The 144,179-nt window shown below is 39.7% G+C and overlaps 2 protein-coding genes and 1 long non-coding RNA gene across 3 annotated transcripts; 1 reads left to right on the forward strand and 2 right to left on the reverse strand.

Moving 5' to 3' along the window:
- Positions 1-52,060: 52,060 nt before the first annotated feature.
- SERPINB2 (serpin family B member 2) lies at positions 52,061-107,914 on the reverse strand. Its single transcript, XM_082355456.1, has 15 exons — positions 106,921-107,914; positions 102,985-103,164; positions 99,610-99,729; positions 98,206-98,334; positions 97,570-97,687; positions 94,810-94,952; positions 94,157-94,321; positions 93,448-93,840; positions 67,641-67,896; positions 63,795-63,877; positions 60,206-60,343; positions 58,288-58,405; positions 56,379-56,521; positions 54,489-54,641; positions 52,061-52,877 (listed from the first exon to the last, which is right to left on the reverse strand). The coding sequence occupies exons 2-15, from the start codon at positions 103,153-103,155 to the stop codon at positions 52,473-52,475; spliced, it is 2,535 nt and encodes an 844-aa protein (XP_082211582.1). The 5' UTR covers positions 103,156-103,164; positions 106,921-107,914; the 3' UTR covers positions 52,061-52,472.
- On the forward strand, positions 67,898-70,722 carry LOC309611197. Its single transcript, XR_014234383.1, has 2 exons — positions 67,898-68,136; positions 69,056-70,722. It is a non-coding gene; the product is annotated as an uncharacterized lncRNA (long non-coding RNA).
- Positions 71,562-89,317, reverse strand: LOC309611179 (serpin B10). The gene is made up of 8 exons (XM_082355263.1): positions 89,114-89,317; positions 85,474-85,650; positions 83,577-83,645; positions 82,989-83,126; positions 80,988-81,105; positions 78,035-78,177; positions 75,123-75,278; positions 71,562-73,248 (listed from the first exon to the last, which is right to left on the reverse strand). Exons 2-8 carry the CDS (start codon positions 85,639-85,641, stop codon positions 72,844-72,846), a joined length of 1,197 nt encoding a protein of 398 aa, XP_082211389.1. The 5' UTR covers positions 85,642-85,650; positions 89,114-89,317; the 3' UTR covers positions 71,562-72,843.
- Positions 107,915-144,179: the final 36,265 nt, after the last annotated feature.

Raw genomic sequence — 144,179 nt, forward strand, 5'->3', positions numbered from 1 at the left:
TCTGTGTGTGTTACCACACATCATGGCTGGGAGTAGGTAATATCACCCATGACTCCACGGGAAGAGGATGAGCAGAGCCCCACATCTGTACCCTTCCTGGACTCTGTCCTATGCCTCTCCCCTTGGCTGGCTCTATTCTGCATCCTTTTTCTGTAATAAACCATAACCATGAGTATAACAATTCTCAGTGAGTTCTGTGAATCCTTCTAGTGGATTAGCAAACCTGAGGGTGATTTTGGAACCCTTCAAAATTGCAGTTGGTATCAGAAGTGACAGTCTTGTGGGGACTTCTAACTTTGAAGTTTGTCCCAAATTCCTTAACTTTTCTTTTTATTTACATATAGTTGATTTACAATGCTGTGCCAATCTCTGCTGTACAGCAAAGTGATTCATTTTACATATATATATATATATATATATATATATATATATATATATATATATATATATATATATGTATATATATACTTTCTTTTTTTAAATATTCTTTTCCATTATGGTTTATCCCAGGAGATTGGATATAGTTCCCTGTGCTCTAGAGTAGGACCTTGTTTATCCATTCTAAATCCTCACACTCCTAAAGAGAGGAAAAAAGTCAACAGGGAAGATTTTGCCCCATCCAGGGAGCACACAGCTGGCATTCTGATTCGACCTGTTGTGAACGAGCAATCCCTGTAGGACTAGTCTGTGTAATTAAGTATTGTGTCTCTTTACTGATCAAAACCTCTTCTTACCACCACCAGCACAGATAGAAAACAAGCACCCAAAATTTGTGGGTGTTCCAAACCCAGCCACATAAAGTATGTGTTTAGATATTTTTAATCTTATGTTTCTTTTTTGAGCATATCAGTTCTTTTCCTAAGAATTTCTGCAACTAACACCACTTCTGTGATGCAGACCTTTTCAGGTCTACAGGCTCCGTACACCTCTGACACTGAGTCTGAGGACCCACATTGCTGAGGCATATTTGTAAGGAATGCTGTCGGCAGGGCACACGGTCCCAGGCTTGCGTGGATATTCAGGGGCAGCCCCTTAGTTAGCTGACTCGCTACCAGAGTCCATACCTTCTCATTCGTTAAGTAAAATCTAACATTTTACAAGTAGCTCTTGACAGAGAAAGAGAAAGTGACTTAATGAGTGGAAATTTATTAGTGAATATAGATATTTTTCCAATAAATTATCCATTTAAACAAAAAACTCAGAGAAAAGAGGCAAAAATTTTTGTCTTCTGATATTTTTGAGCCCTTTTCCTCTTTATTGTTCTTAGTAACAGAGTGGTCTTCTGGATGGCCACAGTCCTTTAATCAAGTATCATTCATTGAACAAACGTCTACTGAATATCTACCCTGCTTCAAGTCACCACTGGGAACTATGACAGATACAAAGTTGTTTAATTCATGGAACTCCCCTGCCTTCAAGGAGCAGAGAAAAAAGTTTGCATAACTGCATAATAGCAGCACAAATTGTCACTGGAACTCCGGGAAGGAAAAGATCACTTATCTGGACAATCATGGAAATTTGTGATACATTGGCTGGGCTTGAAAGGCTGGCAGTATTGGGGTAAATGAACATGGCTGACTGAGGGGATTTTTAAGGGGATACATGGTAATAGAAAAACAAAGCCTGTAAGGGAAGGAAAAATAAATCAATTTTCCTAAAGAAAAGGTATGTGAGCTGTAGTAATGGACAGCAAGACAGCAAGGTTGAAGAAGTATTTTAGAACAGTGCTGGACCAGACACAAATGAATCTATTGGCAAACTTATTAAAGATAAAGAGTCTATGATCACACCTCCAGAGGTTCTGATTCAGAAGGTTTAGAATCGAGGCTCAAGGAATCTGTCATTTTTTTTTTTTAAACATCTTTATTGAAGTATAATTGCTTTACAATGGTGTGTTAGTTTCTGCTTTATAACAAAGTGAATCAGTTATACATATACATATGTTCCCATATCTCTTCCCTCTTGCATCTCCCTCCCTCCCACCCTCCCTATCCCACCCCTCTAGGTGGTCACAAAGCACCGAGCTGAGCTGGTCTCCCTGTGCTATGCAGCTGCTTCCCACTAGCTAACTATTTTACATTTGGTAGTGTATATATGTCCATGCCACTCTCTCACTTCTTCCCAGCTTACGCTTCCCCCTCCCCGTGTCCTCAAGTCCATTCTCTAGTAGGTCTGCGTCTTTATTCCCGTCTTGCCCGTAGGTTCTTCAGGACCATTTTTTTTAAAGCACCCTGGTGATCCTGCTGTGCAGCCACGTTTGGGAACGGCTAACGTATGGGCAAACTACAGAGGACTTTAAATGCCACGCTAAAGTGGATGAACGTTTTTTTCTAAGTGCCTGTCCCATAGGTCCTTTCTCTTAAGCTCTCTATTTTTTTTTAAACAACTAACAGAGTTCTTTATTAAAAATTCATTTATGATTTCAAAGTATGCCACACTTAGCAATGCAGGAAGAGGGTCCTGCAATATGAGATCACTTGAGGAGGCGTAGAAGGTATACTTCAAGCTCTTCCAAGCAGTGCCTCTCCTGATACCTGTCTCATCATGATTATCCTTCTTTCTAGACAGGTCATCTCCACAATACAAAGGTAGTTGCTCAAAATCAGAGAGCAGGGCAACTTGACACAGTGTGGCAAAGGGGATAGTTTGATCAATTATCCATTTCAGTGGGATCCCTCCTGTGGGCTCCCCCAATATCTAAGTACCCAGTGGTCTCATCTCACCAATGAACTACTCAGTCTCCCAGCACTGTAATGCCTGCCCTATGCTTCAAAATTGCACTTTACAGCCTAGAGGGAGTCCCAGTTTTAAAGAAAAATATGCATTAACCCTTGTAAACCGAATTTGTATGATTTCAGAAGTAGTATAAGAATTAATGGATTTTAGGCAAAGGTAATATTTTGGGTCTTTGGCCACTTTTTAACACTCCATAAAGTGTACAAACTCCTCCCACTTGTGTAAAGTGCATGGATAAGGAACAAGAGGCTTAGAGCAGAGCTTAGCAAACTTTTTCTATAAAGGGCCAAATAGTAAATATTTGGGGGGGTGCTCTGTGGACCACTAACAGTCTCTATCACAACTGCTAAACTCTGCCATTACAGAATGAAAGCAGCTACAAATAAATGAGTGAGGTTGTGTTCCAATAAAACTTTATTTACAAAAACAGGTGGCTGGCTAGATTTGGCAATAAGGCCATAATTGACTGATGTCTGGTTGAGAGAAATGTGGAAGATAGAAAAGTTTGAGAAAATCAATAGAAAAACTTTTAGAATTAATAAGAGATTTTGACAAGCCTGCCAGATACCAAATCAGTTACAAGAATAATAGCACTTCTGTACACTAGCTATAACTTTATAGAATGAGATTAAAAATAAGAAACCATTTACAATAGTAACAAAAGTTATATAGAATCTAAGAATTAACCAAGAATACACAACTCTTCTATGAAGAAAGATATTTATAGAGAACAAAGTGACTATCTCTATAAAAAGAGATGTAGGACTCCTCAAATTCTCCCCCAATTTATCTGCAAATACAATGCAGTTCTGTGGTAGGTAGAATAATGGCTTCCCAAAAATGTCTGTGTCCTAATCCCCAGGATCTGTGAATATGTTACCTTACAAGACAAAGAGAATTTGCAGATGAGTTTAAGGTTATCAGCCTTGAGATGGGAAGATTACCCTGGATCATCCTGGTGGGGTGATATAATCACAAGAGGCATCAAAAGTGGAGGCTATTTCCCAGTTGTGGTCAGAGAGAAATGTGACAATGGAAGCAGGGTCAGAGACATGCTATGTTGCTGGCTCTGAAGATGAAGAAAGGGAACCATGAGCTAAGGAATGCAGGTGTCCTCAAAAGGCTAGAAAAGACAAGGAAACAGTTACTTCTCTAAAGCCTCCAGGAAAGGACGTAGCCCTGGAGACACCTTGACTTAAGCCACATGAGAACATGTCAGATTTCTGACCTAGAGAGTTGTACGGTAAGAAAGTTGTGTTGTTTTAAGCCACTAAGCTTTGGGTAATTTGTTATGGCAGCAATAGGAAACTAAAGCAGATTTCAATCAAAGTTACAGTTGGAATTTTTGAGGAATTCATAAACTTGGTCTAAAATCTATAATGTCCATAAAAAATTCAGCTTTGAGAAAAAAAAAAAGAATGAAGAGGAAGAGTTGTACATTACCCAGTACTGACATACTGCAAAACCATAATAATAAAAACTGTATGGGATGTATGTAAGAACAGACAAAGAGACCAATAGAACAAACTAGAGAGCTCAGAAATACACTCGTGTGTGTGTGTGTGTGTGTGTGTGTGTGTGTGTATATATATATGCAATATCTGATAAAGGATTTCACAAAAAATGGGGAAAGTATGAATTACTTAAAAGAACATATTGAAAGAAAAACCTATCTTAGGGGGAAAAAACTGAATCCTTCCCTTACAACACATACAATATGGATTAAAGATCAATGTGAGAGACAAAAAGCTGTAAAGTTAATAGAAATATAGGATATATATATATATATATATATATATATATATATATATATATACACACACACACACACATGTATATTTACATACATTTGTAAAGGAAGACTTCTTAAAATTTCAAAAATAAAAATTATAAGGTATATATATACATAATAAGTTTGGTTGTATCAAAATGAAAGATTTCTATTCAAAGTCGTATACCATGGACAGATTTAACAGATGAAAAAATGGAAGAGGATACTCACATGTCCTAAACAAGCGAGGTAATAATATTTAGAAAATATCACACGACCCTTATAAATTGACAGGAAACTGACAGCAGCCACAATAGGGAAATGGACAAAGAGTATGTGAATAGGAAACCCAAAAGTTATCAAGTATATGAAGATATGAAGAGATGCTCAAACTTACTAGAAATCAGAGATGTGCAAATTAAAACAAAGAGATATCACTTTACACTAACAAAAATTAGAAAGCTGGGTAATTGATGGGACTGTGGAGATATAGGGCCCCCCAAGCACTGGTGGTGGAATTGTAAATTGCAGCAGCCCCTGTGGAGAACATCTGGTACCTTCAGTTAAATTTTATATAGGCCTGCAGTGTGATCCAGCAAACCACTCCTGGGTTTATATCCTGATGAATTTCTCACACAGACTCCTAAGGGGATGTGTATAAGGATATTTACTGCAGCATTATTTGAAGAAATGTGGAGTTGGAGGCAAGATTGGGGGAGTCCGTTGCTGGAGGAGCGGATAAAGGTGGATGGATGCCCTTCATGGAGTACTATGGAGCAGAAAGCAACAGAGTAGATGCACATTTAGCAACACTGATGGATCTTATAAACATAATGCTCAGTAACAGTATTGTTTAAAAAAAAAAACAGAATTTGATATATGGCCCAATAGCTTTTATGTAAGTTGAAAATGCATGAACACAAAATTTCAAATCTTTTCAAAAGCACATACAAACAAAAAGATATTAGAATAATTGCTTATCTTGGGAAAGGGGAATAAAAATGGGTGATAATGATAAATGGAATGAAAAACTTATTGCATGTAAATAATTCAAAGAATGGAGGGAATTTCCTGGGCAAATGATGATACTGTGCCATGAACTCACCTTCTGCATTTGACTGGAAAAAAATAAAAACATAAAATTTGAATGGCAAAAGGAGGGATTGAGTAATCTCTGTCTCCCAAATTTAGGTCATGTGGTTTGAGGTGTAAATGAGGAGTGAGAGGGGAGTGTTTTTGCAGTGCTTTTATTTTTAATTCATAATTTTGAATCATGTTGTTCTTAAATGACTTCTTAAATATAAGATCATATTTTAGCAAAAACAATAATGTCGTCATACTCATAGCAATCCAGTCTACAAAGGCAAAGAAACAGAAAAGCAAGACCTTAAACACTTGTATGCAAATCCATTTCTTTTTTTAAATTAAATTTAATTTGTTTAAATTTATTTATTTATTTTATTGGAGTATAGTTGATTTACAGTGTTGTGTTAGGTTCAGGTGTACAGCGAAGTGATTCGGTTATACACATACATATATTCATTCTTTTTCAGACTCTTTACCCATATAGGTTATTACAGAATATTGAGTAGAGTTCCCTGTGCTATGCAGTAGGTCGTTGTTGGTTATCTATTTTATATCTAGTAGTGCAAGTTCATTTCTAATCTCAGTTTTTTTTCTAAACTAGTCTTGCCTTTTGAATGAATACTCCCCTTCTATGACATTAATTGCTATAGGAGAATACTGAATTTTCTCACAATACATAAATAAATAGGAAATTATCATTAATCTTAGATATTTTCACAGAATTTTGACCAATTTGTTATGTCATTTTTATATAAATTCACTTCCTACACAAGTTTGTGTGTTGGAACACATCATTTTCAGTAACAGAAAAATTATGGAAATTCTGCGTATTTAAGGCCACTGATCCTATCTGGTTTACTTTTTTATTTCTTGATGCAGATACCCTAGTGTCTTCCATATTGTAACCATTCAAGCAATATATAATGAGTTGATTTGAGTGAATTTTAGTCATAAATAATTTGTTTTAAATAAGTCTTCTGGAAACACACTGCTTTATTCGGAAATAATAAAAATATTTTACTTAAAGTGTTGTTTCTCAAATAAGTCATACTTCTTGACTAATTTCTGAGGTATTTATCTAATTTTTTTTCTAACGTTTAATGCTTTTTTTTTCACTCGAGTTACTTTCAATCAGAAAGATGAAATGCCACAGGGGTTCACCAAGAGGAAAAGGAATGAAATCTATCAAGGACAGAGAACAGTCCTGTCCATTGAAATGAGAGTTTCTGGTTTTACAAGGGAAGATTACTTTATTCCTTAAACATGATTATTGTTATTACTGAGATTTAGGCCTTAGGCCATAGGGAAAAACATTTATCAATGAGTTTTCAAACCTTTATAGTTCTGTTTTCTTCTATGAATATCTCGGCAGACTCCTCTGGGACCAAAACATCTGAAAGTATAGATTCTATGAGAATGACAAATTCTCACAGTTACATACATAAAGTCTAACAAAATAATCAAAGAAGAAAAGAAGAAAGAAATACACTTTCTGCCAAGCTACAGTTCAGAATCTGTCCTCCATTATGGTGGGGGAGAGTGATGTTTAATCAAGTTTGGTAATGAAACAGTTGTTTCTAGATGAAGTATAAAAATGCATAAAATGTTAGAATGCGAAATTTGAACGGTATATAAAATATGCATTGCCTGATTATATAATGAGATATTTCTTCAATACCCCCCTCTCTCTCTCTCTCTTTTCCTTTCTAATACATGTAGAATGATATCTTTATCTGTTGGGCTGCTATAAAAATTACTATAGATTGGGTGGCTTATAAACAACAGAAATTTATTTTTCTGACTTCTGGAGGCTGGGAGGTCAAGATCAAGGAACCAGTGGATGAGGTAATTACTGGAGACTGACTTCCTGGTTCATAGATGGTAGTCTTCTTGCTCTATCCTCAAAGGGCAGAAGGAGCAAGGGAGCTCCCTGAGGTTTCTTTCATAGAAGCACTAATCCCTCCCAAAGGCCCCATCTCCTAATACCATTACATGGGAGGTTAGGTTTCAGCATATGAATGGGGGGTCAGGCGAGGGGGGCTCAAACATTCAGCCTATGGCAAATGGTGTACTGGGAAAAGACCAAAATCTAACCCTTAGACGAGCCTTCATGTATAGTGCATAATATACAACTCTGAGAGCATGATCATGAGTGAGAACTTGGGAAACACCTCGTAGGAATCCTCATAGGTACTAGGGAAGAAACCTTAAAAATGGGCCAGACTTGGTACAGGTACATGAGATATAACAGGCTGTCCAACTTTCACTTATACAGTAAGGTAACCTCGTTTACTCGCTTACAATCAGAGAAGGACTGTAGGAATTCAGGTTAAAATGGAAAGCATTAAACCCAAAGGCTGACGTATAGTAGTAGGTCCTTAATAATAAACGTTTGTTCTCCTTCCCTTGAAAGACAAGACCTTAAAAGTAAGACATCCTCGAAGCAGATTTCTCAACTCACTTTCATTAGCATCGTCTGGATACAGCACTCTGTTTACCTTCAAAAAGAATTCTTCATGCGAAGAGTCTGTAATTAGGATGCCAGGGAGAGCTGAGCACCTGAAAAGGACAGCAGTGCCTGCTTATTGTCTCGGCTGCTTCTAATATCTCTAGGCGTGAGATATGAGTACAAAGTACAGATGCAAACACCTGACCAGTCTCAAACTTTGTTCGTTTCCCATTAGAAGTACTGGATGTGCATTTTTCTTGAAATCGGAACTTCAAAACAGCATCTCCAATAATTAGTGCATGATTTTCTTTTCACTTGAATGTTTTCCGTTTCTCTGTCACTATTTCAGCAACTGGGTACTGAAGAAGGAAAAATATCATGTCTCAGAACGTGGTTCATTTTTCAAAGCAGGGGGCAGAATCCAGTTTCTTGATGAAAGCTTCAACCTTTTAATTCCAATGAAGTGAAGCTAAATTTATTTTGTTGGAGAATTTGAACTGGTCGGCAAGGCACATGGTTCAACAGTTCAGGCTTCCTGTAATTAACTGTCAAGAAAGAATCCAAAACTAAGCAGTGAAATGCAAGTGGGTCAACCTCAGAAGGGTTTAAATTCTAAGGAAATTTTACAAGAATGGCCTTTCATGGAAACATTCATCCCAGTCAATAGTTCACTGTATAAACAACAGCAAGTGTAGGTGGTTCTCAAAAACGAAGCTTGAACTCCCATTTGGTTCCCGCTGCCCTTTCTGATGATCACTGATGCTCCAGCTCTGGAAACACTCTTCCACTGGAGCTTCTATGCACAAATAGAGCGAGACTTTGAGAATGCGAAGGTTTGAGGGGCTTACAAAGAACTCTTCTGTTGCTATTATGCATTAAGTAGCAGAGGGCATCTCCCCTGCCTCACCACTTGACCGGCAGAATGTTATTCCCACATATGCACCAATGGGTTTCTGAATTCCATCACAAACTCCCTAATTCACAAAGGGTTCACAGGCAGAGCGGGTGAATAGAAGGTTCAGTTTCATGTAGATTATCGTCAGAATCTGAGCAAAACAGAAATGCTTGTCCTTTGACTCAGAAATTAAAATATTTTCCATGACAACAGAAAGCTTTTCAGCTCTACAGTGACCAGGAGCAAAGTCTGTGATCTCTTTGACCAGGAGCAAAGTCTCTGATCTCTTGACATTTATAATCACAGAGCATAGTATAGTAGGCAAGCAATTTGTCTGCCCAGAACCTGAATTTCAATGGAATTCTCCAAATTCTGCAGAAAGAATGGAGAAAGTTTAGATTTTTTCACACGTCCTTTTTGCAGGCTAGTGACAAATAAAGTTAGAAATAAGTACGAATTACTGGAATGAACAAGAAAACCAGTTGGTGAATAATAAATTTATTTCCAGTTAAATTTTAAAGGCCTAGAGAAAAGAAGTATTCTCCTCAGAAAGTATTAGCTAAGGCACAATTTCACCCCTTGGTGGCTCCCATAAATGCCTCATTCCATTGGTTAATGATCACATTTTATTATTTCACGACTACCATCTTGTTATCTGCCAGCTTTTCTCTCTTACTAGATTTTCAAATCCCTCCTACATACTAGGAATAAAATGCCATAAATGTTCTATATTACGGGAAATTATGCCTTAGTACAATAAATTGCTTTCTTTAAAAAAGTAATTTCCAGAAACTACAGTGATGACCACAGGTCACTGAAAACTATGAAAATTAAACCAGCTCCTTGTGGAAGAGGTAGTTCAGTAAAAGTGGGCAAAGGTTGAAATCCATTAATGTAATGTTAAAGTAAATCTTCTTATAACACATATGTACTCAGTACATCTGTATAAGTTTGTGTTTTAAAAAATTTAAAAAGCAATGAATTCTTCCACCTTATTTCTTAGTGTATAGTTAAACTGAAGAAGGTTCTGTTCATTTGGGATTTATTAGTTCAGTACAGATTTATTGTGACTTTCTTTTTTAAAAAAATGTTAGCAGCTTTATTGGAGAATCACTGACAATTCGCATATACAGAGAGAGTTCAGTTGGATAAATTTGGACATATGTATGCATCATGAAATGGCCATTACCATCAAGATAATGAACGTAATAGCCCCCCAAAATATCCTCATGTCCCTTTTTAAGTCTCCGTTTTGTCCCTCCTCCCATCCTCACGCAGCTTCATTTCAGTCAAGATGTGTACCTGTTATCTTAGACCTCAAATTATTTTTACAAACAAATTTGCAAATAAAATGTGGAGTTCATAATCAAAAATAAGCAGGCTAATCAGGAGACCTGATGATCTGAAGGGGAATCAGAAAGTACCAAACAAACTAGGGTCCCAGAGAGTTAAGCACTAGCTTTATATTATTGTGACTATTATATTCAAGGAGATGAGACAAGTCTAAGTATTTTGGCAGAGGACTGGAACATAGCTTTTGAAAGGACAAAGCTGATCTGGAGAAGAATAAAAGAGAAATTCTAAAACTGAAAAATAAATAATACTAAGAGCTCAATAGATATATTAGAAAGTGCACATCTTAGTAACAACTAAAGAAAAATAAGTTAGTGAATGGGATAAACACCAGGGAAAAACATCCAGAATAAAATCCAAAGAAACAACATTTTAAGGAAAAATGAGAGAGCCTGAATTTGAGACAATGGCAATACCAAAAAAAAGTTCTTAGATGAACTTAATTAGAATCACAAAAGGAAAAGAGGAATTTCAGAAAGAGTATCTGAAAAGAAAATGGCCAGAATTTTTCAAAACTGGTGAATGACCACTATACAGAGTTAATAAGCCCAGTGGATCACCAGAATGACAAAGAAAGAAATTCACACCTAAATGATTACAATATAATTGAAAAAAATAAGAATAGGAAAAAAAAAAAGAGAATGAGAGGGATGAGGGAGGAAAAGGGAGGGGAGAGAGAGAGGAAGAGAGGGAAAGATAGAGGAGAAAGAAAACAAAAAGGAAGGAAAGAAGGAAGGAAGAAAGTATTTATATACTTCTTTTGTGTTAAAGATACAAAAACTTTGTGGCCTTTCAATTCCAGTTCTAAGTAGGTTTCATAAAGAAAAGAGTACACACATGCTACAAGATTTATGTACAAGAGTGTTCACAGCAACATTATCTGTAATAGCACAAAGATGAAACAGCCCACATGTCTATCAGTAGTGTGGATAAATAGATGATGACATATTCATTTAATGGAATACTTCACAGTAATTAAAAGTAATGCGTTACACTTACATGCAACAATGTGATTTGATCTCACAAACATGATAGTGGACAAGAGAAGCCAGGCTAAAATAATATTTGCTTTTTATTTCCATTTAAATGCATCTCAAAGCTAGATCAAATTTAAGTAGTGTTTAGGAATACACATTTAGGTAGTAAAAGTATAAAGCAAAGGTCTGGAGAAAAGCAAGGAAGTGATTAGCAAGTCAAGACAATGGTTAAGTTTGACATAAAGGGGGTATTTGGATAGGAAAGGGCATGCTGGGGCTCAAGGCACTGTCAACATTACAAATCCTCATATGAATTGTGCATGCATGGGTCTGTCAAAGAAAAATTGTACTGGATGGAGTTAAACAGTCAAAGAAGACTTTATTCAAGGCTATTTTGCAATATGGGAGAGAGGTTGAACTCAACTCCACTGAAACAAAAGGCAAGAGTATTTTTAAACACTAGGGTGAGTTCATGAAAAAGTACTCGAGGACATTAATGGGGATGCTGGTCGCTGTGATTAAGGTCATCTGTGTTTGCTGACTGACACTTAACAGAAGTTAGGCTCCTACCTGCCACAGAGCCTGGGAGATGGAACCCTGTGTTTCCTGATGATCACATTTCAAAGGACAGCTCTCAGGTCCTTCCTGAGTTGACTTTCCTGGGTTATAGATGATTTCCATCTCAAAGGAGCAGAGAAAGAATTTACAGTTGCAAGTTTTCTAAAGTAAATGCTCTAAGAAAAGAGAAGTCAGGGGTCTAAAGTCAGGAAGAAACCTGTCTAAAGTTTAGTGAAGCTGAGGGGAATGTAAAGGCCAGCTCAGTCAGATATGAGCTTTACTATAATTCATTTATTTGTATATTTATTTTTTATGCAGTTTCCTATACACATTAAAAAAAAGTTTAGCACAAAATTCATATAACTTCCAATTTGTTTTAAAAGAGACAAATATATTGATAGTCATGAAGAAGAAACATTCTGTTAAAAACAGGTACTAAATATAAACAATGATTTTTCATGAATAATAGGATATTCAGCGATGTAATTTTTTATTTTTGCTCATGCTTTTAATTTTTCTACTCTAGTCTTGTACAGCTCTGACTATATAAAATGATAACAAAGAGAAAAATGTTTTCCCATGTGAAATGCACCTACCTACATTCTGCTTGTATGAAAGCTAGTTGGTTTTATAATTAACAGTGTTTAAATATAATTTCCCCCTAGGAATCTTAGGTTCTCTTTTGTTTGTTTAGAAACCAAAATACGAAGAAATATGGTTAACTGTACTTATCCTATCCCCTCTCTTCCTTCTCTCTCTTTCTTTTCTATGACAAGTGTGAAGAAGCAATGTGGGATTGAACAAAAGCAACTGGATTTTCCCAGAGTGTGACCTATTCTCCTCAGATATTTTAGGTCCTATGGAAAAAAAAATTCATTAACTCATTGAGGGACCATCCTCTGTTTTTTAAGTGGAAATTTTCAGACATTATGTGCCTTGAAGAGCAACCTATGTTCCTAATATCCTCCTGGAGAGTAATTTAAATAGAGGGAAAACCAGAGTGTCCCTGCATTAAGTCACTTGAGTTCCCATGAATTTGGAATACATGAGGTTGAACTGACTTTGTGAAAAGTACCTGAGCCAACTTAGTGCCTGCAACAAAATTCAATCTAATAATGCGTGAGAATATTTACATCTTTATTGGGTTTAGAATATCTTTGTTTTCCCCAGCCTTTATTATTACTGATGTATACTTCTCTATTCAATACTTAACCAAACCCTGAGGCAACCCAATAGTAGTGTAATGTTCTTCACTTCAGTCAATGAACTTTAACAGAAACCAATGCATTTTAACTAAATTTTTGTTTATCTCAAGGAGCACATTTTAATGAAATCAATACATTCTTGCTGAAAGCCACATGAATCCTTTGGAAAGAATACATTTTTACCGAAACCAATACACAGTTTTATAATGTCGGCATGTTTTAGCGTAAGCATAGCCATACATTTTAGCTGTAACCAATACATTTCTCCAGGGCTGTTACTGAGAAGCCTTATTTCAGAGCAAAGTCAATTCATTCTTACAGAAACTAATACTGTATTCCATACTCCTGAGCCAGCAGTGTCAGGCTAAATGAAGACTATGATTTATATTGCTGAAAAATGTAAACATTTCCAGAAATGACATTAAAAAAAGATAGTTTTGGAAGTGTATATTTTAATATCTTCATTAAGGTTAAAAAAAGTCAGAGAAAAGTTTTTGGATTGAAAAGTTAAGGGCCTTGCTTATAATTTGTGATTTGATTAAACACACAAATGTATTTATTACTATAGTCATATCTTAGTCACTGCATTTTTTAAAATTTGTGTTTATATCATTAGATGCCCACAAAAAGTGGATATCCTTTGGGAGAGATCAGAGGTTAAAAATTTAGAGATTTCCAGTCCTAGAAAAGCACATCTTCTCCCATCTAACCTAAGAATGACCAAGCTCATAAGATTTGCTCTCTAAATCCCTTCCCCTAAAAAAATATTAATATTAATGGAGTCATTATAGTCAAAAACTAATGGAGGAACATGGAAGGAAATAAATTCAAACAATGACTCAACAATAAAACAAATAAAAATATTTTAAAAGTTAAAGCAGGGACTTCCCTGGTGGCACAGTGGTTAAGAATCCGCCTGCCAATGCAGGGGACATGGGTTCGAGCCCTGGTCTGGGAAGATCCCACATGCCGTGGGGCAACTAAGCCCGTGAGCCACAACTACTGAGCCTGCGCTCTAGAGCCTGCGAGCCACAACTACTGAGCTCACATGCGGCAACTACTGAAGCCCGCGCGCCTACAGCCCGTGCTGCGCAACAAGAGAAGCCACCGCAATGAGAAGCCCGCGCACCGCAGCGAAAAGTAGCCCCCGCTCGCTGCAACTAGAGAAAGTCCACACGCAGCAACGAAGACCCAACGCAGCCAAAAATAAATAAATAAATTTATTTTAAAAAAAAGTTAAAGCAAATTTTTACATACGTAAGCATGCATGTATGTATCTTTGTAGTTACCATTGCAAAAGTCTCTTGACCTACGTTATAGTATTTTCCACACCCAGGTTAGCCAACTACGCTTTATATACTTAGCCCAGAGATTCAAAATGCATCACTTTTTATTAAGCTAACATTTTAAAATTCAGATGTGCTTGTGTTTAGGAAGTGACTGGTTATCTCCCAAGATATTATCTAATTGGGAGAGTAACCTTGTTGTATAATTTATCCAGAGGAAAAGCAAGGGCAACTTACCTCCCTAGACATCTTCATTTGCCTTTTTAGTTTTCTCTGCTAATGACATTTCCAGAAGATGAATAAAATGAAGGGAAGAATTATCCTACAGTAAATGTAATAAACCCAAAGTCAATTTTTTTTAAAAAGCACCTTTCAGGAAAATATGCATCCTAGTTAAGATTAAAATGTTATATTTAATATTCATACAAACAATAAGAAATCAATAAGCAATCAGAAAATTCTCAAACCATTTAGTTGATTTCTCTAATTAGGAAAAGTAGACAAAACATCAACAGTTTAAAGAAGGGCAATATTCTCGTTAAATGAATAAGTAAGTAAATAAATAAATAAACAAGTAAAAAGAAAAAATGGGGCAGATGCTAAACCAAAAAGTAGCACCAGAAACTTTTTCTTTTATTAAAGCAACCCTTTAAGTCATTCAAAGTTCTTTGTAAACTCCTCCCATGGATGTATCTCTGTCCTACAAAGATCCCAACTCCTAAATAGCTACTTTTACCTGGGGTTTATTTTTCTTAATGAGGCCCAACTGAGATGCAGCTCTCCATTTTATAGATTGGTCTTTACAGTAAATCTCTTTAACGTTCTTGTTTAAGCGTTAGGATGCCATAAACGTAAGTAGCTAGTGGATCTCAAAATGCACATTTAATACAACCAAAAAAGTTCACAGAAGTAAGTGCCATATTCTCTCATTTCCCTTTAACAGGCTCCTAGCTTTTTCCCAACGGTTCACATGCTAAAGTTCAATTTAATGTTTTTAACCTACAATTAATGCACAGTGCCCATAACCTTGTCTGCTTCGTGGATGCTGGCCTCAATGTGCCATTTCTAGCATCACTTTACTGGGCTCATAACAGTTAAACTGGGCAGCTCACCTCCTCCCCACCCACCGTGCCCCGTGCTGTTCCCCATCCAGCCTGGTCTCTTAAGCTCCAGCTTCTACTTCAGCTTCCACTCTCTCACTCGCCCTGAAAGTAGCTCCCACCATTTTAAATCATTGTGCATCTGCAAATCACTTAAATCCCTTAAGACTGAGTCTCTAAGTATCACCTCCTCCACAAAACCTTCCCATAACATACTATCTGCTTTTAACAACTTCTAGGCACTTATTGTTTCCTACCTTGCACTCACACATGCCCTTCACACCCAGCAAGGCCCCCTTCCCTTTCCAAGCCCACCCCAGAACTGGCATCCCCTCCTCCTCCTTCAAGCCAAGCCATCAAACAATCCCTAAGCCGTAGCAACAGCAACTGGCAGGTGACCACCACGCTTCATAAATGCAGCCAGGAAGGATACAATGAGCCCAGATGAACTTAGACAGCTTTTAACCCCTGGCACAGGAGGCCTGGGTCTCATGTCTCCATTGGTTCCCCTCGTCCCCCAAGTTCCACGGGGGCAACGCCGAGGCAGCCCAGGAGGAGGCTGCACACGTAATAGACGTGCGTCACCGCTGAGGAGCTCCTAGATGAGGGCATCCTGATCTGATACAGCGCCCACTGGCACACCTGCCACTCCTCCTCTCCACAGAGAGGTCACCTTTATTCCCTAGAACACCGCTAGTGAGGGGACGGACACCCCCAGGGAGAGAAAGCACTCAGTGTCGCAGGGGGAAACCACTGTCTCTATCTTCCCCAAAGCTGTCTAATAGACAAACATCATTTTTTTCTTTTTTTGGCCATGCCAGCTGGCATGTGGGATCTTCATTCCCTGACCAGGGATCAAACCCGTGCCCCCTGCAGTGGAAGCATGGAGTCCTAACCACTGGACCACCAGGGAAGTCCCTAGGCAAACATCCTTGAGCAAAACTGTCAACCTCCTTTGCTCAGAAGATGTGCAGGAATGCCGGATCATGGAGGATTATCTGCCAATATGCTTCCATATCCAGCCTAGACCCCGAGGTTTATCATATCAACACTTCTCCTGCTGGCATCTTCAGCTTCCTCTACACCGGGTCCTGCGAGACACACCTCACCAGTCATCCACACCAATCGTCAAACAATTTGAATATTCACTCTTTAACTGGGTTTTTTAGGGAATGTTAGAAGGAAAGCCTCACAATAGTATAGACTGATGTCATTTCAAGTTAGTTATCTCAAGTTCAACTGGGCCCTCAAAACTCCTCAGCAAGCCCCTTCCTGTCTTTGACCTTTCCCCCCAATGGCTATTTCAAACCCTCAGAGCTCCTATAAGCCTCTGCCACTCCCTGCAAATCAACCTGCCTCTGACTAAACAGAGAAAAACTATCTACACTATGGGCCTAATTGCTCAAGTCCTCTGTTTTAGACAGAGTTTCTTCTTGGTCTGTCTCAGGTTTATGATTTAAATCTCACTCCTTTCCAAGACTTGATCCATCAGTATTTCCTATCTATTCTGCTTCTTCAGCTTCTCCTTTATTCCTTACTTTCCCTGAAATCCAAGCTTGCTAAATTTCATCTTAAAAATAAGTAATCACTCTCAGTTATGTCTCCCACATTCTTTATTTATCACCTCACCATTTGCCTTTCTTTCATAGATAAATTCCTTGATAAAGTGGTATAAACTATGTGAATCACTCCACATTTACTTCTCTGCCTACTGCCCTCACCACCATACTCTCTCTAGAAGCTTCTCTCTCTAGAGCAGTGAATTATGTAATGGCCAAATTGAATATAACTTCCAGTACATCTTCTACTTCACCTTCCTGTAGGATTAGATGCTGTGGACCTCCACTTTCTGAAATCACTTCTCCCCCATTGCTATACCATATGCTCCTCGCGTACACAAACTCCATCTTCTCCATCTTCACGTATCCACTCACCAAGAGAATATAAGCATTTTAAGAATAGCTAAATAAGTAGTCTTTGGTATTGACCATCCTCCCCCCCAGATTGGCTTCTCCTCATTTTGCTCCATTATTTGCCATCCTTCACCTCTCCTCTAAAAGTTGAGGACTACTAATTACATCTATTATCCTTAGTATTCATTCACTCTGAAGCCAGTGACTAAGTCACCCCCTATATTGCTTATAATGCCACAGATATTTTTCTCTTTTGCAGGCATCCATGGATTTCTGATCATTACTGGACTTATTAATCTATATGTACCATAATGTATCATAGCACCTGAAACTCAGCATGTTTAAAACTGAACTCATTATACCTACCTGCCTTTAATCTTTCCTCCATTTCCAGTGTTCCCAAACTTGTCACTCAAACCACAACCATGGGGCACATCATGCTCCCATAGAGGTATTTTCATTGGGTTTCTTTTGATTTAACCCACTGACCATTCCTCCAGCCTGTTCCATTTCTACTTCACGTGACTGTTTTAGTTGAGTCCCTAATTATTTCTTAGCTAGAATACTTCAACTCCTCTCCCTGTTCTTATCCATTCTCTACCCAGCTGCTAAGGTGGGTCATTTGACAAGACAAACTTAATTGGGTCAATACTCAGCTTTAATTTCTCCCCACTGCTTACAGAATAAAGTGCAAACTCTTTAGCAAGGCATTTCTGATCTTCCCCCTGTTCTCAACCGCTTTCCTCTAGCATAGTTCCCTGTCAGTTCTACAAATTCACTCTGTGCAAAGGCTCACCAAGCCATGTGCACTTTCCCTCATGCCATGACACTCTGCTCTTCCTATTCTCTTGAACTGCACACCTTCCTATCTTTGATTGTATAGTGAACTCTTATCCATCCTCCAACTCAAAATGGACACCATCATCTCTTCTGCAAATGAGCCCCATGAGATAGATAAGAGCTCCCTTCTCCCTAATGCATATTATGTTTAGATTTGCCTGCATCATACCAATTATTACGTTGTTTTTTAACTCTTTATATATCTGCATCCCTTTGATGACCTGTGATCTCTGAAGGAAAGCAGAGTTGTCTTCTATGTCTTTGTATGGGAAGTCGTATTATAAAGTGGAATACCTTTGGAGCTGAAGAGATCGGAGTTTAGTTTCCTGCTCTGTAAATAGATCTCAACAACTGTATTAGAGACTTAATTTGTCTAATTCTCTGTCCTGTAACTTAAAAATGGGGATAATGCAAGACAGAGAAAGCTTGATAAGTGCTGGCACATAAAAGGCTCTCACTAAATGGTAGTTGCTGTTATTACTCGTATTATCATTATTGTTATTTTTGATTCCTTGGCATTCTTCTCAATGTCCAAAACCTTTTAGGTACCCAGCAAATGGTTTACAAATGAAAAATGTGTAGTTATTATGTATAAATATATGTATGATTACTTTAAATGGCTGTCTTATTGACAATAACTCTATATTATTTATTGTTGTTTTTTCCAACAACTTCTAAAGTGATCTTTTCAAGTAGGTATTCATTAAATGTTTACTCATTGAATTTCTTAGTAGTCTTTCAATCCTTTGGGAAAAGAAAGAATAATTACTTCTTATTTTTCAGTTTTATTTATTTAGTTTCTTAACCACTGGCGTTCACAATTTTATAGAGAGTAATAAATTTATTAAAAGTGTAAATTTGGATTCAGCTAAAATTTTCTTGCCGTTTAAGAGACTTTCAAGCGGAAATTAAAGCTTGGACTTTTGAAAATAAGCCTAGTTTAATATACTCAGACCTCAAGACCAGTTTTAAGAGCACTTGAGAAGCAACTTGAAAATATCACATACTATGCACAGCCTAAGGTTAAAGCCCCAGTGTTTCATTCTTGAACTTTTCTGGATTATAAAATATTCAAGATTTATTGACAAAAAGTAATGGCATGTTTGTAGATTTAGTTAATTAAGAAAAAGATTATAGTAAACCCTAGTGTGACAACATTGCTTTGTGTTTTGTAGACATAATAAAGTCACTATAATGCTATCAAGATCATTAGAAATGGCATTTCAGCATCCTCCTGTAGTCCTCATGTCATTTTCTACCATGGTGAGAGGCCAATGGGGGGTTGGTACCTGCTGTAGCTGCTGTGGGTGATGATGATAATCTCATGGATGAGGGTCAGTAGACTCAAACACCAAATTATTAGACATTCTGCAAAGTTTCCTTTCTAAACAGGCTACAAATGCCCACTTTTGATCATGAAGCACCAAGGTAAAGTCAACCAAAGAATGTTAAGAGAGCTCCATTCAATTCAACAAAACCACCACACACTTCAATGCCTAAAAAACTTGAGACCGGCAGTTTCAAAACCCACTCTTTTTTCCTTTTGCTTGTATAAAACTCACTCTTTTAAAGGGCAACTTTGAAAGGTTGCATATCCTTCTAACCCACAGGGTGCCATCACAGTAATGAGCAAGAGTTCAAAAACCCAAAGTGAACTGACTCTGCTTCACCAGAAGGGATATTCAACAATTAGGGGAATGTGGCTATTAGAAGTATTTATAAAGCATATAGCTATGACTCTAAAGATACAGATATTTTCTTTATTTTGCAATACATAAAGAAAATATCCTTTATCTTTATGGCTACTTTTTGACATATTCCTCATTGAAATTTAACCCAAAAGACTCTTAAAAAGGCAACTTGCCTGTGACAGTACCACCAGTCCTGTGAAAGGGAAAAGTTTGGCCTCTATTCCCTCTGCCACTCATTGAACTGTTTTACATTTTTATATCCCATGACCTATATTTTCACCCCTTCATCTACACAATGGACAGTGCCCATGGTTTCCTAATTTCAAAGGTATACTGAGTGAGACTTGACAGACTCTGAATGCTTTAGAAAGAAGAAAGAAGATTGCTATTGTCAGGGCATCTATCTCACTCTGCAGCTAGAGCTGAGATCCCATGTGCAGTGGAGTCCTTGAGTTTAAACCATGGGGGAAAAAAGTTTGCAATGGTGACCTCTGGTGGTGATTTTTATTTTACTCTTTTTTGCTTACTTGTTTTTTTCTAAATTTTATACTGATTACCTTCATAATAACAAACACAGGAAATATTTTTAAAGTCTGTTTGAATACCAGCTAGGACTTTTCAACTGCACCCATGAAACTGGGACCGATAACGTGTCCAAATTACTGGCATTTGCTCCCACTTACCTTCTAGTCACCCGTTAACTTAAAAGTACTTTTACTCACTCTTATCTCTAATTGCTACAAAAAAAGACTGGAAGAGTGGGTTCTGATTTCAGCCCAGAGTAGCCCTTCTAAAGCATGTCCCATAACCATTTAAAAGCGATTAGTTCATATCTGTTTACCAGTCCACAGCTAGATTATCATCAGTGAAATGTGTCTGTCAGTTATTTTCCCTCCCATTCTTCTCTGTAAATTTCTAACACAAAATTGTGCTTGCTGGTAAAATCCGGTGACCACAGAATCAATGGTTGTATTTTGTTTTGGCATGCCTTTTGGAAAATGCAGCCCCAATTGTCATATTCCTTTTATGCTTGCGTTAGTCATGTAGTCTATGTCCCATGCTTTTCGGAATATGAAAAATAGGATGAAGTCTGAAGCTCCACCACCCATATCTAAGAATGACTGGTTGACCCTAGTAGCAGCTACATTAGAGCATTTTCACTCGGTACACCTAGAAGTGGGTCTCTCTTATATTAAAGAAATAGAATAGGGTCACTCTATCTGAATGTGATCTTTAAAAAAAAACACGGGACTTCTGGGTTCTAATTTCTAAATTCTGAATAATTTTGGGCAAGTCACTCAAGCTTTGTAAGTCTTGGGGGTAAAGATATACAGAGCTCCTGAAGGTGAAGAGAGGTGTGCTGTAGGCATGAATTATCTCTCTGGTATTTGAGCAGAGACCAGAATGATGAATGGAACACAACCATGGGAAGATCTAAGGGAAGAGCAAGCAGGAGGGCACGAGACAGGATGAGCTCATCTATTAGGGAACCAGCAGGTCAGTGGACCTGGAGAACAGGCATGGGAGTAGTCAGGCAGCACATTGAAGAAGTAGGCAGAAGTCAGGACATATAAGTTTCTATAGGCCATGCAAAGAGTTAGGATTTTATTCTGAATTTTAAATGGAAACCATTGGAGCGTTTGATTCAAGGGAATCATGTGATCAGATTTCTAAAATTTCTATTCTGGAAACAGGATGGATGGGCAGAAGACTATTGCTCCTGAGAGATGAAGGTGGCTTGGTCTTAGCTGCCATGGTATAATTAATAACTAAATATGGGGTGGGTGCACAATTAATAACCAAATTTGAGAAGTATTTTCAAATGAATTATCTTATTGCATGCTCATAACGGTCCCAAACTAAACTTACCATTTTATTCCCATTTTTCAGACGACTACTTCGAAACAGATATTAAGTGATTTATCCAATGTCACACGAACATTTGGTTGCAGATTCAGAATGCAAACTTAGGGCTTATATCTCCATATCCACTATACCTGTTATTATATAATAACATTTAATAACATTGATTTAACATTGGGCCATTGACCACTTTTAATAATCACAGAATTTTTGAGTTGGTAGAAACTTTCAAGATTATCTCCTTCAACACTCTGACTTTAAAAAGAAACCAAGGTCTTTTTCAAGTTCACCGACTTTCTAAAGCTTGCTCAACAAGTAGCCAGCAGAGATGGCAACAAGTTCAAGCATCTTGTCTCAGGCCACTATTCCTCCTACAATAGTGTAATAAGTCCATTATATGGTGCTTTTTATGACAGGAAATAAATAGGTGTTTTGAGATCATAGGGACAATTTCACGTACTTCACAGATTTATATCTAAATTTTTCTAATTCATTTATCGGGTATCTATTGAACATCTATTCTCAAGCACTGTAATAGATTATAGAAATTTAAAAATGAATGTTTCAGTCCTAGCCTTCCAGAAGATTACAATAAAAAGGGAAAGTCATAAATAATGCAAAAATATATTTCAATATAACATGGCAAAGGCCAAAAAGGGGAAGAGTCTTAATAACTGTGCATAGAAGAATGAGGAAAGATTAAAAAGTGAAATTTCTTTGAACGTTCGCCAACGAGCTAGGTGACAACGTTAGGAAAGGTATTCTAGGTGGAAGAGAAAGCACGTGCAAGTCTTAGATTAATGAAAGCAACTGTCATGTCCAAAGGACAGTGAGACCATCAGTGTGGACCTGACCCGGGGTACACGGGTGAGAATGAAAAGAAGTTTGTGCAGACTTTGCAGCTTTCTGTAACTAAGCCATTGGCTTTGATCACACCTTGTGGGCAATGGGTGCTGGACAAACAAGAATAATTCCCTCTCTCTGGATGTTCTCAAAATATATATATAAAAAAATATATGTTTCCCAAAAATTGATGGAGTGAAGAAGTGGAGCTTATCTGAAAGCCTCTTCTAAGCAATCATCAGAAGGTGGTCATGACAGCAACAATCTCAGCTTGTGTGATGGTAGCTCATTCTAGATTTTTTAAAATGTGTTACAGCGGTTTAAGTAGTGATTTAAGAATGGTGCTTTGCATCTGCAAAGCTGTGTCATTCCACAGTCAGTAGATGCTTTGATTCTATTGGTGGAAACTAAACAACCCAGAAGTATATATGGACCAGTGAGCTCCTACGATTGTTTACTGTTGTTTGGTTCTGTGTTCTCCATTTACCTCCTGTCCTAGGCTAAACTCACCCTTTCTCATCATTCCAACCACAACCTGCACTGCTAAATCTCAAGTTGTATCTCCAGGTAGACTTAGCAGCAGGAAGTCAATTTTTATTTGAAGTGGTGTTGAAGAGTGTCTTTTCCCTTTGATGGCAATTTACAGAGCAAATATGGAGAACTGGTACAGAAAAAGCTAGAGACTGAACCAGAATGTTCAAAATCAAAGATTAGGCCAAACTAACAAAGAAAATAAGTTATTAAACCCAAAACAGGAAGCACTGATTACCTCCACTTTTATATTTCGCTATACCTTATACTGTGTCCTAATATAACATCAGTGAAGCACGATTACATTTTCTATTTTACATGTGTCTCTCCCTTTTTATACTTTAGCTCACTGAAGGGAAGAAATCTTACTCATCTTATATCCCTGATGCTTAGACCAGGGCTTGGTTCACAGATGCACTAAAAAAAAAAAAAAACAAAAAAAAACCTTAAATGAATGAGTAAATGAATTAAAAATGCAGCCTGAGGTGTTTGGCTCCTCCACAATAGCCATTAAATCTTAGCAGATTCATAGCATCTCTGAGGCACAGAGTCTTAGCACTGAGAGAGTTTATAAAGGTCTTTAGGTGCAACCCCACCTAACAAAGGGACCTTCTTCTCCCCGTGCCATCTAAAGACTTAGGATGACAGAAGACACACTGTCTTCTGAAGCCCTTTGTTCATTCTTTGAGCAGCTTAAATTGTTAGAAAGTTGTTTCTTTTATGGCGCTGACGTCTCTGGTTTCCTCCCACACATTCTAGTTGTGCCCTTCGGGCTTTCAGTGAATAGATAGAATCTCTTAGAAGATTCTTTGCCATTGATTTGAGAGCCACGTCTAGGCCATATTTGATTTCAGACTGAACTTGTTCCTTGGCTTCAGCTTTTCATTCATAAACCCTAATAAAAGATCATTAGAAACCCAATTGACATTGCTCAGCGCAGCAATATCAAAGTGATGGCTTCTTTCTTAACGGTCTTAACCTCGTTTAATCAAGGGAGAAAAGAACTGTAAGTTGTTTCATACCAACAGTGTGTCAGCTAGTGTCCACACGTTTCTTACTTCAGCTAAGTTAACTTATCATATTACAGTACAAATAGTATCTTTATTCTCATCTTTAAGATAAGCTAATGAAGCCGAATCTGGCCTTTGTACCCCAACACCGAATTAAATCTCAGAGACAGAGTCTTGAGTGAAGTAGAAAAGAATAGCTTTATTGTTTTGCCGGGCAAAGGGGGCCACAGCAGGCTAGTGCCCTCAAAACTGTGTGTCCCGACCTGGAGGGGGTAGTGAGGCATCTTAGAGTGTTCAAGGAGCAGGGCGTGGTCAGCTCATGGACATTGTTCTGATTGGTTGGTGGTGAGGTAATCGGGAGTCAGCATCATCAACCTTCTGGTTTCAACCAGTCTGGGGTCTACGTGCTGGTGGGCAGCAGTCAGTTAACTTCTCCCACCTGGTTGGGGTTTCAGTATCTGCAAACAGCTCAAAGGTATTGTTGTGTGTGGCCCATGAGGGGAAACCTGGACCCTGCCCCAAGGCTGCCCTGTTGTTTCTTTTGACTGTTCCTCCCAGGTCTCCACATCCCCTTCCCTCCTTAATTAACAACTGTTTGAACCTGCTCCTTGGAACTCAGGGAGGGTCATGGAGGCTGAATGAAGCCTATTTCCTGTAATCAAGAAATGGGGGACACAGGAAGGCTTTTGTGCCCAGGAGCCCCACAGGGTCCTGCTCGGTATCACTTTTAATAAACATTGTAAAGGGAGCGTCATCCCTGGTTCAAAAATATAATGATCTGTATTTGATTTTAGATAGATTTGGTTAAAGGATTGTCATAAATTAATGCATGAATTTTAAAATGTCATAAATTAATGCATCATTGGCAGAGATATTGTCTTCCTCTTGGTAGGCACCATGGACTTTGGAATCAAAGCAGTCTTGGCTCTATTTCCTGGTTCTGCCTCTTCATGGTTAAGTCACCTAGAACAAGTCATGTCACTTTTCTAGGAGAGAGTATCCTCATCTGTGAGGTGATGGCACTAATATAGACTGATATATTAAGCCTAATATAGGTAAGCCTAATAATAGGCTAAGCACTAATATAGGTAAGCCTGAAGTGAGGATAAAATGGGATCATGGCTGTAAAGATTGAGTACAGTGCCCAGGACATGACAGTGATGATAATGATAAAGAGAACGTTGAGATTCAGCTGAAACACATAAGATTTCAGAGCCAGTAGGCACTTTAGCAATCACTTAGTCAAATCTAAATATATATTTTATAATTTAATATAATACATAAAACCTGAGAGGCTACAGGTTTTATTCAAGGTCACAGAGCAAGTCAACATTGGCTGTCTATTCATTAGGTCCGTGCTCTTCCCTGCAGTCAACAGAGTCCCCAGGCTGGCCGTGTCCTCCTGTCCTCACACAGCTTAGGACAAATCAGCAGGCAAAGCAGCCCCAGGCACCCAGCTTGTCCTCCAGCCTGCATACGGGGTGCAGGATAGAGAACAGCCTCGTTCTTTTTTTTTTTTTTAAACATCTTTATTGGAGTATAATTGCTTTACAATGGTGTGTTAGCTTCTGCTGTATAACAAAGTTAATCAGCTATATGTATACATATATCCCCGTATCCCCTCCCTCTTGCATCTCCCTCCCACCCTCCCTATCCCACCCCCTAGGTGGTCGCAAAGCACCGAGGTGATCTCCCTGTGCCATGCGGCTGTTTCCCACTAGCTATCTGTTTTACATTTGGTAGTGTATATATGTCAATGCCACTCTCTCACTTCGTCCCAGCTTACCCTTCCCCCTCCCCGTGTCCTCAAGTCCATTCTCTACGTCTGCGTCTTTATTCCTGTCCTGCCCCTAGGTTCTTCAGAACCTTTTTTTTTTTTTTTTTTAGATTCCACATATATGTGTTAGCATACAGTATTTGTTTTTCTCTTTCTGACTTACTTCACTCTGTATGACAGTCGCTAGGTCCATCCACCTCACTACAAATAACTCAATTTCGTTTCTTTTTATGGCTGAGTAATATTCCATTGTATATATGTGCCACATCTTCTTTATCCATTCATCTGTTGATGGACACTTAGGTTGCTTCCATGACCTGGCTATTGTAAATAGTGCTGCAATGAACATTGGGGTGCATGTGTCTTTTTGATTTATGCTTTTCTCCAAGTATATGCCCAGTAGTGGGATTGCTGGGGCGTAGGGTAATCCTGTTTTTAGTTTTTTTTTTTTTTTTTTTTTTTTTTTTTTTTTTTTTTTAAATTTATTTATTTATTTGTTTATGGCTGTGTTGGGTCTTCGTTTCTGTGCGAGGGCTTTCTCTAGTTGTGGCAAGCGGGGGGCCACTCTTCATCGCGGTGCGCGGGCCTCTCACTATCGCGGCCTCTCTTGTTGTGGAGCACAGGCTCCAGACGCGCAGGCTCAGTAGTTGTGGCTCACGGGCCCAGTTGCTCCGCGGCATGTGGGATCTTCCCAGACCAGGGCTCGAACCGGTGTCCCCTGCATTGGCAGGCAGATTCTCAACCACTGCGCCACCAGGGAAGCCCCTGTTTTTAGTTTTTTAAGGAACCTCCATACTGTTCTCCATAGTGGCTGTATCAATTTACATTCCCACCAACAGTGCAAGAGGGTTCCCTTTTCTCCACACCCTCTCCAGCATTTGTTGTTTCTAGAGTTTCTGATGATGCCCATTCTAACTGGTGTGAGGTGATATCTCATTATAGTTTTGATTTGCATTTCTCTAATGATTAGTGATGTTGAGCATCCTTTCATGTGTTTGTTGGCAATCTGTATATCTTCTTTGGGGAAATGTCTATTTAGGTCTTCTGCCCATTTTTGGATTGGGTTGCTTGTGTTTGCTTTTTTTTTTTTTTTTTTTTTTTTGCTTGTGTTTTTGATATTGAGCTGCATGAGCTGCATGAGCTGCTTGTATATTTTGGAGGTCAATCCTTTGTCAGTTGCTTCATTGGCAAATATTTTCTCCCATTCTGAGGGTTGTCTTTTCATCTTGTTTATGGTTTCCTTTGCTGTGCAAAAGCTTTTAAGTTTCATTAGGTCCCATTCGTTTATTTTTGTTTTTATTTCGATTTCTCTAGGAGGTGGGTCAAAAAGGATCTTGCTGTGATTTATGTCATAGAGTGTTCTGCGTATGTTGTCCTCTAAGAGTTTGATAGTGTCTGGCCTTACATTTAGATCTTTAATCCATTTTGAGTTTATTTTTGTATATGGTGTTAGGGAGTGTTCAAATTTCATTCTTTTACATGTAGCTGTCCAGTTTTCCCAGCACCACTTATTGAAGAGGCTGTCTTTTCTCCATTGTATATTCTTGCCTCCTTTATCAAAGATAAGGTGACCATATGTGCGTGGGTTTGTCTCTGGGCTTTCTATCCTGTTCCATTGATCTATATTTCTGTTTTTGTGCCAGTACCATACTGTCTGGATTACTGTAGCTTTGTAGTATAGTCTGAAGTCAGGGAGACTGATTCCTCCAGCTCCATTTTGCTTTCTCAAGATTGCTTTGGCTATTCAGAGCCTTTTTTGTTTCCATACAAATTGTGCAATTTTTTGTTCTAGTTCTGTGACAAATGCCATTGGTATTTTGATAGGGATTGCATTGAATCTGTAGATTGCTTTGGGTAGTATAGTCATTTTCACAATGTTTATTCTTCCAATCCAAGAGCATGGTATATCCCTACATCTGTTTGTATCATCTTTAATTTTTTTCATCAGTGTCTTATACTTTTCTGCATACAAGTCTTTTGACTCCTTAGGTATGTTTATTCCTAGATATTTTATTCTTTTTGTTGCAATGGTAAATGGGAGTGTTTCCTTCATTTCTCTTTCCGATTTTTCATCAGTAGGGTATAGGAATGCAAGAGATTTCTGTGCATTAATTTTGTATCCTGCTACTTTACCAGATTCATTGATTAGCTCTAGTAGTTTTCTGGTAGCATCTTTAGGATTCTCTATGTATAGTGTCATGTCATCTGCAAACAGTGACAGCTTTATTTCTTCTTTTCCAGTTTGGATTCCTTTTATTTCTTTTTCTTCTCTGATTGCTGTGGCTAAAACATCCAAAACTATGTTGAATAATAGTGGTGAGAGTGGGCAACCTTGTCTTGTTCCTGATCTTAGTGGAAATGGTTTCAGTTTTTCACCATTGAGAATGATGTTGGCTGTGGGTTTGTCATATATGGCCTTTATTATGTTGAGGTAAGTTCCCTCTATGCCTACTTTCTGGAAGGTTTTTATCATAAATGGGTGTTGAATTTTGTCAAAAGCTTTTTCTGCATCTATTTACATGATCATATGGTTTTTCTCCTTCAATTTGTTAATATGGTTTGTCACATTGATTGATTTGCATATATTGAAGAATCCTTGTGTTCCTGTATAAACCCTACTTGACCATGGTGTATGACACTTTTATTGTGCTGTTGGATTCTGTTTGCCAATATTTTGTTGAGGATTTTTGCATCTGTGTTCATCAGAGATATTGGCCTGTAGTTTTCTTTTGTTGTGACATCTTTGCCTGGTTTTGGTATCAGGGTGATAGTGGCTTTGTAGAATGAGTTTGGGAGTGCTATATTTTGGGAGTGCTCTGCTATATTTTGGAAGAGTCTGAGAAGGATAGGTGTTAGCTCTTCTCTAAATGTTTGATGGAATTCTCCTGTGAAGCCATCTGGTCCTGGGCTTTTGTTTGTTGGAAGATTTTTAATCACAGTTTCAATTTCAGTGCTTGTGATTAGTCTGTTTATTTTTTCTGTTTCTTCTTGGTTCAGTCTCAGAAAATTGTGCTTTTCCTAAGAATTTGTCCATTTCTTCCAGGCTGTACATTTTATTGACATAGAGTTGCTTGTAATAATTCCTCATGATTCTTTCTATTTCTGCAGTGTCAGTTGTTACTTCTCCTTTTTCATTTCTAATTTTATTGATTTGAGTCTTCTTTTTTTTCTTGATGAGTCTGCCTAATCGTTTATCAATTTTGTTCATCTTCTCAAAGAACCAGCTTTTAGTTTTATTGATCTTTGTTATTGTTGCCTTCATTTCTTTTTCATTTATTTCTGATCTGATCTTTATGATTTCTTTCCTTCTGCTAACTTTGGGGGGTTTTTTGTTCTTCTTTCTCTAATTGCTTTAGGTGTAAGGTTAGGTTTTTTATTTGAGATTTTTCTTGTTTCTTGAGGTAGGACTGTACTGCTATAAACTTCCCTCTTAGAACTGCATTTGCTGCATCCCATAGGTTTTTTTGTCATGGTGTTTTCATTGTCATTTGTTTCTAGGTATTTTTTTATTTCCTCTTTGACTTCTTCAATAATCTCTTGCTTATTTAGTAGTGTATTGTTTATTCTCCATGTGTTTTTATTTTTTACAGATTTTTTCCCTGTAATTGATATCTAGTCTCATAGAGTTGTGGTCAGAAAAGATACTTGATACAATTTCAATTTTCTTAAATTTACCAAGGCTTGATTTGTGACCCAAGATATGATCTATCCTGGAGAATGCTCCATGAGCACTTAAGAAGAAAGTGTATTCTGTTGTTTTTGGATGGAATGTCCTATAAATATCAGTTAACTTCATCTTGTTTAATGTATCATTTAAAGCTTGTGTTTATTTATTTTCATTTTGGATGATCTGTCCATTAGTGAAAGTGGGGTGTTAAAGTCCCCTTCTATTATTGTGTTACTCTCAATTTCCCCTTTTATGACTGTTAGCATTTGCCTTATGTATTGACGTGCTCCTATGTTGGGTGCATAAATATTTACAATTGTTATATCTTCTTGGATCAATCCCTTGATCATTATGTAGTGTCCTTCTTTGTCTCTTGTAATAGTCTTTATTTTAAAGTCTATTTTTTCTGATATGAGAATTGCTACTCCAGCTTTCTTTTGATTTCCATTTGCATGGAATATCTTTTTCCATCCCCTCACTTTCAGTCTATATGTGTCCCTAGGTCTGAAGTGGGTCTCTGGTAGACAGCATATATATGGGTCTTGTTTTTGTATCCATTCAGCCATTCTATGTCTTTTGGTTGGAGCATTTAATCCATTTACATTTAAGGTAATTTTTGATATGTATGTTCCTATTACCATTTTCTTAATTGTTTTGGGTTTGTTATGCAGGTCTTTTCCTTCTCTTGTGTTTCCTGCCTAGAGAAGTTCCGTTAGCATTTGTTTAAAGCTGGTTTGGTGATGCTGAATTCTCTTAGCTTTTGCTTGTCTGTAAAGGTTTTAATTTCTCCATTGAATCTGACTGAGATCCTTGCTGGGTAGAGTAATCTTGGTTGTAGATTTTTCCTTTTCATCACTTTAAATATGTCCTGCCCCACCCTTCTGGCTTGCAGTGTTTCTGCTAAAAGTTCAGCTGTTAATCTTATGGGGATTCCTTTGTATGCTATTTGTTGCTTTTCCCTTAATTTTTTTTCTTTGTATATAATTTTTGATAGTTTGATTAATATGTGTCTTGGTGTGTTTCTCCTTGGATTTATCCTGTATGAGACTCTCTGTGCTTCCTAGACTTGATTGACTATTTCCTTTCCCATACTAGGGAAGTTTTCAAATATAATCTCTTCAAATCTTTTCTCAGACCCTTTCTTTTTGTCTTCTTCTGGGACCCCTATAATTCAAATATTGGTATGTTTAATGTAGTCCCAGATGTCTCTGAGACTGTCCTCCATTCTTTTCATTCTTTTTTCTTTATTCTGCTCTGCTGTAATTATTTCCCCTATTTTATCTTCCAGGTCACTTATCCGTTCTTCTGCCTCAGTTATTCTGCTATTGATTCCTTCTAGAGAATTTTTAATTTCATTTATTGTGTTGTTCATCATTGTTTGTTTGCTCTTTAGTTCTTCTAGGTCCTTGTTAAATGTTTCTTGTATTTTCTCCATTCTATTTCCAAGATTTTGGATCATCTTTACTATCATTACTCTGAATTCTTTTTCAGGTAGACTGCCTATTTCCTCTTCATTTGTTTGGTCTGGTGGGTTTTTACCTTGCTCCTTCATCTGCTGTGTATTTCTCTGCCCTCTCAGTTTGCTGAACTTACTGTGTTTGGGGTCTCCTTTTCTCAGGCTGCAGGTTTGTAGTTCCTACTGTTTTTTATGTCTTCCCCAGTGGGTAAGGTTGGTTCAGTGGGTTGTGTAGGCTTCCTGGTGGTGGAGGGGACTGGTGCCTGTGTTCTGGTCGTTGAGGTTGTATCTTGTCTTTCTGGTGTGCAGGACTGCGTCCGGTGGTGTGTTTTGGTGTGTCTGTGACCTTATTATGATTTTAGGCAGCCTCTCTGCTAATGGGTGGGGTTGTGTTCCTGTCTTTCTAGTTGTTTGACATAAGGTGTACAGCACTGGAGCTTGCTGTTCATTGAGTGGAGCTGGGTCTCAGTGTTGAGATGGAGATCTCTGGGAGAGGTCTCGCCGATTGATATTATGTGGGGCTGGGAGGTCTCTGGTAGACCAATGTCCTGAACTCAGCTCTCCCACCTCAGAGGCTCAGGCCTGACACCCAGCTGAAGCACCAAGACCCTGTCAGCCACATGGCTCAGAAGAAAAGGGAGAAAAAAAGAAAGAAAGAAAGAAAAAATAAAAGATAGTTATTAAAATAAAAAATTTTTTTAAATAGTAAAAGAAAAAAGAAAGAAGAGAGCACCCAAACCAATAAACAAATCCACCAATGATAACAAGTGCTAAAAACTATAGTTAAAAAAAAAAAAGGACAGACAGAACCCTAGGACAAATGGTAAAAGCAAACCTATACAGACAAAATTGCACAAAGAAGCATACACATACACACTCACAAACAGAGAAAAAGGAAATATATTTTTTTTTAAAAAAAAAAAGAAAAGAGCAACCAAGTCAATAAACAAATCTACCAATGATAATAAGCTCTAAATACTAAACTAAGATAAACATAAAACCAGAAACAAATTAGATGCAGAAAGGAAACCGCACGTCTACAGCTGCTCCCAAAGTCCACTTCCTCAATTTGGGATGATTCGTTGTCTATTCAGGTATTCCACAGATGCAGGCACATCAAGTTGTTTGTGGAGCTTTAATCCGCTGCTCCTGAGGCTGCTGGGAGATATTTCCCTTTCTCTTCTTTGTTGGTACAGCTCCTGGGGTTCAGCTTTGGATTTGGACCCGCCTCTGTGTGTAGGTCGCCTGAGGGCATCTGTTCTTTGCTCAGACAGGATAGGGTTAAAGGCGCAGCTGCTTCGGGGGCTCTAGCTCACTCAGGCTGGGGGGGGGGGGAGGGAGCTGTACGGAGGAGGCGGGGCGAGCCTGCGGCGGCAGAGGCGTTGTGACGTTGCACCAGCCTGAGGCGCCGTGCGTTCTCCCGGGGAAGTTGTCCCCGGATCACGGGACCCTGGCAGTGGCGGGCTGCACAGGCTCCCGGGAGGGGCGGCCTGGAGAGTGACCTGTGCTCGCACACAGGCTTCTTGGTGGCGGCAGCAGCAGCCTTAGCGTCCCATGCCCGTCTCTGGTGTCCACGCTGACCGCTGCGGCTCGCGCCCGTCTCTGGAGCTCCTCTAAGCGGCGCTCTTAATCCCCGCTCCTTGTGCACCAGGAAACAAGGAGGTAAGAAAAAGTCTCTTGCCTCTTCGGCAGCTCCAGACCTTTTCCCGGACTCCCTCCCAGCCAGCTGTGGCGCACTAGCCCCCTTCAGGCTGTGTTTACGCCGCCAACCCCAGTCCTCTCCCTGCGATCCGACCGAAGCCCGAGCCTGAGCTCCCAGCCCCCGCCCGCCCCGGCGGGGGAGCAGACAAGCCTCTCGGGCTGGTGAGTGCTGCTCGGCCCCGATCCTCCGTGCGGGAATCTCTCCGCTTTGCCCTCCGCACCCCTGTGGCTGCGCTCTCCTCCATGGCTCCGAAGCTCCCCCCTCTGCCACCTGCAGTCTCCGCCCGCAAAGGGGCTCCTAGTGTGTGGAAACCTTTCCTCCTTCACAGCTCCCTCCCACTGGTGCAGGTCCCGTCCCTATTCTTTTGTCTCTTTTTTCTTTTTTCTTTTGCCCTACCCAGGTACGTGGGGAGTTTCTTGCCTTTTGGGAGGTCTGAGGTCTTCTGCCAGCGTTCAGTAGGTGTTCTGTAGGAGTTGTTCCACATGTAGATGTATTTCTGATGTATCTGTGGGGAGGAAGGCGATCTCCACGTCTTACTCCTCCACAATCTTGAAGGTCGCCCCTAGCCTCATTCTACCCTCATGGTTTTCCTCTGGCGTCTCCTTCCTGCATAATCGCTAAAGACAATCACATGAAAATGAATTTTCGCTTCTGAGGGGTCCATCTGCTCCCCCCACTCACCGACACGTGAGAGACGCCTGCTCATGACTGCATCTCAATTTCAAATGAACAGTCAGATAAAGTGCTCCATCAAGGCTGCCTCAGAGGGCATAAAGGCCACAACTACAGGGCTCCTCCAGAGGCAACAAGCTCACGTCGCTCCCCCGGCATTGCAGCCACGCTCCTGGGCGTGAGCAGGATAAGAAGGGCCTGTAAAAGCTGCTTCCCCAGGATGCAGGGCCCTCAGGCAGACAGATGTGCTGAGTGTGAAGACAAGTTTTCCAAAGCCTCCCTTGCACCCAGCCGGGGGCATAGCACTGGGACCATCACTGCCAGCCACTGGCCTCCAAGGCTGCTGCCCCGGTTACTGATTTTAACTTCACCTTCTTACTCTCCCCTGCTATGGTTAGTTTTATGGTTTTTGGTTTTTCATTTGGGTACATTTGTAAGGTGATTTTTCTTGGATCTTCCCTATCATATGGATGTGCTGCAGGAATAGAGAATAAAAAAGGTAAACTTCTGTCTAATCATGCCTGAGTGATAAAGGCATAGATGGACAGGGAAGGGCTGGAAAGGGATGAATCTCTTTCTTAGTGGCTCTCACTTTTCTTTACACCATTGTCCAATGTGCCCAGTCTAAACAGCAGAGTAATGGGTGGAAATCATCTCTACAGTACTCTGAACTTTCTCTGGGAAACCACATCTCCTCCACTTCCAATCCGTCTTCAGTGCTAGGGTGGGCAAGTGACTCATGTCTGACCCATCAGAGCAGAGGACTCACCCATCCATATTGATGAACGTAGGCATGGCTGTGTGATCCAGTCCTGGTCTATCAGCTGCATAAGGCTTTTTCTTACTAATGGAGAAGAATTATGCTCTTGCATCTGCTGACTTTAATTCTGGAAAGTCATGAGCCCAGAAATGTTGGGGGCCACCACATGAAATCAGAGAGTAAAGGCTATGCAATAGAAAGCAGAGCCCAGTAATGGAGAAAAACTGAACTCTGATGAAATCGGTTGAGAGCCTAAATCTAGCAATGATTGATGCTATAAGATTTCCTTTTTGCCAGTTTCTGAATTCTGTTATTAGTGAGTAAAAGAAAAGCAACTGGTACAATTTCATTTGATCATCTACATTAATAAAGATTTTGGTAAGGCAGATTCAGTGTGAAGTTATGTGAATTTGCTAGCACAAAACATTGAAATAGAAACCTCATGGGTTATTTCATAACATAATTTGGTTTCATAACATAATGTGGTTTCTTTGGCTAGCACCACACAAGAAGAAAAATGTCAGGGATAAAGTTATTTTAGTGATTTAGTTACTGATATGTCTTGAGCAATACCATAAAGTACCCACCTGTTTACTACTCTGATTAAATTTTTTCTGAATTCCAATTCCCACTTTGTAGCAGTGTCTTCCTTTCTTTCCTAGACAACAAGCACTTACCTGGGTTCCTTCAAATCCAAAGGGTCAGTTTGACTGGTGTCCCTCCAAGGAAGAAGAATTAAAAGCATGCTCAATGCCAGAAGGTCAAGTGCTCTTCGGTGATAGCCACTGCCGACATGGTAGTTTGGGTGCTATAGTGACTCACTATAGGACTCACTACAATTTCCAGCCTAGAAACAGGTTCTCTAGATACCAGAGGGTGAGAATGGTCTTTCTCCCACAGTGTGATGTTCAAATATTGTCACAGCATGCCAACACGGGCATGACCTTCCAAAGCCAAAGCATTCTAGAGGCTTGATTTACACGCAGAGCCATTCCTTGAGGCATGCCCAAACTACCAGGGTGACTGGATTATATAGAATCTGGCCGTGAGCAACATATTGTGTCCAGAGATAACAATACGGGGGTGGGGGGGAGGGAGAGAACAAGGCTTTATTTAGCTCAAGAGATCAGTTCTGATTTCTTCTGACTGACCACTGACAAAACTAGGATTCTCTAGGCACCTGGCGGGGTAAGCATTTGGGAGGCTGAAGCCTCAGAGGTGCTGGGCAGTCAAAGGAACCCCCCTTCCAGTAGCCCCCAGCAGACCACCGCACATCCTCATACAAGTCTGACATGTATACTTTTCCAAGGCAACATATTTTAGAAGTGATTTAAGTTTTTCTTGTAACAACCAGAGCAGGATATATTTTCTGTGAAGAGTCAGCTCTCTACTACATCGTAAACTAGTCTCCATCAGAAACTAGAGTCCTCTGCATCTTGTGCTACTTCATGCTTCATCACAATAGTGCTTCCCTATTTTAGAACAACATTAATATCCAGTCTGTGCCTCAGAGTCCCTAACCCACTTTCCACCTGCTGGTATCTATGGAAATAACACATCTGACAACCACTCGAAGATATAAATAGCAATCCAAAAAAAAACCCCTGTATGCCACCCTAGGCATGCTATTTACCATCAAACAGGTATTCAAACTTCCACAGACCACACAGCCCTTCCCCATTGTCAAGGAAGGATTGGCCTCACCATGAATTGCTCTGATTCTGTATGAGAAGCACTTAGACTCAAAGGACCAAGTCCTACCAGCAGTCAACCTTGATGAGAATAAGGCCCTAGAATGAGGGCAATGAGAGCCACCTCCTGTGCACCAAAGACTTCTGAGCTCCCAGATGAAATGCTTCTGATATGACATAAATGACTGTAACGTTTCGCCCAGGATTTCTCATTCCACAGTTTGGAAGCCCTTTGAGAATGAGGCCCTGAAAGCCAGGCGGTAACCAGCCATCAGTGGCAGTCAGACCATCATAGACCAAGCAATCCTGAAGGACCGCAATGCACTGAAAAGGGCGAGGAGGATGAAAAGAAAACACCGCAGAGCTGGACACAGACACAGGAGATTAAGGAAGGAGGCGGAGAGTTTGCAAGGAAATCTGCTAGACGGTCTGGCCAGCCTCCACCCGGTGGCTTCAGCTCTCCACGGAAGTGGCAGAATGGTAAGAGTAGACCGACAGGTGACACCTGGGGGCGACAGACACCCTCAATCTAGATGACCTCACGCTGAATGTCCCATGTGCCTCAGGACTCTGTGACTAAAAGTGTCCTTGGGACTGTGCCTACCTAAAGAACCGGGATTTGAAGGGGGCGGGGGTCAGAGGTGATGTAGTAGCTGGAAAAGGAGAAGGGGTGTGTTTACATAACATCCAAGCGTTGAGCCTTGAGCAGTGCTGAGTGAATGACAGAGAAGGCATAAGGGCGTCACAAGCTCCCTCTGTGGCTAATTGAACACATTGATGTGCACCCCCTGGGAAGAAGAAGAAATGATGGTCCAAAACACAGGAAAAAAGCGTGAGACCCGGCCCATCTGTCTCGCCTTGTACTCTGTGAAGGAAGATAGTAAGTGTTGTAAGTGTAATAGTAATAGTAAGTGTTGTAAGTGTTGTATTTGTTTGTTTTGTTTTGAGTGTGGGCCTTTTTGTTTGCTTGTTTTTAGTGAAACTGTCAATTCTGAGAGTAGCCGTGAGGGAAGCAGAATCTGCTGCTCCAGATGGAAAGGCTGGACCCCGCACCTGGCAGCCGGGCTGAGGGGTGCAGAACATGAGGGAAAAGGGCTTGGGAATTGGTGGCGAGGGAGTGGGGAAGAGGCAGGATGGGCAGAGAGGGCAGGCTGGTGCTGGAAAGCGCTGATGCACATAGAAATCCGGGCGGGCCTAGGTGTTCTGGCAGAAGCACTGGGTGAGACCCCCGTTTAACTTGCAGCCAAAAGGGGAGTGAAGCTGGGACCCCCAGAGGGAGGGAGTCTTGTCCAGTGATGCAGAGCAATCAGCCTAGACTTGAAATTGGAAGCTGGAAGGTTAGCAGGATGGAGAGTGGCCCCAGATTCCTAAGTCTTAGCTGATGAGAGGTAGAAATTAACATGGGAAAAGGATTCTCTGCGTTTTGCAATTGTGTTAGTTTTCTGTTTTTGACCTTTGACGTCATTTTTTAGCACTATTATAAAACCTTATTAATTACACCTGCACTTATTGGGATTCTGCGAACTATTACTTCAGATATGAAAGGTAGACTTATGTATTCAGACCCTGACCCCTTCAGTGTGCAACTATAAGAGACGAGAAAATAAAAGCACAATTTTGCAGATATCTATTAAATTCAAAATATTTACAATTTTTCCGTATTCAAATACATTTTGGTTGCAAATATTGAAATGGAGATAAAAGTTATAGATGAAAAAAATTAAAATATGAAAGACTAGAAACTTGCCATCCAGACAAAAAATTGCCTAAGTAACCGTTAAAGATTTAAAATGTAATTATTTACGACCAAATTTTCTGAGGTGAGTGGTAAGAAAGACTTCTCATGTAGATACTGGGGTAAACCACCTTGGTTTGCTTGGTAGTAAAATACGTCTAAAACAAAAGCTGAGTGGGTTATAAGCTTCAGTCGCTAAACCTGTTTAGCGCTTTATTTAGCAGGATGTTTAATGCTTTATTTAGCAGAATGTAGATGTAATGTTACTACATAACTTTTAATGAAGAAAAAAATCTTCATTCTCAAAATGCCCAAATTTTAGTTATTATGGATTATGCTAAATACACACAAAGGATTTTTCAGCTGTTTCCAAAGCCAAAGGCAAAATATACTGGAATAATTTAAATCCTGTAATAAACAAAGGATATAAGATATAATAACTCTAAAGTAGCAGGGAAAATTAACTCATTTTAAAATCGGTCTTTAGCAGGTGTAATGAAGAAGATAAATTTCAACAATTAGGAACTAATAAAGACTTTGTAAAAATTGCTATTTACAAAGAATAAGTGAGAAAATGCTTGGGAAACATGACATATATTAAGCAATAGGTCTGAATGACGAATGCCCTGGGCTATTAAGGAAATCAGTCAAGAAACTTAATTGACTTACAATGATTTTTCAAAACTCATAGTTGGTTGAATACTGGCAACATGGTACCCATTATCTGAAAAAGATTAGAAAGAATGAGCTCAGAAATTACCAGGTGGTGATTTTTCCACTAATCATATTATTAGTAAAATCATAAGATTAGAATTCAGTGCATAACAAAAAGATCAAGGCACTAGAATCATAATAACCATGAGCATATTTTTAAAATTAACCACACAAAACTAAACAACCTTTATTATTTTCCACTCAATATCAGTGAAATACAGAGGGAAGGAAAATAAAACTTACATTGACTACTGAGCATGTATTTTTTAATAATTTTGGAATGTGAGAAATCTAATATCCGCTTGCCAGATTACTTTTAATTGACTTGTTTAGAAGGTGAGCTCTGTAAACTGAAACTTGTCCTTGGCAAGGGAAGACCCATAGTTATCTTCCCACAGAAAAAGTCTCTAAGTGAAGGGTCACAGTAGTTGACCAGAGGGCTACGTTTCCATTAGTCTGTACCCTATGCTAATGAAGTCAATACTGAACATTGTGACATTTGGTTATGTCTCAATAGTGAACGTTTAGGATTTAAACTTTCATTGCACAGGGAATTTGTGGTTAGCATGGGTATGGGAAGAAAAAGAGTGTATCTAAAACCTCAAAGCCAGGGGAGAAAAAAAAAAAGCTTTAAATGGGAAAATTGGAGACAAGTTGTTGAGAGGAAACAAAGTCTTTAATGAAGATAAATGGGTGGATAAAAGCAAGTAATCAGTGGAAGCAGGATGTTCCAGAGCTGGTGGCAGTCCCAATGAATTATTCACTAGAACCATGGCCAGCGCCTGCTCGGCTGCCCTCTCCTTGCTCTGCAGTTACTGGCAGAACAATGGCTGTGTCCGAACTTGACTTAGTATACTCTGGGCCTAGCCTGGAGGGGAGTCAGACTGCGTCAGGTTTGGGGGGATTCATAGAGTTGAGATAGACAGTGAACTGTGTCCACATTAGACGCAGATGGCATGGAGAGGTAAATTCAGTGCCACCTTCCATAATATTAAATCACAGTCTTCTAAGGTTGTTTTCTGTTTTAAAACTGATAGTAACTTTCTTCCCACCTTCAAACAATTAAAAGATTTCTCTACAAAAAAAAAAAAAATCTAACATGATGTTAACTTAGTCTCTAATCTTGGACAAATTTCTTAGTTTCAGTGTCTTTGTTTTCTGTTTTTCAGCTGTAAAATAGAAATGATTTTTTAAAAGACCCTCTTAACAAGATGAGCATGAAGCTTAATGAAGTGAGATGTCACATGGGAAAACTATTCACAAATTTTCAGGGGTTATATGCATTAGTTATTATTTTTGCCATTCTGGTTAGAGTATATTTGTCCTTGGCAGAGGAGCTGACTTTTAGAGAGAAGAGATAAGGAAATGAGTTTGCAACAGAATCTCTACTGATTAGTTGGGATGGAAATCAGAAGGTCTTCTGCAGTCTGGATTGCATTTTATATTATCTCTGAAACTTATTTAGTACATCAGCATATTTTGCAACTTCCCCTCACCACCACCTCAGTCCCTTCAGTAACATCTTTTGCTTGAATGAGCAGTAAAGAACAAGGAGAACTAGGGACAATTAACTATTATTGTAGCCCTATGACTAATGAAAATTCGTGCATTGCACTTTGGGGGAAAATGCGCTTATTAACATGCCTGTTGGGGGTAGCTTAATGTTGCTATTTTAACTTTGCTTGGGAAAAACTGAAGTCAAATAACTTACCCAAGGTTATCCAGCCATCTGTGGCAGTGAGAATTACGCAAGCAGAGGTCCTCCCAGCAATGGCCCCAAGCTACCTGCTGAAGGAAGTCCGGGGTCCCTGCAGCATCCTCTAGCCACACCCCAGACTCTAAACACAGGATCCATCTCTGCGTCGTGAGGCTCCTTAGCAAGATAACTAAAAATGTATGTATTAACTAGTAAGTCTTTGTGCTATTCCCAACACCTTCCACATGCATTCACACATTCAGTTAATCATTCTTTCTGAGGATCTGTGAACCCAGTGAAAACTTCAGGACCCCAAAAAGAAAGTTTTAATGGTGATGTGACAATTGGAGGGATTGACATGCAAGTTCATTAGCCACCAAATCACACTGTCACTGATTTCTTCATTGACTGGGTAGTTTGGCGTTGCTGTAGCGCAAGTCTTAATAGAATAAACAGAGGACTGTGTTATTAGATACTGAGGATTCTCTTTACGACATAAAAGGGAGTATTTTATTGTGTAGTTAATGGTTAGCTACTGGAAAATTCTGAGCAGGGGTGTGACTTGATTAGATTTTCTTTACTGGTTTTGGCAACAATCTGGCAGAGTGGAGGACAAACCGGAACTAGGAAATAGCCCTTTTCCGAGAGTGACGATAAGAACTTGAACTAGATCTTTAGCCATGGGTATGGGGAGATGAAGGCAGACTGAGAGACATTAATATTCACAGGACAAACAGACAGAAAGACAGGAATGGCTGGAGGTAGGAGGCAAGAAAAAAAGGGGAAGCTTAGGATGACTTCTAGGTTTCTGGCTTGGAGACGGAGTGGATGATGGTACCGTTCAGTGAGACTGGAACCACAGGAGACAAAGTGTGTGGGGGCTGTGTAGGGTGCAGGGGATGCAGAATGGGAAATGTCTTTCCTTTGAAAGATGTTGAGTTAGAAATGCCTGCAGGCATCTGGACAATTTCCAATAACCAGTTTGCTACACAGTTTTAGACCTCAAGGAGAAATCTGTACTAACATAAAGATTTGACAGTCATGGTATAGTGGACACTCATGTACCTTGGCTGGCCTTGATTCCTCACCCAGCCAGTGTTTGATCCTGAAAGAAGGTTATAACCCATAGAAATGAAAAACAGGAGATGGTCATTTACTTTCTCTTTGCCTTTGTTTTTAATGTTGTTGTTCTTTAAGCCATGAAAATATCTGATGAGCTTAGCTAGTCCTAGGGAAAATATGCAGTCAAATACCAAGATGTGTCTAATAAACTCTGATAGACTTTTATAAACCCATTATAATAGGGAGTACAACTCACAAATGTTTCCCTGTCTTTCTTTTGTTTCTCATGGTTTCCCTGAGTATTTTTGACATTCATCCTTGGCCTCATGGGAGTCATTAAGATAAAGTGCTTTGTAAGGTGCAAAACATCAAAACAAAAGTAAAGGATTAAAACAGTCATAATGATGAAGATGATTAGACTTTATACATGTAAAGCACTTAACACAATGTCTTTACACCATAATTATTCAATCAATATTATTTTTCTTACCCACTTCAATGGACCCAAATGCTTACAACATCTTCAGCACAAGAAAACTAGAACGGTGCTAATAATCAAATCACTGGTTGTAAGAAGTCAATTCTAAATGTTCCAATTTACTTTGTATTGATTGGCCCTTGGCAACATTTTAAGAATTTCCTTCAGGTCCTGTTATTTCTGTTCAATGCACCAAGATGATGGATGCAATAACTGAGGCTTTTTATTTTTAATTAGAGAAGATTTATTTGTTCAGAAGTATGTCTATGGAAATAAACGCAAAGTTGACCACTGTTAATTTTTGAAAAATAAAATTAAAAAGTGAAAATTTTATTTGAATTCTAATATACCTATTCCAATTTATCCCGAAAGGATTTCTTTAAAATAAACAAGTTATTTGCCTAGAATAAGTGAAATCATGGTTGAGGCAACTACATACAGACTAATAGCGACACCAAGTGGTAGCATATTGGAAATGTTTTTAGTCTGTCTTATAAACGACTAAATAAATTTCTTTATAAGAGAAATTACAACCCGGGAAAATGGTCATTGTGACCAGCATAATCTGTAATCTGCCTCTAAATGTTTTTAAGTATAATTACAACCAGTGCTTCTGTAATAAAAGTTTTATTTCCAGACCAGAGTCAAATAAGAAATTCCGTACGGACAACCATGATTTGTATATAAATGAGCATAAGTAAATTTTGCTTATCTTTTTGGAAAGAAAGAGGAGTCAGGTGTTGTGCAGAGCGGCCGTCAGCCTTCTACAGGGGTAGCTGCTGCCCCCTAATGGTGGGAGGTACTGATAGGAAGGTTCAACCAAGGTTCAAATCCGTCTTTGCTGCTTGTTGGGTGTATGATCTGCAGACCATTATTTTAAATCTCTCATTAATAAGTTTTTCCCCCATCTCTAAAGTGGGGACAGCTACACTCATTGGTATGAGGGAAGGTCAGTTACAGAAGGATTCGGACCTGACAGTGAGTCTGTTATCAGTTTCAGGTAGCTGGGTTCCTCTTGTCTCACCTTTACCTGGGAACAATCTGAGAAGTTCTCTTGCTTGCAAGGTATATGATGGGCAGATGCAGTGGGCATATATGGGATGGCAAGAAGCGGGGAAGAAGCATCCAGTTTGGGGAAGATATGAAGCCGTATGGAATATAAATCAAACTACCAAGTTCACTACAGCTGAAGTTATTATATGCAAGCACAAAACCATGGGAAACAATGAGAATAAGGACTCAGTGAGGGGGCAGCTCATAACAGGTGTGTCACTTGAACAAGTTTGGATTTTATCATGAAGACATTGAAAAATGGAGACTGGTGTAAATATATGTACTTTTTCAGAAGTATGACCCTAATAACAGGTTAAAGATTAGATTCAGGAGGAAGTGGATAAGACGAGCAGAAGAAGTAGTGAAGTGTTGTCAGGATGGTAGAAGCATGTGGAGTTAAGAAACAGGCAGGGTTTTTAATGAATCAGATCTTAATTAACTGGGGTACCAGAGAGGTAGTAATGAAGAATGATGCCTAGGTTTCTCTTGTCTTCCTATAGATGATATTCTATCAACGTAGAAGGGAGGGCACAAACAGCTCTCTAATCACTATTTCTGGTGGTGAAAGTCTTAGGGCTTAGAATGAGGTTCAGAACAGGCCGTGGAAAAGAAGGAATTTTGAAGTCAAGGACTCTTGAGTAGAGGTCTAGTGATTCCCATTCTTCTCCTTCCATGTCCATAATTCAGGACTGTCACCAAGATTTGTGTTACTGGACACTTAATCCAAAAATATTTAATCAACTTATATAACGTGTGAGGCAATGTTCTGGGTGATGGACAAGCCATACAAACTCTCTGGGTCTTAGACTCCTTAAAATAAGGGTGGCGTTTAGATTATTCCTAAAATCCCTCCCTATTCAAATACTGAATCTCTGTGACTTTCCAGTAAACCCCTTCTTATTCACTTATCACCTTTACCAATAATAAAACTTATTTATCCCTTCCATTCATCACTGTTAATATTTCTCTCTGATGTCTACCTGAAGGTAAGGAGATCATCCTCACTTCAGCCTCCCTTGAAAGCAGAAGTCTCAGGATTCTGAGTTTTCTAGAACAAATCTGATTTCAGATCAGAACAAATCTAATGTCAAACCAGAACAAACCTGATTTCAACCAGAAAAAAAAAATCTGATTTCCAACCTGTTGTCTCTGAAAACACATTTGCATTGTGCCCTGATTTAGGATTTAGGGGGAAACTGGTCTCAGTAGAGACAACTAGAAAGCTTTGTTTAAGTACCTTCTATAAAGCTTTGTGACCCATTGGATACAGAAGGCCTCTCCCAGCTGAAGGACTTTCTGTCCAGCTTCAGTCACCAGCTGTGCTTCTCAGGAAGGATAACCAGGTCAGCTGGCCCCAAACCCTGGACTCCCAGGCCTCACCTGGAAGAGGCTTAGAGGGTCTGTGAATATAAATAATCTTACTTCGAAACAGCAGCCCTGAAGCAACGTGAGCCAGTGAGCCCTGCGGCAGCTTTTTCCTCCAAATCTTGGTCCTCTAATCGAATGACTCTCTCTTTATGAGGAAGAGAAGAGATTGCCTGGAGACCTTGGCTAACCCTTAGCAGGCGTGCCTAAAGCCCTGTCTCTGACACGGTCGCAGCCCTGGAGAACCATTAGCAAAAGCCTTCATTCTGATGAGAGAAACGTCAAAGGCCCCGGATGAGGGAAGAAGTGGCCCCGGGAAATGTTGAAACGACAAATAGCAATATTTCCGCTGACAAAAGATGAAGATGAATCAAATGTTAGAACAGAAAACATGATTTTATTTTGCCGGGCTCTCACTGGAAACTATCATCAAAGTCTTTAACTGAAATGAAAAAAGTGTCGATGTAACAAGCCCACTAGAGCCAACTCGGATTTCTAACAACGAAAATCATCTCTGAAATAACAAAAGCTTACAAATTAATGAAAAATCTCTGTGCAGAAAGTCAGGTGTATGGCCCCAAATAGCCTTGTGCTGCACATTCGTTAGACAACATTAGAGCTGGAGGCCACTTAGGGATCAGCCTGGTAAACCCCTTCATGTTACAAAAGAGGAGACTCGGAACACGAAAGAAGTGAAGTAACTTGTTCAAGGTCTTAGAACTAGTTAGTGACTTCTGAATTGCAGGCAACTGCCTTCTCTACATCCGTGAAACCGATCACTTCTCCCTTCAAATCCAACTTTGCCCAGTTATTGAGGCAGCCCTAGTCAGGGCTGAAGTTCAAGTTCAGCAGGTGCTGGGGCCTAGTATTTGTCCTCCTGTCTTAGGTCCGTTCTGTGTTATGCTCACTAAGCCGTAGGCTTGCTGGAACCCGCCTCCCTACCACCGCACAGCTGCAGAGTCAGAGGTCCGAGTGCAGACCTATACCCTCTGCAGTCAGGCCTGTCTGACGTATGACATGGAACACAGGGACCAAGACTGTAAATTCCGAAAAAATACTGGGCAACAAGGATGGAGGGCTGGCGAAGGCGTGGTGCATCCTAGAAACTGAAGCCCACAGAGTTAAATATTAGGGATAAGGGAAAAGATAGAAAACCCAAAAGATAAAATAAATGATTTTTTTTAAACGCTGCTTAGTATGAGAGGTCCTGAGAATCAGTCAATAGGTGAGACATTCAAACAATTCAATCTTTTAGAATCTGCAAAAGATTTGCAGCAGTGTAGCTTAATCTGCCTTTCAGATATACAGATCGCACATTTTTCAAGAATAAGTAAACTTTTAAAAAGTATATATATAGTAAAAGTCATGGAGCCTATAGAGATGAACCTTCAGATCAAAAGGGAAAAAGCAGCATGGAAAATACTCAGAGAACGACAATCTGAGACCAATCTCTTATAGAATCTAAAGATAATGTATGGAATCTGTTTGACACATGCAATAGAAATCAAGTCGATATGTTGCTTATGAAATGTGATTCTTCTCTCACTATCCAGGAGAGAAGATTCTGGTATGAAAAGTGAGACAGTTGGCATAAGGAAGGATTGCTGAAAGGACTCTCAACCCACACTCTGCTCAGGTCCTCTGAGTTCCCACCCACTTCCCTGACCTTTCATCCATCTGACACTCTCTTCTGAGCTCCACACCCAGCTGTGAAGCTACCTTCTTGAAATAATGTACACTTTGCCCTCTGTATCCATGGGTTCCAAATCCATGGATTCAACCAACCACGGATTGAATTCCAGGGATACGGAGGGCAAACTGCAAGTATATGTTGCAAGAATCTCAATGCTAACCAGTTCAAAGTGGGACCCTTGGTCCCCACCACACCTAAAACTCCCTACCCCTGCTCCCCCTTCAGCTTTTCCCCATTGCAGGAAAAGCACCTCCTTCCATTCCTTTGTTCATCCCAAACCCTTCAGTAATTTAACTTGCCCTCACCACTCCCACACATACCCTGGTACATTCTGTACATTCTGTTTAACACTGAGACCCGTGGTTGCTTTTTAAAATGTGTCTCTAACACATTCCCTTTTCTAAGCTTATTCCTCTACTACTCTAATGTCATCAGCCCTCATCTCTTGCCAAGGCTATTAAAATAATCCTGCTATTGGACTTCTTGTTTCTACTTTTGCTCTATTTTATTTTATTCTCCATACAGCAGTCCAATTAATCTTTAGAAACTGCAAATTTAAGTGTTTCCTTCTTCAACTTAAAGCCCTTTAATAGGTGCCAATAGTCTTAATAGTTAAACGTAAATTTTTTGTGTGACACACGCACCCTTCATGACTGACCTTGCCTCTCTTCAGCCTCCTTTGCACGCCCCCGCCTGGCTCACAACTTCCCTCCCACACTCGTACCGTTTCAGTTCTCCTTCAATAAGCATCTTTTAATATCAGGAGTTTGTATGTGCTGTTTCTTCGTCCTGGTACACCTTCCTCATTAACAGCCTGGTTACTCTCACTCAAAATTTAGATCTTAAACAGTACTTCTTCAAAGAGGTCTTCCCACATTGCCAATCTAAATAAGTCTCCCAGGTGACTCCCTCATGGCAGCCTTTATTTTGCTTCTTTTCCTAATACTTAGGATGGTTCATAATTATATTGTTTTGCATCCTTTTGCTTCACCATTATGATCTTCACTCCACAAGACGTAATGGCACAAGAAGACTGTCCATAAATAGCAATCTTCTGGCATACAGTAAATATGGAACATGTGTTGCCTTCTTTTCCCCCTAAATACCCTATTTTGATGACTGTATAGAAGGGGAAAAAAGAAATTTACCAATGAAAATAAGAAAGGTGAGAGGGAGTTCAATGGTGGGCAGGAGGTTCTGGTTGATTTTTGGAAGTCATAATGTATATGGCAGAATATCAATGGATGAATCAAAGTGAAGGAACAAGCAGCTTGGCACACGTAAAGGAGAATGCTTGGGTACTGGTGGGCATCAGAATTCCCAGACAGACTCAGGATTCTGAGTCAGCAGACCCTGAGGGAGAGAGGGCAGAAGGGAGATGGAACTCCAGTGGCTCCAACTGGCTCCATGCCTCCCATCTCCCTGTTGGCAGAGTGATGGGCAATCCAGAATTGCTCCCTAGGGAAAAATAAAATTGTGAACTTTTTTGGTAAAGAAATTTTAAAAATCTGACCAGAGAGAGAAGGTGCTTTTAATATGGAGACTAGAACCTGAGAGTAGAATTTATCCTACTCTGAAATTTGAAAGTTAAAGAAGGAGGAAAGGGAGTGGAGGCAGGTGGGGAAAGAGGTAGGCACGCCAGGCTTTTCTACCTGCACGCCCTCTGGTACAGAACGCAGGTTACACACCGCTCCATAAAAAGCAGACTTCTCAATTAAGCATACTTTTTGACAGAGAAGCCTATTGAATAAAGAGACCTACCTATACACATAGACAACAGTAGAGGCGACATAGACGAGCTGCCTACATCAATCCTCAAAATTATTCACTACTGGATAGGAGTCGACAATCAAAATGTACAAGGAACCTTGAAGAACATCTTTGGTTTACTATAGAGGGAACAATACTGACACTCAGAAGAGCTGATCTGGAAGAAACAATTTAGACAAGAACGTTAACAATTCCCATTAGGTATTTTTAGCTAATTCAAGAGCTTATTACACATGCTTACACACAAACACAGACACACAGACTGATATGACAGAAAGGAATAAACAAAAGGCAAGAAAATATGTTTCTGAAATTTAAAACATTATTGCCAACAAAATCAATAGAAGGACTTGGAGAAAAAAAAAATCGGGAAAGAGCTCAGGATTTAAAAATAGAAAATAGAGAAAAGTTGAGCTGTAGATGATCGATTCAGAGGGTCTAACACTTGATGGCCATATATTTTGGACAGTAAGATAGGAAGGGAAGAAATAATCAAATAAATTGTACCACATGTCATCAATTCTAAAATGACCTCCCCTCTAAAATGCATTATTATTTCATGTATTGCTAAGGAAATAAAAGCTATGCCAATTGAATTATGATACAATACTTTGTTTCACTAGAATTTTTATTTATAAATATGTAAAGAGTCCCTTTAGGTGCGTTTAGATATGTATTTTGTTAAGTCTTCTTCATAGGTAAAATGCAATATTTTCAAAATAAATTGCAAAATAACTTAAAACCATATTCAGAACCTGGTTCTTTTAAATGTTTATGGGGCTTAAAACCATAGATGTTCATTTTCTCATCACAATATTCTTTATTCTGCCAGCAAGAGCTTTGGTATGTGGGCATTACCAAACGTGAGCAAACATAGCCCTATTGTCTGGGATTTTCTTCCAAGCTACTGACACTCTTTCTGCAAGTTTTGATGTTAGCGTGTGATAGGGAACCCTACAACACAGGGTTATAGGGTTGTCCTTTCTTAGGTCCTATAAATTATGGTTATTGCTTTGCAAGAAAATTGGGAATTTCACTCATTCTTCCAAACCTAGACATTCACTTCTCTAATATCCAATTCCACATCACTGTTTCACTTCAGTAATTTTTGGCATTTACAATAATTTTTTAAGGCCAAATAATAATATAATCTTTAAAAATTAATGACAACTATACTTGACACACATAGCATCAACAATAACTTGAAGTGAAAAAAATAAAGACACCTATGACTAAAAACATATACGGGCAATGACAATTACATCTAGACATATCCTACTTTCAGGGGTGTGAAGATGTACAAAAATGGGTCTTATTATGAAGTACAGTATACTGGTGATATTTTTTATCAGATTTTTATTATTTTTTCTATGTTCATCTGTCCAGTATTGAAAGAGGCATGTTGAAATTTAAATTTTATCTTCATTATGAATCATACCCTCTCTATATCAAAAGACAGCATTTCTCCATTTTAATTCACTTCCTTAAAGTCCACCTTTTCTGCTATTGATAGTTTGACTCCTGCTGTCCCTTTATTTAAATTTCCCTGATATATCTTTGCTCATTTTATGTCACTTTCTTTGAGGTGTGCTTAATTGAAAACCACATTTGACCAAACACCGTTTTTCATTTTCAATCTAAAAGATTTTTATCTTTTAATAAGGAAGTTACTTTTAGTTCCATTATTAAATTTACAATATTTAATCTTATTTCTCTTAGCTGGTGTAGTCCTCATTGCATCACGTTATACTATGATTTCTCCATTCTTCTGTTAAATCTTTTTTATTGTGAAATGTATCACTGATACAACACAATGGATATACATATATGTATATTTAAAGATTAATAGTAAGTTGAATAAACATGTAATATCCACTATCCAACTTAAGAAACAGAGTATCAGGAATAATTTTGAAGCTTCCTGTTGATCTGATTACATTCTTTCCCTGCCCTGGGTTTCGTACTATCCTGTATTTTGTGTTAGCAATTCCTTTGCCTTTTCTCTATAGCTTTACTACATAGATGTAGCTCTAAACAACATAATGACCAGTTTGCTTATTATTTAACTTTGTGCAAATGCAATTGACACTTGTTATTTTTACTCTGCATTGTTTTATGCTGATAGCTGTGATTAATTCATTTTCCCTAATATATGGTGTTCTGTACAAATTTGTACAACCTTGTACATTGTGTTCTGTATGAAAGGTGCTGACAATGTGAATGGTGCCCCAGAGCTGAGTAAGGTGATAACCCTGATTCCTTTGTATGAATACAACATAATTTATTCATTTTAATAATTCAGCATTTTTTCCTAGGGTTTCTTTTAGCATTTTTCTTGCTGTGATGAAATAGTATTGCTATGAGCATTATTTCACACGTCTCTTGAACATACAGTTTCTCTAGGGCTTCTAACTAGGAGTGGAATATCTGGTAATAGTGTGTACAAATACATGCATTAATAAACTGTTTTTTCTCTTGTTAATCTTTTTGTTAAAGAGCCTCAGCTGAAAACCTAAGGCAATGGCTAGAAGTAAAGTTTCCCTTCCCTACAAAAGCATAAGACAGACTGGACCGCCGTTGCTGACTTTGAAACTGGAAGAAAGCCACCAAAAAAGGCCCCCAGCTGACAGGCAACAAGAAAACAGGGACTTCATTCCTACCACCACGCGCAGCTCAGTGCTGCCAGTAACCTGAATGTCTCTGGAAACGGATTCTCCCTCAAAACCCCCAAAGGAGGCAGCCCTGCCGACACCCTGACTTTGACCCTGTAAGACCGGGGTAAGCCACTGACCTACAGAATTGTGAGACGAAGATTCTTTACTCAAGCCACTGGGATGGTGGTAGCCGTCAGCAGTAAAAACCAACACAGTGGATGAGCTTGGCTTGTGATAGTCCTGTTGATCCAAATGCTTTTAAATAACCTGATCAATGTTATTTTAAATTAATTGTTTTCTCTAGTCGTGTTAGTCTTTAACTGGCAGGAGGAGGCCATGAACTAAGACGTATCACTGCTCAGTTAAGGCCCAAACAGGTTTGGTGGAACACAGACACTTGATCAGTCTTCCAAGCAACGTATTAGAGTAACCGTCCCTAGTTCATCTCTATGTTTCCTAGCCGCTTTGCCCTTGTTGTTTGTTCTAGGATGGACAGCTATGGAACAAAATTTGGCCAACCTAAGACTATGGTTTTGGGGTTGAGGGGTGGAGCTCTGCTTCAAGTGCTGTGGGGGAAGAAGGAAGCTGACACACTGAGAAACAATAAAACCAGAAATGAAGAAAGAGCCTAAGGCACTTGGGGCCATAGTTCTAGTTATTCCTCAAGCACTTTTCTTAACTTGATACTGGATAATAAATTGCTTTTGTCTAAGTTAGACAGAAATGTGTTTCTGTCATTTGCCAATGGCAAGGACCAGTGTTGAATGCTGTATTCATTTCCTGTTGATGTTGTAACAAACTGTTGTAAACTTAGTGACCTAAAACACCACAGATTCACCATCTCAAAGCTCTGCTAGTCAGAAGTCTAACGCAAGTCTCTGGGCTAAAACCAAGGTGCTTGCAGGGCTGCATCCCTCTCTCCGGGCTCCGTGGCAGAATCCATTTCCGTGTCTTTTCCAGCTTCTCCATCCACGTCTCTTGACTGGGCCCCTTTCCTCCATCCTCAAAAGCCAGCAACATTCAGTCTCTCTGTGCTCTTCCTCCATGGTCACATCCCCCTCTGACCTCTAATTTCTATTTTCGTTTGCTTTCTTTTATGAATGATATTGAGCATCTTGTCATGTGTTTACTGACCTTTTCTGTTTCCTCTTTTGTGAAGTGTCCATTTCATGTCAATTTTTCTACTGGATTGTTTGTCATTTTCTTACAGATTCTTTCATGGCAACATTTAACCACTAAAGGATTTATCCTGTAGTGGTTAAATTTGTTAAACTATCATCTCCTGGTTTGTGCTTATATTTTTATAATTTGTATGGTGTATTTTAAACTTAAAGTACCTGTATTTTAATGTAGTTGATTTTGTCCATTGTTTGCCTTAACTGTTTTTTGCTTTTTATATATTAAGAAATCCTTCTTTGGGAATTCCCTGGTGGTCCAGTGGTTAGGAATCCGTGCTTTCACTGACAAGGGCGTGGGTTCAATCCCTGGTCGGGAGCTAAGATCCCGCGACCCTTGCAGCATGGCCAAAAAAAAAAATCCTTCCTTTCCCTAAAGTCATACAATATTCTGCTATATTTTCTTGTAAAGCCTATAAAATTTTCATTTTTCGTTAAGTATTTACTATCTCAATAATTGTTTTCTTCTTTTAAATAAGGAATTTTTCCCAGCACACTGTATTGGGCTGTCATTTTCCTATTGACCTCTAATACCAGTTCTTTTCTATTTCACATTTCATATAAGAATAAGTATGCTTCTGGGCTCTTCTGTACTATTAATCTGTCTGTCTATCCCTGTGTAAACACCACACTGTATTACCAGGGCTTTATGATAAGCTTCAATATCTAGTAGAGCAGAGCTCTGCAACTTGATCTTTTTCTTTAGAAATGTGTTATAAATTTTGGCCTCTTTCTTATTCATATGAATGTTTACATAAACTTGTCAAGCTCCATAGAAGCGTTGCTGGAATTTGGATTAGAATTACATCACATCAATAGGACAAGTGGGGGAGAACTCAGGGTGTATTCGTGATATGAAATATGTCCATTTATTTTGGTCATCATTAATGACTGTCAATAGCACTTTATAATTTTCAACATAACAGTCTTGCTTATCTTTTGTTAATTATCATTCTTAAGAACATTATATTTTTAGTGCCAAATTAATTACATTTTCTAACTATTGCTTTTTAGATGCACAAAAATGCAATTGACTCTTGTCTAATAATGATACTGTGTACTACTATAGCAGGTATTGCTCTAACCTCTTTATCAACCTATTAAAATCCTCTCAACAACTCTGTGAGGGGGTCCTGTTATCATAATTACACTTTATTTTGGTATTCAAACCACCGCATCAATTTGGTCACAGGGAATTTGGAGTAAGGCAGGGTGGGCAGAGTGATGTACAATGACTGCAGCCCTTTATGGAGAAGAGAACTTGCCGCAGAACAAAATGCTGTTGGTTTCATCGTGCCTGATGAAGAAAAGGAAAGGGTGGTCTGCACAAAATCTTGGTTCAATTCTGCTGCACTGGGAGTTCCTGACCACGGCAGTGGCCGCAGCTGCCTCCGTGCCCTCCTCATTGACCTCTACAAAGCACTTGTGCACGACCTTGGACATGGGCACGTTCTTCTTGGCTGACATTCCAGAAAAGTCGGCCTTGGCTTCCTCAAAAGCATCAGTCATTCCTAAACTTCGAAGAAAAGTCTCCAAGTCATAACTCTCCTCCAGCTTTAATCTGGGAAGAAAAACTTGAACTTTATCCTTAGTCAGCTTTTCTGGATTTGTCCAGGCTCTGAACTTCTCATATGTAAGTGCCTTTTCCACCTGAAATAATGAAGAGTTAAATCTTAAAAGCTAGATGACAATAGCCTGGTACCCACCCATCCAGCCAGTCATTAACGCCTCCACACACACCCATGACCTGCAGCTAGATGGTGAGATCTGGTCCAAGATAATCTAAGGGATATTTCCTCTTATAAACACACCAGGATTTCCCCTCAAATTCTTGCATTTTCCTTGTTTTATGGATACAAGCGAAGAACAGTTAGAAAAGACCTGAGACGAAGATAGGGTTTTATTTTTAACTATCTGCACCAAATTCATTTCAGGCGGTTTTTTTAGTTTAGAAAATTCTCATAACCAATTGATCGTATTCATGCGAAACACTTTACCATGAGTTTGAGAACTTGTTCGACAAAAGGGAGACAAAGCATGGCTCAGAACTCTGATGGATGAAAAATGGGGAAATCAGGGATCCTCTGAACGGGAAGGAGGACGTGGATTCTGGGGGGGGAGAGCAGCAGTGGGGAATTCCACAGCACGATCGCTTCTGGCATCCTCGTTTGCCCTCTGCCTGCCCTGGAGCTTCAAATCCTACGAGACCCAGAACTCATTCTGTTTATCCACAGGGAAGAAATAAAGGAGGAAGAGGGGGCTTCCACTTGCATCCCCACTTCCCTTCACCACCTGGAGTCCGGGTGCGTGCTCCTCTCCCGTGACAGCTGGGTTTGGATGTCAGCTCTATTCCTAGACTCTCCTGATTTTCTTCTCAAGTCGCCATGACAGAGCTCATCCTTGACTTATGCCAGGACCTTCCTGATTCCATGGAGAAGCCAGGGAGATCAGGCAGGCCCTAGCCTCACAGCGGTGTGCTGGTGTGCAGGTGGTGGGCTGGAGCTGGCTTGTATCTCCGGTGAGAGTCAATTGTTAAACCCTCGGGAGCCTAAATTCAGCCACGGTGGGGGTATTTACACCACAGGAATCGGCAAATATTATAATGCTTCCCCTACACCCCAGAGAGCCAGATAACCAGCACGCTATCACTCTTGTGCCTCCCACCCTACAAGTTTACTTTTCCCCATCCTGAACCCCCATTTTCTGTCACGGGAAAATGTCTTCCTCCTGTCTAAGGTAAATTCCTCACCTGTACTTTAGACCCTTGCTCCTCAAAGTTGGTCTATGACCAATGGCATCTGCATCACTTGGAATCTTGTTAGAAATGCAAAATCTCAGGCCATAACTCCCCCCAAATCAAAGTCTGCATTTTAACAAGATCCCATTAGGTTAATATGCACATTAATGTTTGAGGAACACTGCCCAGATCCATTCTTATCCTTTTCCTGTCCTTTTCTTCAGTAATTATTGGGCTCTCAACTAGTCCCTCCCTTCAAAATAAATAATAATGTTCTTATATTTTTGGAAGTCTCTCTTGTAAGCGTCATCAAAATTTGTCTATACCAGCAATTCCACTCCTGGTTGTACACTCAACAGGAAATGCATACACATGTTCACCAAAAGACATGCAATGGTGTTCATTTAGCACTCCTTAAAAGAATCCTAAATTGGAAATTCCTCAAATGCTATCTGGTGGATGGACTTTTAAAAATGAGCTCAGCCTGGATCCAAGGACACTCAGACTCATTGGCAAGGGCTCACCTCAGCGAGATCCGTGCTGTCGTCAGGCAGTAAAATGAGCATGCTCAGCTCCTGCTCCGCGTAGGGCAGCTCCAGGACCTGGGCGCGCACCTCCTCCACATACCCCATTTTAAACTCAGCTTGCTTAAACATCATCTGCACTGTCTTCTTCTCCTAATAAGAATGCAACATTAAAATCAAATTACTGAAAAATGAGCACAGCGCACTAAAAAAAAGATATGTCTGATTCGCAGAATCCCTAGGTACGTATAATTATTATTTCTGTGCACTTATGCTGATTGATGTAAAGTCTTCATTATTACATATTAGTGTTGAGTATAACATTCTATTGCCCCAGCAGATCAAGTATGATGAGGCGGGAGAGAATAAATTGATGAATATAGAGAGACATAAAACTATAGTATTCTCAGAAGAAATTGTATTTTTTTTTCTCTTTTGAGAAGATGGGTAGAGAAGCACTCCCAGGGACCTTTTAATTAAAAAATTATTTCTCCAAGTTCAGAGGAAATTTAACTAATATTCAGGTCTTTAGGCTGAAAGATCTGGTTAGAAAAGGTATATAGGCCAGAGGGAGTTATACTTTTTTTTTCCCCCCCAATACATTTATTTATTTATTTTTGGCTACGTTGGGTCTTCGTTGCTGTGCACGGGCTTTCTCTAGTTGCGGTGAGCGGGGGCTATTCTTTGTTGTGGTGCGCGGGCTTCTTATTGCGGTGGCTTCTCTTGGTGCAGAGCACGGGCTCTGGGCACGCGGGCTCAGTAGTTGTGGTGTGTGGGCTCAGTAGTTGTGGCTCGTGGGCTCTAGAGCGCAGGCTCAGTAGTTGTGGCGCACAGGCTTAGTTGCTCTGTAGCACGTGGGATCTTCCTGAACCAGGGCTCAAACCCGTGTCCCCCTGCATTGGCAGGCGGATTCTTAACCACTGCGCCACCAGGGAAGTCCCGGGAGTTATACTTCTATTCTGAAAACTTGCTCAATTATATAATTGGCTTTATGGCCTTGCTTTTCTTGAAGGGGGAACCTTGATGAGATGTCTAGGGTCCACCATTTTTAAAGCTTGCATCAAATATATTCTAGATTTATAACTTTTTGTGCAATACGCTGTTATCAAGCGGATGGAGGTCAAATTCCAAGCTAACAGTTTTTGACCCCAGCCGTTATCATATTCAAAAGTGAATGGAGAAAAGTGTTTTTAAAGTTAGGCATGTAATTCTAGAAATCAAATCTACAACGTGATGCTATAGTTAATAATACTGTATCAAATACTGGAAATTTGCTAAGAGGGTAGATTTCAGGTGCTGTCATCACAGAAAATATATGGTAACTATGTGAGGGAAAGATATTTTAATTAGCTTGACTGTGGTAATCATTTCACTATGTATATGTATATCAAATCCTCACCTTGTACACCTTAAATATGTATAATTTTTATTTTTTAAGAAGATCCAAGAATAAATAAAAACAAAGCTGGCCTGAACATTTGCTAACACTTTTTTTCTTGTATTAGGAATTGTACAGCCATGAATTCTAAGGCAATAAATAGTCATAGTTGTCACTGACTGTTGCAAGAAAGTGTCTAAATACAACAGTGATAGTAAAATACAAACATAATTCCAAGGCTTAGAAGACAGTTTCTTTCAATCCAAATAACATGACCAGAGAGAGAAGATCGATTTGACCAAGGATCCAAAAACCAAATGATCAATGTAACAATTATTTTAGTTTTTCTCTTTTCCATTCCAATAAGAGATACATAGGGGGCATGAAATTCCTTCAGAAATAAATTAAGAATCAAGACAGTGTGAAATAAATGATTTTTTTCCATTTATTCACAACCTTTCCCAGAGTATTACTTTAGAAAGTAGCTGTATATCTGCAAAATATGTCCCTACCTTGTTGGTTTTAAAGGTCATTCCCCTTGTGTGCTTTCTGTCAAATTGCTCATTCCACTTTCCTTTGAAATAGGTTGCATTCACGAGGACCAGCTTAGTCAGAGGACCGATCGCCCCAGCCCCCAGGATCTCTGAAATCTTTCCTGTAAAGAGTATGAGAGAAAGTTATTGCTATTGGGGGAGAATAAACATTCTTTTACGAAAGTTCTCTTGACATTGAAAGCCAAGGCTTGGTGGAGAAAAGGCTGGATCCTGTCGTTCTGGCTGCCTGAGGAATCAGGGTGATGGTGTTTCATTCTGCGCACACATACAGAGTAGTGTTTGTCCTTAAACAACAGTCTTGAAGCAGGCAGGTCAATGATCATTTTGCCCTCAACTTATAGATGTAGAAATTCAGGTTCAGAGTATTTGCCTGACTTTTTGCCAAGGTCACATAGACGACAAAGTGGTTGAGCTGAGAAAATAACCCAAGAGTCTCGATTCCAACTGTAAGCTTCTCGACCTTGGCACCATAATTTCTCAGCCACGCCACTACTGGCATTTTAGGCCACATAATTCTTGGTTTTGGGGACGGTCCTATGCGTTTAGGATGTTTAGCCAGTATCACTTCCCCCAACTGTGACAACTGAAAATGTCTTCAGTTATGGCCGGATATCCCCTGGAGGTTGATTCTGATTAAGAATCGTTGCTCTGTGCCCACCTTCAAGTCTCATTTAGGTGAGGAGAGGCTTCCGAAGGATGGGGATACAGATCTGTAAATGGGAGAAGGCAGCTCCCTGGAGGGAGGGAATGGGGCAAAGGAATTAGGGGGATGCAATAAAGGGGCCCAAACTGAGTTGTCCAATGAGAGCGGAGACGAGGTGATCCCCAGCCTCCCCTCCAGCTCTGCTATTCTGGGAAAACTCGGGTGGTCAGCCTGGTGGAAGGAAGGGTGTGAGCAGCCGTGGAGGGGGAAGTGGGTGGTGGAGGGAGGGTGAGGTGTGGAGAAGCTTCTGGCTTCCCTAGCTGACTCAGTGCTGCTAGGTCAACTGGAGAGCCAGAGACCACTGCACACGTGACGTATGAAAATATCAGCGTGAAAGGCTCTTCCCTTCCGATGGTCGTTGGCCGCCTGTGTGATCACGGGTATTGTGGCTGCCTGACACGCAGTGGATGCGCCGTAAGATGGAACGACGGACTAATGAGAGCCAGGCGGGCGCGTGAACAAATGAGTGACGTAACCTCCCCTCCTGCTGGACGGCTCTAAATGTCGTGCTGAGTACTCAGGGTTCTGAAAAGCACGTCCTTTTTCTCTGCACTCTAATTGAGAGCTGGCAGAAATGTTTCTGGTGAGACAGAATGTGTCCGGACAGGGCACCCTGCGTGCTCCACATTAGCTGCGCTTCCAGAATCCGGAGCAAATTCAGAAAAGCAAACTTAGCCACAGCCAAGTTCAGAGGGAAGGAGAGGGCTGCGGATGAAACTAGAGCGGCTCACATCACCACCGGGAGGTGACGTGAAACGTTGTCCCACCTCAGCTGTAATCTAAATGGAATGTCCTCCTGCCCTTAGAGCACGGCAGTGTCCTCCCAGGTAGAAGTTAAATGGGGCGCCAAAGAGGAAGCATTTTTCAGGGATGTTCCAGTACCTTCCAGAGGGGAGGGCATCTGAGAGACTAACATTAGGTTTAAGCATTTTTCAGAAATCACCACTTCATAAGCCCAAGAAAAATATCAGAATTGCATCAATGGCCTGAAAGCCCAGCAAACACACATAAACAGGCCACTGGTTACAGGGTCACAGTGGCCACCCGTGGAGGTCACATCCCAGGTTACAGGGTCACAGTGGCCACCCGTGGAGGTCACATCCCAGGCAATCTCAGCTCTGTGTCCCTCACAACACCACATCTCCTGAAATGAAAATCTCTCACCTTCAGTCTTCTCCGTCACCCAGTCATTTATGTGTTTCCTGCATTCTTCAGTGTCTTTAGAAAAGGACAGTTCCTCCAGGTCTGCCTGATAGAACTTCTGGCAGGATTCCTTAAAAGCCTACAAATGCAAAATACCAAGTTCGGCCATATTCTACTTGGCAACGTTTCCTAAAAGTGTGAAAACATTTCTTTCTTAACGTGTTTCTAGCACAAATGCCTGCACAGGGCACCCTGTACTTTAAGACTCATTTATGCAATTAATCAAAATGTATAGACTGCTGGCTTTGTGCCTGGCACTGTGCCAGGTGCTGGACACCAGGGTGAAGACATGACATTGGACCTGAGGTGGCTCACAGTCTGCTGAGGGAGAAACATACACACACGATAGTTACAACGTGTTTTGAGAATACAGACGGCGGCAGTCATGCACAAAACAGCCCGTGAACGTTCCTGTCAAACGCTTAAACTCCATATTGACTTTCTGTTTGATTTTTGTCTCCCCCACTAGGTGGTCTAACCCTGTTTTACTCATTTTTGTATCACCAGCACCAACCACAGTGTCTGAAACATCCTTAGGGAATGATTGGGAGGCTCCACAGTGGAACTAGATTATCACGAGATCTTACAGGTCCTCCAGGAGCGGGGTCATCGTGGGTGTGTGTGTGTGTGTGTGTGTGTGTGTGTGTGTGTGTGTGTGTGTGTGTGTGTGTGTGTGTGGAGGGTATTAGGGAAAACAGTGGCAAGGCATGAGCCATGGAATATAAGTTGGGATCAAGTCAAGAAGGTTGTTATATGCAACACATTAAAACCCAAGGATAACTCACCTCGTGAAAACTTGTTTTCTGATATAATGTGCCTGGCAATGGGCTCCCATCCTCCGCCCATCTCCTGTTCTCAAACATTTTAGCTTCTACAGAAGAAAGAAGATGTAGAGAGAAGAAGGACCCAAGCAACCAAGAAAAGTGGAGAATGGTTCCCTGTGTCCCCAGTATTCCTCAATTACAGTATTCAAAGGTCAGTCTGATATTCAAAAATGAACATCAATTAACCAGGAGATTCCTGGAATCACTAGTGCTTATCCTAGAAAACCTAACTAGCTGAGGGATCCAGAATCACCTCCAATAATATTTAAGCCCAGAGCAGGCAACCTCCACGGGGTAGCACCCAACAGCAGCTAGAACACGATTATATCTGAGTCTAACCAAATAATCCTTGGAATTGCTGGCTAATAAGATGACCGGACTTGCCCTGATCATTTCATTAATCTTAAGATAGCATCACTCTGCATATTATGTGGCATAATTTTTTGGACTTCACTTATTGAATAATGGCAGGCTTTTACTGGACTAGGGAACTTTGGAATTATATTTTGCAGTAAACAGGAACTACCCAGATTCAAAACCTTATTTTTTATGAACAGATTTTAATTTTAGAAAGATTATTCTGTCAGTAGTGTGAAAAGACTAGGCTGAATTTGGAGAGATCCATTAGGAAACAATTAAAATAATAGTGTAGAAGATGTGAGAGTCTGGACCCAGGCAATGGCGGTGGTGATTCAGAAGACGGGACAAATTTAAGAGACTTTGCGAGGCCAGCTCCACAGAAACAGCCCAACAGTCAGAGATGAGACCAGGGGATGGCGAGAGTGATGCGGTCACTGAGAAGGGGATCAAGGGGGAGAGGCAGGTCCGGGTGCAGGAAGATGGACAAATTGAAATTGACATCTGGGAAGATATATCAGAGACAATACTTTTTCAAAGGACACAATTCAGAAGCAATCATAAAATTCAAAATTACAATTACAAAATATAATTCTAAGCACATTTTTAAGGCAGCAGAGCTACACTTTATCTCTGCTCTTCTGTAGTTTCTGTTTTATTTTCAATTTCTTTTTCATCAATGTGCAAGCACTACTTACTGGCAGGAAATCACATGTCTTTTCCCCAAAGAGTTTGTTGGCAGTTCTGAGCAAGCACTGAGGGCCAGATTTGTTCAATTCCATGAGAAGTGACTGGAATCCTTGGTGAATATCTCCACCTTTGTTCAAACAAAGTGCCTGGTAATAGAAGACGAGAACGGCGACTTTTGACATGCCATTTCTCCCCCAAAGAGCTATTTCCAAACAAATTTCGACACTGAAAATCACAGAGAATCCTATTTTAAAATGAGTTTTGTTTAACCGTCTAGCACAGGGTTCCTCAACCTGGCAGTATAGACTTTTGGGGCCACATACTTTGTTGGGAGGCTATCCTGCACATCCTAGGATATTTAGCTGCATTTCTGGCCTCTGCTCACTAGATGTCAGTAGCACCTCTTGGTTATGACAACCAACTCTGTCCAGACTTTGTCAACTGTTTCTGGGAGAAAAAATCGCCCCCAGGTGGAAAGCCCTGCTCTAGCAGATTTATCTATACCAGGAAGACAACGTGTGATAACTCAGGAGGGAGACAGAACAGAACAAACAGGTAGCGGGAGTGACCCACAGAAGACAAGATGAGCAGAAACGTTTCATTAGCGATTCCACAGAAGTCCTCCAGACCAGACTGTGACTTAAATGTCAGGTCAGAGTGAGAATCAAGGCTGTTCCCTTATCTCCCAACAACCCCAGTCCAAAGCCTCATTCCTCCAGGGAGCTGGAAGAAAGAGCCACCAGGGATTCAACTGTGGCCATGGACACGCTTCTGGGGGGTGTCTGTGCACCCCGCTATTAGTGGGAACATGATGTGTATATGACAGTTTTCTGGGATACATTCACCAGACGGTCAAAGAAACTAAGACATAAATAGGGGAAGGTCTACTTCCCTAAAGTAATATCCACTACTTCCTTGGTAGCTAAGGGCACATATAACCCATTTCAGATCAATCAGATAATATATTCCCTCTAAACAACTCCAGAAGATGTAAAAGTCCTCCTTTGTGTTGCATTCGTCTTCCACTTATGCATAGTTGTACACTAGAAACAACCCGTTTAACAAAAAGGTTCATTTACACAGTTGCATTTCAATTTGAAATATAATGTTAGCAAAAGTTTAAAATAGAACAAAGTTGAAATTCTTGGCCTTTCTGTGGAACAGAATTTTAGTTCACCTTACTTATCAAAGATGCAGAAAATAATGTACTGACTTGATTTCTCCCATGAAAACTAGCAGGAGATTCCGTCTTACACAATTCACCTTTCTACCCATGTCTGCTTTCTCTCCATCACCACGGTGCCCCTCCCACCTCCCAGCCTCACCGGCTTCCATCAGCTGGAGTGAAGGATAACAGACCAGCTCTATGAAAGCACAGAGGAAGCCCGCCCTTGGTCTTCCTTTGTGGTGGGCACGCATACCTGGGACATCTGCACCGCAGTGTTTCCTTTGGCCCCCATTAAGACCATGGTCAGGGCAGAGGAGAGGCTCAGGGGAGAGAAGAACACGTTTTGCAAGTTGTCCTTTTCACCCAGCAGTTTTAATAAGTTGATGGCAAAAGTGCCATTTGCTTCACAGAGATCATCCATCAGTGAAGGTCTGCACCCAAAGCACAACACAGAAGCACATTAGCCATATGCCCTCCACTAGCCACTGCTCACTAGTCACTAGTCACACCTCCACCCCAGTCTGTGGACACTGGGTGTGGTCAGCAGAATAACTGCATCCCCAAACATCCATGTTGAATCTCCAAAACCTGTGACGATGTTATCTTACATGGCAGTAAGGACTTGGCGGATGTGATTGAATTAAGGATCTTGAGATGGAGTCACCTGGATCATCCGGTGGGCTCAGTGTAATCACAGGCTTCTTATAAGAGGAAGGCAGGACGGTCAGAGCCAGAGAAGGAGAAGTGAGGATGGAAGCAAAGGTCAGGATGATGTGGAGACACAGAATGCAGGCAGCCTCCAGGAGCTGCAAAAGGCAAGGAAATGGGCTCTGCCCTAGAGCCTCCAGACGTAAAATGTAGCTCTGCCAACCTCTTGCGGACTTCTGACCTCCAGAACTGTAAGATAAATCCCCCTATTACGGATAGTTCTTCAGTTTGCTGTCTCTGGCATAATTTATAAGCAATGTTCTATGAATTATAATATACTATACATAAAAATGACATTTCTGTCACGCTGTCACATGAAAACAGCTGGATGGATTTCAACAGATTTTGGAGGGTTTTTCTGGGATGGTCTGCCCTAAAATGTGGGCTCCTGGGAAGACACAAAATTTACTTTAAATCAGAAGGACTCGAAAACAATAGACCATTTTCCACCGGAGTTGTTGAAACTGGGCTAGGAGCTGTGAAGGGAGCCCCTGGGCACGGAGGTAGAACATGAAGCCCAAATCTCAAGTCATCAGATGCACACTTTGAATCAGGCACTAATTTTGGATCCAGCCTTAACCTTCCCCCCAGCTTGACTAAACTTTAGACAAGCTTCTTCCTGCCTCTGGTGCCTGACCTCTCTTTCCTTAGAGCACTTACTCTAGGCAATTTGTCATCGTAAGTTCTTCCTCTGCTCCTCCAAGAGGTAAACATTTTGAAAAGCCTCTTTCCTATTTTACAGCCCAAGACAATTCTTCTCAAGTTCCTAGAAGCCATCCCTTTAAAATGTAGCTGTCAAGGAAGATAGTCTCCGTGGGACGGTGGGAGCAAAATCGCAGCAGGCACCTTGCTGCAAGCTGTGAAAAGCTTTTGCAGCACATTAATTTTTATAATTTTAGAAACATTTTATAAATGCTGCATTTATTTCTATTAAACCTTCTAGAAACCTGGGCTGCTAGTCAGTAAATTATTAAAGTTCATCAACTCGTCTTGGTTTCCCTGAATCTCTTTGCTGTTACAGTTGAAGACATTTTGGAAAATAAAAGGACAAATCATCACCCATAATCCCATGATGCTATAAGCTATTTTTTCTATTATGCTATCTATTTTTGATTGGTATGTATATTTTTAACTCAAAACTCGTAAAGCTACACAAGAAAAATATGTTCCAATTTGGAAAATTAGCAAACAAGAAAAGTACTGGAAACTCCACCTAGAGATAAGGGTCATCATGCATGTGCTCATTTTTTTTTTTTTTTTTAACTTTGGGTTTATTTATTTATTTATTTATGGCTGTGTTGGGTCTTCGTTTCTGTGCGAGGGCTTTCTCCAGTTGCGGCAAGCGGGGGCCACTCTTCATCGCGGTGCGCGGGCCTCTCACTATCGCGGCCTCTCTTGTTGCGGAGCACAGGCTCCAGACGCGCAGGCTCAGTAGTTGTGGCTCACGGGCCCAGTTGCTCCGCGGCATGTGGGATCTTCCCAGACCAGGGCTCGAACCCGTGTCCCCTGTATTGGCAGGCAGATTCTCAACCACTGCGCCACCAGGGAAGCCCCATGTGCTCATTTTTATAAACAGATGGGCCATCCTCTGGTCCTTCTCTCATTCCCCAGTGGACTAAAGGGCCTCCTGCAGCATCTTGAAAGTATATTTCATTTAGACTTGGAGGGGGTGGGTCTTCTGGGCCGCAAGGGCAGGAGGGGAAAGTGGGTGGGGAACACACCTGTTTTAACCGGAGCCGCTTCACTGTTGAATGGTTCCTTTGAAGCTTCCTTCTAAGATATTTTTTTTCAAGAGGAGATGTCTCTGGTTTAAAAGAAAAAAGAAGGGTGGTGGGAAAAAAAAAAAAAAAAAGGGTGTGAAGTTCACACACTAAATATAAAATAACAGCCCAAAACCCATTCTTTACAGTTTGAAAAAAATGTATTAAAACATCAACCAAGGAAATACAATGGCACAGTTTGACAACAGTGCTCTATACTTAATAGGTCATTTAATAGAGGACACAGTGTTAAGTTCCTCAGTGCCCTCACTTCATAAGTCCCTCCAGAGCCGTCAGCTGCAGGGCTGGAACCCGAGGGCCGCAAGGGTCAGAAGGCTGATGTGTCTGCAGCGGGCAAGTCCCACCGCAGAGCAAGCCTCAGCCTGCCTCCAGGCCACTTCTCACCCCGCATTTCCTCACCTTACACTTGAGGATGTTTCGGAAAATAAAAACCTAGGAGCCAGGAGGGATATTCAAACTTGATAGCACCGTGCCTACCAGAAGGTGGCACCAAAGAGACTCAAAGAAGGAAAGAATTAGGTAAACTGGAGATGAAAGACAGGAATACATTTGGATTTGATCTTACATGAGCATAAGAGTTTTGACCTGTGGACTGAAATAAAAAAATGCACAACATGAGATTAAGTTGTGAGCTAAGTTTTATTCGGGGGTCTTACTGAGGACTATAGGCTGGGAGACAGCCTCTCAGAGAGCTCTGAGGAGGTAGGGGGAGAAGCATGATTTTGGCTAGGGAATGCACGCAGTCAGACATACATATCAGTAAAAGGTCACTGCTAGTCACGAGGACCAGATATCTCAGTTAGTGATTTTAGTGCTTTCCTATGTAGGGGAAGACGCAAGAATCTGGGTTCGTTAAAATTTTTTCCTGCGATACCTCTCTCTAAGGAGGCTGTTTTCCCAAAGCACAGAGTGTCTCATGCTGTTTTTCATCCTGAATTCCTTTCAGCGTGCACTGTAGGTCAGCGACTGCAATGGCTAATGACTTGATCCTTGTAGAACCGGATGGCGGGCAACATTCTTTGTTTTACAGGAGCCAGGGTGAAGCAGACATAAACTTGGGCTGGTGATTGTGAGTGTGTGTGTGTGTGTGTGTGTGTGTGTGTGTGTGTGTAGTTGTCCAATCTGAAAAGGCAAAGGAATGAACTGGAATATCACATCAATTTCCTCTTTACATTGTAACTACTCTTAATTGTAAATGTCTATGTCTGGTTTCTTCCATATTGCCTCTTTCTTCATCTCATTTCCGCACCTCCGTTCCTTTTCAACATCCAGGTGCTGGTCAGCAGCAGAGTGCTTCCCATCAGCATCTCGCCCCCCAGCACTGACACACCGTCGCACACACACACCAGTGCACCTCTCAGATGCACCCCCAGCTCACACCAGTGAAAAGATTTTATTTCCAGCCAGTAAAATGGATTGGCATTAAACTCGTTTTCCTTTTACAGGTGAACAAACAGGGTCAGAACAATTAAATACTGTCCTCAGGTCTCAGAAAAATCTGACAGATTCAGTCACAAAAGCAAGCCTTCTGCTTCCAAGTAGTTGTCCCTTGGTATCCATGGGGGATTGGTTTCAGGACCCCCGTGGATACCAAAATCCAAGGATGCTCAAGTCCCTTATATAAAATGGTATAGTATTTGCTCATAACCTACACACATCCTCTTGTATACTTTAAATCAGCTCTAGATTACTTATAATCCCTAATACAATGTAAATGCTACGTAAATAGTAGCCAGAGGGCGCAAATTCAAGTTTTCAAAGCTTTTTGGAACTTTCTAGAATTTTTTTCAAATACTTTCCATCTGCTTTGGGTTGAATTTGCAGGTGCAGAACCAGTGATAGAGGGGAGGGCTGACTGTATTCAGCATCATTCTCTCCTGGGGGCCTTGAATGTCTCTGTCATCTCCCTGCTCCACTCCCCCATCCCATACTCACATCCCAAAGTGAATCTGTTCAAAGAGCACTTATGTCCAACTGTCCTTATATGATTTTGAAGAAAAAACATTAAAAACAAATGCCATAATTCCTGACTGGGAGCTCCCACCCTTGGGGAGATGGTTTCAAGCTGCCTGTGCGCTCCATGCCAAGACAACTGACAAAGGGCGAAGGAAGCCCACAGTAAAGCAGGATGGATTCTCTTTAGGAGTTCAGGAGAAGGGAAACAGGACTGGGCAGGAGCTCTGGAAGGTGGTGAAAGAGGGGGGTGAATGTGAGGGCTGTGGCTGCGGGATAGGCAGGTACAAAGAATGTAGAGGAAGGCCATGGTTTGTGCGGGGCCCAGGGGAGTGGGTGTGTGCGTGTTCCTGTGAGAGAACTGATGCCTGAGACAGGAGGGGCCCCTCACGCCAGGTTTAAAGGTTTGGACTTGAGCTACGGTCTGGAAAGCCAGGCACGGTTTTCAAACAAATGCTATACCTAAGTCTTAGAAAAATATTGTGTCTCACCATTTGGTGGGGAAAAAGGCTGTGGACCCTGCCGGTAGACCACTGCCATAGCCCAGGGGCTGCCTACTACAGAGGAAATTTCTGCACTGAAGACTAGAAGGTGGAACTGCCAGGCTGGGTGACTGATCACACTCGGATAAGGAGCAGGGGCATCAAGGATTATGCGGAGGTTGTAGCTAACCCGCCCTCAGGGTGCGCCAGGAACCGCAGGAAGCTATGTGAGGAGCCAGCTTGGGGTGGGGAAGGCGCTGCGTTCCATCTGCTCCATGTGAGATGAGTGGAACGTTCCATCCCACGGGATCCTGTAACAAAGACAGCTGAGGGACGTTTGTCAACATAGGTAGGGGACTCAAGCTGAGAAGTTCTCCAGCGAGCATTGGGAGCCATCAGCATCCTGATTCCAGGAGCTTCTAGGGGAATGGATGAAATTACTCAGAATGTACATGAGGAGGCAGAAGAGAAAAAAAAATCCACCTCGTTCCGGAGAATTTCCAATTTTTGCAGGTAGTGTGAGGAAAAAGACGAGAGACCGAGACCCAATAATCCGGATGTCCTGGGAGAACGGGGAGTGTGTGAGGGGCCGGGGAAGTGGGGAGGGCTGGAGGAGGACAGGAAGGTAGCACCCAGGCTGGAGAGGCGGAGGGGAGCCAGTCTGGGCCTGAAAGCCCTCAGCAAGGGGTGGGAGCCGGAGCTAGACGGCTGAGTAGTATCCGGGCAGCGTGGAATCGATTCAGTTAGCTATTGTGGCTGCAGAGAAGGGGAGACGGGGAGAAAGCTTTTGTTTCACGTTGAGGGAAAGCAGCCCATAAAGAAGAACAGATGAAAGATGTTAAAGAAAAAAAAGAAAAAGAATGGAAGAAATACAGAAAGAAAAAAGAAAGGGAGGGAGGGAGGGAGGGAGGAACTGAGAGAGAAGAAGAAAAAGAATGAGAAGGAGGAGGAAGTGGAGGAGAACGAGAGGAGGGGAGGGAGGTACGCGCAATAAGCTGGATCGCAGAGGGGACAGGGGCTTGCGCTGGGGGTGGCATTGACCCAGCACCTCTGGGAACTTGCCCAAGGCTCCATGCAAACTCCAGGCGAGGAGGCCGTGGGCGCCACAGTCTTCCCGCTGCGCCCTGCGCTCCTCCCACTCGCTCTCCCCAAAGCTTCCGCCCTTCCATCTCCGGGAACCGCCGCCCAGGCTCGGGGCACCGGCCGCGCCCTCACTGCCAGCAAATCGCAGCGCAGCGGCGGCAGCAGGCCGGGTGGCCCTTCCACTCCGGAGACCACCCTCTGACCCAGGGCGGGTCTGCGCACCGCGCACCTGCGCTCGGGTCTCGGAGCCCCGTCCTGGGAGACTCACCTTCGAGCCCCAGACCAAGCGGGCCGGGGGCCCAGGGTACGGGGGGCCCAGGGCGACCCCAGCCCCGCAGCTCTCCTGCCCGGATACCTCCTGCCGTCGTTCCCCTAGTCCTCTCCTCCTCCTTTCCCAACCCCTGCGTCTGCCTCTGGCCTCCCTTCCTCCCCTCCTCGCCCCCGTCCTCTCTCCGCAGGAACTCTAGGCTAGAGGCGGCCGCCGTGGAAACCTGAGGGCTCGGGAGCCCTCCCAGCCCCGGTACCTGCGAGATTCCCGCTGTTGCTGCCGCTTCTACTGCTGCGGCCGCTGCTGTTCCGGCTTGGTGGACGCTTCACGCCCGCTTTGCTTTCGGGCCGGCTTCCGGCGGTGACTCAGAGCACCGGGAGGTGGCGCTGGCCTGTGCCGTCTCTGACTCCGCATCCCCAGGCTGGACCCCGGGCGGAGGCTGAGCCTCGCGCGCCCCCTCCTGCCCCGGCTGAGAGCAGACGGCTTGGCGGGGGAGGCAAGTCACCCGCCCCCTGAGGGTGTTTGGGGAAGACTTAGCCAATTGGGGGATTGGTTTGTTTTCCTGGGTTAGTACGCGTGTATGCAAGAGCAGTTTCAGAATCGGAACTCCACTTTGAAAATTAACTAAAAGCAAAACCAGAGGTTAAAGCTTCCTAAAGCCAGTGGTTTCCAAACTGTTCTGGTAGGACGTCGTCCCATCAAAACAATTTTTGAGCATGCATCTCCAGTATCGAATTTACATGTGCTTTATGCTAAATACTAATATATTATGCACGCTATAAAACACGTAAACAAAAATTTTAAAGATAAGAAAAACACTTTTTGATTAGAAGTACATTTTTGTGCTTACAAAAATTATTTTAAAATTTAATGAGATCAATGTAATTGAATATATGTTTGCCTGTTTTAATCTTAGTTTAAAGCTTTGAAATACAGTAATTTGAAGGCCTGGTTTTAAGTTCAGTTTATTTCTAAACTTGGATTGATAGCTATCATAAGAAAAGTCTTCTCAGGAAATGGGTTGATTTAAAAATGGAATAAAGGCATCATTAGCTGTACTTACTAAACCTGGACATTTGATTTTCATCCACATGCTAATTATGCAAAGATTTCTGGTTAAAATCTAACTGGTAAAAATCTCTTTATCCTCTTGAAAATCATTTGTCCTTGCAAACCAAAATTTTTAAACCGTCATATTTTAAATATTTTTGACAGTTTGAAGCCCACCAAATCTTTTCTTTTTGTAAGATTTTAATGAAGTTTAGAAAATTATATTTCCAAGTTTTTAAGTGCCCAAATATGAAATTGTTAATATCTTTTTAGCAATAAAATCATATAATGGAAAATATCCATATAGATGTTCTCAAAATAATCACTCTACACTCTTTCAAAAGCAGTTGATTTCTCATTCATAGGTAAGATGTACCTTTACCTAAAGGCAATCGACTATTTATTTTGAAGAATACTTGCTAGATTTTCTACTACTAATAAGCCATTTATGATCACAGAAAAGTTCAGCACATTTGGAGCACCAGACTTTAAAAAAAATATGTAAGTAATTAACCTCTTTTTTAAAGTACTTTGGTATGAAATAATAAACAAGCCTCATTGTTTTTCAAAAGCTATCGATGGTTGCTACACTGCTTATTAAAAAATATTGTAAAAGTTCTACTTTTTAATGTTCTAGGTTGCTGTTTTTAATCACAGTAACACCATCTGGTAGCACGCATCCTTTGCAATACCTTGCCCAAAGCAGACACATGAGGACGCAACTCTCAAGCCTCTGCATTATGAAACAGTGGGTCTAGTGCCTGTGCACAGGTTCAAAGAGCCAAGTTGAAGTTCAAATCCAAGTAACTATCCCTGACCCAGAAGTCTGTGCAGCTCAGCTTCTAGAGGGGAACTGAGAAGGCTAATTAGGAGTCAGAGATAAATGGAGACCCTTCAGTCTAGAGCATCACAGAACAATTTTGACGAGTATCCTTGCCATCTCAGGTTTACATTGGGTCCCTACTTTTCAGAGAGTTCTTACTCTGGAAAAGCTTAAAGGAACCACAGCCCTGACACATCATTAACTAAACATGAATGGGCTAAAGATCACATAGGGATTAGTTCTCCTGGTCTCTGACAGATAGTGGCAAAGGGAATATCTTTCCTCTTTACTCCCAATAATGGAGGGGTGGCCCGTGGTCCCCTTCACTGGGCCTACCATATCTCTACCCCTTCTGTTTCAAGGAAAGTAGACTTCTTTCTTCTCTAGGACATGGTTCCATTAGTCATCTCCTGTAACTTTAATCTCTTTTACTTCTTTGGAGTCTTCTTATCTCATAAATATACTCAGCATCTCCCATATTAACACAAACAAATAAACACAAAGCCCCACAACTTCCTCGCTTCTCTGCTCTGTAGCTACTGCTCTGCTTTTCCGTCCTTCCATTCACAGTCAAGTTTTTTTTTAATAGTTTTGTTTTCCCTGGGAACAAAGGAGATTAACAGACCGTGATTATTATCTATTGTTCTAAGGTCTGTTATCCTTCTAAAAAGATAGGCTGTATACATTTGCACTAAGGGGAGAACACAAATATCATCAGCAAATACTTTAAGCCTCATTATTGAAAAAGCCTGATACGCATGCACACACACAGGTACATGTGTCTCCAAGATGACTGCAGTTTATTCTGCAATCATTCCTTGCACTAACATCCACTTTGAGTCTGTTTCTCCCACGAGTTTGTAAGCTCCATGACTCCAAGAGACTAGGGACCAGGGTCTGTTTTTGTTCAGAAGTGTAGTCTTCCAGTAACTCTAATTCTCACAGAGAAACAAAGCGCACCAGTAAGAGTAGCTACGTAGGTAAATATGTATAAAAGACAGCATAAGTTTATCCTTGTTAGTAACTTTTCCTTCTATGTGATTTAAAAGATAGCTGCATAAAGCAATAATTATGAAACTGTTCATGGGCTTATAATTCATAAAGATGTATAGTTGTAGGACAATAATAACATAAAGAAAAGAAGAGGAAAAGGAGTGATACTGAAATAGAAAAAAAATTGGAGAAAATAAATAAATAAAATACAATAAATCCTCAAAAAAAAAAAAGAAGTGTAGTCTTCATTCCCCGAATATCAACTGATACAGTGTAGATGCTCAGCAAACATTTTTTAAATGAATGACTGCCTGAATGCATCTTACTAACCTGAAGTTTCTAGTATCATCCTTTTTCCTCTTTTGTTTGTTTGAAAAATACTGTGTTTAATATTTTCTGATTGACAGCCTCTGACACAGAGTTACTCTGGTCTTCCTTTATCTTGGCTTGGTTTCCATGCTCCCTGTTCACTTGTTACCTACTTTTCTTATGAGTCCACATGATACATAACACTTAAGGACTTTTAATTTAGTAGAACACAGACACAGGGGATTTCTTTCATTGTTACTTAATGTGAGGCATTATGGATAGAGGGAAAATGTTTTATAATGATATGATAAATTGTCATATATATTACAATTTCCTATCTTTGGAGCTAAAGCATAGAATCTTTCTTTTTTTTTTTTTTATTCTATGATACCAAACCAAGATTTAATGCAGAAAATACATTTTCTTGTACTAGTTTATACACCATTCATGTCGGATCCATATCAGATCATATCTTTCACTTAGTAGATTAAAATGGAAAAAGCAGCCTAGAATGATAGACTCAATCTCTAAAATTAGAATAACAGTTGATGAGACTACCAATGAGCCATTGCGTAAGAGCATTTTTAATAGAAATTAGAAAAACACAGCCAATTTTATGGAGATAAAGTTTTACTAAGGATATCTTCTTATAACTGACAATACACATTTATATAAATTGGAAATTTACTCTTCTAGCTTATGATTTTTAAAAGCAAGGATGTTAATGTGACAACTTTCACACGTAATAATTCTTTCCAGTAAAATTTTTATTTTGGAATAATTTTAAATTCACAGGAAAGTTACAAAGATAAAACAGGGAATTCCCATATACTTCTGACACAGTTTCCTCTAATGCTAGCTTCTAATATTACAGTGGAACATTTTTTTAAAACTAAGAAGCCAACGTTGGTACATTACTATTAACTAAACTCCAGATTTCATTGGATTGCACCAGTTTTTCCATTAATGTCAACATAAGTATTTTTAAAATAGCAGAAAAGGGGGATTTAATTTTACAGTGGTAATTTATGAACCATCAGAGTAATAGTCTTGAGAAAATTCTTGTTTATCAATATATCACCTCTATAAAGATTTTTTTCTTCACTAAATGATGCATGTGAAAATAAGTGACAATGAAAATAGTGACCAGGTAGTTCAAGCCTTTTAAGGCATTCAATTGAATAACCGAATTTCTGAAATGTAAGTAAAAGTCACATTAAGATAAAATGTTAAACCTAAATGTCCATAGACAGATGAATGAGTAAAGAAGATGTGGCACATATATACAATGGAATATTACTCAGCCATAAAAAAGGAACAAAATTGAATTATTTGTAATGAGGTGGATGGACCTAGAATCTGTCATACAGAGTGAAGTAAGTCAGAAAGAGAAAAACAAATACCGTATGCTAACACATATATATGGAAGCTAAAAAACAGTACTGATGAACCTAGTGGCAGGGCAGGAATAAAGATGCAAACATAGAGAACGGACTTGAGGACACAGGCGGGGAAAGGGAAGCTGGGATGAAGTGAGGGAGTAGCATTTACATACATACACTACCAAATGTAAAATGGATAGCTAGTGGGAAGCAGCTGCATAGCACAGGGAGATCAGCTCGGTGCTTTGTGACCACCTAGAGGGGTGGGGTAGGGAGGGTGGGAGGGAGGCTCAAGAGGGAGGGGATATGGGAATATATGTATACCTATAGCTGATTCACTTTGTTGTACAGCAGAAACTAACAACGTTGTAAAGCATTTATACTGCAATAAAGATGTAAAAAGTAATAATAAAACTGAATGTCAGAAAGCAAAAAAAAAAGTTAAAGAAGTTAAATTTGCCATTCTCTCTAGCTATATAGGCATGATAGGATCGCTAGAATATATTATTTCAAGATAATTTTGCTAATATTTGTATGTTAAAAAGAGCCAGGCTATAAACTGGTTTTTATTATCATTGTGTTTTTCCATCATATGTTTATTTTTCACACTGTAAGATGCTCTTGTTTGATGAGAGAGATGCAGGGTTTAAGGGGAGCAGAATCTCCCGTAAAATAGAATGCTATTGGTTTTGTTGTGCCTGATGAAGAAGAGGAACGGGTGGTCTGCATTGAATTCAATGGAGGGGAGACTAATTCGAACACTCACCTCACTCGCAGTACCAGATGCGGACTCTGTACCTTGTTCATTTATTTCCACAAAAGACTTATGGAAAACATTGGACAAAAATAGGTTTCCCTCCGTAGACATTCCTGAGAAATCTGCTTTGCTCTGGTTAAAGGCATCGCTCATCCCCATACTGCTCAGGGTTGACTGGAGATCATACGTCTCTTCCAGCTTGAACTTGGGAAGATGCAGCTGCACGTCACACAACTCCATCATGTCTGTGCTGGTCCACGCACTCAACTTCTCATAGGTGATGGCTTTTTCCAGCTACAGTTTGGAGCCAAGGAAGAAAGAGTCAGTAATTTCGAAGTGGAGTGAGAACTATTCGTTGAGTGAGACCTTTAGATATTACGTAAATGAATTATAGTCACTCCTATTACCAAAGGTAACAAAACACACACATTTGGAAATTCTTTGTTTATAATGAGATCCTCCACACATCCTTGACATAATCATTTTGCAGATTAATAGTTCTCAGGATATAGGTTTTCTAGATTAGACCTTGATCCGAATGGAAGTACTTCTATGATAATATGCAAGACATCAACTACACATGCAAATACATCAATATAAATATACGCTTAGGTGTTGTCAACACAAAAGCATATACTCTAGGACATGTTGTATGCCAGGGCACAAAAAAAACTTCAGTTTTATTAACATAGTAGACAATTCCTTGAAAACAAAATCTGAAATAAAATGTCTATAGTCTATAATCACGCCAATATGAAACTAGTAACTATAAACTATGAAAAGAAAAGGAAAGAAAAACAAAAAAGGAAAATCCTCCAATCTTAAGAGTAATAACTTTTTTTTTTAAATCTTTTGGCCACGCTGCTTGGCATGTGGGATCTTAGCTCCCCGATCAGGGATCAAACCCACGCTCTCTACACTAGTAGCGCAGAGCCTTAACCACTGGACCACCAGGGAAGTCCCAAGAGTAATGACATTTTAAATAGTAGTTTTGAGGGTGCTTTTTCTCTTCTTTATATTTAAAATTTTTTAAACAATAAATATATATTATATACACATATGCGTACATATATATGATAAACAATGTTTGATTTTTTAAATAACGTTTGTTTCAAAGCACATGCTTTTGCTACTTTAAGAGTTTTCTAGATGCAAGTATTGCTATCAGTGACATATTTGTAAATTATGTGCAGTAAGTGACAATATCTTTAGGTCAGGAACCTGCACTTTTAAAAAGAAAGGCTTATCTTTTAAGGGTGTAACTCTAATAGTTTAGTATTCACACTTGGTCTTATTTCTACCATCCTCTCCAGTTTCACAAATTTTATGACACTATTTAGAAATCTTTCTACACACTAGTAGGGTGGTGGAAACATAAAGAATCTGGCACACGAGAAATTAGGCACAGTGTAAAGAACGACAGAACACTTATTGCATGAGAAACTAGTGTTCAGTTTAGACATGCGAATTGCTCAGAAATGTGGTCAGACCAAAGTCAGGCTTAAGAGAAGTTTAACAGATGAACAACTTAAATAATACTTGAAGATGCACTGATACAGACTATATCTCCTGAAGAGTGTTAACTTGATAAAAAATGTTTTTTAAAAACTGTTTTAGAATCCATTTAATATTTTTAAACATATGTCTAAGGCTAGATTAATGCAAGTGATTAAAAAATTAATTAGGTAAGTCCTACCAGAAGGAGAAGAAAGACCTATATTAACTGAAAGATTGCTATGATCAATCCACACAGCTTTGTGACTGACAGTAAATATCTCTATCTGTTGTTTGTGTGGTTGTTTGTGTGACTACCCTATGCTAAAGGTGTCTATAGATTACTTAACCTTCCTGAGGGATAGTAATATCAACCTGACAAAGTTTTGTAAAGCTTAAATGATGTATAAATACAGTACCTAGGGCTCAAGGTACGTTGGTTGCCTTCCTCTGCAGAAATTAAAGAACTGGGAGATCATGTCTTTATGTTTTTCCCAGGAGGGATAAACACTAGAACCTCTTCATGTCAGACAGACTGATGTCTTTTTTTAAAGTTTTTTTCCATACAAATAAATGTATATGCAGAACAGACACAGACTCACAGATATAGAAAACAAACTTGTTACCAAAGGGGAGAGGAAAGAAGGTAGGGATGAATAGGCTGATCCCTTTACCTGATCCAGCCCACTGCTGTCTTCCGGCAGTAGTATGAGTAGGCTGAGGTCATGGCTCTCATAGAAGAGTTGAAGGCCTTTGGCTTGTGGCTTTTTTATGTAAAATACTTGAAGTTTTTCTTTCGTGGACATCATTTGCACTGGTTTGCTTGTAGTCTGTAGAATATACGTAGCAAAATCACTAGGGAGGTGTTCCACCAAATCGTTAATTCTTTAGCATCATTGGTTCCCAGTAGTCTGGGACACTGGCAAAGCTAGTGATCCTCTGCTAAATGCTGAATAAAACTATTCAAACCTTGTTTTCTGGAAATATGTGTTCTACTGGATAACATCATCGATAAATGATGTGGGAGTTTCTTTCTCTGACACTGTTATGGCATCCTCTATAAATCATGGCAAGCTGGATTCTACCAAACACTTAGAAGAGTCTTATGCAAACTATGTAAATGCCAATGATTCAGAAACTGAGTAAGGTGCATTTCACACACAAACATTTGTGTTTTGTGTTTTTGTGTGAGGGTATTTTAGTATCATAAAACCGAAATTCACTAAGAGAATGAAAAGACAAGCAATAAACTAGGAGATGAGAGTTTCAAAACACATAATTAATAAAGGACCGGTATCCAAAATTTGAGAAGAACTCTTAAAACTCAACAATTATAAGGCAAAGAACCCAATTTTAAAAACAGGTGAAAGATCTGAACTGATACCTCACCAAAGGCAGAGGTACAGCATATGAAAAGATGTTCAATCTTATGTCCTTAGGGAATTGCAAATTAAAACAGTGAAGATACCACTACAGATCTAATAGAATGGCTAAAAGTTCAGGACACTTCTAACGAGGGTGGAACTGACATTCTCTGCCAGTGAGAATGCAAAATGGAAGCCACATTGGATGACAGTACGGTGGTTTCTTTAAAGCTAAATACAGTCTTACCATGTGATCCAGCAACTGTGCTCCTGGGTAATTACCAAAATGAGTTTAAAACGTGTCCACACAAAATCTTGCACACAAATGTTTATAGCAGCTTTAGTCATAATTGCTAAAGACTGGAAGCAACCAAAATGCCCTTCAGTAAGGTGAATGGATAAACAAACTGCTACATCCATACAATGGAATAGTATTCTGCAATAAAGTGAAATGATCTATCAAGCCATAAAAAGGCATGGAGGAACTTTAAATACATATCGCTAAGTGGAAGAAGACAGTCTGAAAAGGCTGCATACTATGCAATTCTGATTACACGGCATTCTGAAAAAGGCAAAACTATAGAGACCGTAAAAAGATCAGTGGTTGCCAGGGATTTAGAGGGAGGGATGAAAGTTTGGAGCACAGGGCATTTTTAGAACAATGAAAGCATTCTGTATGATACTGTAACGGTAGATACATGACATTATGAATTTTTAGTAAAGCCAATGGTGAAACAAAAGCAAAACCCTGCAATTCAGACATTGTAGACGTATGTTATTTATCCATTCTATGTGGAGCTAAATGTCCATCACAAAATCCTACTGTTCTGCTAAGGTAGTGGCCCATGTGACCAGGGCTATTCATTCAGGATACTCTGTGATACAGTGATCGTCTCAAGGATAAGCGTATGAATGGCACCAACCAGAGTGCTGTTTGGGAGCGTTCTGTTAGAGCTGGCAGCCAAGACTTTGTCTATGGGCTGTGAAGCTAGAATATGGGGCTGTCATATTCCCTGGTCATATGGATAAATTCCATCTTTAGTATTAGAGAATGAAGGCAAAAAGGAGGGGTCAGGGGTGGGGCAGAGAAAATGGATTATGTTTGAGATTCAAAGATCCCACTCCCAGACTTCCCAGTTCTTCTTAGTTGCATAAGCTAATGCTAACACAATGCCCATTTTACTGGAGCTAGTTTGGAATGCTTTTCTATCACTTGCCATCTGAAAACTCCTGGTGAATATATTAAGCCAAGTAACTATCCAGCTCATTTCTACTTAGCCTATTGGGTTATATGTTCAGTTCCTTCCCCGTCTTTACCCCACTGATTATCTGAAAACCACCTATTGCACACAACCATATGGTTACAGCAGTAGGTCCTCAACAGCACTGTTTATGTGAGATGATCCACCCCAGGACTAAAAAATGTTAACAATCTTTGGCCAATCGGTTCCTGTCCTAGGAATTTGGAATGAGACCTATCAGACTGGTCTGTAGAATGGAGGAGATGTGGGTAGCCATGTTCTGCCTTTGTGGACCGGGACGCAGAGGAAGTTAGACCTCAGTCTGAGAGAAGAATGATGGGAGAAACAAAGTTGGAAAGATAGAGAATGAATCCTGACAACATTTGAATCCTTGTTTCCACTCAAGTCCCAAGACCCAGCCACATTCCAGCCCTTAGGTGTATCTGTCAGCTTCCATTAGTCTCCCTTGTTGCTGAAGTAATCAAAAACAAGTGTGCTGTGCCCTAACACAGAAGGAAATGTTAACTAAAGAAATAAGATTTTAAAATTTTTATTTCTTTTTCTTATGGAAGGGTAAGAGTTTGGTATACGGTAGTACTGGCTTAATAGGACAAGAATAGAACTAGTAAGTGAAGAGTTTGGGGTTATGGTCCTGGTAGCCTTCTAACTTAAGCATGGCTCTAGTCACTTAACCATGCTGCATTTCTAACCTGGGAAATGAATGTAATAACTACCTTACCTACTCTACCGTAGTTGCAGCAAGGACTGAGTAATAAAATACATGAATAGTCTATTTTCAGAGAAAAAATAATGAAAGGGGAATTTCCAGGTAAGGTGGAACTGGGCTTTTCAGCACAGTCACCCCTGCCCTAGTGAGAGCCATAGTTTACAGGAGCATATAGTCAGAGAGAATACATTTAAAATAGAATTCCCTTTGCAATGCCATGTAAAAGTTCATACTGGTTATTAACAGGTTCCTACCTTGTTTATTCTGAAAGGCTTTTCTGTGGTATTTTGGACCAAGAATTGATGTTCCCAAATTCCTTTAAAGTAAACGGCATTTACCAGAACCATTCTGGTTACAGAATTCACAGCATCATCAGGTAGGAGGTTCAGGATTTTTCCTAAAAGAGCAAAAGGACAGATTTCAAATGATATAGTTACATCCTGGTGAAATGCCATACATAAAAATGATGATTACGAAATACCGTTAAATGATAACATCTTGTATCCACCAATGATCCAAGCCAGGAAGTTAGTATTGATAGAATATTTTTAACAGATCCTATTTAAATTTCATCTGTTGTTCCAATAAAGTCCTTTTATTTCCTGGACCAGAAATCAATCCAAGAGCTCAAGTTGCATTTAGTTGTCATTTCCTTTTAGTCCCCTTTAGTCTTTTTCTTTCATTCCTCATTCATTCTTTGTCTTTCATGTTCCTCATTCATTCTTTGTCTTTCATGACCTTGATACTTTTGAAAAAAATTTGTAGAATGCTCAATTCTCAGTTCAAGTTTGTCTGATGCTTCCTCAAGATAATATTTAGGTTATAAATTTTTGTGAGAATATTACTTTTGTGGGCTGAATTGTGTCATCCAAAAAGATACGTTAAATCCTAGCCTCCAGTCCCTGTGAATGTGTTCTTATTTTAAGGTCACTCTTGCCTCACCATGGCTTCTGAGTCACTAGTTCAGTGAAAAAGGAACTGAGAATTTAGGGCTACCAACTTCCTCAATTCACTTCAATAAACGTTGCTCTGAATAGCTACCATGAGCAGGGCTGTTATCTGTTAGTGATTCAAAGCAGAAACTCAAATAAGGTAGTATTACTGCGCTTGGGGTCCTTGAGTTTAGTGGGGGAGGCAGGGACTTCAACAGTTAATTTCAATAACAACGTGGTAAGTGTCAAGGTAAAGGTTCCCACAGGGGGCTTTTGGAGCAAAGAGGAAGGCTCTCAGCTCAGCCTGGGAGCCAGGGGAGGACATTATGCCTGAGGGAACCCCTGAGATGTTATCCAGTGGCCATGAAGGGGCTGGGAGTGGCAGGGGAGGGGACCATGTTTCGAATTGAAGGGACACGTGAGCAAATGTATGGGGTCATGAGGTAGCACAGGGAGTTCCAGGGACTCTGTGCCACTTAGAATTCCTGAGTGTCAACTTTGAGTCAGAGAACGACAAGAGTTGAAGTGGAGAGACAGACAAGACTTCACGGTCCTGTTGGACCACCTGTCAGTTTAGGCAGCCTGTAAGATGTGGGGCACCATGACGGATTTTGAGCACGTGGTCCACTTGGCCGAATTCACATTTTAGGGAGGTCATTCTGATGGCTGAATGGAGGTTGCATTTGAGGGGAGCAAGATGAGAAACAGATTATTGCATTAACACAGATAAATGACGACAAAGCCGAGAGCAGAGGAGGAAGAGATTGGAAAGGAAAGATGAACTCAGAAACACACAGGAGGAGGCAAAGGAAAGGCGAGAATTTAGAGTATCTCTCGGACTTCTGATCTGGGCAAGCGTGTGGTAGCCATCCATCCACCGGGGTAGAGAATGAGTGCACGGAGAGGACAAGGTGTGGATAAGCCGTTCTGAATATGACTTCAGTATGTTGAGTTTAAAGTATGTAGGACCCTCTGCAAGCATATCTGGCAGGAATATACAAATGAACTCTGAAGTCTGGGGGGAGGGGGATTACCTAAACGTTCCATGTTTGTTGCTGCAAAGCGAAGGCTTAATCATTAATATTCATTAGCGATTACACCTTTGGTATTTCTTTGTGAGATATAATGGACCATCAACAGACATATCGATTGAAAAGGCAGCGTGGAATATTGAAATGAGTTCAGACTTCAGAGCTAATCTGACTTAGATTTCAGTCCTATTTCTGAAGCTTTAAACTATTTGATCTTGGTAACAATTTCTCTAAAGCCTCAGCTTCCTCATTTCTAAAATAAGGATCATAATAAAAAACTGCTAAATCACCTATGAGAATCCCTCTACTATTCCCTTTTTAGAAATAGAATACTTAAATTTTAGGTAGCATGTGGCTACCCAGCTAAAAACTACATTTTAAAGACCTTTATTACAGGAAGTCTGGGCAACCGACTTTCCCGGTTTGCCTAGGACTGAAACACCTTCAGATACTAAAGCCAGGAAAGTCCCAGGCAAACTAGGACAAGTTGGTCACCAGAGCATAAAATGTGCCATGTATCCAAATTTGGGATATGAGTGGAAACTGGTGTGTGAAAGTTTCAGGGCATCCCCTTAAAAGCAAAGAGGCTTTATTTTCCCTAATTCCTGCTGACTGTAAAACCGACAAATGTAAGAATCATCTTAGACAAATATAAAAGCCATGTCTTGAGGATGGCAGAGCTAACCCACTAGTCTGGGTCTCTGGATGGCTTCATGGAACAGAATGCTTATCTACCTTGTGACTATTAGGTCAGAGATAAACTTCTATCTTATTATTAAGTTATTGTATTTTGGGTCTCTTTGTTACAAGAGCTCAGCCCATACTCTAAGCTAATATATGACCTATTTTGAAAATTACTTAAGATTATATAGTACAGTTACTGCCACATTTTAATTGTTCATCAGCAGCTATTTTTCTTTAGAAACCACAAGTGCAGCAGTATTCCAAAATTCCTTTTTTGCAATTTTCTGCCTTTTATCCCTGGAGTCCTCCTTGGAATTAGTGGAATCTGATCATTTTCTTGCCTACTTGGTAAAATGGTTGTCTTATCTGTTTTAGATAAGATTTATTGCAAAAGTTATAAATCAAAAATTATGGGCATGAATAAAACAAATGTCTTGAATATTTAGAATGTGTCCACAGTTCTATTTAAGAAATGCCTATACTTACACATAACACAAATTCAAAATAATAAAGCGATACTTGGAGAAAGCACACTGCTGAGTACCTTGGAGACGACTTACCTTCAGTCTGGCTTTCAACCCAAGAGTTGATCTCCTTTCTGATTTGGTCAGAAGCTCCCATAAAATTCACAGACTGTGGCTCTGCACCAAAGTATGTTTTCATGTCTTGTATATATTTCTGGAAGATATAGGTAAAATCTCCTTTTGTAGAATTTTTCCAGAATCGATAAACAAGTCTATTTAGATTATCCAAAAAACCCCCCAACAAACCCAGCTAGATGGACAATTGCAAACTCCCACCGCATTGCTCCCCTCAATCTTTCCACACTCCAGCTTTGGTTAAAAACTAAACACAGCCCTGTGTACACTTAGCTGGGCACGGACTAGCCATGCAGAGCCGCAGGTATGGAAGGAAGGCCCATCCCCCACGGCTCTGGAGCCTCCACATCTTCGTCTGTTTTTGTTCGTCCTTGGGGAATGGGGCTGGGGTGGAAAGGAGGACCATTCTAGGAATCCCAGGAGCGACTCCAGCCAAGGAGCACTGGGAGTTGTACTTGGCTTTCTGCGGCAGAGATGGAGCCAGACTGAGAACCCTGGGTCTGGCAGCTGCCAGCTATGAACTCTAAACACCCAAGAGCCTGGGGAGGGCTTCTGAGGGAAACGACGGGCTGCCATGAAAACCGATTTCCAAGACCGGTCAAAGGTTTCGTCAGGTAGGTGTTCTAAGGGAAAAAGCAGGCTTCTTCCTTCGGGCTGTGGACGCGCCCCTCAGTGGCCATCATCCTAAGTGGGCTATAACCGAGGTTGCTGCTTAGGAGGGCACCTGCCTTGAAACATAATTTATTCCCCAGGGCAGCTGTGGCATTCCTTCAGTTTATTACTTTATGGAGGGATTGTGTGCCGTTAAAAAGTGTTGAGTTAATTCAGCTTCCAGGCAGTGGTTTGGAGATTATGACGTCTACGTTCTGTACAATTTATAATCCAGCAAAAAGAAAACGTAAACGTTCTCGAGGTACCTATTCCTTGTCTTGACGCATGGGTTCTGATCAACCTCTCTGTGCGCAGCTAGGGCTTGTGGATATTTTAAAAGACGTACCATTTTGTATCTCTGTGTGCTTCTTTTTACCAAGTGCCCACCCAGCTCAATCATCTCTCCTACTTATGAATCAAACCTGAGTGCATGAGACTACCAGTAATAAAGATGCCTTTAAGACTTCACTTGGCTGCTTTTTTGCCTTTAGTAATAGCAAAGCCCAAGTTCTGAGCTCCCCGGAATTCACTGGGTATGGGCAGGGATAGCACTGCTTGAGATCACAAGGTAGCTTGACTTTTCCTGTTGCTATCCCTCTCCCTATTCAATTTCCTTACTCCTTACCCACTGGGCACCTGGGTCCTCTGGCTTTCTTCTGAAGTGTGCCAAAGGATGTGATGGGCAAACATGAAAGAAGTAAATGCTTGGCTTGGTTTGGAGTTGACCCCTCTGAAGAGCCCTTGCATCTGAACTGAGGATGAAGTCATGGTCTGCACTGTGGGCGTCTCAACCATCAGAGCAGAAGAGAAGTTGATTCAATTCCATGTTAAGAATCTTTCTTAAAGTGTCTGAAGTCAAGATGTGAAGTGACTTACCTGATCCCAAAGTCAACTTTGCTCTTGAGGACACAGTCTCCTGCCACACTCCTGTGATCACGCCACCCTCAGCTCCTTCAGACTCACCATATCGAGTTATTCTATATCTTTTGCTCTGTTTCCCATGAAACAAATGTTGGCCCGGGGATTATATAAACCACATTTCTATGAGCCTTCATGGGTTGTTCCTGGGGTGTACCCCTTTATTCTGGGCATAAAGATCTGATCACCAGATTTGGTTTGAAATATGTTATTGGTTTCCTTTACAACTTGACACGTTGGTCAGGCTAAATGATTGTTTATCAGAAATGCTGATCACATACTCCATATACATTAAGATTGTCCCTGGGACCCCTGGAGAAAAGTACAAAGAGTTTATTGATTGATCTCATGTGACTCTTTCCCATCAGCTTGAAATAAGATGTTTGCACTTACATTGTGAAATTGATAAGTTTTCTCCGCATAGATCCTGTTGGCTGTTTTAAGTATGTAAGCATTGCTGGGATTGTTGATTTCTGAGATAAGTGTCTGGAAATTAGAGTGTATTTCTTCAACCTTGCCTACATTGAATTCCTTTAAAAGAAAATAAATTGGTCAAATAAAAATGTTGAACAAGAACTAAATGTATACAAACAACTTATAGTAAATGAAATGATTTAATGTTTACGAACAAAGGCCAAAATCGATTGTATGGTAGATAAAAAAATGTTCTCTTTAGTATTATTAGTGCAGGAATGTAACAGCTGTTGGGACATCATTTTCTTCACACTTAGGTTGTAAAAGTAAGAACAATGTTGAAAGTAGAGTAGTTTTGAAGGGGAAGGAAAGGAAGAAATAAGGGGAAAGAATATTACCCTTCCAAAAAGTGTAGACATTCTGCACTCTAAAAAATTTCCCATAATTTTAACATATATTTTAAAGAAAAGTTACCTATTAAAGGTTGCTTAATTTAGCCACTAAAATACATGTGCCCAAAGTGCTTTCTCCTTAATTATCAAATAGATATTGAAATATAAGACATACCATTTTCTTTTTCTTTTCAAAACTGTCAGGACAAGATTTGCTGTCCTGGTCTCTGCTAAACTGAAGAACCTGTAATTTCAATAAAAAGGCAATATGTGAGTGCACTTTGCAGAGATGTAATCATATGGAATACACATCAGCAACTACAAGCCATTTGTTCCTATAGATACAAAACATATAATTAATGAACCAAGGGAGCTCTGATTTGACTTAAATGGTGTGTTACCTGACCTAATAAGAGTAAGTCAAGAGCTGCTTTTAAATAAATTTTTAAGTTGAATTTAAGTTGTTAGTCTCTTTATTTTAATACTTTTTATAGGACGTTGAGGATAATGTTGGGATAGCCTTAGAGGTAAAATTCTCATGTTTTCCAAGTTTCATTTTTATCTATGATTGTTTTGAAAAGAAGCCTAGGTATTCAACTGAGGCCATCACTTAGATAATTTAAGCAAATGCCACCATTGCCCCAGTTATCTGGAAAACTCAGGAAGTTTAGTTGTTTTTTCTACTTAAGTGCTTCAGTTTTCACTGCCTACCACCATCTGACATATGGAGATAGAGTCATTGTCTTCACCCCAGCAATTCATGTGAAAGGTCACAGGAAGGATGTGGACATTGTGTTTCCCCTGAGAAAACAAAGCGGTAATTCCGTCTCCTGCATGCATCCTGGACCCAGCTTACAGAAAGAAATAAAGTCTATTTTACCAAAGTTTGTGCTGACACATGGTGACAGACAGGAACCACTTGCCATAGGGAAAAAAAGGGGAGGTGCCTAAGCAACCCATTCGTCTCAATTGCAAACTGAAGCTGTTAATATTTAAGTGACATTGACATAAAACAAGGGTAAGCAACACCCAGCAATATGTTTGTATGGAGTGGAAGCAAATCGGCATTTATCTAAGATTAAGTCTATCACATTCATAGTTAAACCTTTTAATAATGAGCCAATTATTAACTAGCTGTGAACCAGGATTTTTCTGTGAACCAAGATTTTGTTGTTGCTATTTTTAAACCACACAATATCTTGTAAATTACGAGCATAAGGGGGGTATCCTAGACCCAAACTGACAGAATATGTATTCTGCCTGTCTCATTCAGAACTGCTGGCTGTGCCCATTTCCATACTTGTCACAGAGGCCAGCTTCTTGGGTGGAAATTTTGTCACTTGGCCTTTCAATCGTTGTATGATTTAGAGCTGAATTTACTCTCTTCTATTTTTATTTTTACTTAAAACACACACATGTATTTATACGTTTACACATGCATAGATAGAGATACACATATATATGGCTATTTGATTATATGTTTTGCTATGTAAGGCTACACACATACACATACACTCGCTATGATCTGAGGATGCTTACATCAAGTTGATAATTGCTTATACAATAATCCTGTTTTGCTATTTTAATGCTCTTAATGGGCTCTTTAGATTCATCTAGACAACCAGGGACCAAACAAAGTAACAACCAAACAAAGCATGAGGAACAGGATTCACTTGATTTTTCTATTTTTTTCTTCAAATCTTTCTGAGATTAGAAAGATGATGACTAATTCTATTATTTAAAGTATGAGCCATTACTTTCTTGAAATATTCTAATAATCAAAACAAAATTGTTTTTGGTGTTGAACCAAACTCGATAACCTTATCATCTCTCCATTTGATTTTGCCAGAGAACACAGGTTCTTAAACGGTATTCCTAGAAAAAGTTTTCAAATTGATTCACTTTCTCAGACTTCTTTTTATGGTCTAGAAAATTTATTTAAGTGCGTCTTTTATTTTGGAGGACGTGGTTGTAAAACGTGGGCTATTTGGATTTCAGGAGAGAAGTGAACAAAAGACAAGAAAAGCATTTCATTTTAAGGCAACAGAGGATGGTTGAACTTTCTCACTCACCCGGGACATTTGGGCTGCAGTGGTGCCTTTGGTGCCCAAATACACCATGGCCAAGGAGGTTGAGATGCCCCAGGGAGAAAAAAAGATATTTTTACCCTCAGCAGATTCAGCTAGCTTTTTGCTAAGCTCCAGAGCAAATTGGTTGACAGATTTTGCTAGAGAGTCCATTGGGAAAATCTAAGAAAAATAAAGCAGAGTTAGAGGACACGTTAATAATCCTTTCCATTTATTTAACTTTTGTAAATGGATTTGTTGGCTTACATAATTATCTTTTTAATTACCCTTCATTGAAATGACAAAAGAATGTATTATCCAATCTGATTATATATATATCTGATTTTATATATATATATATATATATAATATGTATATATACACTCATAAGAGCTGAATAAACTTTAGAAAAATTCCACTCCAACATTATTTTAAATATTTTAAAAATGAAGTCCAGAGAGTTTAAGAGAATTGGCTCAAATTTCAGAGTTAGTTCACATGAGAGAACAATCGGATTCTGGTCAGTTAGCGGCTCCCTGTTGAAAATGCCGGGATATAAATGGCACAGGAACCAGTCCAGTGCCTCTTATCAATGCACCACATGCCTACTGACTTTACCCAGTAAGTGAGGAGTAATTATACCCCTTTTCAACTTTGTACTTTTTCTCACTTATCTTTCATCCATATTTTTATACTTTTTAACCTTGTTTATTCCTTCACACCTTGATATATGATATCCTGGTTCCTTTATCCTCCTTTATTCTTTTGAAATCCAACTCTGCTCCAGATCTTCTTTTCCTTTGGAAGCTTTTTCTGAACTTTGGGGTTCACAGGAGCATGTCTTCCACCAAAGACCCATAAAACAGCTTTTGCCACCTGCTTGGAGCTTATCATACTGCTGGTTCTGTTTTCATAGATTTATATCTTTTCAACTCTAGGATAAGTTCCTTGAGAGCAAAATTTTCTTACTCAGCTTTGCGCATCCAATAACACCCACCTCAGGACTTTGCACAAAATGAAAACTTACAAATACTTGTTTATTTCTTGTTTAGAGTGTTTATAGTTGGGGCTCTAGCCACCATTTTTTTAATCTATTTAAACATGAAATCTTTCACAGTTTAGTGGAAATGCTTATAGAGAAGTAGAGAACTCAAGACTTGCTTGCCTGTATTCTCACTCACGTGAGACCCTCTGAAACCAATCTTAACGAACAAAGGAACTCAAGCTTTCTCATTTTTAAAAATATTATATTCAACTTCTAAATTTCACGTCTAATTACCCTGATATTTTCATTTAAGTCTTTTTAGACTGGGTCTCTATCAAAGAAGTAGTGAGTTCAATCTATTGTCATTTTATAGCCAAATAATTTCTCAAGCTGATTAAATGATTAAAAATAAACCAAATTCCTAAGCCTAGAAACTCCCATTAGTGCCAATGTTATATAGAACTTGGTCTTGCACTGGTATCACCTGGCCCTCAGAGAAACCTACAATGAGAACTTTAGAAAGGTCAGAAGATCTCTCTAGTTCAATGGTTGCATCAAGGGAGAGGCATGTGTAGGCAAAGTTTTGGTTTCATCATGACTTGGATTAACAGTGATACTGTTGAAATCCCTCTTAGTCATAGGCTTACACTTAACCAAACAGCTTCCCAGCCTCTAAGTCATCCCTCATCATAGCTCCCACCTATTTCAGAAGCTGATGATAATCCTAGGCTAACATTATTTTATTAAAGAAGAAAAGCAAGAGCCTCTAGTCTTGTAGCAATTCTACACCCTCATAAAATGTTCGAAACTTGTGTATAAGTATTTCCCTTGACAGATCCAATGCTGTCTGGAAATAACCTCCCTATTTTCTTTACAGCTATATTCATCCAAATGGTGCTTTGTTTACTGCCTGTATATTAAGCTTTATCTTTTAAGAACTCATGAATTCTTTCATATGGAAAATGCTTGGCTCCATGGCCAAAGCATCATCACTATGAAGGGAGAAGAGGAGAACCTACTAGTTTAAGGCCGAAGATTTTTATCTTTCTACTTATGATTTACGGTTATTCTAAAGTTTAGTTACCTGTAACAAATCCCTGAAAACAATAATTCTCTCTAATGAAAAAGCTAATTTCTTGTGGAAAGTTAATATCCAGGTATCTTCAACTACATTAATTCTCTCATTAATATCATCATCAATATATCAGGTGTAGCCCAGAACATACAAGAAAAATAATTCCTGCCTTTAAAAAAAAAGTATAGAAGTGCTAAGTCAGCCAGTGTTGGGCAAAATTATCCCGGCAGTGAAAAGTGCTTTCTGAAAGATGCAGAATTTGGGGATGAGATTCTACATGAAATAATTTATCCATACAAGGGTTCGACAGTGATCTTTTCAGAAAAGACTATAAATGTCTAGATCAGAAGCCAACTATGCCCTTTTCAGAATGAACGGCTCTTTTGCAATTTTCAGAAGGTATATGGATATATCAGTTTACATACATATAAATATACATACATATGTAAAATATGTAAAATCTCAATCTGTAAAGGGGCTTAGCTAAAGAAATATGAAAATAAGAAAGGGGTAGTATCACTCATCAATATGTCTCATCAAAGATACACATACTCTTCGCAAATCAGAGTTGGAAAGAACCTTGGAATCCCTCTAATCAAATTGCTTCATTTTATCTGCTAGGAAACTGAGGCCCGGAGAGGTTAAATGTGCTGACTAACATGCACAGCTAACTAACAGCAGAGCTATCGTTGCAGTCCCGTTCTCTGGACTCTAAATACAAATGCTTTTGTCATTATATCTTACTGTCTTTAAGGTTTTATGGTAAAAGGGAGGGATTGGGTGACGAAAGAGGACGAACAGGAGGAGGAAGAAAAGAGGGATGATGGTGAGCTGGAGGAGGGAGTGGGAAGGATTCTCTTCCCCTTTTCCATTAGAGGACATCCAAGGCCTCCTGACTTTCCGATGATACTGATGATATTGCCTACTTGATGGAGTTGTGCATATCAGAAAATGACCCCACGAATCCGCAGCACTTCTATATTTACCTAAAGCCACTTCTGAGGGAATTAATAGTCTAGGAGGGTTCATGATGAGCATGGAGTGTAAGGTTAGTGACTTAGATTATTCCACGAAAGCGAAGAAAGCTAAGGGCCCATGGAATGGTAGCCAAGACATGAAGGTGTGTGTGGGCGGGAGGGTAGAGAGTCAAATCATTAGTTCCCTACATTAGTGACTAAGCTCAAATTCATGTTGCCAAGTCCACTCTTCTGAAGGGTTAGAAGGGTTTTGGTTCAATAATTCTGAGAATACCCTATTTCTTTTTACCTATGTTGACAGATACAAAGGTAGCAAATCCAAAAATGTGACTGGAGAAAACTCCATTCATAGTTTCACAATTCACGGTAAAACTATCTTTCTAACGTCTTTGGAAATGAAGGCTCTCTCCCGCTTAGCCCTCTTTCTAGTACCAACTTTGAACCAGCTCAGGGTTAAATCTCTTAAACTTGCACAGAATTCCTGGGGGCTGGCCTTCATCTATTATTTCTGTTTTGTGGGAGTCTTGTTAATTTGTTCTTTAGCTAGGTACTTCAACAAAGAAAGAAAACATAAACAAACATTTTAAAACAAAGAACTATTTACAATACCTTGTTTTCTTACACGGGAGCAGAAATGGCAACTGGTTCCTTTAGTAAGAGACTGTGGCTGAGTTAAGTGACCTGTAACTGTAGAAATAATTTTCAAAACTTATAGCACCACCCTTTCCTCAGCCCCACCCTCTGCTTCACTTTCACAAGCCCATACACTCTTCCTTTCAACTTCATCTTGGCCAGGAGCTCAAATAAAAAGACAGAGAGATAGACAGGGTTTTGCCTGAATTACTTAATTACCCACATTTTCCATGTCTGTCTGCATGTACAGACTGGAATTCTAACAAATTGTAACTCACACTTTCCTGGCTTATGTTCTCTCGAGTCTGCCAACTGGCAGCAATTCGTGGTTTTCCCCAGTAGATTTATTTTTTCAATAGCAACAGAAAGTTTTAAATTAGTAGAATAACAAGGGACAAGGAAGCGGAGAATATTATTGGTGAACTGTTTACTGTTAAAGTTGCTCATAAGGTACTAGGTGAAGCATCCAAGAAATGTTTCTGTTCTTCTCATTTGGGTGTTGGTGTAGAACCCCGAGCACAACTCCAACTTGTCCCATGTCCTCTGTCCCCACCCCAGGGACACGGGGTCTGGATCGATGTTTTAGACACATCGATGTTTACTGGGTCAAACGTTGCTTCATCACTTTCTGCTTCTCTTCCGTTTCTCCCTGTGAATGTTCCTCCTTATTTATTAAAAAGGGAAAACTGCCTATAACAGGATGCAGGGCATGGACGAATGGTGAAGGGGGTGAAGAGAGAGAGACGGGAATGGAGCACAGTCCCGAAGGGACTGAGGGAAAGGAGAATTATCTTTGTTAATAACGTATTTGTGTGTTTTTTCTTCACGCAGTTTCTGTTTTTCTCTTCATGGGGCACACATGGTAAAGTGGCTCAGAGTGTACTAGTTGAATGTCGATGTGGAACCCAGAGCAGAATGTTGCTTTGAATTTCACTGGGGGATGCAACTTGTGGCTGCAGATTCCGTAGTGCCTGCCTGACATGTGCTGAACAGATGTTATTATTCACAGGATGCCTGCAGACTATTATTAGCTGGAAATATCATATGGAGGCTCTAGATAGAGGGGCTGTCCATCTTGACTGCCAGTGGTCCACCAGAGAGCGACTTGGGCTGCATCGCCACACAGCTCTAGTTATTTATGTTACACTTAATGCATCAATATAGATTCTGGGGAACCAGCCAAGAAATGGTTTCATCTTCTCTAAAGACACAGACTAAGTTTTATTCATGTTTTCCCACAAACCTTCTTCAGATTCCTTTCCACTTACCTCTTGTTTAAAATCTTTATATATTAATATATTGTTATGTTGATAAAATTTTGGTTTTGCATTATTTTGATGCCTGTTTGGAGGGGGCAGGGAAAGAGAAAGGAGTAATGGTATCCTAAGTTAACAATATAATAATATCAGCATAATTTTGCTTGTTTGTTTGTTTGTTGTTGTTAGTTATGGCCTGCCCTATGAATATTTAGCAATATGTACAGATATTACTAACGGGGATGGGGGAGTAGGAACTATATGAATGGGCAACGGGGGTGGGAGGGAGAGTTTTTGCTCTGGTCTTTTCATGATATTTGATGTTGAGATTGCATGAATTTATTAGGTATTCAAAATCTTTTAGAACCGAGAAAAGAACTCTAGGTACATCAATATTATTCAAATAGGAATCCAGAAGAAGAGAGTAAATAGAGTAGGGCGGAGAGAGTTGAGTGGATAATGGTTTTCTTGTTCAGTCTGGGTTGACATAACAGAGCACCACTGACTGAGTGGCTTAAACAACAAACATTCATTTTTCACAGTTCTGGAGGCTGCAGTTCTGTGATCGGGTTCTTGCTGAGGGCCGTCTTCCTGGTTCACAGATGGTTGCCTGCTTGTCTCCACTTGGTTGAGAGCTTTTGTTTTTTCATTTCCCTGTTAGAACACTAATTACATCACGGGGACTTACCCTCATGACTAATTCTAATACTAATTACCTCCCCAAGGCCCCACCTACAAAGGCCATCACATTGGGGATTAAGTGTTCAACATACGTGTTGGGGGAACAAACATTCAGGCCATAGCAACGGCTGAGAGTTTCCCAGAAATGAACCAAGGTACAAGTTTCCAGATGGAAAACATCTCCTGATGAACAAGATAAATTTTTAATACAGTTTAAAAATACTCTTAATGCAATGAAATATCAAGAACATCATCAAAAACAAAAATAAAATAATTAAAACTACAAGAAGCAAGAATTATCTTGACATCAACTTTCCCATCCGCAACTTTGGTGCTGGAAGATGATAAAATTGTGCCCTTAAAGTGCTGAAGAATGCTTTGAACCTAGAAGTCTATACTCGTGCTCTAATTCAATAATCATGGTGAAATATGAATATCTTAAGACTCACAACAATTCAGAAAGTTACTACTTATTGCATTGCTGAGTGAATTATTAAAGTACATTTAAAATATGAATCTAAAAGTAAGTAGGAGAATGCAAGGAAGAACCCCTAATTTTCAAGAACGTCTGATTTAGAGGAAACAATCCACAACTCAAGCCTTAAAGAATTATGAGAATAATTTTCTGGGACTCTATGTTTGACCAGCTGACAGTGAGACAGTTTGAGACAGTTTTATTACTGACAAAGAAAATAATCGTTATCACTAGTATTTATTAAGTACTGTACATGCTAAGCATTCTTTTAATTGCTTGTTCTGTATGAATTCATTTTACCATCACAGCAACCTAATGAGAAAAGCATTGTTTTCCCTAGCTTACACTGAAAGAAAACTGAAGCATAAAGAAGCATCATTTCCCAGCTTGTGGTTAAATGATTCATAAGTGTTAGAACTGGGATTTGGATGCAGTTAAGCCAATGTCCTTACCTTTTAGCCACCATGCTCCAGTAGGTCACCCATCCCTGGCTTTCATCGTAGGGACGGTGACGCCTGGAATACATTTCCAGGATCCAGCCACACTTCTGCAGCCAGAATCTGCAGCCAGCTCAGCTCCCTTAAACCTCAGGTCTTCCTTCGTTCTTAGGACTTAAATTATGTTCTTCTCTGATCCACTCAAAAGCATTCAGTGCTATTTGAGGAAAACACACTTATGTAATGTTTCCCATTGTATGTTTCCCTTCTGCTCTTGAGTCCAGTTCATCTCTACCCCTCTGAACGCTCACCTCAATCAATGATTATGACCTTGATTCTATGTCTGGACCACTAGACTTGGTGTTAATTCCTGATGTCCTTGAGGTTTGAACACAGGTGTCCCCAAAGGACTCTGACCCAAACTATTCTTTTGAATTGCTATACCTTTTGCTGCTGTGAGAAGACAGCTCTAATCCATTTTTCCCACAACTCCATCCCCCCTGCCAACATTGGAGCTTCTTGCAAGACGGTCGCTTATTCCTTTGGCTCCTTTTTTTTGTCTTTTTTTTTTTATTGGAGTATAATTGCTTTACAATGTTGTGTTAGTTTCTGCTGTAGAACAAAGTGAATCATCTATATGTATACATATATCCCCTCTCTCTTGAGCCTCCCTCCCTGCCACCCCCCATCCCACCCCTCTAGGTCATCACAGAGCACTGAGCTGAGCTCCCTGTGCTATACAGCAGCTTCTCCTTTGGCTCCTTTATTCTGTTTATTTTTTCTTGGTTCTCACAAATGAGCCATGATACCTGATTCCTGAGAATCAAGATAAACAGGTCTTATGACCTAAAGACCTAACAGAATGACAACAAACAAATGGTTGTGTGGAAACATGTCTATTTTTAATATATTCACAACCTTCCATAAGTTACAGACACATCTATGTGATACATAATGCTAGAAATGCACACAACTTATATTTTTCTGTTGTTCAATGCTTTCTTCTAGGTTTTTATTACAGAAGGGTATGGAAGGACACCTACTCGTCCTTCATTATAAGAACAAATAAGTGCATTTCCTTAGAAAGAAAAATAAGTGATGACCTGCTTCTGTAACTGTATCAGCTACACTAGACAGTGAACAATAATAAAAGGCCATTATATAAAATAATAAATAATACAGTAAAAGGTAATGCTGTAAAATAAACTAAGAGTAAGGTAGAACTAAATGAGATATCATCCCATTTTAGGAGACCAAATGATTAATAAGGTGGTAATGTTCTGATTGACAGATGTCAAGCTACTTCTGTATTTATATTCAGTGTGTAATAGAAGTTGTTCAGAAAAACAGAAATATGTACAGGAGGTTGCTAAAGTTTTGGCCCTTAGAGCAATTCTGAGGCTTATACCTCACATTACAACATCCTGTGCAGAAATGGAAACTTTCAATTTAGGGTGAGGCAAATCTGCCAAAAAAGAGGATGCTGTTGGTAATCTTGTGCATGATAAAGAAGAGGAAAGGATGGTCTGCCACAAACTGTGGGCCTCCGTGGCCAGTTCTCCCTGACATAATGGCCCCAGTGCCAGCAGCTGCTTCAGTGCCCTCCTCGTTCACGTCCACAGAGGCTTGATGGAACACTTCAGAGAGAAACAGGTCATTCTTTTCAGACATGCCTAAGAAATTGGCTTGGCCCTGGCTGAAGGCATCATCCATGCCCATGGTCTTGAGAATGGACTTGAGTTCGTAGTGCTCTTCTAATTTGAACCGGGGGACATACACCTCCACATCATCCTCAGCCATGGTGTCTTCACTGAGCCACTTGTTGAGTTTGTCATAAGTTATTTCACTTTCCAGCTACAAATCCAAAAGCAAAACCAATGAGGGCTTAGCAGAGAAGGAAAACAACTTATAATGTTGACAATCAGTGACTTGAACTTCACTATAGCGTGGGTGATATTAAAATTTACTAGTTTGGTAAAAATTTTGCAAGAAAGTAGTATGTAGGACATAAGTTTAAGCCTTTGAATGAAAGTGTGAGACCTGGCACTGTTCCTCTCAACCAATTCACATATTTCCGTGAGAAACTGCACACCATTTCCCAAGTTGTAGACATATGCCAAGGTAAGTTTAGCCCCAGAAGTTTAAAACGATGGAAGTTGGAATGCCTTACCAACTCCAAGCCAGTAGAGCATTCAGCGATTGCATCTGGAAGCAACAGGAACATACTGACATATCCAGCGTAGGGCAGCTCTAGAATCTGGACCTTCAGGTCTTCTATGTACCCGATGTTCAGCTGTGCGTGCAAGAACATCATCTGTACTGCTTTGCGCTGAGTCTAAAATTATTAAAAAGTAAAATATGAAAGTAGATACTAAGAGGTCAAAAGATTTACAATCAGACGTAAAAGAATGGGTTCTGCTTTCGTGCTGAAGAACTATGTTTCTAAAAATCAACAAAATAAATTATTTGTATACCCTGACAGTGGCTCTGATCTATTTAGCTTTTTCAAGATTATACCCATTAGTAATAAGATGGACAATTATAATTATAATAATACTGAAACATTCGTTGAGTACCTACTAGGGGCCAAGAACACTGCAAAATCTCGTTGAATCCTCACAACAATATTTTGAGTTGGATATTATTATTAATCTAGTTTGACAGATCAAAAAATGGAATAGAGTCAATCAACTATCCAACGTGCGTAACTTATAACTAGCAAATTACGTACAAGTATCAGTGAGTGGTCCCTAACTTTTCTTTCTCTATTTTGTCAAAGGCCCTAAAATATATGTTAAGAAAATCTGTCTCATTGTCTCGTACCAAGTTCACACGGAAAGGATAAAGCCCGTTTAATTTCTTCTGAAATGGAGTTTTCCAATTTCCTTTGAAGTAGACAGCATTCACCAGGACCATCTTGGTCTCTGCATCTATAGAACCTTCAGGTAACAAGTTTGGGATTTTGCCTACAGAAAATATGATATATGTTTAGGTTTCATGATTAAGAACTGTGAAGTTATCCTGATTTCTTGAATCTTTTGAGTCACCGTCAAACTCAGCATCCACATTTATCAAACTCTGAAGAGACGTTGATCTTCAAGCTTAAGTTTTTCTCTCAATTTACCTAAATCATAAGTAAAACTGAGACCAAATTTCTGAGGTTTGCAAAATCCAAGAGAAAATGCAGAAGTACTGCAATTAAGGTTTAGAATTACTATCAGACTTGGAAAAAATTTTTAAGTTCCTTTTATACTGTTTCTCAAAGTTTTGTAGTTGTATGAAGTTAGTTAATTCGGATGGGAGTGAAAAAGAGTCACTTAAGGAACATAATAGTGCCTTTCCACAGTACATATGTCACTAGGGCTCCTTCAAGATCTGGTCTAGACAGTCTATCCATCTGACCCATTGATTGACCCAAAAACAGTTTTTTGGAAGTTGTGCTAGACCTACACCAGGAGTAGCACAGAATCATGAAGTGAGAAAGGAAGGCTTGCCCTGGTGGGACTGAGAATATTGGAAGAGAGATTCTAAATCAGTCAGGAAACAATGTGTGATAAGTTCTATAAGAGAGCTAAATAATGCAGAGAACTATGACAACACAGAGAAGGGAGTAAACAAGTGAGGAGCCAGAGAAGGTGCTCAGAAATGATAACATCTGAGCGCGATTTTTTTTATAGTTGGTTTAAGAAACAGGCCATTTATAGTGAATACCTGCTCTGCAATATTTCAACCACTAAATACATTATTTTATTTAATCCTCACAACTACTCTAGTAGGTATTATTATTGTCATTTTACACAGATGAACACCATAGTAAGAGAGATTAGCAACCTTCCCAAGGTCACAGTGCTTGTCAGCTGGTCAGAATTCCAGCATCTTCCATTCCTACTGACAGATATAGGACTCGAACAAAAAGGTCACTGTAGTCTGACCAGCTTCAGTATAGTCATTCAGTATTTCTAGTCAATATATCCCTCAGGGAATTAAAATTCTTGGTTACCACAGAAATCGACTAGGACTTTATTTAACTCTGTAATGCATATGGAAAAACTAGTATTTGATCCTAACAAATACAAGAGAACTTGTCTCAAATTATTATAAAATTTTCTGAAACAATCAGCCCAAATGACTACTTGGCATTTTGGCAATCCCACTGATTGATTTACAGCCATTCAACACAAATGCTTAAAGAGAAGAGAAATTCTTGCTGTTCTCAAAAAAGCAAGACTTTCATGCGTCTCTTTAATTTTGCAATCCCTTTTTACTTTCACTTCTGTTAATCCTCACTTTCTCTGCTTCATTTTTGTCAGTGGTGTGTCAATATTTTAGAGCAGTCATTTAAAAATCGAGAAATGAAGAACTAAAGTAGATCAACTATTTTCAGAGAAACAAAACAATTTTTTAAAATTCTATAGAACTTAGTTCATGCGTTTCTTTCCACTGTGGTAACTAAGAAACCAAGACACCACACTATGGCTTGAAACAATGTTTTAAACACAGGAGGTAAATGAAAATCCGTTTTTTGCATTAAGTTAGCAAACACTTTAAACATCCAATTGAAGAATTCCAGAATTAGACTAAGGCTCAGAAGAAGAGGGAACCCCAGCTTCACTACTAACAGGTAGTGGGATTTTGGATGGGAATCTAAGGAAAAAAAAAAAGGTCATGAAGAACCTAGGGGCAAGATGGGAATAAAGACACAGACCTACTAGAGAATGGACTTGATGATATGGGGAGCGGGAAGGGTAAGCTGGGACAAAGTGAGAGAGTGGCATGGACATATATACACTACCAAACGTAAAATAGATAGCTAGTGGGAAGCAGCCGCATAGCACAGGGAGATCAGCTTGGTACTTTGTGATCACCTAGAGGGGTGGAATAGGGAGGGTGGGAGGGAGGGAGACGCAAGAGGGAAGAGATATGGGAACATATGTATATGTGTAACTGATTCACTTTGTTATAAAGCAGAAACTAACACACCATTGTAAAGCAATTATACTCCAATAAAGATGTTAAACAAATTTTTTTAAATTAAAAAAAATTTAAAAAAAACAAAACAAAGAATTAAGGCCATGCGTTACAAAGGTAGGAGTAGCTTAGACAATCCAGGAGAGATGAAGCAGGGACCAAAAGAACTTGACAACATACTGACTCTGAATGGTGAAACAGAAGAAAGAGTTAAAATTTTATGATCCGTCCTTTTTCCATTGCTAGTATTCTCACACCAATTACTCAGTTGAAGGTCACGCCTTTTTTCTTTGTTTTTGTCCACTGTAGACACAGAGTCACAATTATTTCAATACTGATATTTCCTATGTTAGAAAAGAGCTGTCTCCTCTTATATTCTATTCTAAGGTAATATCCAAAATCAGATTATTTAAGTACTGAATATATGTCTTCTATTAGTAGACCTCAATTATTTTTTTCTCACTTAAAACACCACGTGGCTCAACAAGAATCAGGTTTCATTAACCAAAATAACTAAGGTGGGGAGTAAGGGCTAAGTTCAAGGATGGTTTTTTAAAAAATACATAAGAGCTTTCTAAGTGGAAAGAAGAGCAGAAACTATTTCCTTGGTTTTACCTTTGGTTTGAGTCTTGACCCAGGAATTAATCTTTTTTCTGGCATCTTCTGCACGTTCTAGGAAGTCAACTGCCTGGGGTTCTGTAGAGTAATATTTCTTGGAGAGCTGCATGTATCCCTTTAAAGCAAAAAAAAAAAAAAAAAAAAAAAAGACAAAGTTTACATAGAATATATACTCAACAAGCCTTGGTGTAATTATAAATTACAGGCTTCCTGTCAAGACTGGGGAGCCTGAGGTAGGCGTAGGGGTGGAGGTTGGCTAGGGAGGCTGATTATATGTGTTCTCTTGACCTCCACCCCCAACTCCAGTCCCAATTCTATTTGCTTTCCTGCACGCTTTGCATTATGACCACTGGGTACAAGGGGAGAAGTTGGGTGTGGGTATAGAGGCTCTGGAAATCAGCTGTGCTCTTCCTGACTTAGGACTCACAGGTGGGAATTTTGCAGCAGGGAGAGAAAGCCCCCACAGAGGGAGCGTAGGGATAGCTGCGTTGGATAGTGTCCAATGGCCTTAGGGAGTCTAAGGGAACCCATGTGGGATTCTGACTCTCTCAGCATGAATCAGAGAGAACAGCTTTAAAACTGACCTCCTTGTAAGTTTGGGGCCCTGACATTTAAATCGCAGGTTTCACTTACTTCCTTGAATCTTGCAGACTTCTCTCCAAACAGCTTATTGGCACTTTCCAATAAATACTCCCCTGTGGACGTGTTGAGGGCGGAGCTGAGAGAACGGAAGGATGAATGGACTGTGTCTGCAGCTTGTGCCTTAAACAGAAAGGAGAGATTCTCTTTATATAACTCAAGACTCCTAAACAAGATATTTCTTAAGCAATGGTATTTTTTCCAATACATCAATAAAATGCTGTATTAAAGTATACTTTTTTCTGGCACTTTAGAGGAATCTCTGAGGAAATACTCTTGATATGGATAATCAGATAATTTTTTTATTTGTTTCAGATTTTACTGTGCCTATGGATTGGATTTAACCGTGAAGTAACCAAGATCCTAGAAGAAAGTCAGGCTCCTTTTACAGTTTCCTAAACTACAAAGTCTGTAAGCAATTTTTGTTATATTAAAATGTTGCCTTAGAAATGTTCTTTAAAAAGTTCTTATAACCTCTGCAAGTACCGTTTTATAATTAAGGGGTAGTCTGTGAAGTGGCGAATCTGGGTTTTAGAAAGCAGGAAATTGAGGGACATTCCAGTTCCCAACCTGAAGTTTGTAAGCACGATGACACACACAGGGCTTAGTCACAGCAGCGCCTGGGTGAAGCAGAGGTCAGAGCTCTGCAGATGGACCGCCAGCTGTCCATTCAGACCTGGCAGAATCTCCCTATTGAAGGGGCCCTCTTCCCCTCCTAAGTCCACAATTCCCTGGCTGACAGGCAGAGCATCGGCATTCCCAGGAAGAAAGCTACGTGGGGCATCTCCCCATAGCCTAACTTAGGAGTGTGACTGTGGAAGTTGTTTACCAATAGGAGCGCATCTACGCCCAGCTCCTACAATGTAGCTGGATAGCTGGTGTTTAAGGAAATGGAGTATTGGGAGAAGAAATGACTACGTGAGATAGATTAGCTGAAGAGATTAGATAGATGATAGATAGATAGATCATAGGAGATAGAAGGGGAGGACATAAAGGATATTCGAGGGTCAGTGACCTTTCATGAAGTCACCAAGGCTGACCTTCTCCATTCCTCTATTACTTGTCACCCCTTACTCTGGAAATCTGCATCTATGCATGTGTATTCTAGGAGTCTCTACAATGGCATTAGAATAAATTATACATACCCAACTAATGGCAGAGTTGGGTGATAGAATTTAGAAATAGTCTTGGCCTGGAAGTCGTGAAGTCTGGATTCTACCCTGGCTCTGCCCTTACTGATCAGAATAGGATATTTACTCAAGAACTGTGAGCCTTAGTTTTCTTTCTATGAATGAGGGAAGTTGTACTAGGCTCCTTCCCTGTCTAATATTGTGATTTTAAGACAAGAATATTCTGGAAATAAAATACAAAAGAAATAGAAATGGATGAATCAGATACCTGCAAAATAGCATCAGGATAAATGCCCTTCTGGATCTTCTGTGTGAATTCACAACTGGTGAAGATCTCTTGGGTGTCTGGGGTGACTTTGCGGTCTCCAACTTTGTTAAACTGAAGCACCTACAATTGGAATTCCAGAGAATTGGGTACATTTTTCTGCTACATTACTTAACTTTTAAACCAATGGCTATCAAGTACCTCTTAGTGGTCCTACGTCTCGTTTCCTGCCTTTGTGTATGGCAACAAGCATAGATGCTCTTCATATGTAACATGTGTCAGCCAGCAGAAATTTCCTTCACAGGACTCAGCATGAACTATTTTATACTAATTCATATGCTGGCCATTTTGACAGCAAATTGTTATGATGAGATGATTTATAACCTCTAAATTATCTAAATTATAACCCAACCCATAAGTTGCCTTGAAAACATGCCAGTATTTTGAAGGAAGCAATAAGGTTAACTCCCAACCTTGTATCTCTCTATTCAGTGGCCTTATATATTACACACTTCTAAGCTGTCAAAAACTACGAGCCACAGCTAGCTTAAACATAAAAGCAGGTCACTCAATATTAACAGGGATCACCTAAAATATTTGCACATACCTTATTTACACATAAAGAAATCCCACACATCTGTCCATGTGGGGGGCAAACGGCAGAGGTCAGCTGACAATATGAATCTCTTTATGTTGTAAGTGGCAGATCCAGGTAACAGTGAAGGTGGCAGGTGCACACTGGCCCCGGGAGGGGCCTCAAGTCCCCTCCCCCAAGCTGCAGCCTTCCCAGCCTGGCTCAGCCAGTCTCAGCACCCCCGAGCCTGGCCCTGCTACCCACCCACTCCCACCTCCAACATCCTTTGGGTCCCATCCCCGTGGGGTCGCAGGTGAGGAGGAGCTTATTGGTAAATGGATCGACGGTAGACGTTCTGCTAAGGAAGGAAAGGCAGGCTTGTCCAGCAGGTGGTGAATTTCTAGGCTGGAAAGGGAGGTGTGAGGATTTGTGGGGTCTCTCTCTGCTCTTCAGATCACACATTATAAGTCTTACCTAATACTCTTTGAAAAGAAGTGGTCTGACTCTGCCGCCATGTAAGGGAAGAATATTTCATGTAACAGCTTCTCCGGTTGTCCTCCCTTTTAAGGAAATTGATGGGGTCTCGGGGCTAGCACTAAAGGCCTCCTGAGTCACTGCAAGAGCCCCTGCAGGAGGGGGTGATGTGAGGTGACCCGGGGCCATGCTGAGGGGTGCACCCTGCCCAGAGAGGCAGCTTGGTCTGGGCAGGTCCGTGGCCTTGCCCTAAAGAGAAGAGCTGGTAAAAATACTCCTGCTGACCTCACATCGCCTACGCTCTGTAAGAGTTTATCCCTTCTACGTATTCCTTTATTCCATTACAACTATGTCACCTTTACCAGCTATATCAATTCCCAACTGTGTGGCATCCTCTTGCCCTAAATTTCTCATTTCTATGAAAGGACTATGGTAATCAGAGCGCCTACCTCACAGGATTTTGTATTCTGTGGGTAAACTATAAAACGTTCTTAGAAAGGTGCCTGGCTAGGGCACTATGAGTGTCAGCTCTGATAATTTTTAGTTCTACCACATGCTTCTCCTATTCTCTCTAATCTTCACACCCATCTTGCCGGTTACGCATTTTCATTCTCCTTTTAAAAATAAGAAAATTGAGGCTCAGAGGGTTGAAATGCCTTCCCTCACACACCTGGTAAATGGCAAAGTCACCACCCAAACACAGGCAGGTCCATCCCCAAAATCCATGCTTCCTCCTCCAACCAAAGAGCTTCTCCTCTTTTTTTAGTAGGGAATTAACCAAATTTGCCTTTGAATTTTAAAATCTGCCCATGCAGCACAGTTACAAGAAAACTATATAAACCCCTTGTCCCATGTGCTGAAAGCACTTGCCAGACACAGAAAAGCTGTGTTGTGCCAAGTGACCAATAAGTTAATTTTCCTTTTGTATCAAAATCAAGTTTTTTACTTTACGTACCTAGAGCACTTCATTTGGCATTTGTCCTCAAAGAAATATTGCTTCTGATGCCTTTACATCTAAAAAACGAAGACCCTGATGTTTTCTAAAGTTTTTAATAGAGTTCACTGCACTTATTTTTTTCAAGGCAAAGAAAATAGAGGGAAGGAGTTTTGCAAAATGTTTCTGCTCTCAGATGTGAGCAACTGGGTTTTGTTGTAAGTCTTGATGTTTAAACTGCCACAGACTCAGGGAGTGACACCCCCATCCCTTTTCCTGCTGCAGTGAGATAGGCCAACACTCTCTGTGAGCCACTCCAAACAAGGCCCATCTTAAACGGGTCACCGTGTACCTGGAAGGAGATATCCATCTATCTATATACACACACCCAGGTGCAGTTCTCCTGGGAAACTCAGAAGTAGCCAGCAGCATTTTAGTGTGACTGAAAGCAGAATCCATGCTTGTGAGCAACCAGAGCCTGTACTTAAAGCATTCAATTTTAATGTTTGTACATATGGGAATAGGAAAGAATTTTAATTATATATTACTGTGTCTGGTCACTGACCCAGGAAATACAGGATCATGTGAATTTTAATGGTGCTGAATTCATCCCATAGGACCATTGCCGTGTACAGTTGACGTAGTTCAACATATTTCCATGGCCCCAGACTTAGTGAAAGGGTCCCCTGACTGAGCTGGTGTCAGCTTCCTTCACCAAGGAAGGAAGCCAGTGGCCTTAACAGAAATACCTCACAATGCTGTGCCACCCCCTGTCCACCTTGACTTTGAGGACTGGCCATCATGTCAGCCCCACTTTGTTGACATGAACTCATGGGGTTGAGAATATTGGCTGAGGTCCTCTGAAGTCACGCTGCTCTTTGTGCATCTCCCAGAGTGCAGAGATCACGGGTCTGGGATATTTTTTCCCTTGGTGACACTCTCTTAAAACCACTGGAAGGAATTCTTTACATGAACGGAAGGAACCTGAGCTAGGAGGGCGGAAACCAGAAGAAGCCCTGGGAAAGGTGCTTCATTCCCACCGCCACTCTCCCCACTATGTTAAATGCCACTTGTCTTAAAACCAATAGAGATAAAGCATGCAAATACTTTGAAAAATATAAGCATTATACTATCAAATATAAGACGTTGTCACTATTAACCCTTTCTAACCTTGCAGGATAAGAAATTCTGGTACGCTTTCTGCTGTATCTACCACTGAGGATGTTTGTGGTTTGGCTATTTTATAGATTTGAATCTAAGGAACTTGTGTCGTAATGGCTTGTGATGATTGCTGACCTTGTTAGACTCAAGATGTCTCAGGCATGTAATCAGAGCAATTCTGCAATTCAGTTCAGGAATCATTCTGTTCTAATTTGGAACTTTAACAGAAACTTACTTTGGCCATCTGGTGTGCAGTGTTGCCCCTGGCACCCAGGTAGATCATGGCCATGGCGGAGGAGATGCTCCATGGAGAGAAGAAGAGATTCTGGGTGGTGGCACTTGTATTTGCCAGACGGCTGAAGAAATTGAGGGCAAAGATTGTGTTTGCCTTGTAAAGTCCTTCCATTGTTTCAATCTAGAAGGAAAGTTAGGGGAAAAAAATGAACAGCTCTAAAAGATGACTCAACATTTTGAGTGATGTCAGCAGAGTGGTACAGGCCGTCCCCTGCACGGGGCAGGGGTTCCCTCTCTGTTCTCCTTTCATCCAAGAGCATGAGGTAGAGCAGGGACAGCATCGTGACCCTGGGACCTGTGCAGCCACAAAGGGTCCCACACTCGGTACAATGCACTGCTACCACAACCTTGCAATTCTTAATAACTTTAAACAAAGGGCCCTGCATTTTCCTTTGCACTGGCTACTGCAAATTATGTAGCCGATCCTGAGATAGCGCGAGCAGTCATGTGATGAGTAGTGACACGCCACATCATAATAATGACAATAACAGCAATAACAATAAATAGCCTTTATCGAAATCTTACTGTACAACAGATGTTGTTTTAAACATCTCACCTGTACTAACCAGTTAATCTTTATGGAAACCCTATGAGGGAGGCATTGCTATTCCTGTTTTACAAAGGAAGAAACTACTGCCCAGAGAGAATAAGAAAAGTGACCAGTGTCACTCGACTATAAGGGGCAGGACTGGAAATTGAAGGTGGTAGGTGGGTAGCCTCCAGGGTCATGTTCTCAGCCTCTATGTTGTACCCACAGATACACCACACACACACACACACACACACACACCCCACAGGCAAATACATGCATATTCAAATGTATGCCACATGCACATATACTCTTATTGGCGCCAATGGAGATGGTCAAACTTCTTTCAAATTCCTTGCTTCTAGAAGTGACCTAGACTCACCGTTTGAGAGTGGGCATTTTTACACAGCCCTACCTCGCATACCTGCACCCCTCCACTTACACACACCATAGCCTTTCTACCAAAGCACCCCTTGAGCTGAGCAGTTCATTAATGGGAGAGCTGGAAAGGCCCCCTTCTCCCACCATCCCTAGTAGAGAAGTCAATGCCAGGTCCCATTGCAGGGGTGGTCCTGGGGCTATGGAACACACACACACACACACACACACACACACACCCCATCCACCCTCTGAAGATAAATAACAGACACGCCCTCCATGACCTAAGGCTTCGCATGCAGCCAAATGCTTGGACACACCTGTTGATTCTGGCCAACAAACTGTATCTTATGCTTTCAGCTTAAAACACACCCTGCAATTACCAAAATCTATAAATATACCAAGCGACGCTGACACTCATCATCCCACAGGAAACCTTCTTGTGACAGTGGCTGGGGAGCTGCCCATGCCCCATGAGGCATGTCCTGCAGCTCTTTAGGCTTGAACTCACATCTCCCTAATCCATGGGTGTCTTATGTGAACACTTGGTTCACCAACATTTCTTTTGAAGAAAGTGATTGCAATCTGTGTCAAAATTTCTTATGGGAAATACCACTCAATTGTATTTTTTCAAGACAAAATAGTAAATTAAGTAAAACTTGTCCCCAGAACTCTCTCATGTCTTCTTGTCTCCTTTAATATTTAATATTCATGGGATCTGTATGAGGTAGATATTAGGATCTTTACTGTATAGGTTACATCCTGATGCCCAGAGAGGGTAAGCAACTTGTATAAGGTCACAGAGTTTGTATGTAATGGTGCAGGGATTCAAGTCCAGGTCTGCTTCAGAAACCCACTCTATCCAATGTCACTCACTGCCTTACCTGCTGATGTTTAACTTCACTGCTATGTGTAAGAGTTTAGGCCAGTTACTAGTTTGAGAAATGCTAGAAAGAGGAAATAAAAAGAGGAAGGAAGCAAGTTTGTAATACTCCTAGAAGGCTTATTAAGTTAAAAAAAAAATCACTATTTTTTTCTCTTGCTTCATCACTGAGATTAGATTACCTTGGGTGGCTCAGAAATTTGTTTTCTCTTCCTTCTACAATTTAAAATCATCTTTATGATGAATTAGTCCTGGGTAGGTCTTTTTTTGTAAATTATCTCAATAACATTTCAGAAACAAACTGAGAATAACATAAATAAATATTTCTCTACTGAGTGAAAAAATAAATAAGGGATCAGAGCCAGAAAAATAAATGTAGGCCTCTCCTATATCTAATTCTTTATAACGACCCCCATAGTCTGTCACTTTGACACTAACAAACTTTAAGTGTCAAGACAAACTATCAGAGAGGGCTTTTAATGCCACATTAGGATTTCAGTTGACTGTATAAAGAAATACAAAGTGAATTAGGACAGAATTAGATCATCCCAGATGCATGTACTTCTTTTAAAAGTAGTCTAAATTTTATCTTTAAGATCAGGTACAATTAACTGCATTTAACATAAAAAATAATATGTGTTGTCTATATTGCAGTTACCAAATTCCTTCGGCCTCACTGCTTTATTTAACTTGCATAATTACTTGCCCAGTAAACCTAGTAATTCCTATTATACCAATGAAAAGATGAAGATGTTGATTGCACAGCTGGTTTCAAAGCCTAGATTGAATCTCAGCCTTCTGATTCCAACTCTAACACTTTTCCTACAGACCTTTCAAATAAGGTTTGAGAAGTTTATATTTTTAGAAATCTATGAATATATATATATATAGTGTCTTCTGATTCTCTAACAAATCCACACCTTACATTTAGGTGAGAGTCTGCCTAAGACCATGTAAAACTGAATCACTGAGTGACATAAGATAGCATAACCTCTTTAGCACCTGTTGTGAATTTCTTAACACCAGAGTTACACAACTTTATCAGCTTCCGGAGGTTATATTCCTAATCAACGTTGAATATTCTCTTTAGAAGAACTAACGGATGAAAAGCATATGTGGGGCTGGGTTCCATGATGTCTGTGTCCGTTCCTGTAACACAAGTTGACAGATGTGCCACTGAAATTTGTCACAGGTGACAAAGAACTTGGGAGGTGCTGTCAGAGCCACTACAACAGTTGCTCTGCTCGCTGGCATCAAAGGTTAGATTTCAGTTTGCTGTAGCATTTTAAATAATTTTTTTTGCAATGACACAGTGCAAATATTCTGAAATTGACCACAAAAATTAATGAGAACACAGAGAAAACAATAACTTCAAGGAAATTTCCCTTTCAAATTACCAAATTCTCCCCCCACAAAATTAAAGACATTTTCTGATATTTGATGACTTTCATAATGAATCATTGTTTGTCTATAGGGTATTAAATGATTTATTACTATTACTGAACTATTACTTCAGTCAATCCAGCAACTAATTTGGCTGATTTTTCCTCTTTCAGTAGATTGACTGATTATTGAACTAAATTCAATAAAGGTATTTTGGTATTGAACTGACCCAACCCAGCTTCCTGCTTAATTTCTGATTGTTTTAGATTAAAAACTGAGTCGTCTTTTTTGCCTTTATTATATGTACACACAATTTATAGATTACTTTCAGTTGCTAAATTAATACATTTTAATTGGTCTAGCTATTCTCATCAAATTCAGTGCCAAACACTAACTAGTAAAGAATATACACATTCGAAGCTGTTCGGTAAAATTGACATCACAACCTAAATGTACCTTTCAGTTTGATGAATGTTACATAGGCCTTTGCTGGCCTCTGAGATTTAAGATTAGGTCTTGCTATAAATTTAATTCAGATTTAGAACTAAAATATTCTCAAACAAACAACGAAACAAGAAAACACCAGTAAATTTTTACCCATCTTCTAAAAACATCCCACATTTTAATTTTCATTATATTAATAATACCAGTGTGCAAAATAAAACCATATTTCATAGAGATAGACATGGAAATGACTGAAATACCTGGTTATTCTCTGTCTGACAAGAAATGGTCCTCTGAGAGTTGTTAAGAGTTCAAGCATGATGATGACTGGTTTTATAAAGCTCTGCCCCTCCCACAGAGCATTTTCTTCTCTCTCTCTTTCTAATCTGTATCCTTTGAGTGATTCAACATTTTACTCAGAAAGACATCGTTAGGATAGAATTGCTTGTTTGCTAAAGCATCATTTAAGAAATTTGTTGGGAGGATGACGTCATTCAGAAACTTAAGGATTTGGCAATATCTACACATGCCTGTCAAAATTAGCTAAAACCTGTCAGTTCCTGTTTGTTCTTGTTCTCATAGTACCAAATTGTTGTTTGGTACTTGTTCTCATAGTACCAAATTCTGCCATATCCCTTCTATCTTTTGACAAGGGTGGCCTGGGAGCTCTTTGCAATACTTAAAAGCAATGGAATCCTTTCTCTTTTGAATCTAGGCAGCCCCCAAGCAATGCTTTGGGAATGGAAAGAAAAAAAAGATACCACTTTTCTTCCTTATAAATTCTCTATTTTAAACCGTCTTACATTTTCTCAAGCTATAATTTCCTAAATAATTCTGGGTTCCACCCTAATATCCTGTCACAAACCACACCCAAAGAACTTTTCATTTGCCCTTCTATAGAACATAAAGATCTTATCTTTAAACAGTGAAAATCCACTGTGTACTTTAAGTTGATTTTTAACTCTATAAATTATAGGTGTTAAGTGGAATTTGTGATGTCAAAAACATGATTCAGAAAAATCACTAGATTTTTAGATACAACCAAAGGAATTTGAGGAGTAAAAATAGATAAAAGATGTGCATAATGAAATAGAATCTGAGTCTGAAAATGTTCATACTGTTAGAGCTTATTGAAAAGTGTTTGCAACACATTGTAAAGATGGCTTCTCTACTCATTACTTTTTTTTATTGATGTATAGTTGATTTACAATGTTCTGCCAGTCTCTGCTGTACAGCAAAGTGACTCAGTTTTACACATACACACATTCTTTTTTTAATATTCTTTGCCATTATGGTTTATCCCAGGAGATTGGATATAGTTCCCTGTGCTATAGAGTAGGACCTTGTTGTTTATCCATTCTCAGTGTAATAGTTTGCATCTACCAACCCCAAATTCCCAGTCCATCCCTCTCCCTCCCCACTTCCCCTTAGCAACCACGAGTCTGTTCTCTATGTCTGTGAGTTTGTTTCTCTTTCATAGATAGGTTCATTTGTGCCATATTTTTGGTTCCACATATAAGTGGTATCATATGGTATTTGTCTTTCTCTTTCTGACTTACTTCACTTAGTACGATAATCTCTAGTTGCGCACTTTACTTTTATGCATAACAAATCCTCATAGGGATAGGGATAAAAAGAAGTAAAGGCACCATGCTTCCTCTCGGCTGGTGTGGCGAGCTCCATGTCTATGCTTGAAGAGCTGAGTTGACAATCTGGAGTGTCTGCAAAACCAAGCCTGTGGGTTTGAGCCCTGTGTGGGCATCTCAGCTTGACCCTGGTCCATGAGCCAGATTTATCCTTACCTCGTCTTGCTAATGTGAGTCTCTGGTCAAAAAGGAGTGAGTTGACTTACCCCAAACCCCTCATTGTTATTAAAGGGACAATGAGATAGGTGCGTTCTTCAGAATATGTATGTGGCAGTCAAAAGCCAAATTATTCGATTTATTAATTTCTGGAAGATCTCAGGTCACATAAAGAAAAAGAACTGGAATTCCACCTCAACAGTGACCTTTCAACTCCTAGCTTCCTCCGTTAGACCGAAGAAACCTTTCAGGCAGCCACTGACCCTCTTATAGGTTTTCACATCCCTTGGCACTCAGCCGGTTCTCTGTCTCAGTGAGTTCAGTAGATGTTATTGCTTTGTGGTCTAGGTCTCTCTCCCTTTTCGGTCTCAGTCCGCTGGAGGGCCCCCTCTGGCAATGTAACCAATTTGTTCAACCATTTTTTAACCACACATAGGGAGCACAACAGTCTGCTAAACCAATAGTGAACATACCTAGAACTTTAGCCACCCTTATCCCCACTGATCCAAATCTGTGAGGTTTGATTCACACCCCATAGCATCCATGAAATCCAGTCTGACTTCTACAAACCTCAGTGAACTCCTGCTACGTAGAACCCCACCACTTAGAGTTGAACTTGCAACATACTAATGTATGATTATTAATTAATTAATAAATCACATGTGTTCTAGCAGTTTCATCCAGGTTGGGCTTCTATCACTAACTAGATGATACTGTATACTTAATTCCCTTTTAGCAGCAAGAACAGTGCTAAGCATCAAGTGGGTACTAAATATTTTTTGATGAATAAGATTCGAAAACTCTCTAGAAAGACTTTAAAGTGTGGTGAGCAAAGATGTGGATTCTGAGAGACTCAGAAAGGTCTGATTTGAAACCTCTTTCTGCCATTTACTAGTTGTATGATCTTGCACAAATTCCTCAGCTTCTCTGAGCTTTAATTTCCTAATATGCTATGTGGCTGGTACTGTTTGTTGCCTATGCAAGAGCAATCCATTTTTGCTGTCCTCCTTCCTGATTTTTAGTATTATTCAGAGATTTCTTGATCTTGGGAAGAAGGACCTTGTTGCTGGTCTAGGGGGTGGATAGATAGCCCAGTTCTGGTCAATGAGATGTGGGAGAAGTCTGCTGGGGAATGTTTGGGGAAATTTTTTCTTCCTGATAAGAGGAGATATGCAAAGAGAACTTCCTATCCTACACCACCCCCTCCTACCCGACTTTGAGCAGGGCTGTGTGAGGATGTGATGCCAGGAAATGCTACAGCCATATCACAACCATGCAGGAAGCCGAAAAGACTTGCGGAGATGCCAAACCAGAGCCCAGACATCAGAGAGTTGCTAAGCCAACGCTGGAAACCACTTACCTCCAATTTTTGTTCCTGTTGTTATAATTACATTAGATAATAAATAAGTCTGTATTGTTTAGGCATTGTTAGACAGCTTGGGTCCTCTGTCATTTGCAGCCAAAAGCATTCCTAAAAGACACAGACTTTTGTGAAGAATGGATGAGATAATGTCTGCCAAGTACTTAGCATATTATCCTTCATATGGCAAGTGCTCCACAGTGTTAGCTGTTGTAACAGAGTGATCGTTGGTGCCCAGGTGTGGGAGTTGCTGCCCTGCCTAGAATAGAGCAAATTTATGAGCTCAGCATCCGAAGAAAAGGCATTCACACATCAAATAATTAGAGAAAGTTGTAAAAGGCAATAAATGATTCAGAGCTAAATTGAATGGTGCCAAAGGTAGGAAGTGTCATAGGGAGGAGGGGAAAGGATTGAAAATGTGTGTTAGGACCTCAAGGAAAGGGTTGAGATAAATGAAAAATTGACGATTGCAAAGGGAAGGCACTAAAATTACGAAGTGGGAAGCACATTGACTGGCTGTCTGAGATCTGCCTGGAGCAGTCGGTGTCTAGGGGACGGAGAGAGGAAAGATGATAGCATTTTACAGAGGGGTCTCTAATTCCAGACTGAGTTGAGAGCTAATCTAAAGGCAGCTTACTGCAAACCCTGGAGAAGGGAAGTGACTTATAAAAAGTGGTGTTTTAAGAAGAAAAATCTGGGAAGTCTGGACGAGAAAAATCCCAGAGGATGAGACACCTCCTAGGATACCAATTAGAAAAGCACAGCTCCTACAAAGTGTTCCTAACTATTATAAAATATATAAGATTAGGTCTTATCATAAGATTAGTTACCCTGGAATAGTATATGCAACAGTTGTAGGGCAGATCACTTCTGTGGAAGTAAAGAATAATGAAACAGAATGTCTTTCACCTTCTCATTTTCTTATCTTCTAGGAAATGTGTATGAGATAATCTTAAGTGGAAAAGAGAAGGCTATAAAATTATATATACAGTATGACATGAACTGTTTGCATTAAATATGTGCAGAAATTCAGCTTGGAACTATGTTAAAATGTAAACAGTGATATCTCTGGGTCATAACTTTATAGATATTTGTTATTTTTTCTCTTACTTTAAAAATTTTTTACATGTACTATAATAGGTATGCATTAATTTTAAAATCAGAAATACATTATCAAAGTATCTATATCAAGGTGTTCATTTTCTTTCTTTTTTTTAAGAAGCCATAAAAGAAAACTTTTGACTGCATATAATTTAGAAATGTTTAAAGTATAATGAGTGTTAGAAACAACCTAACAAAATTTTAAGAAAGAAACAGATGCTTACCAAACGTCAACTCCCCAAACAATTTATGAATCTATGAATTTAGGGCTAAATTTTAAATAATATGAATAAGTTAACAAGGGGTGTGATAGTTGATTTGATTAAGGTGCTCATTTTCTTCCCAGCAGCACTGCACTGAATTAGGTATAAAGAAGAAATAATACCCAAAATAAGAAAACAACTTTATGAATAAAGCTCTAATATTCTACTATGGAGATTACCTACACTGTACTTTTTTTTGAAACACGCATCCAACTGTGATTGAATAGCCCATGCAGTTAACTATTCAGTGTCTATCTCCCTGCTAGATGGTAAACACCGTGAGTGCCACAACCATGATAATCTTTCCCAGTGACTAGGATAGACACTGGGCTGATTGTTTTGCATTAAGCTTGCTAAATGACTTATTAACGCTCAGCGCACTGTAATGTCTTTCTATTCTCCTCTCCACTTTGAATTAGCAAACACTAACACTTCCATAATTACCCTTTCTATGTGATTTGGTGGTAGATGGGAAATATACAAATTAGAAAGATGTATCATATCTACCTCAGTAGTAATGTCATCACTGAAGTTATCCAAAGCATAATGTAATTGTAGTCAAAAAGAAAGTCCCATTTTGACACAAAACTCCATATAATGGGACTTCCCTGGCGGTCCAGTGGTTAGGACTCCGCACTTCCACTGCAGGGGGCACAGCTTTGATCCCTGGTTGGGGAACTAAGATCCTGCATGCTGCGCGGCATGGCCAGGAAAAAAAAAAAAAAAGGCCCTGAAAGATAAGACATCATGCAGAGAGAGAAAAGACGTGGAGGAGAACTCCCCCACTTGAACACCCGCTGAACTCAGACACGAGAATGACTCCACCAAACATCACCAGAACAAAACATCATCCAGACAACCCACAATATCATAAGGAGAATAAATTGTTAAAAAAAAAAAAAACTCCATATGGTAATCTTATTTTATTAATGACTTTCAGTTAAATATATTGCAACACTGTTTTTATAACAAAGATCATTAATACAAATTAGTCTTAGTGTTTAGATAGCATGATTCACTCTAGAAATTTAAGTAGTTGTTGCTGGGAGCAGGACCAAATGTATGTAAAGATAGTCACCTCTACAGTGTGAATTTGGGGTCACCTTGACTAAAACATCCTCCAACATATATTCCTTGAAATATCTTTCTCAGAGAATAAATATCTCCTTTTTTTTTTTTTAATTAATTAATTTATTTATTTATGGCTGTGTTGGGTCTTCGTTTCTGTGCGAGGGCTTTCTCTAATTGCGGCAAGTGGGGGCCACTCTTCATCGCGGTGCGCGGGCCTCTCACTGTCGCGGCTTCTCTTGTTGCGGAGCACAGGCTCCAGATGCACAGGCTCAGTAGTTGTGGCTCACGGGCCTAGTTGCTCCGCGGCATGTGGGATCTTCCCAGACCAGGACTCGAACCCGTGTCCCCTGCATTGGCAGGCAGACTCTCAACCACTGTGCCACCAGGGAAGCCCCTAATATCTCCTTTTATAATTAGCAATAAAAATATAGCATGTTAATGCCTCTTGGAGAAATAATACATGTTTTGAAATTCCTGCAGAGAGGCTTTTGGTGGAGTGCATGAAGAAGTGATCAGGGAAGGAGTTTCGGTGTGTGTGAAGAGGGTAAGCAAAAGAATGAGGTGTTGAATGAGATTGGGCCTAGGCCACAGAGAGGGATAGTCCCAGTATCCAGGACAACAGAAAGCACACCTCACCTATTTTAAGATGTTACCCTGGGCCAGCTGTGAGTGTGACAAAGTTTGTATATGAAACAAGCTTCGTTAGGGAGTGTAACACCTCGTCAGAGTACTTATCTTGTTACCAAGTGAGAAATCCAACGTGGATGCCATGGTTGGTAGAACGTGGGAGCAAGTATCCAGTGTTCCGTGATTCAGCTATTTGAGAAAGTCAGTCACCTTCCTAAGACGTGTCATGACAAAAGCATGCAAAGAGAGACTGCATTTTCAGAACAGCCTCAGAATGCATCGTGAATCATGAATTCACTCACCTTGCACACCAGGTGAAACTCTACTCTTACAAAGATGCACTTCTTTCAAGGATCTAATGGTACAACATCGCACGCATGTAGCCACAATTGCGTGCATCATTCAACTCTGTATGGATTATTGTGGATTATTTATGGATAAATGGATTAGTATATTACTTAACAAGCCTTAAGTTAGTCTCTCTCTTATCTAGCATGTTCCTACTACATCTTGGTCAATGGTGTATGCCTAGTAAAAGTAACACGTTTCCGTGTTAGCCTTCATAAAACATACATAGAAGATAAATAACCACATCATCATTTAAGGCATTCCAAATCCAGGTGTCAATTACATTTGTTTTACACTTTTATGAATTTCTGTATTTTTTTTTCATTGAGTAGATAAAAGACCACAGACTGACTGACACTTATTATTAAAATATGTACATGATGCACAGATACTTCAGATTTGGTCTCATATAAAATGACTAGGGGGATCCTTTAATTTCTAGGAAGGAAATGGCAAAGAAAAATTAGATGAATTGTGAGACAGCGATGTGTTTTATCACAAGATCGAACCAGAGAATTTACATTGTCTTCGAATTATGATAGCCTTATTTAGACTTGTGTAAAATGAGGAGGAGGGAGAGGAAATTATTGCTCAGTTCTTCCCCATTCATTAGTCACAATACATGGAATGTGTGGACGGGAATATGGATGGGGGTGTAAATGGGATGTATGGGTGATTGGAGAGGGGGAGGGAAAGGAGACAGCAAAGGCTCCTGCAACTCTGTCTCCAGGCTTGACCTCTCCCAGACCTTGAGACTGCCAAACCCAACCTCCTATGGACATCACCACTTGACTGACCATGACTGCTCCGGTTTCAGCGTGTCCAAAACTGGACACATCGTCTCCCCATCATTCTCCCAGACCTGTTTCTCCTCATCTACTTCCCATCTGTCTACTAGTCAATCAAGCCAAAATCAAAGCAACATCCTTGACTCCTTCCTTTTTATCCATTTTCACATCTATCATTTAACATATCTCACTAATTTTCATTTTGAGATATTTTTTATGTTGACACACTTCTCTTTTTTCTCCAAACTATTGCCCTGGCTCTGATCTTTATCATCTCTAGCCTGATATCTCTGTCTTTAACGCCTTGTCCTTTAAGCCATAGCTTGATGTATTTACAATGTAAATATGACCCAGCCATGACTCTTAAAATTCTTCAATGAGTCCCCATTAAATACAGGATAAAGCCCCAACTGGGTTCACATGTGTCCAAGACCATCTCTTGTCTGGCCCCTGCCTTCCTCTCCACCCACATTAAAGACTCTAGACTTTATCATAATAGCCAGCACATAGTAAGTACTCAAAATTAATGATTACTGTCACTTTTACATCTACTATGTGCTTAGAAATTGTATTAAAGTGCTATCTTTACATATTTGTTTCCCCAATAAGGTTCTTGAGAGCAGAAATTGGGTATCTCATTTTTTAAACCTGGTATAATATGTGCTCATTGGGGATGCCTACTTAATATTTTTTTAACTAAACTGAAAATAAACTTTTGTATTGCAATGTTGGTCTTCCCTAGCACTACTGGATGACTCAAAGTGTGGGTTTCCTTCTCTTCCCTTTCACTATGACAATAGAAAACTTTATCTTCCCGGACAGAGAGTAGTTAAGAGTGAGTCCCATGAACTGGCTAGGAGGTGAATGTTGGGATCCTGGGTCTAGGAGCTCAGGGAACTTCAGGGACACGTAGGAGAAGGAACAGACCCCTTGATCTTGTGCAATAGGCACAGAGGGGATCAGGCCTGTGGCAGGGGAAATATCTCCTCTACTCCAGAATTTGGGTGAAGCTGGGACCCCAAGAGTTCTAAGCAGTGAGGAAGTATCAAGTGCAGAGGAAGGAGGCAAAGAGCTAAAAGAAGATGATAAGGGTCAAGGCCGCAGAAAGTGGACTTACAAGGGAAGAAGCCTACTCCATCTGCCTCAGTTTCCCAAGTTTTATATTGGGCACTTGACTCCAAACAGAAATGAGTAAAACTTTTAATGGAAAAAAGAATTTTTGAAGATGCTGCTAAACACCACAATTCAGGTTATAGGTTACATGGGATCGGCAAGACTATTGGCTTCATGGAAAGAAATAAATGATTGATGTATTGGACACTGAAGAGAATAAGCTAATGAGCTCATACAAAGATCAGACATCTCAGATTTCCATCGGGTCTGGACTTGTGATGACTTTTTTTTTTTTCCTGACATTTGGTTCTAGTTCCTTAATCTATCCCTTTGGAGCACTTGCTTATCTGAAGTCAAAGGAATGAATATCTCCCAAAGTATACTATGTCTCAGTGATTTCTAAATTTTTTTTTTTTTATCACCCTTCCAACACTATTTTAATCATATTTCTTGGTAATTTCAATGCTTGCACCCACATGCTTGCTGCCTTAATATGAAAGTTCTGCTTTATCTTTTCACACACTAGCAGGACATGCGATTGAGTAGAATAATTTAACTTTTCTATAGTAGTTATAAACTCTTATTCCATAACCAATTCCTGTTTGCCTCGACACAAGCACATAAGGCCCATTACAAAAATTTTTTGGAGAACTCCAAGATCAAGGAAGAACGTTTAGTCATCACACTTTCCTGATAAGGAGTCATGGCATCTTAGCCTGTATCTGTGACATATTGAAATTATGTTTCATGACTTTCTAATATGGTATCATAATCTTGAAGTAGGATCCTCTTCCTTTTTATCACATCAATGTGGAAAGTTGCACACATATCCTGCATTTCCAACGTCTGATACAGGCATTTAAAATATAATAATACTCATGAGTTCCAACAGCTCTGAAATTCCACGATGATTTGCCTTGGGGTGGGCTTACTTTTATCCACTTTCCTGGTATTCAGTAGGCCCTTGTAACCTGGAAGCTTATGTCATTCGATCCTGAGAAATTCTCTTGGATTACTTCTTTTTGTCTTTTTCATTTATTTTGCTATATTTCTAATATAATATTTAATACATAGATGGGAATATCGCCATTAGCTTTCATTCACTATGGCTTCCTCCTCCTCCCATTCTTTGCGTTTCCATCCCTACCTGAAGAAAACACTATTCTGAATTTATAGTCATTATTCCCTTGTTTTATTTTTATGCCTTTATCACATAAAAGTCTGACCAAATAATAGGGTGCGGGGTTTAGCTTATGTGTGAGCTTTATACAAATTTGGCATTATCTTGTATATACTCTAGAGTGGGGGTCTGTTACCGAGTCCAAGCTCGCTCTGCTTGCCGCACGACAGGCCAATAAATCAGAGACGAGGTGTTGAGGCAGGGAATACAACTTTGAAAGCCAGCAGACTGAGAAGATGGGAGACTAATGTCTCCAAAAAACCATCTTATGGGGTTTGGATGACAGTTTCTTTTATAGAACAGAGAGGGGGAGGAGATGAGGAAGTACAATAAGAAGGCCATAAGATTTGCCAATGTCCCCTGAAATGGCCATTAATTTCTTCTTTCTTGCAGCCATCCACAGGTGGACAGGGTCAGAATGTACAAAGGCACTTTGGTTTAACATTCAGGCAGAGGGGCAGGGTTCCCTGAGGCAAGCCATTGTGTATAGACAGTAAGTATCTTTTTAGTGAAGAAAAGCAGCAGAAGGCAATGGTTAAAGTAAAAGAAACAGATCCAACATGTAGTCAGATTTGGCTCTTCCCTGTTACAGGTCAGCAAACTCATTAAAGAGCTGGAGAGTCTCTAAATATTTTAGTCTTTGTGAGCCTGTGGCCTCTGTCACCACTACTCTGCTGTTGTGGTGGGAAAGCAGAGATAAACAAGTGGGCTCACCCATGTTCAAATACGATTTAACTTAAAAAACAGGTGATGGGCCACGTACTGTAGTTTGCTGACTCCTGCTCTAGAGAAACTCTTCACGTGTACCTGGGAAATGCAAGAGTTTCTCTATGGTGTGTACAAAACAACACCAAATAAGTTACCAAAATTTTACATATTCTATCCAGTCTTCTGGATCTTGGTTGTTCCATTTTACATTATTCATCCAGGTTGTTTCTCGTAGGGATAGTCCACTTTTTCATTGCTACTCCATTGAGTGAATTAAAGTATCACAAATTATCCATTCTCCTGTCAATACATATTTAATTTGTTTCTAGTGTTTGTTTTCTGGTGTGATTTTCTAAGATATATTCTCACCCACACTATACAAAGACATCTCTAAGACATACCTCTCCAGCACTTGATATTGTCAAATTTCTCAATTTTTGAATATCTAGCTTATTAAAAAATGGTACGTCATAACTTGCATTTCCCTGATGGCTGAAGAGGTTGAACATTTTTTCATAATATTATGATGATGTAGATTTCCTGTTCTGTGAAATGTTTATATGAAAATTTTTTGTGGGGCAGAATTTAGGGTGGCATTTTTTTCTGTTTTTATTTGTCTGTCTTTTATTGACTTATCAGAGTTCTTTATACATATTTTCAGTTATATGTGTTGCAAAAATATTCTAATTTGCCTTTTTAAAAAATTTTGTTTAAGATGGCTTAGCACTATTAAATCTATCTCTACTTTCTTACATACTTAGTGTTCTGTGTGTTTTTAAGGAAAACTTTCTATCTCAAAGTCAGAAAGATATTCTCCTGTAGTAACTTCTAAAAATTTTGCCTCTAAAGAGGACTAGGGCTACTTAAAAAAATAATTAATTCCATATCTGGGGCAGGAAATATACAAGATGAATCTGGAACATAATTGTCATACCAGAAAGCAAAGAGGTCATCAAAGACTACTAGGGTCATGTGAAAAGGACCAAGAAGCCAGCTTGAAAAAGCTCCCACTGGCCAAAAATAAGGCAATTTGATATGAAAAAAATAATAATAATGGCATTTCAAATATATTAAAATCCATGAGTTAAAATGATGCTTAAAGGAAATAGCGCGAACGAATGTAATCAGCAAAACTATTGAATTTCATGGGAGAATATGTGTACAAGTCACTAATTTCCTTCAAAGATTATATTTCAAGGACAAAAAAAGAGAAATCTAGCTTGAAAGGGAGAAGAGATATATCTTAACGCAATTGGTGGGCCGTATTTGAATTCCTATTTAAATTAACCAACTACAGAAGGAGAAGAGTAGGAGTCAAGTGGAGAAATTTAAGCAAAACTGGTTTTTTGGATGCTATGAAGAAATGATTATTTTTTCATTATGATAAAGGATCTTGTGTTATGAATCTAGAGCCCTTACCTTTAGTGAGAGGTACTGAAATATTTGCAGATAAAACAACATGATGCCTAGAATTTGCTTCAAAGTAATCAAAGTTGAGGGGGAAAGTGGAGGTTTCGGGGAAACCAGAGAGGCCATAGGGTGATAATAATTGAAGCTAGTTGATGAGTATATTGAAGTTCATTAAACTGTTATCTCTACTTTTGAATATATTTGAATTTTTTCATAATAGAAATAAAATAAAATTCAATACCCTAATCCAATAAAATAACTTTTTCAACTACTCCATCGTCCCATGTGAATCAGCGGGTGGAGGGTGAATGCTCTCTCTTTTCAGTCATTCCCAGACCCAGATGTAATATCTTGTGCTACCTAGAAAATAGCCTAAGGCAAAGCTTACAGATTAAGGGTTATCATAAGATGCAATTCCAGGGCATCAAGAAGGAATGAGGAAGGACAGAGATACATAGAAAGATGGAAAGCTATTACCAAATGGCTCATTACCTGGTTGGCCACAGCTTGAAAACCCAGGCAGATAGTCATTCATACAGGACATCTCAGAGAAGCTGTATGGAAATAGCACACCTTGGAACAGTCCTGCAAAATGAACGAGAGAGGGATTTCTCAATACGCTTAGTCTGGTCTCCTGTCTCTCTCTGATCTAGGTTTGTTCCATGGAACAGTAACTCTTTCAGCTTCTGGGTTGTGGTTCCCAGCCCCTCAGGACAGGTGCCAGAAGCATCTCTCACATGGAAGACACTTCCATGACCCAGTGCCCAGCCCACATCACTAACCTAAACCTGAGTCAGCCTGCACCTAGGGGCAATACCTATGAGGGAAAACTACCATACGCCAGTCAACATCCGCCAGCTAAGCCTTAGCTGGGTCATCTTACCCCGGGAAATAGGACCAGCTACCTTATAAGGAAATCCCCGACCTCCTCACCAGTAATGCCCTGTTTTCACGTTGCCTCTTCCATTTACTGGATGATTGAATCAAATTTCTTGATAGTGTTGATGGATCAAATGTCTTGATAGTGTTGATGGAAAAACCTTATCTGATTTTTTGATCACGTGGTCAGGGCCCTCATCATACCTGAACACCTGCCTAGGCAGGGCCAGTCCACTAGCTACTCACTTCTAAACCACCCAAATGCTGTTTGGGGATCTCTGGGAGGTACAGAGGGCTCAGCACCAGATGTCCCCAGACCACTCCTTTAACATAGATCTGAAGTGCTGAAGTCTTAGCTGTTGGCACTCGCATGCCTTTGCTTCCACTCTCCACCCCTGCTCCAGGAAAGAGCACCAGAGCATCTAGTCATTGCCACATCGACTCCAAGCTGCTGACCCAGCACTCCTCCCTAATGATATATCTCTAATCACAAGGAAAGACAGGAAGACCGCTCCACACGCAAAGCCCATTTCCTGCATATTTGTAATGGCAGCACATCGCGCAGCTGCTGTGTCGTGGGCAACCCAGCTGTGCACGTATTCTTGCAACATTTTTGGAATGCAGGCCCAGCAAATGCACACGTGGTATGAAGCATCCTCGCTCTAAGGACAGTTCATTGACGTGGAGCAGGTTTTTTTTTTGAATTTTTGAATTCTATTTTTTTTTTTATACAGCAAGTTCTTATTAGTCATCCATTTATCCACATCAGTGTATACATGTCAATCCCAATCTCCCAATTCATCCCACCACCACCACCCCCGCCACCGCCGCTTTCCCCCGTTGGTGTCCATACGTTCGTTCTCTACATCTGTGTCTCTATTTCTACCCTGCAAACCGGTTCATCTGTACCATTTTTCTAGGTTCCACATATATGCGTTAATATACGATATTTGTTTTTCTCTTTCTGACTTACTTCACTCTGTATGACAGTCTCTACGACGTGGAGCATTTTGAAGAAAATGTCCACACAATCTTGTTTTTTATGCTTTCAATGACTGCAGAGCATAACAAAAACTGGAAGTGAAGGTGAATGGTATCACAGCCCACGTGGACACAATATAATGGAACGATAGATGCGGTGGACAATAGAAACACACAAACATCAAAAAGTAAAACAAAGGTTTGGCTTAGGTAACTATTTGCATCCCTGAGGGGAGGTTTGAAGCATCTTATTTTGGCTTTCGAAGGATGAAATCAACGGCTAAAACACCTGTATGGCAAGTGAGTCTGTTTTACATTTTTGTGTTGCTGTCTGCTGATTCTTCACAGTTTTCTCTTGTTTAGCAATTTATTGTAGCATGGGCCCATTCTAGCTCATTTTTAAATTATTCCCTCATGCTTTTATAATAGACTATGAAACCTTGTTTGCGTGGAAACAAAAACGACACTTTGCTTCCAATATGTTTAAGCACTTCACATATAAGGAGAAAAAAAATTGTGTCCTGAGATAATAATAATATGGTCATCAGATCTGGTGGCGATCTCTCAAGTAGTAAAACCTTGAATAAACCTGGGCTCTAACAGAAACTATTGTATTTCTGGTTTTTTCTGTATTGATACTATGCCATGACCCTCATGAATATGAGAATGGTGCATGAGAGTTGTTTTTTCCACCGTTAAGTGGATTAATGTAAATTTGGAACCCTTGGTAATTTTACACATTTTTTCCTTCTGAAGTTCAAAGTTAAGTATTTCTTTTCTTTTCTTTTCTCTGGGTCTTTGATACCCATTCCCCAAGGTTCCACCCAGATAAAGCCCACCTGAGTTCTACATGTACCAGCAGAAGAAACGTGTAACCTACAGTGCATTTTTGTCCAAACAGACAGCAACCAGCAATGCTCAAAAAGCAATTCCACCTTTTACTTCTGTCTCTTGGAAGAACATTAAAGGATTTCCACTTGGGAACCCATAGCACCATCTTCTATCAGTAAATCCCTTTGCCATTCTCTCAACGCCAGCCCCGCCCCCAGCGTCTCTATCTCACTCTGGCCTTTGCTTTCTGCCCCTCATCTCTCACTCTACTCACACCCCCTCTCAGACATTCAGGACCCCTCAATCTGCCATTCATCCTGCTCCCTCTCTTCCTCCCTTTTCTTAGCCCTTGACTGTATGAGTTAATTTACTCTCTGGCTTCTTGTCACTTCCTCTTTAGGGTATGCATTACTCAGCTTTTCCTGCCTGGAAGTTACTCCAGGAAGCAAGAAACCTCCCCCCATGACAGAAGCAAGGAGAAGAGAGGGAAGCAGGGGTGGGGGGAGATTGTGAACACTCATTCACTAATAACTCCTTAATCAAATTTAATTTCTTCATTTGATTCAATAAAAAATGTTATAAATTTAAAATTCAATTTTAAATGAAAATTTACATTATAGTAATTAAAAAGTGTGATGCGGTTGTCATAAAACCCTTCCATGAGCACAAACAGCTGTGCAAAACATCTGCCTCTCCTTATTCCCTACCCACCCCACCCAGCTCCTCCCAGCTTGTTTAAACATATTTATATCTCCCAGATTCCCAGTTTTGATGCCAAAATCTTGGCTCCCTGTGCACTGATGCTGAATAGAAATACAGAGACAGAGTTTTGGAGGAAAAAGAAATAGAGAGGCTTTATTCTTTGCCAGGCAAAAGGGAAACACAGCCGGCTAGCGCCTCATGAACTGTCCCCACTTCCCTGTGGGGATTTGAGAGAGATTATATAGCCCAGGGCTTATGGTCTGGTGTGGGTGATAAGCCTCAAAGTAATGAAGGTCTTGCATTCCACTTCTTCCTGCATTATTTCAAAACGGTCACTGCTGGTGTCAGGTAGCCCAGTAATTGTGTCTGTTCGTCTCTGGTTTATCGGCCTGTGACCTTTCTGAAATGCAAAATGCTACAAGGGGTGATTTGCTGCAAGAGAGTGCAAGGAGTGTAAACACTAGGTGCAGGATGTAATTTACACAGAGTTGGGGGTGATAGGTTAGCTTTGTGACGGACAAAGCTAGTTACAGACACTACAGATTAGCAACAGTTAAAATAAAACTAGGATTAACTCTTTCAGTCCAGTTTGTTTCTTCTCTAGCCCATTCATTGTTCCCTTTATTTTCCTTGTTATCAGGAGAGGAAAAACCTCATTTCTATTTATGTTGTAACAAATTCCCCACTGCTAGTTCATTCCCTCTGTATCAATGGAAGAAGGGAAATGGGCATCATTCTTGTCTGGCTGAGGACAAAACTTCATTTTTCTCCACTTGACAAACACCAGCTGTCCAGCCCAGGGGGCCATCTACCTTCTACTTCAGTTTCTGGTTTCATATCCCAGTTTTCATAATTATTTTTGGCCCTCTTTGGCTTTGGCAATTCTTACATTTCCCTTTTCGATTTTTTTTTTTTTTTTTTTTTTTTTTTTGGATAAAGACTTTCCCACATAACATCTAGTTCTTCCTGCTCCTTGTTTTTGATATTACCATTTCCTGTGATGAGAACGTCCCTTAACCCCTACCACACACACCTGGATTCTTCACCCCAAATTCAAATAGGTAGTGGTTTACGTGTCTGTCTTGTTCTCGAGGCAATGACCTTACAGTAAATCAGATTTATCTTTGCTTTGAGTAAAGCAGACATTCAGTGAATGTTGAGTGAATTCAATTCCATTGAGTTATTTTTCAATGTACTGAATCAAACCCTCCAACTACCCAATGCTATCCTCCACATCTTTTTTTTTTTTTTTGAGAGTTAATTAACTTGAAAGTTTATTTTATTTTTAAATTTTTATTATTTTTTAATTTAATTTAATTTATGTTTTAGTACAGCAGGTTCTTATTAGTTATCTATTATATACATATTAGTGAATATATGTCAATACTAATCTCCAAATTCATCCCACCACCACCCCACCCCCGCTTTCCCCCCTTGGTGTCCATACGTTTGTTCTCTACATCTGTGTCTCTATTTCTGCCATGCAAACCAGTTCATCGGTACCATTTTTCTAGACTCCACATATATGCATTAATATACGATATTCATTTTTCTCTTTCTGACATACTTCACTCTGTATGACAGTCTCTAGGTCCAACCACATCTCTACAAATGACCCAGTTTCGTTCCTTTTTATGGCTGAGTAATATTCCTTTGTATATATGTACCACATCTTCTTTATCCATTCATCTGTTGATGGGCATTTAGGTTGCTTCCATGACCTGGCTATTATAAATAGTGCTGCAATGAACATTGGAGTGCATGTGTCTTTTTGAATTATGGTTTTCTCTGGGTATATGCCTAGTAGTGGGATTGCTGGGTCATATGATAATTCTATGTTTAGTTTTTTAAGGAACCTCCATACTGTTCTCCATAGTGGCTGTATCAATTTACATTCCCACCAACAGTGCAAGAGGGCTCCCTTTTCTCCACACCCTCTCCAGCATTTGTTTTTTCTAGATTTTCTGATGGATACCCATTCTAACCGATGTGAGGTGATACCTCATTGTAGTTTTGATTTATATTTCTCTAATAATTAGTGATGTTGATCAGCTTACATGTGCCTCTTGGCCATCTGTATGTCTTCTTTGGAGAAATGTCTATTTAGGTCTTCTGCCCATTTCTTAATTGGGTTGTTTGTTTTTTTAATATTGAGCTGCATGAGCTGTTTACATATTTTGGAGATTAATCCTTTGTCTGTTGACTCATTTGCAAATATTTTCTCCCATTCTGAGGGCTGTCTTTTCGTCTTGTTTATAGTTTCCTTTGCTGTGCAGAAGATTTAAGTTTCATTAGGTCCCATTTGTTTATTTTTGTTTTTATTTCCATTACTCTAGGAGGTGGGTCAAAAAGATCTTGCTGTGATTTATGTCAAAGAGCATTCTTCCTATGTTTTTCTCTAATAGTTTTATAGTGTCCAGTTTTACATTTAGGGCTTTAATCCATTTTGAGTTTATTTTTGTGTACAGTGTTAGGAAGTGTTCTAATTTCATTCTTTTACATGTAGCTGTCCAGTTTTCCCAGCACCACGTATTGAAGAGGCTGTCTTTTCTCCACTGTATATCCTTGCTTCCTTTGTCATAGAGTAGTTGACCATAGGTGTGTGGGTTTATCTCTGCGCTTTCTATCCTGTTCCATTGATCTATATTTCTGTTTTTGTGTCAGTACCATATTGTCTTGATTACTGTAGCTTTGTAGTTTAGTCTGAAGTCAGGGAGTCTGATTCCTCCATCTCCATTTTTTTCCCTCAAGATTGCTTTGGCTATTTGGGGTCTTTTGTGTCTCCATACAAATTTTAAGATTTTTTGTTCTAGTTCTGTAAAAAATGCCATTGGTAATTTGATGGAGATTGCATTGAATCTGTAGATTGCTTTGGGTAGTATAGTCATTTTCACAATATTGATTCTTCCAATCCAAGAAAATGGTGTATCTCTCCATCTGTTTGTGTCATCTTTGATTTCTTTCATCAGTGTCTTACAGGTTTCTGAGTACAGGTCTTTTGCATCCTTAGGTAGGTTTATTCCTAGGTAATTTATTCTTTTTGTTACAGTGGTGAATGGGATTGTCTCCTTAATTTCTCTTTCTGATCTTTCATTGTTAGTGTATAGGAATGCCAGAGATTTCTGTGCATTAATTTTGTATCTGGCAACTTTACCAAATTCATTGATTAGCTCTAGTAGTTTTCTGGTGGCATCTTTTGGATTATCTATGTATAGTATCATGTCATCTGCAAACAGTGATAGTCTTACTTCTTCTTTTCCAATTTGTATTCCCTTTATTTCTTTTTCTTCTCTGATTGCCATGGCTAGGACTTCCAAAACTCTGTTGAATAATAGTGACGAGACTGGACATCCTTGTCTTGTTCCTGATCTTAGAGGAAATGCTTTCAGTTTTTCACCATTGAGAATGATGTTTGCTGTGGGTTTGTCGTATATGGCCTTTATTATGGTGAGGTAGGTAACCTCTATGCCCACTTTCTGGAGAGTTTTAATCATAAGTGGGTGTTGAATTTTGTTGAAAGCTTTTTCTGCATCTATTGAGATGATCATATGGTTTTTATTCTTCAATTTGTTAATATGGTGTATCACACTGATTGATTTGCATATATTGAAGAATCCTTGCATCACTAGGATAAATCCCACTTGATCATGGTGTATGATCCTTTTAATGTGTTGTTAGATTCTGTTTGCTAGTATTTTGTTGAGGATTTTTGCATCAATATTCATCAGTGATTTTGGTCTGTAATTTTCTTTTTTTATAGTATCTTTGCCTAGTTTTGATAGCAGGGTGATGGTGGCCTCATAGAATGAGTTTGGGAGTGTTCCTTCCTCTGCAATTTTTTGGAAGAGTTTGAGAAGGATGAGTGTTAACTCTTCTCTAAATACTTGATAGAATTCACCTGGAATGTCCTATAAATATCAATTAAATCTATCTGGTCTATTGTGTCATTTAAAGCTTCTGTTTCTTTATTAATTTTCTGTCTGGATGATCTGTCCATTGGTGTAAGTGAGGTGTTAAAGTCCCCCACTATTATTGTGTTACTGTCGATTTCCTCCTTTATAGCTGTTAGCAGTTGCCTTATGTATTGAGGTGCTCCTATGTTGGGTGCATATACATTTATAATTGTTATATCTTCTTCTTGGATTGCTCCCTTGATCATTATGTAGTGTCCTTCCTTGTCTCTTGTAACATTCTTTATTTTAAAGTCTATTTTATCTGATATGAGTATTGCTACTCAGCTTTCTTTTGATTTCCATTTGCTTGGAATATCTTTTTCCATCCCCTCACTTTCAGTCTGTACATGTTTCTAGGTCTGAAGTGGGTCTCTTGTAGACAGCATCTATATATTGGTCTTGTTTTTGTATCCATTCAGCGAGCCTGTGTCTTTTGGTTGGAGCATTTAATCCATTCACATTCAAGGTAAATATCTATATGTATGTTCCTATTACTATTTTCTTAATTGTTTTGGCTTTGTTTTTGTAGGTCCTTTTCTTCTCTTGTGTTTCCCACTTAGAGAAGTTCCTTTAGCATTTGTTGTAGAGCTGGTTTGGTGATGCTGAATTCTCTTAGCTTTTGCTTGTCTGTAAAGCTTTTGATTTCTCCGTTGAATTTGCATGAGATCCTTGCTGGGTAGAGTAATCTTGAATGTAGGTTCTTCCCTTTCATCACTTTAAATATATCATATCAATCCCTTCTGGCTTGTAGAGTTTCTGCTAAGAAATCAGCTGTTAACCTTATGGGAGTTCCCTTGTGTGTTATTTTGTCGTTTTTCCCTTGTTGCTTTTAATAATTTTTCTTTGTCTTTAATTTTTGTCAATTTGATTACTATGTGTCTCGGCATGTTTCTCCTTGGGTTTATCCTGCCTGGGACTCTCTGCACTTCCTGGACTTGGGTGGCTATTTCCTTTCCCATGTTAGGGAATTTTTCAACTCTAATCTCTTCAAATATTTTCTCGGGTCCTTTCTCTCCCTCTTCTCCTGCTGGGACCACTATAATGCGAATGTTGGTGCGTTTAATGTTTTCCCAGGGGTCTCTTAGGCTGTCTTCATTTCTTTTCATTCTTTTTTCTTTATTCTGTTCCACAGCAGTGAATTCCACCATTCTGTCTTCCAGGTCACTTATCCGTTCTTCTGCCTCAGTTATTCTGCTATTGATTCCTTCTAGTGTAGTTTTCATTTCAGTTACTGTATTGTTCATCTCTGTTTGTTCTTTAATTCTTCTAGGTCTTTGTTAAACATTTCTTGCATCTTCTCAATCTTTGCCTCCATTCTTTTTCTGAGGTCCTGGATCATCTTCACTATCATTATTCTGAATTATTTTTCTGGAAGGTTTATCCCTCACATCTTTTGTACCTCCATTCCAGCACCTTCTCTGTGAACCTTCCATTTCATTTCTTCCTTTCTCCTCCCCATACCCCACTCCGTCTTCCATTAATGCTGGCCCAACATAACCACCTCATATGTGCTCCCCTAATTTTGTACTTATATACAGATAGTAATTTTTTTCCAGTGAAAAGAGCACAAGCTTTGATTCAATTAACTACAATAAACCATAGTGGTGAATAACAGTTGTTGAGTATCTACCATGTGTGTTCACTGTACAAAGCAATTTGCATGTATTATCTAATTTAACGTATACAGTAACCTTATGCATTAGTACTGTTATTAGTCCATTTCATAGAGGAGAAACCTGAAGCTTAAAGACATTAACGCATTTGCTCAGTGCTACACACTCAGCCAGGGTCAGAACTGGGCCCAGAGTTAAAGACATTTAGGTCCCTGGCTTTGTGCTTTAGGGTAGCAGGTATTAAGAGACACCCCCACTGGGGCGGAGGGGCTGAGGTGTGGGATGTGCCTCCACGCCCCGAGAGCAAGCGCACTGTGCAACACATCACCTAGGTTCACGGTGCTCTGTTTTGTTGACTCCACCACCTTTATTTAAGTCTCCTTAAACAATTTCAACCTTGTCCTGGCTGTGTCTCAGAGTATTAAAAGTTAGAGGATGTTTGGTAACCAAGAATTGTCTTTTCTCACCAACCGTGGTGAAACCAAGTTTCATTTTCATAAGGAAGGAGGATATTTTCATACTTGATCCTCATAGAGCATTTCTTGGTTTTCTCAACTGGATTATCTAGTTCTACTCCCCTTGTCTGAAGCCTTAAAATATTCTATTATTTCTCTTGAGACATTTATTATACTGTTCTTAGCGTTAGTTTCGGGGGCAGTGTTTTCTTTATTTCCCTCACTGGATTGTATTCTATGCAATAACTGGGATCACACCATTTTTCCTCTTTTAGTTTCCTGCAGCCTCTCACTATTCTCAGCTGAGGTCAATAAAGAAAATCCTGTATATTTGTACAGAGCAGGATTTCCCAACCTCGGCACTGTTGGCATCTGGGAGGGAGAATTCTTTGCTGTGGGGACTGTCCTGTCCACTGTAGGCTGGTAAGCAGCATTTCTGGCCTCTACTCACTAGCAGTCCTCCCCCACAATCTGACAAAAATGTCCCCAGACGTTGCCAAATATCACCTACGAGGCAAAGTCACTCCTAGTTGAGGACCACTGGTAAAGAATATCAGCATTCAAAGGATTTCACATAAAAGATTAAAAGTTAAGTGCAAAAGGTGAACAAAGGAGTGATAAATAAAATATGGCTTAAATTAGTTGAATTGTATAATTTTCAATATTTATTTGGGAAATTTAAAACAAGTCTCAAAATAAATGGAAGAAAGGGAACTAACATTTATATATTATATCTACTAGGTATTAGGCACTTAACTCCTAGTGACTCATTTAACGACCCACAAAATGCAATGAAGTAAGTTACTAGTAGGACTCACGGAAGATCTTGTTTTCTCAGATGTTCTCCACTGAAGACTCACCATCAATGTAAAAATAAAAGAACAGCAGCATAGTTAAACCCATGGGCTATAGAGGTAGATAGTGGATTCCAAACCTGGTTTTGCCACTTACTAGCTATGCGACTTGGAGCAGTAACTTAAACTCTCTGAGCTGCGATTTACTCACCCATGAAGATGGGTTTAATTATAGTACCTTTTTCAAAGGGTTTTGTGAGGATTAAATGAAACAATGCCTGCAAAGTGCTTAGAACACTGAAAACTTGGTACTCAAGAAATATTAGCTTCTAAAAGTACTAACTGTACATATAAAGGCACACGTGAGTTGCTAGCTCATCAATTATAAGATATAATCCAATTTCTGAAGCATTTCTGTATATATTTATCATGTCCTTGAGAACTATTGATGTTCATCATCTTTTCATGTCCTTATTGGCCATTTGAATCTTTTCTTTTGTGAAGTGTCTACTATTTTTTAAAAATTGAGTGTTTGCAAATGAACTTTTATGAAAGAGAAACAGACTCACAGACACAGAGAACAGACTTGTGGTTGCCAAGGGGGTGGGGGTGGGGAGGGATGGAGTGGGAGTTTAGGATTAGCAGATGCAAACTATTATATACAGAATGGATAAACAACAAGGTCCTACTGTATAGCACAGGGAACAATATTCAATATTCTGTGATAAACCATAATGGAAAAGAATATTTTAAAAAACATATGTATAACTGAATCACTTTGCTGTACAGCAGAAATTAACACAACATTGTAAATCAACTATATTTCAATTTTAAAAAATTGAGTGTTTGTCTTTGAGTTAATCCTCATTTTATATACAAGTCCTTTACATAATATATGTGTACAAATATTTTCTCCCCATTTGTGACTTGCCTTTTTGTTTTCCTAGCAGCTTCTTTCAAAGAGCAAACGTTTTTAATGCTGATAAAGTCCAATTATTATTTTTTTTTAATTTATCATTTGTTCAGTTGGTATTCTAAGAAAGTTTTGCCTACCCTAAGATAACAAAAGTTTTCTCCCATATTTTCCTCTGGATGTGTTAACTTTCACACAGAGGTCTATGATCCACCTCAAGTTAAACAAAATGTGGTATATCTGTACAGTGGAATAGTACTCAGCATTGAAAGGGACAAATCACTGACACACACAACTTTAGATGAATCTCAGAATCATTAGGTAGAGTAAAAGAACGCAGACACAAAAGAGTGGAGATTATCTCATCGCACTTATAAAAAATATTCTAGAAAATGCAAACTTATTTATAGTGACAAATCAGTGGTTGTCTGACAATAGGAATAGAGGCAGGGTGGACTGCAAAAGGGCGTGAGGAAATTTAGGGGGTGATGGAAATCTTTAGTATCTGGGACATGCTGGTGTATGCACAACTGTCAAACTGATCAAATGGCTCATTTTAAATATGTGCAGCTTATTATAATTATGTCAATAAAGTCGAAAAATATACATTTGAAATCAAGGAGATATGGAATTTTGTTCAAGCTATTTGGTGCAGAATTAAGATTTTATATTCACACCATGCCAACCCCAGCATTTGTCTGACCCCTTATATCACCTTAATACTCCATAACTCACTAGTATTGATAGTTGGCATTGGCTCTTGATGCTTGGTTTACATGCAACATCTGTCCTCTAGGGGTCAGGCTTGTCCCAGAAAAATAATTCAAGCTGGTAAATGCACTGGCTCACCCTCACTCTGGAAGGTAGCCTTAAGATGTATTGGAGGGAATCTGTGCATGTGTGTATGTGCATGTGTGGTGTGCGTGTGTGTGTATTTGATTTGCATCAAAACAAAAACTGTTGTGCTTTAATATGAGAGGCCGCTGCCCAGCCACTCTCAAAAAATAGCATTCCCCTAGAGTAAGGATGGTGACAGCTAACATTTGGTGCGAGACCCTTTTAGAAAAGTCTCAAAGTGATCTTAAATCAGTAACCCCGGTTCCATGCAGATTTTAAGCCACCAGTACTTTGGAAAAAGCAGGCACACCTAGCTATTCAGATTATTTTCTGCCAGAATGGAATGTTGGAACAATTTAGTGAAGAACAGTCCTTTACTGAGGGTCTGTTATGTACCTGGAACTGTACTAGATGCATAATATGTGCCATCACATTAACCCTTACAACAATTCCCCAACGCTGGTGCTAGTCTTCCTATTTTTACTGGAGAAGAAGCAGAGGGCTGGAGAGGCAAACTAAGTTTCCAAATTCCCATGGCATTTTCACTTTAACAAAGTTTCTCAGGCCTTAACCCAGAATCACAGTTCATTATTAGAAGCAATTTTTGGCTATGGCTGAAGGTTTTGACCAGAGAGGTTTTCAGAGCTACCCCTATCACACTGAAGGGCAAACAGAGTCACTGGATATGTTATCTAATGACTTCATCGAAGACACTGATGACAAGATATTTAAATTTGTAGATAACAAGAATCTAAGAGGAAAAGTTTGGATAATGCATTCAGGAAATATCACATCCAAAAATATAAAATTTAATAGGGGTAGATTTTTTATTATTTTTAAATTTTATTTATTTATTTATTTATTTTTGGCCATGCCCCATGGCATGCGGGATCTTAGTTCCCCGACCAGGGATCGAACCCGTGCCCCCTGCAGTGGGAGCTCGGAGTCTTAACCACTGGACCGCCAGAGAAGTCCCAGGATAGATTTTTAAAAACCTTGCAGAGCTTTGCAAGAGTGATTTAGAGGGAGGATTCAAACATCTGAAAATGGGGTGATATTCTTAAGAGTATGAGTCTGTGACTCCTGCAACCTAAAGGAGACTGCTGGCCCGGACTAGAAAGGGCTTACCCATTGCTCCCATTCAGGCTTTTTGGAGGAAGCAAGGAAAAGGGTAATTCAAAGCAAAAATTCTCTATGATTCCCATCCTAAAGAGATTAGAACAGCCAGGAGAAGGATGGAATTTGGAACCAATCGAGACCCCTGATATGATCCAGGTCTTTGAAGGGGACATGCCTATCGGGAGTGACATCCCAACCAAGCCTTTAAAATCCTGATTCCTGAGTTGAGGGCCTTGCTCTCAATGATATCCATCTCTTTTTTCCCTTTTTTAAAAAATCCCCAAACTTGGTAGTACTTCCATTCCTTCTTCTGTGAAGCAAAGATGGTATTGTGGTTAACTAAAAATTTAGGAACAAAGGTCAAGGATTCTGATTATCTTAAGGCTGGCCCGATACATGGTTTAGGATTTAGGGGCTAACACTTATATTCCAAGGCACCTAGGAAATGTCCACCAAAAAGTTTGAAGTTCAAATTTAGGAGTTTCTATAGCAAAGACTAATCTGCAGTTGGGCATGACCCCATTTTCTCTATGCCACAGTCCCTCAGTGTGTGTTGAGACCATCTGATGTATTGTGGCATAAAAAACGTTTAAAACAGCTATTTTAGATTTTCAGTGACTTGCCAAGCTTAATTCTGGTTTGAAGTTAGCGGACAAAGTGTCTATTGAGAATTTAAAATAAGTGATCCAATGAAACAAAAAGAGGTGAAGAGAGGGGATATTCAAACTGATTAATTAAATTGTTTAATGACTTTTGCCATCGGGCATCAACCCATCAGAATGACTGTGGATATAGAGTTGGGGCAGGATCCCAGAGGCCCCCCTGCTGTAACAGACGGTAAAGTTACTGGATGACTGAGTGACTGGGAATCAATCATTTCACATGTACGCTGATGGGGATTTAGCCAAACTGATGCTCATTGGGAAGGTAATTAATATAGATCAAATGTAAGGCACAGCAGCAAACAGCCCGGCCTAGCTCACTGGCTATCTTGATGATGAAATGATATTTTCAGGGCATACTCATATTCTACAGTTGTTTTTTATTTTAATATTATTGTATTTGAAAACTGCATAGCAATTGATCAGACTGCACAGTAACAAATTAAACAGTCCTGGGCACTTTGGAAAACACCATTAAATAAACCAAACTGAAAAATTCTAGTAATGACTCAGTTTTTTAATCAGAAAATTAGACATTTATACTTAGAAAGTATTTGTAAGAATTCCTGTCTACTGCAAGTATAGGTAGACCGGTGGTTCTCAACCAGGGGTGATTTTGCCCCCGGGAGTGTTAGCAATTACATTATGGACAGCCACATCTTGTGAGGAAGTACTGCCATTCATATCTAGCAGGTAAGCGGCAATAGATGCTGCTATATAGCTTTACATCTTTCAATGCACTGCAGAGCTCACCATAGCAAAGAATCATCTGGCACACAGCCTCGACAGTGTTGAGGCGGAGAAAACCTGAGCCTTGAGCAGCAACCCCTTTATGAATAACCATTTGGAAGCTACAGAAGCATCAAAGAAAACACCAGGGGTCAGTAAGAACTCATGAAATGTCACCTCCTAAGTTAAAAAGAGTTCCAAATTGATTCTAAAGCATTTTTTTGTACGTATTGTAGGAAGCAAATAAATATATTGATGTTTTTGAGAAACAGGTCTTTTCACTGTGGGAGAAGGGATTTACAAATAGGAAATGGAGCAAGGTGAAGAAAACACCCGTGGGGCTGGATTTCACTTGTTAATATCTGTGTGAACACATGAATATATCATATTTATTATATTATATATCGTATCATATTAATTTTCTATGTCTACTGACTGAAAAGTCTTAGAAATGAAGATATCCATAAAGTCAGGAGCACTCCTGGCACCCAAATCTTGTTTTCTAAATGCATTCTCTGCTAAAAGGAACTAGAGCTTCTCTAAGAACTGGCAGATTCTAGGAATGGGACAAGGAAAGCACAGGATAAGCCTGGGATATCTTGCAGGGCGTCGGAGCATGATGAGGCCATGTCCAAAGGACAAGGGATCTGGCTTGAGGGAGCTTCCAATAGCCAGATTTAGAGCAATTAGTACATGTTAAAGAATAACAAGCTAATGGATGTAATATCTTGAACTAATTTTAAAAAGATAAATTAATGAGAGAGAAAATACTGTTTTTAGAAGAATGCTAGCTAAATAAACACAGAAGGAAGGGTGAAATTTTAATATATGGTTTTATGATCTTTAATCCCAAATGAAGTTGTTGTTTCCAGCAAGGATCTTCAACGAATGTTAAAACCACTAGATGTTGGGGAAGAGTATACTCACTGTCTCAAAGTATTGCCCCGTGGGTTATTTATAAAATACAGTAGAGAGATCTGTCAGTCCCTCCTTCATGTGGTGATCAAATTAGCTCCACAAGAGCGGACAACCAGACATCACATGCCCCCAGTGTACACATCACCCATGTAATAATCTTGCCAAAATGTTTACCCTGAATCTACCATGAGGAAACAATTTATAAAAACCAAGATGTGGGACTTTATACAAGACCTCTGCTCTAGACCCTTCAAAAAAAAGTCAAGGTCACGAAAAAAACCAACAAAACAAAACAAAAACTCAGGGACAGATCCAGATTAAAGAGATTAATGAGACACCACCAAATACAACGTGAAAACCTTGAGAAAATTGAAACATTACCATATATTATGTAATACATTTAATTAAAACTAATTTTCTCAGTGTGTTAATGGTGTTGTGGTCTGAAAGGAAATGTCCTTATTCTCAGGCATATGAAAGGATTTAGAGAAAAGTGTCATGGTGTCTGCAACTTACAATCAAATAGTTCAGGAAACATGTAGATACATAGATAGATGATGGATAGATATAAAGTATATGCAACAAAATGTTAACTTTGGTGAATATGGACAAAGAATGTGCAGATGTTCATTATACGGTTTTGAAACTTGTCAAAAAAAAAAACAAAAAGGAAGATTTTACTCCAGTCAATGGCAGTTGGAAAAAAAAATGAAAGTTTTCACCTTTTGTTACAACCATTACTGGTAAAATATTTTTTCTTCAGCTCTATATGTTTTGAAGGACTCCAACGTACAGACAAATGCCTTTTTAACATAGAGGATAGTGCTTTGGATGTCCTTTTTGCTATAGATGGTTTGTCTTAAGTTTCAAAATATAAAATGAGATGTTCAAACCCCTGACTAGGAAGCAACTTTAGAGGGCTCCATTTGAGACACGCAGCTTTCCCAGGCACATTCGGTGATGGCTCTTAGTTTGGACAGTGGTTGGGCTGCAGTGACTTACCCAAAGGAAGGATAATGGACATGATATGATATCATTTACTATATATATATACACACACACACACATATATATAATACAGTCATATACATACATATGTGTATATAATATGCATATATGTATATGTATACACACATGTATATAAATATAAGATTTTTTTCTAGATTGTATGATGTATTAAAAATAGGTGATGTTTCACAAAGATTATCATAACATTCAGGTGCTCTACCACTTTGATGGGCTGGAGAACCACCAATACAAAAGTATATCGACGTGTATATCAGCGCTTCTTAGCCTGGGATCCATGGACAATTTAAAGAAGTCTGGGAAATTGCATGTAGAGTTTTGTGTGGATGTGCATGTGTGTCGTTTTTTATGAGAAAAGTTTGATAGCTTTCATCAGATTCTAAAAGGAATCTATGACTTTAAAAAGCCCACTAAAATAGAAGGCATCCCACTAATATACAGTGTATTTATCGTGGATTTATGCTAAGCGCGTGTTCTCTCAAGCACCCTGCTTCATGACTGTGTGGCATGTAATGCTTAACTCATGCAAGCTCTTGAAACAAACACGCTGCTTTTCATTAAAATTAAATCATCGTGTCAACCAAAACGGAAAAATTTTGAATTTTATCCTGTATTCATATTTCTGCCCACCATCCTACAGTTGGGTGTTTTCTAATGATTTGGTAACTTTGAAGAATCCTCAGGTTCAAGTTCACTGAAAAATTCCCTCAGGAGGACATTTTTGTTGTCCAGGGTTTCCGCCTACTTATTCTTTGAGCCTAACTCTATTTTTAAAAAAATTTTTAAACTTCTACATTTTTGCCTCTAGCAGTTTCCAACTATGAAGTAGCTCATCAAACTCAGTTTTTATTCAATAGAATTGCTGTGATAAACAGAAGCAAAGTAATAACACAGTATGAAGAATTATTGTTTTATTTTTTACACATGAAAATGAAAGAATGTGCACATTCTGTCTTAAATCAGCAAGATTCCTTTTGATACCCTTTCAATTCTATATGTCGGGGTGGAGTGAGCAATGAGGAAGAGGGGGCTTCCTGACAAGATACTTTACCCAGAAGCACTTTTCTCTTATTCTTACCCAGAGGCTGTGACAATGCTTCACTGAAGTGAAATCCAGTCTTTATGCAGCGGTGTCATTCATTGTTCCTAATCCTCCCTAGTCTTGTCTGATTCTATATTTTGTCAGTGGGTAGCCGTGCCCACTTTATGCTACTGGATGATAGGTATTTAAAAAGTATGATTTAAAATAGGACAACATTTAGGGCCTGAATAAATCATGTACTTGAAAATTCTCTTTCCCATCCCAACCCCTATATTCTATCAAAATACCATATAAATTGTAACTGAAATGAACTTTTACCCTGAAAAATGATATGGCCTCAACTAAAGTGGACGTGATCATCAGTATTACAAGGGAATAAACTGCCTTAGTACAGTCTTGATGAAAAAGTGCTTTGAGAAAAAAATTTGACTGAGTTTCCCCACTGCTTCTTCTTGTCTATACGCCTAAGTAGTCCTACCCAATTCCCTAGCTTGGCAAAGTATATGACAATAATAATATAATAATATAATACACATAATAAATAATGACCTTGTAATATATTATAACGATATATAATAATATAACAAGACTGAATATATAGATTCTTATTTACAGATTCTACTAGAGCCTGTTGCAAAAAAAAAGAGCTATATGAAAAACAAATTCTCTGAATTATCTCTACAATCTGTATGCTAAAGGAGAAACTTATGTAGTTTCAAACATCCTTCCTCACTTTAACTAGTACTTTATTAACTCACATACAGTGATAATATAACAAAATGAACATTATAACTGAAGTAGGGATCCCTGGAAATCAAATTCATATGCTGTCATTGTTTGTTTAAAATGGTCAGAGACAGACAGAGACTCAGAGAGAGACAGATAGAGATAGAGAGACAGAGCCACAGACCAAGAAATGAAGGCTGAGGTCAGGGCAGGAAGTGTTCTCAACTCCTCAGAGGAGCTGCATAAATCCAAGGTATTTGCCTCATTTTGTCCTTCTTATTTTATTTGTTCTGTGTTTCTTCATAGATCAGAAGTCCTAACCAATTTTAGAAATACCAGTGTCAGCTTCTGACCTAAGCAATCATGACCAAGATAAAATTATTAATTAAAATTGGAAGCAAATAAATGTCATGTCTCTAACTTGTGTTTTAATCATTGTTCTCCTTATTGATTACTCTTGTAGTTTCATTGCCTATACAGGTATATACCTCAGAGATATTTCGGGTTCAGTTCCAGACCACCACAATAAATCGAATGTCACGATAAAACGGGTCACAGGAATGTTTGGGTTTCCCAGTGCATATGAGTTATGTTCATGCTATACAGCAGTCTATTAAGTGTGAAATAGCATTATGTCTAAAAAAACCAAAATATACATATCTTAATTAAAAAATACTTTCTTGCTAAAAAATGCTAACCATCATCTGAGTCTTCGGTGAGTCGTAATCTTTTTTCTGGTGGACGGTCTTGCCTCCTTGTCAATGGCTGCTGACTGATCAGGGTGTTGGATGCTGAAGGCTGGGGTGGCCATGGCAACTTCTTAAAATACGACAACAGTGAAGTTTGCCACATGGTTTGACCCTTCCTTTCATGAACAAGTTCTCTGTAGAACGCACTGCTGTTTGATAGCATTTTACCCACAGTAGAATTTCTTTCAAAACTGGATTCAGTCCTCTCAAACTCTGCTGATGCTTTATCAACTAAGCTGACATCATATTCTAAATCTTTTGCTGTCATTTCAACAATCTTCACAGCATCTTTACCAGGAGTGGATTCCATCTCAATAAACCACTTTTTTTGCTCATCTGTAAGAAACAACCCTTCACCCATTAAGTTTTATTATCAGATGGCAGCAATTCAGTCACATCTTCAGGCTCCACTTCTAATTCTAGCTCTCTTGCTATCTCCACCACATCTGCAGTTCCTTCCTCCACTGAAGACTTGAACCCCTCAAAGTCACCCATGAAATTTGGAATCAACTTCTTTCAAACTCCTGTTAATGTTGATGCTTTGAACTCTTCCCATGAATCATGAATATTCTTAATAGTAACTAGAACAGTGAATCCTTTGCAGAAGATTTTCAACAGACTTTGCTCAGATCCGTCAGAGGAACCACTATCTATGGCAGCTATAGTCTTACCAAATGTATTTCTTAAGTAATAAGACTTGAAAGTCTAAATGACTCCTTGACCCGTGGGCTGCAGAATCGATGTTGTGTTAGCAGGCATGAAAGCAACATTAACCTCATTGTCAATCATCAGATCTCTTGGGTGACAAGTTGTGTTGTCAGCGAGCAGTAATATTTTGAAAAAGATTTTTCTTTCTGAGCAGTAGATCTCAACAGTAGGCTTAAAATATTTTGTAAACCATGTTGTAAACAGATGTGCTTTGTTGTTCCATTTATAGAGCACAGGCAGAGTAGATTTAGCATAATTCTTAAGGGCCCTAGGATTTTTGGAACCGTAAATGAGCACTGGCTTCAATTTCAAACCACCAGTTGCATTAGCCTTAACAAGAGAGTCAGCCTGTCTTTTGAAAGTTTGAAACCATGCTTTGACTTCTCCTCTCTAGCTATAAAAGTCTTAGATGATCCCCTCTTGCTATATAAGACTGCTTCATCTACATTGAAAATCTGCTGTTTAGTGTAGCCATCTTTAATTATTTTAGCTAGATCTTCTGGATAACTTGCTACAGCTCATACAACAGCACTTGCTGCTTCACCTTGCACTTTTATGTTACCAGATGGCTTCTGTCTTTAACCTTCATGAACCACCCTCTGCTAGCTTCAAATTTTTCTTCTGCATCTTCTTCACCTCTTTCAGCCTTCATAGAATTGAAGAGAGTTAGGGCTTTGCTCTGGATTAGGCTTTGGCTTAAAGGAATCTTATTTGATCTTCTATCCAAACCACTAAAACTTTCTGCATATCAGCAATAAGTTTATTTCACTTTCTTATCATCTATGTGTTCACTGGAGAAGCACTTTTAAATTCCCTCGATAATTTTTCCTTTGTATTCACAACTTGACTAACTGCTTGGTCAAGAGGCCTAGCTTTTGGCCTGCCTCGGCGTTCAACGTGCCCTCCTCACTAAGCTTCATCATTTCCAGCTTTTGATTTAAAGTGAGAGTCATGAGACTATTCGTTTTACTTGAACACAGAGTCTATTGTAGGGTTATTAATTGGTCTAATTTCAATATTGTTGTATCTCAGGGAATACAGAGACCCAAGGAGAAGAAGACAGATGGGGGAAAGGTTGGTGGGTTGAGCAGTCAGAACACACACAATGCTTATCAATTCAATTCACTGTCTTGCATGGGTGCAGTTTGTGGCACCCCAAAACAATTACAATAGTAATATCAAAGATCACTGTCACAGATCACCATAACAAATATAATAATAGTAAGAATGTCTGAAGTATTGCAAGAATCACCAAAATGCGCCACAAAGTGAACAGATGCTTTTGGAAAAATTGCACCGGTAGACTTGCTCCATGCACGTGTTGACTGAAAAAAATTGAACAACCTAAAAGTTGAGAATTATCTTTTATTTGGCAGACTTTCTGAGGATTCAAGCCCGGGAGGCAGCCTCTCAGGTATCTCTGAAGGACTGCTCCGAAGAGGTAAGGGAGGAGCTAGGATATACAAGAGTTTTTGCAACAAAGACCAGGTAATAGGACCATCAAAAGATTACTGTTAACTAAAGAAAACCAGACATCTCAAGTTAATGAATTTAGCACTTTTCTCTGTATGGGAAGATGCAAGAGTCTGGGCTCACTGAAATCAGTCCTTTGATATGCACCATAGCTATCTGGGGCCAGTATCCTGTTCTTTCCCATCCCGAGTCCCCTCGGGGTGCACCGTTGTGGGTGGCTGCAGTGGCCGAGGGCTTGGCATGGGCAGCCCCTTTGTCTCCATCCTGAGTTCCCTCAGGGCTCACCATTGCGGGGGGGGGGGGGGGGGGGGGGGGGTGCGGGGGGGGGTGGTAGTGGCTGATGACCACAGCATCCTTTGTTTGCTGATATGGCGGGCAATATTTTTCTTCACACAGGGTTGCCACAAACCTTCCATTTGTAAAAAACACAATATCTGCAAAAAGCACAATAAAGCGGAACAATAAATGTGGTATGCCTTATTAAAATTGCTTATCAATATGATGGGGTCGAGTGCGTGGCATGGGTTGTTAAAATTCTGTAGAATAGGCACAGGGGTGGGGGGATGGTTCTCTTCTAGAAAATTCTATATGTTTTAATGGAGAAAATGTAAGGTTGTACAAGCTACAGTCCGTAGCTTTTATGGTTCTCTGTTTTAGAAACCATTTCTAAATAGAATACTTACTTCCAAACAGCAATTTAGAAAAACATTTAAATTTTATTTCTCAGACAGTATTATTCTCCATTTGGAAATAGATGATTTTCTGCTCTGAAATTTTAATTCCTGCCATAAAATTAATTACAAGAGTTTACTCCTGATCCTTTGGCCATCTAAGTGTCTTGGTCTAGCTGATCTTGGGTAACCTTGGCCTGCAGAGACTTGAAGCAGGATTTCGGTTCCCGGTCAGAGATTGAAGTCAGGCCTCGGCCCTGAGAGCACTGAATCCTGGCCGCTAGACCACCAGGGACAGTGGCCAGTGGCAAGGCCCCTGGCCCGTTGGCTTTGTAGAAATGCATTCCCGCAAAGAGACAGAAAGTAATGAAACAAGTAAATGGTTTATTAGGAGGGAAAAGGGTACATGTGAATAGACTCACACAGGCAGGCTCAGAGAGAGTCACGCCGTCGTGGAAGTTTGAATCACTTATATGGGGCATATCTGCCAGGTTTCCTTTGGCCAATCATCTTGCTTTGCCTGGTTCTGAGTCCGTGTTTTATCTCAGGGTCCTCCCGCGTGTGCATGCGCATCTCTTAGCCAAGATGGAACCTAGTGAAGAAGCCTAAGGATAGTTGACATCAATTACTATGCGGTGGCTCCCCCTCCCTTTTGACCTCTGAGGAGCCTTTCTGCGCATGTGTAGTCAGGGAGGTCTCCTTGACCTCGAGAGTGAGAAATATGTGATCTCTTCGTCTTTCATCTGGGCAGGGCTCAGCTCTTCTCTGCCCCTGCCATTCACCGGAGGCAAAGTCCAACTATTACCCTGTTCCTGTTGTTATTTTTATCTGGAAGTGTAAACAGGAGGCTGGCTGTAGGTGTCTAACCTGGAGCCCATCTATCTCCTGCCTCATAGCAAAGCTTATTCCAAGTGTTCAACTTAATGATTTATTCATTATTTTGGCAGATTTTCCTCCCCTCATCCCTTGCTCTTGATTTTTCAATGTCAAGATCATAGAGATTAATTCATAAGATATTTCATTTCAAAGTTTATCTTTCATCTTATGTCAAATTTTTCTTAAAACAGAGACACAATGATTTAGCACATGTCTGCTAGACGGAGTTGCACATGGAACAGCCCTCAGGCTTTCCGCCCTGGAGTGACAGCTGTGTGAGGGAGCAGAAGTTTTCTTGTGCAATAGATGTCCTGTTGCTCTGCTGAAGGTGGTGCCATGTTCCCTACGGATGCTCAAACCACAGGTGGTGGCTCACTGACTTATTGACCAACCTCATTAATACTCTCATCAATTCATGTATATATCCAAGTATAGCTAACCATTAAGGGAGCAAGTAAGCTATATACAAGGTGAGGCATGTAAACATGTAAATTTTGATGAATAGAGATGAAATATTTTATCAAGTGTGAAAAGAGGAATTTCTTTGGACCTATTATTCATGCTATTATACAAACCTATTGTCAGTTTTGCCTGTCTGTGTGTATTTCACACACATTCCAGACTCTTTTCAATATCTTCTTTATTTGAAGTAAGGGCATTTTTCTTTAATCCATGCTCTCTACCAGAAACCATTGTTAATTTAAAAAATTATCTGGGCTTCCCTGGTGGTGCAGTGGTTGAGAATCCGCCTGCTGGTGTGGGGGACACGGGTTCGAGCCCTGGTCCGGAAAGATCCCACATGCCGCGGAGTGGCTAAGCCTGTGCACCACAACTACTGAGCCTGTGTGCCGCAACTACTGAAGCCCGTACACCTAGAGCCTGTGACCCACAGCAAGAGAGGACACCGCAGTGGGAAGCCCGCGTACTGCAGCGAGGAGTGGCCCCCGCTTGCCGCAACTAGAGAAAGCCGGCGTGCAGCAACGAAGACCCAACACAGCCAAAAATAAAAATAAAAAATAAAATAAATAAATTTAAAAAAAAATTATCTTCCGAAATCAGTGTTCATTAAAAGTGATTCTCAATGATATTTAGATTTCCAAATTTTCTTTATTGTTTTTTAATGGTTGATTTTCAGTGTATGCTTTTCCCTTTTACACAGATTCATTCATTCTCTCTCTCACTGGATGGATATTTTTCTTCTCTTTTATTTTGACTTGTTCCCATTAGGCAGGTGGAATTCACAGAACTCTATGTACAATTTCAGTCATTGAATATTAAGAAATTTAATGTACTCATGGGTGTTGGTTAGTTTATGTGACTCTTGGTGTGTCCTGTATGTAACATTCTTATCTAGCTATACCTGTTTTCAGGGAATAGAAATTGCTATCTAATTTCAGTTGCATTGCAATTCCTTCTATCAAATGAATCTTACGCTCTTTAAAACAAAATATATTAATCAAAGATGTCAAATTATTTGTATATTCAGCAATGATTTTATGATTAAAGTTAAGCTCTAACACATTACATTGGAAAGAAAAATGTCTTATTCTCACTTATGTTAGGCATTATTTAGTATCATTGATCATTGAGTTATACCGCAGTTTGAGGGTAATGAGTCTGTAAAGGGATTAGTGATATTCTAGTAGACCCAGAAATTTTTCTCTTTCCTCAAAGGAGAAGCTAAAAGAAACATGGCTAAGAAAATGAAAATGGAAGAGTAGAAGATGGCAGAAGAATGGTATGAGGTGAAGAGCATGGAAATGTGTGGCTGTGAGAGGAGCAGTGTTGCAGTTTGGAGGGAGAAGACAGAGGAATTTGAGGAATAAAATAATGAGTGTACAGTAAAGATGAAATTAAAACCCCACACTGTCCAATCAACATTGAAATGCAAGTCTAGGGAAAAAAAGTCAAAAAGGTTTGAATTTTAGAAAAGAAAAAAAATACTGATGGAGCAAGGCACCTAGTTAGGTAACTGATGCAGAATTCAGAAAGTATAATCAATGGATTTATTCAGGGACAAAAGCATGCATTTAGTAAATTCATTTGTGAAAGAAATACTAAAATTATTTAAATATCTCTTCTTTTTATCGATAACACTTTTTTTCATGAGTGGAGTCAAAGGCACTACATAAAAAATCATGGCCAATTAAGCTTCATGATTCTACTTGTCTTGTGGGGAAGAGCAAGGGCTGGCATTCCATAACCAATCAGCAGAGCTGGCTGCCACACCCTCCAGAAACATGTCTCTGGCAAGGAAAAGCCTTGGGGAGGAGCACTTGTTTGTTTTGTTTCCATTAGAGACACAGTGGTTTAGTACTCGGCCTCTGTGCATTCTGTTTGAACTTTTAGAATTTTCTTTTTATGGAAAATTGATCACAAGACCATATGAGTCCCACTTCTCCCAATTACATTTTTCTTTTCTTTTTTTCCTGTATAACTGACCAGGGGCATGGATGTAAAAAATTAAAAAGAAGAAAAATGCCCAACATTAAAATGAAAAAACCCAGAAGTTGAAACGTTTCAACATAGTATATACTTTGTCCTTCCCCCAACTTTTTCATAACTTCCTTGGCTTGGACAGCATGAATTGTCTTCTTGTTCCTCTTTGGCTGCTCCTGGCAGTACTACATTTGGAAAATGTGGTGACTCAGACATCAGCTTAGACAATGGAAATTATTTACAAGAAATTCTGGGAATGTGTTGTTAGGATGTTCCAAGTCACTTGTAGAGCACAGGGTGTGAAAAGTTACTCAAAGCAAAAAACTCCAGGTGACCAATAAATGCTTAATAGTACAGTATTACCACTATTTCCTCAGCAGTTATACATTACAGAATTTTTGGTCAGTTCAGTCAAAATATAATTGCTATATCCAACCTCTAAAGCTATTAAAATCTAAGTTGTGAGGTAGTGAAGATTGAGAAACAATCTTATTACAACGAACAGGTGTCACTGGAATGAATCACAGGTTACCAATCAAATGACCTGTGGGAAGTGGTTAATATTAGATTTATTATGTCAGTAAATTTAAAGTTGAATGGTAAAAAATTTGTTTAAATGTTCTGACATGGGCACAGGGATTGAACTATTTAT

The sequence above is a fragment of the Balaenoptera borealis genome (assembly GCF_965194805.1).
Source record: "Balaenoptera borealis genome assembly, chromosome: 14".
Classification (NCBI taxonomy): domain Eukaryota; kingdom Metazoa; phylum Chordata; class Mammalia; order Artiodactyla; family Balaenopteridae; genus Balaenoptera; species Balaenoptera borealis.

Excerpts from the sequence above, each read along its gene's own strand:
- LOC309611179 (XM_082355263.1), bottom strand. The coding sequence starts at position 85,641 with ATGGACTCTCTAGCAAAATCTGTCAACCAATTTGCTCTGGAGCTTAGC. Across the intron at positions 83,646-85,473 it reads CTGCAGCCCAAATGTCCCGG|GTTCTTCAGTTTAGCAGAGA; the intron begins GTGAGTGAGAAA and ends TTGAAATTACAG. Across the intron at positions 83,127-83,576 it reads TTGAAAAGAAAAAGAAAATG|GAATTCAATGTAGGCAAGGT; the intron begins GTATGTCTTATA and ends TTTCTTTTAAAG.
- SERPINB2 (XM_082355456.1), bottom strand. The coding sequence starts at position 103,155 with ATGGAAGGACTTTACAAGGCAAACACAATCTTTGCCCTCAATTTCTTC. Across the intron at positions 98,335-99,609 it reads ATCCTGATGCTATTTTGCAG|GCACAAGCTGCAGACACAGT; the intron begins GTATCTGATTCA and ends TTTCTGTTTAAG. Across the intron at positions 58,406-60,205 it reads AGACATGTGATTTCCTGCCA|GCTTTTAAGGAATCCTGCCA; the intron begins GTAAGTAGTGCT and ends TTGCATTTGTAG.